At 37.6% G+C, this 144,179-nt stretch overlaps 3 protein-coding genes and 1 pseudogene across 8 annotated transcripts; all 4 read left to right on the plus strand.

The window, feature by feature from the left end:
- The first annotated feature begins 2,687 nt into the window (after positions 1-2,687).
- On the plus strand, positions 2,688-20,871 carry ZRANB2 (zinc finger RANBP2-type containing 2). 2 transcript variants are annotated; one of them, XM_060139748.1, is made up of 11 exons: positions 2,688-2,884; positions 5,327-5,379; positions 5,470-5,578; positions 6,619-6,701; positions 11,792-11,868; positions 12,168-12,302; positions 13,450-13,619; positions 15,170-15,256; positions 17,216-17,374; positions 18,429-18,502; positions 19,022-20,871. In XM_060139748.1, the coding sequence occupies exons 1-10, from the start codon at positions 2,829-2,831 to the stop codon at positions 18,460-18,462; spliced, it is 963 nt and encodes a 320-aa protein (XP_059995731.1). In that variant the 5' UTR covers positions 2,688-2,828; the 3' UTR covers positions 18,463-18,502; positions 19,022-20,871. The 2 variants fall into 2 exon arrangements, with proteins under 2 accessions (XP_059995731.1, XP_059995730.1); XM_060139747.1 differs by lacking the exon at positions 18,429-18,502 and having other exon boundaries at positions 2,694-2,884.
- A 13,240-nt stretch (positions 20,872-34,111) lies between these two features.
- Positions 34,112-121,394, plus strand: PTGER3 (prostaglandin E receptor 3). Of its 5 annotated transcripts, none has more exons than XM_060139752.1 (4): positions 34,112-35,411; positions 74,419-74,598; positions 103,471-103,562; positions 120,429-121,394. In XM_060139752.1, the coding sequence occupies exons 1-4, from the start codon at positions 34,518-34,520 to the stop codon at positions 120,430-120,432; spliced, it is 1,170 nt and encodes a 389-aa protein (XP_059995735.1). In that variant the 5' UTR covers positions 34,112-34,517; the 3' UTR covers positions 120,433-121,394. The 5 variants fall into 5 exon arrangements, with proteins under 5 accessions (XP_059995735.1, XP_059995734.1, XP_059995733.1 ...); XM_060139751.1 differs by lacking the exon at positions 120,429-121,394 and adding an exon at positions 106,125-106,346; XM_060139750.1 differs by lacking the exons at positions 103,471-103,562; positions 120,429-121,394 and adding an exon at positions 80,569-81,347.
- LOC132514691 (protein-L-histidine N-pros-methyltransferase-like) lies at positions 111,606-113,097 on the plus strand (annotated as a pseudogene).
- A 4,722-nt stretch (positions 121,395-126,116) lies between the features above and the next one.
- On the plus strand, positions 126,117-127,872 carry LOC132516127 (eIF5-mimic protein 2-like). Its single transcript, XM_060142538.1, is given in 2 exon segments — positions 126,117-127,314; positions 127,317-127,872. Coding segments are annotated over 2 exon segments (1,254 nt in total). The 5' UTR covers positions 126,117-126,191; the 3' UTR covers positions 127,448-127,872.
- The last annotated feature ends 16,307 nt before the right edge of the window (positions 127,873-144,179 follow it).

The following is a 144,179-nucleotide window of genomic DNA, read 5'->3' on the forward strand; positions in this document are numbered from 1 at the left end:
GTGTGTAATTGGCTTTTCCAATTCAATATGTGTGTGTGTGTGTGTGTGTGTGTGTGTGTGTGTGTGTGAGAGAGAGAGAGAGAGAGAGTAACAGCCATACTCTTCAATGTAGTTGCGATTTGTTTATTGTCATTGCTGTATATAGAATTTCACTGTGTGAACATATAACAGTTTATTTACCCAGGCTACCATTCGTAAGTAATTAGGAACTTCTAGTTTGGGGCTATTATGAATAGTGCAGCGATGAACATTATTATATACATCTTTAGTGAACATATGTGCATTTCTGTGGGGAACATACTTGGGAGTCGAATCTTATGGTCATAGGGTATGCATATATTCAGACTTAAAAGATTCTGAGAAACATTTTCCAAAGTAACCGATTAACTGACACTTCCACTAGCAGTGTATAAGAATTCTAGTTGTTCGACACCCTCTCTAACACTTGGTATTGTCTAAATTTTTCATTTTAATCATTCTGATGGATGCATAGTGGTAATTTGTATTTCCTTGACTTACAGTGCCAGCCAAAATGGAGTAAGTCCACTACCGCCTATCTTTCCTACTGATTACAACTAAAAGTTCAGGGCAAAATACAAAAAGCAACTACCTGAGGACTCTAAAAAGTAAACAAAAGTAAACAGATTGGGGAGGAGAGTCAAAACTTAGTAAAATGCCCTGTGTGGTTTTTTTTCTACTTTCTCTCACATCTTTGACCTGAGGTCTGGCACCCAGTGAAACTGTGGTTTCACAAAGGAAGCAAAAACAGAAAGAAATCCCATATTTCTAGCCAGATGAATGGGGAAAGGGAGCTTCTGTGGGGGAATACTTGGCTTTTTTCCTCCTTTTTTCCCTCTGGGCATGACCTGAGAGTTAGGGCCTAGGCTTGGACAGCTACAACCCCAAGAAAAACCCTGTCTTTCTAGACAAGGAAACTAGGAACAGGAGCTTCTGCGGTCCAAAGAATTTGGAGGGAATTCATGTTTTGTTTTGTTTTGCTCTTTTCTCTCACCTCTTTGCTCCAGTGTGGGCCCTAGTCAGATGCTGCAGCTATGGCACAAAGCTAAAACTCCAAGAGAAACCTCATATTTCTAGCAGGAAAAGGAGACTCTGCAAAACAAAGAATATGAGAGGAATATCAAAAAGGGGTGAGCTGGAGAAGGGAACTCCTTAATTCTATGTATGAATCCACATAAGTGCTCACACCTGAACTGACCATCTGCAGGGCAGACAAAAAGCTGCACAGCAAAAGATATGTTAACTGAACTACAATTTAAATTACTACCCAAGTTCCAAAATATTCCTGAGTGTTCTATGTATAGAACAGACTCAAAGAGCACAATAAAACCTTTGAAAACTGAACTGATATGGAACCAGCACCCACAAGTGAGACTCAACTTGAGATAGGAACCGAACTGAATTGACGGCCTCCTAAAACAAAACAAAACAAAAATCAACATTCCCCAAAGATTTTTATCAAGACCCAGAGTCTATGCAACATAAAATCAAAATGTCTTGGAGAAAAATCACAATTACTCGGGAATTCCCTGGCAGTCCAGTGGTTAGGACTCTGCACTTTCACTGCCAAGGGCCTGAGTTCAATCCCTGGTTGGGAAACTAAGATCCCCAAAGATGCGCGGCAGAGGGGCGGGGGATCACAATTTCTCAATATATGAAAAACTGGAAAAATACGGTCAGCTTTTAAGGAAAAATCAACAGCTACCAACTGCTAGATAACCAAGATGTTAGCTACCAACTGCTAGATAACCAAGATGTTACAATTACCAAAGACTTCAAAGCAGTTACAATTAGAGTAGATGAAGACATTGTCTCTAGATATATGCTATACTCTAGAAAAATTCTTGCATTTTTGTATCCGAATTAATGACAAAACCTGTGAACCAGAAGGGATAAACTGTCACACAAAGTAACATTACCAGTGTAGAGCAGTAAAATTAAGTACAGCTATATACAAATGTATGCAACAACCTAGGATGATTTAAAAGCACACTGCTGAACGAAAAAAAGTTGCAGACGATTACATAACAATAAACTATCCTTGTAAAGCTCAACCGTTTATCAAAGTTAACATACATGTACACAAACTAAATTTTTAAAAGCAAGGGAATAAACCCAAAATACACGAGAGTGTTACCTCTGGAGGAAAGCAAGGGAATGGAATGGGAAAAGACAGGTAATTTTAACAATACTGGCAATATCCTAGTTCCAAAATTGCTGATTGGTTTCCACGTGTACAATGCTTATCTGGTATACCTATTTACGTACCCCCAAAAAATAAGTGTTTAAACGACATCCAGTGTCCATGGTGACAGAACAGAGTTCTCGAGGCTTTATTAAAATAACTTCTCCAGAAACACGAAGAGCCCATACACCTCACCCTCTTAATGCAGGAAGAGCAACCCGCCTTTGCCAGCAGATCACCGTCACTTCCGCCCCCGCCTCCCTAACTCCGCCCATCTGAGCAGAAGTACTTTCCTTTCGGGTCCTCCCGCCTGTAGGGGGCTCTCCGAGGCTTCTAGTGCCACGGAGGCCTCCTTCCTAGGCTGTCCCGGCGGCGCCTGTTAGTTTAGCTCAGAGAATTTATTTGCATTGTAAGTCTTTCGGCTAGGAAAAAAATCTCACAGGCATATTTTTATGGAAAATAACGTTCAAACTCAATCCAGGCCGAGTGTTCTCACTGTCAAACCCTGTCGCAGTGATGGGAAGGAGTCAGGCAGCGTGGGGACAGCCCCGGAGTGCCCAAAGTCCCCGGCCCGCTTCCTCCTGTGAAGACGCAGCTGCGGGTGGCTGTGGTGGCGGCGTCCAAGATGTCGACCAAGAATTTCCGAGTCAGTGACGGTGACTGGATTTGCCCTGACAAAAAGTGAGTTTATGAAGGGTCCCGAATTGGAGCGGGGTTGATCGGTAGAGGTTTTCTCGAGTCGACTGGGCATCTTCCGTTTTTACGGTCTCTGGTACCACCAGCCGGGTGGAGGCGGTGAATTGCCGGCTCCCGGGCGGGAAGGAGGCTCTTAGTCTCCTCACTATGAGGTCTTTCGGGAGCCTTTGTTTTGAGTATGTCTGCAGCGTCTCCTAGATCATGTCTCTCCAAGTCAGCCCGTCGTTTTCGGGAACGAGATGGCCGCCCTTTTGCCCCGCACTCCACCCCCCGCCCCCGACCAAGTTTCAGCGGTAAGGATATCTCCCTAACCGTGGCCACCTCGGTGTCTGATCTCCTCCACGTGACTTTTCCCTGCAGAACTTGACTCTTGTTCGCGGAAAGCGTTCCTTTCTTGAACTCATGTTTTTGCTTCTCGTAATTCACCTTTTTTTTTTTTTTCTCCAATTTAAACTTTCCTTATTGTTGATACTTTTTCCTCCCGAACACTATCCTCTTTTGGTTGGGGACATTCTGATTTTTTTTTATGACCTTTAATCACCCCACAAAAATTGGACCTTTCGCCTCGTTAGAGCCGAAACACATTAGGCCTGTGTTTTTGCCTGCTCAGCCCTGGAGAATGCCTGCTTCAAAGAAGCACGTGTTTAGTAACTCTGCTGAAACCAGTGTGTTCTATTAAATTGTTAGTACTATTTTATTGACGGGTCCTCAAGTAGGTCTGCCCATTTGGAGAGATACGAAAATTACTACGGAAGGTAATTGTCAGAAAAATGGAATGCACAACTCGTTCCAAAAAAAACATTTGATTTCTTGTCTCTAAGCTAGCCACAGATAGCATGTGGAGTTCATGGTAGTAAAGAGTAAAAGCTTTGAAGCAAATAAACCTAGGTTTAATTCCAGTCCTATTGCTTATAGATCATGGAACTTTAAATAGGTTATTTAACTTTGCTTAAAAAAAAAACAAAAAACCTAGGGTAGAAGAGCTCCCTTACAGTGATATAACATAGACTGTATGTGTAGAGCAATAAAATGTAGCAAATACTGATTGATAGCTACGGATAGTAGTTTTAAAATCAAATGTCAAAGGAGAATAAGTCCTTATTTCCCCAGCATTTGTCTTCTATTCATATGTTAAGCCGTTTAAGTGAAGCATCATGTTTTTTTACATAAAAAATTGATGGCTCTCGATTGCATAAAGATTAAGATGACTTGAAGGGTCTCAAGTCTAACCATTTTGAATAGAACAAACAAGTGAATTTTGTGTTGTTGGTTACTTGTAGAATAATGTGCTTTTGACAGTGTCATTAATGACAGTATACTCAAATATTTGAGGTAGGTTTTTGTAAGAGTGCATTTCAACTCAGTTACAGATATATGAACAGGGTAACTTCTACAATGTGTATAAATCCAGAAAACATTTTCGGAATATATTTTCAATGCTTATTGGAGTCATAAAGATTTTCTTTAGGGGGGGAAAAACAACCTAAAAATTAATTGGAGTGCTTCAGTTTAGTGTCCATTCTGTATTTCACAACTTTATTTCATGCTAGTATAACACCTAAGAAATAATCAGCATTTTAAAATTTAATCTGTACATGTTATTCAGAGCACTTAGCATGCTTTTACTGACATGCAGATGCACTGTGAAGACCATGTTAGTGAACCCAGTAAGTTTTTTGTTTTTGTTCATTAAATATCAGTATAAAGTGATAGGTTACTTGATGTGTTGAGATTATTGGTTGTAGTTTTTCAGCCAGGTTTCAGAGGTTGATAAATATCCCCCAAAACTCAGTTTTCTTTTAATTATTGAACCTATTTATATTTTTAGTCAGTACAACCTATCTCCCTTTGTTTTTTACCATCCCATCTCCTATTTCTAACAAGAGTATTTTATTAAGATCTGTGAAGCTGTATCTGACTTAACTCATTTTCTCCCCCTTGGTTCACCCTTAGGATTTTGTATTTCTTATAATTCTTACTGTATAATCTTATTTTCTATACGAAGAATTACTTTAAAGTTTTTTTGAACCGCCGGTGCTTCATCAGTAATTGTTCAAGTGGACTCACATCTCACTTAAGCTTTGTGAGGGGATTTCATTATAATTAACGATATGTGCTAATAGGACACTGAGGCACAGAGATCCTCAGTGACTTACCAGGATCACATAATTGGTAAGTGAAAGATTGGAGTTTCTTATCCTCGACTTGTGACTTCAAATCTTGTATTTTTTCCACCTAAATTGTGAGGGTTGGTTTTTGGGGTTTTTTTTTTTTTGTTAACATTGACATTAACATGAAAAGAGACGGTGGTAGAAGTTCTGGACCCAGGTATATAGGGAGGACACATTAAAAAGTTGTGTAATAAGATTTTTTAAATTACATAAGTTTAGTAGATGTCTGTATAAATATTTTTTACTTTATTTTCAGATGTGGAAATGTAAACTTTGCTAGAAGAACTAGCTGTAATAGATGTGGTCGAGGTAAGCATTTAAGGAAACTTCCTTTAAGACTCTGTATACAGATCATTTCTTTATTTTCCCAGATTCATACTTCATTTTTCTATTCTTCAGAGAAAACAACTGAGGCTAAGATGATGAAAGCTGGAGGCACTGAAATAGGAAAGACACTTGCAGAAAAGAGCCGAGGCTTGTTTAGTGCTAATGACTGGCAGTGTAAAACGTATGTGCTTCAAATTATCATCCTCACTTTTTCCCATAATAATATATCTAGCCACTACTTGTTAATATTACCTACTCTTACTAGTCACATTGACAAGCCAAAGTAACCTTTAAATTAAAGGTCTGTTGATTATTATTAAGTATATATCTGACATAGTTTAAAGAACTTTTAAATTCTGTTTTTTAATGGTAATATTAGTTGTTACTAAGATGAATTATGTATACCAGTAAACAGATGCTTAAGGTGAGCTAACATTCAAAAAAAAAGAGGGAAGGGTATTTAAAAGCACTAAAACCTATTTCTGTTAAAAAAATCTCAAAAACTTTTAGCCTGTATCATTAATGTGAAATATACCACAAAATTTATTTTTCCTGTTTGCACAGTAATTTTAGAATCATAAGTTGCATACCGTAGATAATTATTCCTAATTAGGTAGGTTTCTTAATATTTCTGGTTTTCACAAGCTGTATTGATTTTTCCAATATCCATCTTTTCTGTTAAGCAGATGGATCAAATACACATGAAAGGAGACTGAATCAGAAGAGGGTTTTACACAAATTTCTGGTCTTACAGATACTAAGTTAGTATTAGATAACTTTCCAGCAAGATTAGTTGCTGAATTTGGGATCCAGTGCTTGAACTGATTCTGCAAAACAAAATTTTTTTAACATTATTTGGAAGGTATAACCTCACTCTTGAGGTGAATTTGGAGACTGGGAAATTAGTAGAACCTTTCGTTTAAAGTGGTATCTTTTCCCCCCTATGATGGCAGACTCTCTATAGATATAATTTGTCATTGATTTCTCATAAAATGACAAAGGCAGTCTTCATGCTGTATAGGTTTCGCTTCTCTGCTTAAGTAGTTCAGTCTGTTGGAACCATACTCTCTCCAGAATACGTACATTGGTACATTTTCTTTGTAGCATCCTTAGTACACATTCCTTTATGATAGTTCACTCTACTTTTTATTTTAAAATTTTAAAAATTTACTATTTGTCTTACGTTATAGTCTACTAATTTGATATTTTTCACTTTTAAAGTTGCAGTAATGTTAATTGGGCCAGAAGATCAGAGTGTAACATGTGTAATACTCCAAAGTATGCTAAGCTGGAAGAAAGAACAGGTAATATTCAAACGCAGTCCAACTAAATGATTTTAAAAGAACTAAACATTGAAATTAATAATTGTACCACTTCATAAGAGCACAGTAAATGAAGATTGTTTATTCTGCCCTTTTTTTGTGAGGGAGGGCCGCCACGTTGGGTCTTCGTTGCTGCACGCAGGCTTTCTCTAGTTGCGGCGATCGGGGGCTACTCTTTGTTGCGGCGCATGGGCTTCTCATTGCGGTGGCTTCTCTTGTTGCAGAGCACAGACTCTAGGCACACGGGCTTCAGTAGTTGCTGAGCATAGGCTCAGTGCTTGCCGCACGCAGGCCCTAGAGTGTGCAAGCTTCAGTAGTTGCAGAGCATGGGCTCAGTAGTTGTGGCTCACGGGCTCTAGAGCGCAGGCTCAGTAGTTGTGGCGCACGGGCTCAGTTGCTCGGCATGTGAGATCTTCCTGGATCAGGGATCAAACCCGTGTCCCCTGCATTGGCAGGCAGATTCTTAACCACTGCGCTAGCAGGGAAGTCCCTGCCCTTATATTTTTTTACCTTGTTTTTTTTCCCCTCATCCACAAAGTCATCTTTTGTTTGATAATTTCACAATTTACAAAGTACAGCATCAGGAGGCCTTACCCTTACAAGTAGTCAACATTAAGATAGTTTTAGAAATGTTTTATTCCTCACTCTTTCCTCTGCTGGTCTAAATGTTTGTTATTAGTAATGATAGAGTAGTACCATTTTTTAAATTTATTTGATATCCTAGTATGACAAAAAAAGAGCATGGGGCACCATTTAAAGTAATTGTCTAAAGTTTAGGCAATAATTATCAAATTTGGCTATACATTAGAATCATTTGAGAAACTCTAAAAATCCAGATTCCAAAACAGAACTATCAAAGCTCTTTCCGGGTGAGTCCCAAAAATCTTCAGGTGATTCAGATAGTGTTTGGTAATCATTGGCCTAAATAATAACCTATGATCTGTGTGTTGTCAGTAGTGGGGTGAAAATATTTGCTAAATAGAATATAGTTTTCCCATTATCATCAGTTAGTGCAACCACATTATCAGTGTACTTCACATCTGATTTTATCATTCAGCAACTTGTACAATCAAAGGCTCCATTCTATATATAGTCACCTTGTCAGACCTAGACTTAGTAAACTATTTCCCTGTTTTATTTTCCTCTCTGACTTTAGACAATTCCATGCTCTGTATAGACTAAGACCTTTTAAATAAGGGTCTCCCTTTTTTTCCTTCCCTTACCTCTTTAAGGTTTACATTTTTTCCCCTGTATTTTTAATCTATCCCCCCCACACCCCTCTGGTTGTTTATTCTGTCTCCTTTTTGGTTTTATTTTCGTGGCCGCAGAATGTTGGGGTTCTTCAAGGTCCAATTCCTGAGTTCTCTTTTTTGCTCTATATTTTCTAGGCATTTTCTTCTAAGCCCTAAGTTTAAGTGAGCATTGGCACACCAATGAGAACCAAATTTACGTCTCTAGCTCAGACTTCTTTGACCTGTATATTCAGCTGCCTATTCAGCATCACCATGTAAATGTCGAACTCATTATATCCAAACTGAATTCATGATTTTCCCCCAGGACATGGCCCTCTTTTAGTGATCTCTTTCTCATGATTAGTACCACCCACCATTTGCTTGTTACATAAACCAGAAACTTAGGTGTCCTTCTTAATAACTCCTTCACCTCTCCTGTACCCCCAAAAGTCTTTTCCATCATTACCCTGGGCAGAGATACCACTATATCTTGTTTCTTGGAAAAAGAGCCATCTTGTTGGTGTCTGTACATACTCCCCTCCTGCTCAGTTGCAGCCAGGGTTTTTTTTTTCCAAACTAAAAACTCCATTTGTGTAAAACCGTTTTGATTGCTTTTAGGATAAAGTCCAAAATCTTTTAACAGTTTTAAAAATTGTAATTCCTAAAAGCCTTTTATTTATTCACATTCTCTTTGACCTATTTTGTGACTCCTTTAAAAGTTTCACTAATGCAAGAGCTGTAGTCTAACAACTGAAGTTGTCAAAGTTCATTTGATAACCTCACTTTCCTTTACTCATTATCTTTTTTCTGTCATTCCGGTGTCTTGACTCTTTCCCATCTCCCCATATATAAGTAGTTGTCTTTTGCTGGTCACTGTTGAAGATGTGAGCTAATACATACTGTTGCTCTCTAGTTTCTCTTTACTATTTGTTCTGTTTACTAATTAATCAAAATACAGAATCATAGAATTTTCAAGTTAGTGTATCAGTTCTTCCTTTGAAGTACATGTTATATTCATCCCCTTTTCTCTCTTCATTTCCATTGTCACAACCCTAATTCAGGCCAGTTTTAAATCTGTGTTTGATCCTTTACTGGTCCTTGCTCATATTTTTCATTTTTTGAGACAAATTTTAAGATACGATTTTTATTTTAACACTTGCTAAAAACATAACAGAGGTTCTTGGTAGCTTGTGTCATCTAAATTGTATTATAAAGCCTTTTAAAAAAAACAGCAAAACTCATTCTTTAAATGGTACCAGAATTGTGGCATTTCCTATACTAATATATTGAAGAAGTATTTTTTGGCCATTGGGCATGTGCTGGGGATACTTGAGTGAGCAAAACAGACATGTAAAGGCAAGGATCAATGAAGTCTTCTTTGAGAGAGCAATGTTTAAGCTAAGAAGTGAAAGTAGCAAGTTGAGAGATCACTGTAAGCAAGAACAAACTGTTTGTGTGAATCAGGCCCTGAGACTTGAAAGAATTTAGCATATTGGATGAATTCCTAGGAGCTCCAGAAATCACTTCAGAAATAGGCAAAGGCCATGTAAATCATGGTAAGGAGTTTTATTTTATTCTAAATATAATGGGAAGTAACTGAAGGATTTTTAGCAGGGAGTGACACGTCTAATTTTCTTTAAACATTACTGGTTTATGGAAAAAGAATTAGGGGGTAGGAGTGGCAAGAGTGGAAGCAAGAAGAACAATTTTTACAATATTCCCTGAAGAGCTTCAAACCAGTAGAATGAAGGAAACACACATAAATAAGCCAGTTATTCCTCTAACTCACTTATTATTCAGTAGAAATGATGCTGAAGTTTTTTTTATGATAGAGCTATATTTCCCATGTATAGGGAAAGAGTTTGTGAGGTGTATTTGTTGTATGGGTTCAAACAGCATACCTTAATAATCTCTTTATTGTTAGCAGATTGTTTAGGTTCTTTTTTATGGCCTATGTGAGTGAACATGAAAATAGCTTTGTATTTGCTATCAAACTCACTTTAAAGTAATTTTACTTACATACCTATGCAAAATCTACCTATATGAGTTACAGTTCACTTTCTAAATCTTGGTATAATTGATTCTTTAGCTCCCCATATTTGCCATACCATTTTTTAGCTTTAGATTACTGACTAAACAAAGATCTCTACTAAAAGCCTTTTAAATAGGATTTTAATATAGGATTGTTTTAATATGTTTACATTTCCACATATAAATAGTCCAGTTTATCAGGCATTTTTCTGCACTGGCCTTAAAAACAATCATTCTGTTGTATCGTATTTTTTCTTTTTTTTTTCTTATGTGAATCATTTTCCATCTAGATCCCGTGAATATTTTTGTCTTAATTTTTCACCAACTTCAAAGTATTTTGAGGTTTAGGTCTTTACTATTAGTCATCTCTCACAATTTGTTTATCAAACAACTCGTACCTTAGTCTCAGGACATACTGATATAATATTAAACATATATGTAGAGACAGGAAGTTGTATTGTTGAATTATAACTTTCTACAGTGTTTATATTCCAGAATTAACATTGAATTTGAGCTGTTTTGAGGTGAATATATACCCAGTTGTACTTGTTTCTGTTTCTTTATATTTGATACTCTGAAAAACTAGAGCCAAGAGTTTACTAAGGAAAAGTTGTTATTGGTATTTAAGACACTTTTCACTTTTGTATCATATTCATAAAAACAAAAGGAAATTCTTGTGTATTACAGTTGGAGTCTGTTTTGTGTCCAGAACAAGGGTGGAGGAGGAGGAAAAAAGGGATGATATAAAGTGATATCCAAGGATAAACACTGATACATTGCAGTTTTCACTGGTACAAAGTACAGTGAAGAAAGGAAGGATTTTGTATTAATGTGATTTTTTTTTTTTTAAGAAAGTTAATTTTATTACATTATTTTGTTGGGGCAATTACATGCTCTCTACTATATGTTTGTGTCTCTTTTATGAAATGATGAGAGGGTAAGTGATGAGTTGTTCTTTTTTTAATGTCCGTGATTGACAGATTTAAAGTCACAAATCTTGAATTTTTAAAAAATACTTTTTTATCTATAAGTTTATTTAACGTTTTGCTGGTTCTTTAAATCCAGGAATCACTCTGTGTGCTGGTACTGTTCTGAAATATGAGGTAGTTAGATTATGTTACTTTTAACCACATCTCCATCTGTCAGTCTAAATTGTAGATGTTAGTTGTGACAGCAAACAATAATGGTTTGCTGATCCTGATTGCTTTTTAGTAGCGTATTTTCAGTTGGGAAGTTACTGGCTTCTTCAAAAAACCTGAGTGACTTTTAACTGTATTTAAAACCAATTTGGATGTCCTTTATTGTGTCATTATATTTGTCTATATAATTAAAAATTTTCCAAGCTCTAGCTACATTTTAGCCCAGCAAAATTTCAGTTATCAAAAGATTTCAGACCATTTTCAACTAGTAAACAGTAAAATTTGATAGTTGGTTCTTATTGAACCCACTTCTCCCAGAAGAATTAGGATAAACTACAGAGGAAAGTCCTTTTAAAAGTTGGTTATAGCAGAGGTTTAAGGAGCTGTTTTCCACTCATATTACATGCATTACTAAAATCATATAGGACATTTTGAAATTGAGAAGAGCTGTAAGTGTAGCCACGGGACTTTTCCAGCTATGGTATATAACTTGGAGACTTCTCTATAGTGATTTGGTGGTTTTTTTTTTTTTTTAGACCAGTAATTTATTAAAGGGATAGACAAATGTTTTTGATAAGATTTTCTTTTTTTCTATTGCTTGTAAGTGATTCTGACATGTTTTTGTTACTTTGATGAATTGTTATAACAGTATATGCCCCCCCTTTTTTAGGATATGGTGGTGGTTTTAATGAAAGAGAAAATGTTGAATATATAGAAAGAGAAGAATCTGATGGTGAATATGATGAGGTAAGCTGTACATTAGTGTGCAGGTTGAAAGCAGCTTAGAGAAACATGTTAGAAAATACCTTGCAAAAGGAAACTGTTAAATGTATCTCATTTTTGTAAGTACACTTTGAGTCTTTTACAGCAGCTTACCATTTTGTAGGAAATCCTAATGGATTTAAAACATATAACTGACATAAAAATGTATGTTAACCAACATAAAAATGTATATTAACCTAAATATATAAAAGTAATTTCTTTGAAAAAAAGTATTTATATTAACAGTTTCAGCTAACAGAAATATTATGAAACTTTTTCTATAGTTTGGACGTAAAAAGAAAAAATACAGAGGGAAGGCAGTTGGTCCTGCATCTATTTTAAAGGAAGTTGAAGATAAAGAATCTGAGGGAGAAGAAGAGGATGAGGATGAAGATCTTTCTAAATATAAATTAGATGAGGTAAATTATTTCCTTATATTTCCCTTTGTCTTATTCAGGCTATGGGATAACATGTGAATGTCTTTGACAACCTTTGGCCCATGGTGAAGATGTGTTCTCCAATGTAATCATTTGTTTTCACGAAGATTTTGAGCTTCTGCTCTGCCAAGCATTATTCTGACTCCGGAGATACAAAGTGACTGAGACACAACCACCCTTCTCTTAAGGGAACTTAAATTCCAGAGGGGGAAAGGCATAAATGAAAGATAATTTAAATAGCAATACTGTGGTATAGACACACGTTGTGATAGCAGAGCATTAGAAGAGCTACTTTGGTTTTAGTGGTTGGGGGATTTCTGAGGCAGTGGAATTTGAGCTGAAATTTGAGTGACAGAATGATATGAAGGAGCCTGCTGTAAGAGCTGGGGTCGGAGCACTTTTAAGGCAGGGAGGACAGCAAATAAAGTTTCCCCTAGCAGGAAACAAGCCAGCACCATCCAAAAAATCATACATAGGCTAGTGTGGTTAGAGCAGAGGGAAGAATGTAATGGGGGGGTCAGCAGCCACATTAGGTCTGGTGATGTTTTTTCCGTGGGGCCTGAGTGTAAAATGTTATGGATGAATAGATCCAGATTAAGGGTACTTTGGGGACTGAGCATAGGATGCCCTTGAATGCAGCTGAACAAATCAATGCAAAACAAACAAATAAGGTATATTTATCTGATCTGTGTTTTAGAGTGATGACTGTCAACATATTGAGACACTTGGGAGGCAGAATGGATTCGCGGTTAGGGAGACTACCTAAAAGGTTATGGTAGTATACTAAAGAATGAAGTTCTGAACTAAGACTGAGGGAGCTGGATTCAAGAACTTTTAAGGGAGTAAAACTGAAAATTCTTGACAGCTCATTTTGAAATACATTGTGATGAAAAAGAAAATAAGTATGACTTCTACATTTACTTCTTCAACTGTCTGAGACAGTCATTAAGTCTCTTTAGCTGAGGTGAGGAATGTAGTAGTCAGATTTCAGGACTGAGAATGAATTTGCTGAGGTGTTAGCTATATAATAAATCCATATGGAGATGTCCAGTACATAGAACTATTCATCATTCCTAGATAGCATGGATATCTAAATGTCTAAATATAATTGACTCTGAGTTTTCGTTAGGATGAGGATGAAGATGATGCTGATCTCTCAAAGTATAATCTTGATGCCAGTGAAGAAGAAGATAGTAATAAAAAGAAATCTAATAGACGAAGTCGCTCAAAGTCTCGGTCTTCACATTCACGATCTTCATCACGCTCATCCTCCCCCTCCAGTTCAAGGTCTAGGTCCAGGTAAACGGGTACAGGTCAAGGGTAACACCAGTCAAAATGTCAGTATCTAACTTCTTTACTTATAAATTTTGTTTTTCTTGACTAAATAAGCTTTCCTTTTATTTCAGAGTTTTCATTCAAGTCATCTTTTATAAGATAATTTTTTCTGTCTTAGTGCCATGAAGTTATTGTCCAGTATTTTCAGAAATACAAAATTTTAATATGAAACTTCCTTAGTTCCATTTTAACACCATGCCTTTTATTAAAATAGACTTTAAAAATTCAATTAAATCATTATATATAGTGATACTGAGTTATCTAAGGAGATGGTTTACATTTAGAAATTTTAACGTAAATAAAGTGAAGATTTATATTTCCACTGATGATTTTAAACACTAGTACAAAAATTTTCTAGGCATTTAAGTTGTTGCTTACTATTACTACACAGTGTTTTATTTGGTATATGTGTTCTGAATAAAGAAGCAAATTCATCTGTATTCTATTATCTTAATGCTTATACTTTAGAGCTGTCCAGGAATAAATCAGAAGATTTAATTTGTGTTGTACTTGAATATTATTTTGTTAGTAATGTAAAGTTTTAATTGAAAAGTCCCTCATTGTGCAGTCGACAATAAAAATGAAGTTTTGGTTGAGAAAAAGCAATACCTTATGTAAGCAATCTTCCCTTGAAGAACTATTTAGTTAAGTGAAACTATGTGCAATGAATTTTAACTGTATTGGGGAATAAAATATTAGCTAATTGAGTAATTAATAATTAGATAATTGTTAATTGAGTACTGTAAAGCCTGAAAACTTAAAAGAGTGATTATAAAGATAATTTTAAGGTAAAAATTATTGTTTTTCTGCAGATTATTATTTTCAGGGACAAATTAAGTATATAAATTAAATGAAATTTATTTCATTTCTTGACTTTTTAAATTCAAATGGACCATATCTCCCCTATGTCATTTTTCAGTAATATAATTACGTAAAACAGTGACAGGATTGTCAATGTAGTTTCTCTTTAATTCTCTAACCTTTGAGTAGACAGAAAAACCTGTGGATTTAAAAATGTACACATATCAACATTTAAGCTTTATGCTAGATAGTGACTAAGAAAATAGAAGGATTTTTAAATTGGAAAAGGGAAATTGATGGAAATATTTCACAGAAGTTAAATATAAACTGCAACATCCAGTATTCCTGGATGTGTAAGTCCCAGGATACTTCTAAATATTTGTGAACATATAAAGTATTCAGTGTTAATAAAGTGATAATGCTGGACGTTTTTATTTGTACAATCTCGAATGATTTTTAGAGAAGTTTTGTCAAACTTGGAAAGTAATAGTTGATTATTTTCAAAAATTATTACCTTAAGTTTTGACATAAGTATTAATACAGAATAAAAGTTTAAAATAAACCTTAAAATACTGTATTTTGAAAATATATGTCCCAAATAGTATTCTTACTATATGAAAATGAATTCTAATACATATTTTTCTTTCAGTGTTCGTATCACAAAGCTTAATTAAATGGTCCTGGAAAAAAAAAATCCTTCCATGTTGTTCCAGGTCCCGTTCAAGAAGTTCTTCCAGTTCGCAGTCAAGATCTCGTTCCAGTTCCAGAGAACGTTCGAGATCTCGTGGGTCGAAATCAAGGTGAATGAGGTAGCTTCTCTCTGTAAAGCAGAGAGAAAAAATATTTAAAGGCTGCAGAAGGCGTTGCTTTTTTTCCTCTTATTTTGCTTCTACTTGTCAATTTTATTTTAGCATTAGAAAACTAATGCACTTGCCTCAGCTTAATTTTCTCACCGTGAGACGTTTCCATTGCCAGCAGTGTGCCAAGACATTCCCATGATTGAATTAACATGGTTATTTTGCATTATGCAAGGTTTGCTATTTTTGTGCTAAACTGTGATGAAGTAGGAAGATGGAGCCAAGTTTTATCACCAAATGTCTGTTCATTAAAGTTATTTTGCAGTAGTAGTTAAAATAAATTGAGATATGCAAATAAAAAGTTTACTCCATATTTTAAAAGGAAGAAAAAGAACTGCCTCAAAACAAATTTTGTTTTGCATGGCAATTGTTTCAATATTTATAGAAACAATTTTGTCATTTATATTAGATGAAGTTTCTGGAGGGTTTTATTTTCATTTATCTGTAATATAACACAGAATATTGTACACAGTATGTATAGTATGTAAGAAATGTAGACACTTCTTAAATTCCACAAATTAAATCAAGAAGTTTGGTTGGTTAGTCTAAGTAGGATGTGATCTTAAAGTAAGCATTCTTGTTAACTTCAGGTTGCATTTAGTTAGACCTGCAGAGGGAAAAAAATTTGTAGAGAAGCAAGTGAGAAACTAGTTTTTAGTCTCTTGAAGTTTTTTCTAGTCTTGGTCAAAATATACTGCCTTTCTTTTTAATTTAATTTGTTTATCTATTAAAGGCAGCTAACATGAATAAGAGAACAACGAAAATTCCACTTGTGTGGAACTACACTGAAGTGTAGTGGTAGCTATTTTGGTAAAAATAATTGCTTAATAGCTTATTTTAGAGCCAATCTGTAGCATTAGAGGGCAACTGTAATTTGAGAACATTAAGGAGAAAAGAATGATATGCACACTTGTATTAAGCCAATACAAAATAGAGAGCAAGTGAGATTATTGTTATTATTATGTATTATCAATGTTTCATTTCTTTTATTTGAGTGCTTCTTAGGTGAAGATCCTTAAGTCCTAGTTCCCTTTGGGAAGCACTTTAATTAAGGTTTACAGAACAGCCTTCATAATTCTTTTCAAACATTTTTTTCATTGCTTATAACTTTCCAAAGAATTCTCCTTTTGGGCTTTCTGATTTTATTTTAAGCCCAAAGGTGAATTTTTTGGGAAGTTTGAGCTAAATTACTTCAACCAAAAAATGTAAATGAAGAAAAAGATTGTATTTAAACATTTGTGCATTTACCTCTGCCTGAAACATGTGAATGTCAACACTTCATACTTCATGGATAGTAATCCCTCATAAAAATAAATATTGTTAATATAAATCAAGTTTTAAAGTTATTCATTTTATTTTCCTTTGAATACTTAGCAATTTAATAGCTACTGTTCTTTGTCATTTTGTTCCCCTATCCCTGCTTTTTCTACAGCAGCTTAACTAATAAGTTGCATAATTCCACAGCAAATTGTTATGCTTACTTTCCTCAGGAAGTTGTATGATACATATTTTTTCCCCAAATGGAAGGATGTAGTTTCTAGACATAAAGTCATGCAAATGCCCACCTGTTAGCTTTGCTATTTATGTATACTTTAAAATGAAAGCCTTAAATTTTAAAAGAAGTATTTAATTCTACTTTAATACATTAAGCTGGTTTTTAATTGTAAGTAATGAGCACTTATCTTAGAATTTTTTAAAGTGATGAAATTAAAGTAAATTGTTTAAGTAGAATTATTTCATGGTTGAACCAGAGGTCTTCTGTTGAGTAAGCAGTAAGTATTCTTCCTTATAAAATTTTTATAGTTATAAATTCTGTTTGTTTATTTTTGGAGCTATTAACTAAACCGTCTGCCTGACTTCTTCTTTTAATGAAATGTTTGATTTGTTTCTCAATCAATGAAGATCCAGCTCCAGGTCCCACAGGGGCTCTTCTTCCCCACGAAAAAGATCTTACTCAAGTTCATCATCTTCTCCTGAGAGGAACAGAAAGAGAAGTCGTTCTAGATCTTCTTCATCTGGTGATCGCAAAAAAAGACGAACAAGATCACGGTCACCTGAAAGGTTTGGGTTTCTGTAGAAATAAGAATGGGTCTTCTTAAGTGTGTTTAATAGAGTAACTGAACTTCTCAGTCAAGGATTAGATTTTCGTTATCTCCTTCGTTCCCACTTCAAATTATTCTTTTCAACTTTGGACTTCAGAAAACAGATAATTACTTTGTTTATCCTTTGTTCTTTGATCAGGTTGTTTAGAAAAGATCAAACCACTCTCTTCCACTATTTGATCATTTTGTTTAAATTTTTATTTTCATATATAATTATTATAGCCAACTCTCGGTTATTTCTGTCTCTTAAGATTTTAATTCAGAAGCTGTGTGTTGACGTAATTTAGAGGTTGATTTTTATCGGTATTAATTTATGCTCTTGATTTTACATTAAATATTAGAAACCGTAGGATTCTAGGGCATCTAATAAGAAAATTAACTATTACAGATCATTGGAAATCTGTCCTAATTTAAATATGTATCAATGCATTTCCACAACAAATTATTGTTTCATGCCCTTTATAAGGAAATTGTTCTTGTAGCTAATACATTTTTCATCTTTCAGTCCAAATCCTTTTTTTTTGTAGAGAAAGACCTTTACTAGATTACTTTATCTGTGTTGACATTTTTAAAAGTGGGAAAGTGTGTCATCTGTCAGCCTTTTCTGCAGCAGGCTAATTATTCGGATTTATTATTTTTCTCTTGGTTCTCAATGTCTACATAGTCATTTTAATGGCTTCCTTAATAATCTTTGCAAATTTTTATATCCTTTCAGCTTGTGAAAGTAAGGATTAGATAAAATCTGATTTTTGCTGTGTTCAGTGCTAGGATTACCTCTCCTTGTACATAATGACTGGTTTTGCATCTTCCCATTTTGGAGTTTAGATGTTAAGGTTACACACAAGTAGTCTCATTTCTGTGCATTTGTTCCTTTGTAAGAAAATTACTCCATACTTCAATGAAACTCATTCTGTTGCTTTTTTTCCACATCTGCAAATTTTTATCTTAGCCACATATAATCCCCCTAGTTTGTTGTCATCTAAACTTAATGAACATGTTCTCTATTCCATAAGCCAGGTGATTGGTGAAAACACTAAACAACCCTGAGCCCAGGGCCAACCCCTCGGAACACCACTACTTTACCCAGGTTGATATATTGCCTTATTCATATTAGCTGCATGAATATAATCCTGTAACTAATTGTACAATCATCTTGTGTGACCTAGATTTCCAAAACATAATTATTTATGGATATATATTTGCATACACAGAAGCCTTGCTATATCTATTTTACATATAGACTTACCACATTATATACAGTGTATCACAGAGAACGATTAAGTCACGCTGCCATCACCAAGTTTATATGTCTTTGTTGTATTAATCTGTAGTTTTATACAATTTTGCAAGGCTTTCTTTCATTACCTTAAATAATTGAGAGGTGGCTATATCGAGAGATTTTTAAATTATGATTGCACTGCTACTGGGCTCATATCCAAGGTCTAAGTACTAGTTAATTTTATGTGTATAAGTTTATATCTCAGATTTTAATTATTCCTCTTACCAGTGTAATGAGGTTTAATTTTTCATATTCTCAAAGTCTTACAAATGCTGATATTCAGCTCCAGCTTACCAGATTACCTGCTTTCTCCATTATGTCTTACAGGCACCACAGGTCACCTTCTGGATCATCCCATTCTGGTTCCCGTTCAAGTTCAAAAAAGAAATAATGAATTAAAATTTACATCTTAAAAAAAAAAAAAGTACAGTGCATGAAGCATATTTTTTAAGAAGTTGGTGTCTTACTTGGTCAGAAGTGCTAAATCTGCTAGTAGAGGTGCATGCCTTTCATTGCTTTTCAGAACAATACAGCTGTGTTTATTTGTGAAATTAAAAGTAAATGGTATTTTAAGCCATAATGTCCCAAAACAGATGCTTTGTTTATCACTCGTTATTTACAACCATTTGCTTCATTTAAAACCATCTCAGCTATAACAAAGTACTTTGTTTTTTAATTTGAACTCTTGTTTTTCTCATCTCCAAATATGAGCATTACCTAGGCTTGTCTGGACTTTGGGCATGGAAGCAAGACTGTGGTAAAGTAGTTGGAAACAATCTGTTTATGTTAATCCGGGAAAAAGAGTCAACCTGTTTATGTTAACCTATGTCGAAGTGATTCTTATTAACTAGTTGTAAAACAGTCAACTGGAAATTTCTTTATTTTAAAATTCCCTATTTTAAGGGTGCCTTAGAATCGTTGTTTCTCTTTTATCCAGTTTTACTTTTTGCACCACCAAGTTTAATACAGAAAAGTTTTGTGAATTGGAGAGGAGAAAGGTGTTTATTTCTCCTTTCCTGACACGTAATTTGGAGCAAGAATGCCAAACAGTTTATCTCTACTAATATGGTTGATGAGAAAAACATCTTACTTTAAAATGTTTAATATTTTTAGGAGCTTTGTGTGATATCTTTAAAAATCTAGTTATCACATTATAGGGTAGATAGTTAAATCATAGTTAATGAGGAACAAATTGAAGAAAGTTTTTGAAGTATATTTCTCTTTGGGTGAAAGACCAACAGACATTGTGAATTTAAGTGAACATTTGCTTTGAGATGTTTAATTTTAAACACATTGCATAAAATTTTCTTCTGAGTTAAAGATGAATGCTTATTTCCTCATGACATAAGCAGAAATAATTGTTCCTATTCACTTGAAATTACTTATGGCTTAAAATACTTTCAAGGTTTATTTCTCAAAATTAAAATCTGGTCATTTGAGCTCTGTTCTGTCTTCTGGTTTTAAAAATGGTTTCTCTTAACAGTATCTTCAGTGACAGTGCAAGGTAAGTATATTAAGGGAAGTTGACAATTGTGCTTGGGAACTTTTTGTCATGGGGATCAGTATCCACATTTTTTGTTTTGGGTGGGGGGTTTGTTTGTGTTTCCATAATATTAATGTCTACTGCAACTAAAAATTAAAATGTTTTAAGGTACTTAGTAGACAGAGCAAAATGATATTTGTTTTTTTATTTTGAAACGAGTGATTTTTCTCTTCAACTCATCTAAAGATGAAAGCGAAATAGCTTAAGTAGAAATATTTTGATAATATTTTTACAATGAACTTCCCCTGCTTTTTTTATGTCTTAAAATTTTCTTTGCTACATTTACTGTAGGTTGCACAAGAACTTTACTCTCTTGTAATTGTGCCTCAGACTTCTTGAAAGTCCACCTTCTAAATTGCCCATATGATCTTCTAGATTCTACATGTTATCGTTGGTTTATTCTTGTGCTTTCTGTATTTAAAACTTTGGCTGTACTAATAAGTAAATGCAAGGTTATAAATTTAGCTAATAGTAGTTTACAGACAATTCAAATGATTATGATTTTATTTGGTTTAACTAAGCTGTACTAGTTCATTTCGTAAGGAAATGATGCTGTAGACAAATGTAAATAAAGCTTGTGAGTCGAGCATCAAGTGGTGTTTGTTAGAAATAAATTAGAATTTTTAAGCTCTGATTTAATGTTCATTTTTAAGCTATTTACAGTCTGGTTTGTTTTTTGATTGTGCATCTTAAACTCCCTATATTCACTTACCCTTTATGTAAGGTCACCTTATTTTTATATATGAATGCTTGGTTTAAAACATTCCAAAGCCATGATCACTATAACCTTGGGCACTGAACAATTTTTGTGACTTTTTTAAACAGAAGAGTATCCAAATTAGTTGAATACTTTATACCAGAACATAACCTTATTCCATGTGGCAAAAAACATGCCATAGTGTGCTTCCATTAAAACTGTCACTTTATAGCACTCAACAAGTATCCCTTTTAACTGCCAAGGGTTCTTAAATTTCCATGTAGAAACCTTCATCTAAACAACATTGAATGGTTGGTATCTGGTAACAAATGTTCAAGTTCAGAGCAAGCTCTAAGCATAAGACCATCTCTAGGCATACTTACCAAGGTAAAACTAATCTTTGATTTTTTTTTTTTTTCTCATGTCTTCTTGATATTTGGCATCCACAGCTAGTGTTGTAGATGCTGGTGAGAAGGTAGGGAATTTCTCCCTCTGCCCCACCTAACAATTTTGACATAATCGTTAGTTGTTTTGTTTTGTTTTTTAATAGAAATAGCATTATAGCTTTCCCGAACTGGAAATAGTTTTATTTCTGGAAAACAGTGGAGAGTTTTAATTTAAAGACAATTTAAGGTATATAATAGTGATTTGCAGGCTAATTCTTCCTGTCACCTTTATACACTATAGTATATCATCCCCTGTTTTACAAAAAGGAAGATTACAGTTTAAGGAAATTAAAAACTTGCCCAAGGGAGCCATAGGAGTAGCATAATGGGGATTCAACCCCAAGTCTGATGGCAGATTTCAGTATTACCTCTAGTAACAACCAAATAACATGTTTGAGAAGATAAATGTTAAGCCACAATGGTCAGATGTTTTTTAATCTGATTTAGTAAGAAGGTATTAATTTCAGTCATTTATAGGTAGGTAGATTGGTAGACAGGCATACTATTTTGAAATATCTTTAAATATACAGGAAAGTTGCAAAGGTTGTATGGAGAGTTCCCATATACTCCCACCGAGTTTCCACCATGGTTAGCGTATTACCCTGTGATTTTGTCAAAACTAAGAAACCAACATTCATGTATTACTGTTACTTACAATCCAGATTTTGTTTGAATATCAGCATTTTTCTATTACTCTAATCCAGGATACCATATTACACTTTTTTGTCACATTTCTCCAGTCTCCTCTGGTCTGACAGTTTTTCATTCTTTCCTTGCTTTTGATGACTTTGACAGTCATGAGGAGTACTGGCTGGGTATACTTTAGAATGTCCCTCATTCTGAGTTTGTCTGGTTTTTCTTGTGATTAGACTGGAGTTGTTGGTTTTTAAAGCAAATACCACAGAGGAAAAGTGCCCTTCTCACCACATCATGTCAGGGATACATGATATTCATATGACATCACCGGGGATGTTAACCTTCATCACTTGATTAAGGTAGGAATTGCCTGAAATCACCATTGTAGTTCATTTTTTTCCCTTAATTTATTCCATTCTTTGGAAGCAAGTTACTAAGTATAGCCTACCTTCAGAGTAGGGATAGGGAGAATTCAACTCTATCTCCTGTGGGGGAAGGCTGTCTACTCATATTTGTAATTCCTCTGTTACAAAGATTTGTCTCCTATTTATTTACATCTGTATGGACTTCCACATATTTATCCTTTAAGTGAAAGTTCAATGCTGTGTTGTTTTATTGCTCAAACTGTTCCCAGCTTTGGCCGTTGAGAGTCCTTTGACATGCCTCCATTCTCCAATAGAATGGAAGGAAGGAAAGGAAGAATTGTTGAAGAGGGAGGTTTATCATCAAGTAGGTGAGGGAATAGAATCTAGACCTGTGGTGGTGGTAGTAATGATAGCTTTGACCTTATAGTATCAGGAAGGATGAATCCAGGTAGCATTAGAGCCAAGTTTATAGTTACTGAGAGTGACCAGTAAACACAGTTGTTTTTTTTTCCCCAGCCACATTGAACCACATGGATACTTACAGGAGGGTAGAGGGTGTTGAAGCATTGCACACAGATAAAAGATGAACGTGTGATAACTCATAGTTCCCAAATGCCTGTATTTAGCAAAATAAAAGGTACTAGCATAAGAAAAATATTTACAATAACTGGTAACTTCCTAAATACATAAATGAATGATTAAAGTGTATCTAAGATGAAGAATGCTATACAGCATTATCCAAGAGAATAAGAAGACCTGGGGTTTGAAGCTAAAATATATATATGACAACCCCTTTCGCATAATCTCAAATCTAGTGGGGGAGTGCTCTTATAAAAATACTTCATGGTAGAAATGAAGTCTGCTAAAGTGGGAAAAAAAATCAGTCTTGTCTGAATGAAGAGGCAAACTCTTAAGGAATTGACTTGAGCAGTCTTGAAGGACAAGTTTATTGATGAATAAGGTGAGCTTTAATTTCTTTGACTCCCCTGGAGTCAAAGAACCAGATTTGAATTTTTACATCATGGTACCTGTATGACCTTGGACATCGTTATGCCTTGCACACAAGTATACAGCAAATATTGGCTATTAATTTCACTCCCTACTTAATGTTTTCAGTTATTTCATATATACTAATACTCAAATGTTTATTTCCTACTTACTCCTTTCTACAGCACCAGATCCATTTCTCTCACTGCCTACTGTGTATCTCCTTTTAAATATCAAACAATTTCACCATACCTAAATTCTCCCCATGCAATCTCTCCATCAAAACTAGTATATTTCACATCGATAAACACCATTATCAGCGACTTTGGGGATCCTCTTAGATTTCTCTTTTGCCTCCCAACTCCATACCAAATAAATCTGATTTACCCCAGAATCGATAGTTCTTAACCCTCAAGCCTGCACTGCTCCATTACTACTATCACTGCTTTGGTTTATGGGCTAAGATAACTACAGTTGCCTCCTAAATGGTCATTTGGCCTCCAGTCCTGTCTGGCATATATAGTAGGTTTTCCACAGTATTTGCTAAATGCTATTTAACCAAGCAGTGATCCTTTCATTACTCATACCAGAGTGGTCTTATTAACAAGCAGTTTCTGTTCATGTAATTTCCTTGCTTAACATCTTTCCTATGGGTTTCAGGATTAAACTGAAATCCTTTGTGTCACCGTCCCTTCCCCCAGCCCTGTCAATTCCAGCAAGCTTGGGCACATAGCCTATATAGCTAGCCACATGAGCCATGCTGAACTACTTGTGATAGATTTTCATCCACGTACAGGCTTCCTATGCCTGAAATGCCCTGCACACTCCTCATTACCATCCCTTTTTCACTTGGCCTTCATGACAATTCAGAACACTAGGATGCCGTCCCTGGTTCCTGAGTTTCCATAGGAATTAGGTGAATTTCTTGAAAGGCCTTACCCAGTATTTCTGGCCCTTTCAGTGTTCTCTCACAGCAAGCACTTGGTGTTTGGCAAGGGTGTCAATATCTGTCATGTTTCTTACAAGGTTTTAGTAATTTGTTTTCATCCAGTGCTACTAATGAATGCTTATTCTTTACTGGAAAACATTTGATTGCAGGAGTTTTTTCCTGAAGTTATATCATGACAGCCAGTTACCAAACAGGTCTCAGTTTTTTTTTTCTATTAAAGTTTAATAGGTCCATTTCTTCACAAGCTGATAAAGTTTGAATTTACTTATCCAGCTATGCTTCAGTGTAGTATAGAATCTAGAAATTGCATGTAAACACTGTTCATTGTCCTCAATGTTCTATTTAAAGTATGCCAACTTACGTTTATTGTAAACAGCTTAGGTAAGGTTGGAAACAAAGCCTCACTGGTATACATTTTGAAATCTTTTAGTTTCTTTTTATATCACCAAGGACAGAAGCACTAAAAATTTTTCTGGAAGTAAGATTTTTTTTGTCAATTATTGGTTTTTTCCTAACATGTCTCTGCAAAAATACTAACCTAAGCAACTTTGCTTATGAATTGGTAAATTGAGTTCCTTTAGAATGTATGACTCTTGAACTAAGTGCATTGGGGTGCATCATATGCAAAATAAGCAGTGAATTTAAAAATTAGCCTTAGTGTTCTGGTGTAGGACCAGATAATAGAGGTCAAAATGGTTTAGTGTGTATTAAAATAACTGTCATAAATGTACTTGGGTATTTAGAACAGTAAACGTATTACGTACTACTTATAACCATGTTTAATAAGTATGGCTTTAAGGCCTTAAAAGCTTTTAGTAGAAGAAAATAGTGTAAAATATTACCCATTGATAACTACACCAGTGAAGTTCAATTTACTGGCAAAAATGATTTGGACATTTATTATTAGAAAAGTAAATTATGAGTTATTTGCTCATTAGCGAAATGAAAACCTGAAAATCAAAAATGGAAGTGGTTTGGATGAAACGAGTGTGACAAATTAGTCTTTAATTATATTAATCCTCTTAGTGACATTATTATCTCTGTATACAATCTACCTGTTGACTTCAAGCCTGCTGAAAATGTTGCCTTTTCAATGATTAAATACTTCACATCAGAATTCTGAGCAGGGAAGATAAATCATCTGCATTCTTGTAATTTGGAATCTGCGGCTATTAGAGCTTAAGAATTTTAATGTGATTCTAGTGACCATGATCAGAGAAAATGAAATATTTGCAACTCTGTAAATGGTGTGGTTGGAATCACAAAATTGCGTTGCCCTATATTACACTGTTCTTAATACAGTGGAATCACCAAAAAGGAAAGGTCAAAAAGTGTTTAGTTCATTTTCTACCAGAAATGAAGACCACATAAGTACTTCTCAGGCTACGTATTCAGTGCTGCAGTACCTGTAGTACTAAAACCCTACAATGGAAAAAATGCTGAGAGAAGATTGGGACGTTTCACTTGTAGTAGTTATGTTTTAATATTTTCCCCAAATTAATAAATGAGTTTAAATCCTTTGAATTAAGTTAAATCCTTGAGTTTAAATGCTTCTCACAAAGCATTCCATATCAAGGTCTAAGCATAGACATGAAGAAAATTAGAGCAGAACTATTCATAATCAAATTGTTCAAAGCCTGTGATAAAGATGAAAAGCAGCCAGAGAAAAAGATGTTTATACAGAAATGGTAAGAATGACAACCAACATTGTCAGAGCAATGCAAACCAGATTGTGCAATTATCAGCCTATTCTATATTTACTCCTTCAAGAATATAAAAACACTAACTTTTCAGCTACTCAGAAGCTTTATCTCTAATACAAAGTATTGAGATTCTTTTGGCAGAAGAAAACTGGTATCAGATGGAAATTGGGTCTACACAAATAACACAGAAAGTGCTATGTGGCTAAATATAGTTATGGGTTTTTTTCCCACTTACTATTTAATATTTAAGTCTCTTTAAAAGGTAATTGTTTAAAGCAAATACACTGTGAGACTTCTATGTACGAGTAAAATATACAGCAAAAATTGCTCACAGGTCCAGAGGGGAGAAATGGAAGTGAGCTATTGTAAGGTTATATACAAAGTTGCAGACATCTTGAAGGTAGTCTGGTTAAGAGAGATGCTATAAAAGCAACCACTGAACATAACGAAGAGTTATACATAATACACTTATAAAGGAAGGAAAAAGTGGAATCACAAATAATGCAAAAGGAGGTAGAAAACAAATAGGCTTGTAGGTTTAAACCCAACCACATCAATGATTGCATTAAATATAAGTGATCAAACACCCTCAATTATAAAGTACTGATTGTCAAACTGGATAAATGAAGCAAGACCTACATGATCTTACAAGAAACCCACTGTAAACAAAGACAAATAGGTTAAAAGTGGAAGGGTGGAAAATACTATAATTCTACTAAAAACTGAGAGCAAAGAATAGAGGTAAAGAATGTCACGTCATAATAAGTCAATCACAAAAGCATAGCAATCTTAAACGTTTATGAATGTTGTAGTCTTAAAAAAATATATGAAGCAAAAATTGATAGAACTGAATGGCAAAAATAGGGAAATCCACAATTACAGATTTCTACACTTCTCAGTAATTCATAAAACAGGAAAGTCAGGATATAGAAGATGACAAACTATCAATCAACTTGACCTAGTTGATATTTATAGAACACACTACCCAATAACAGAAATCATTCTTCTCAAATACACGTGGGACATTTATGGAGATAAACTATCTAGAGCACAAACAAGTATATACATACTGTATTATTCCATTTATATGAAGCCCAAGAACAGACATTTAACTGTTGTGATGGAAGTCAAAATAGTGATTACCTTGTGGGGCATTGTGCTGGTTATTGATTGGGTCGGGGCACAAGAAACCTAGGTTGCTGGAATTGTGTATAAATCTGGATGGTGGTTACAACTGTGTATATATGTTTTTAACAATCACTGATCTATAGAGTTAAGATTTTTGCACTTCGTGTATGAATGTTATACCTCAAAATAGTATTCACCTAGAAATACAAATAGCAGAATAGAATAAGGAATTACAGAGAAGAATACACACGTATATAGGAATTTTAAATAACTATTTGGGGAATAATTTTAGATATATAGAAAACGTACATACCCTTAACAGTGTTAATATTTTACATTACCATAATACATTTGCAAAAACCAAGAAATCAATATTCAAACATTACTGTTAACTCCAGATTTTTTTTTGAATTCCACCAGTTTTTCCACTAATGTCCTCTTTCTATTCCAGGATCCAATAGAGGGTGGTACACTGCATATAGTTATGTCCCCCATTTTCTTCTGGTTGGTGACATTTTCTCATTCTTGTTTTTCATGACGCTAACAATCTTAAGGAGTACTGGCCAGGTATCCTGTAGAATGACCCTCATTTGGGGTTAATCTGTTACTTTCTTTTCGTGATTAGACTGGAAAGATTACTACAGGAGTGAAGTGCCCTCTCCTCATCACATATCAGGAGGTGCATAATATCCACATGACATTACTGGTGATGTTAACCATCACTTGGTTAAGATAGTGTTTGCCAGATTTCTCCATTGTAAAGATACTATTTTTTTCTTTTCATACTATATCATTTAGAAGTACAGGCATACCTTGGAGATGCTGCAGGTTCGATTCCAGACCACCACAATAAAGCGAATATCACAGTAAAGTCAGTCACACAAATTTTTTGGTTTGCCAGTACATATAAAAGTTATGTTTATGCTATACTATAGTCTATTAAGTGTGTGATATCATTATATCTAAAATAAAATGTACATTAATTTTAAAATACTATATTGCTAAAAAATACTAACCATTCTCTGACAATGCAGGATTGCCACCAACCTTCAATCTGTAAAAAAATGCAGTATCTGCAAAGCTGAATAAAACAAAGTACAATAAATTCCTGAAAGTCATGAAGTCAAGCATACCCTCAAGGCACAAGGGGAATTATACCTCAGTTCTGGAGGGGGGAATATCTACATATATTAAGGAGGTTTGCCTCCTCTTTCCCATTTATTTAATAAATCAGTATGGACTTAATGTATATTTATTTTATATCTGGATTACATTCAATATTACATTATATATTTTGTTGCTCAAATTGTTCCAGTTGGCCATTGGGAATTCTTTCAGGTTGGCTTCTGTGTCCCTTGCACATGTCCCCATCCTTTTGTCTTTTGAGCACTTCTTTAATTTTTGGTAATACAAGATGCTCTAGGCTCATGTTATATTTTCCCTGCCACAGCCATAAGTCAGCCATTTCTCCAAGGAGGCCTGGTTGTTCTTACTGGAGAATGATATTTAGAAAGCAAGATCTAGATTCTAGGCTATATGGAAATGTATTATTTGATAAAATGGTATTTCAATTAAGAGAAGAATTATGATTTAGCTAATAAATGGTGCTAGCTATTCATATAACCCATCAAAAAAATTAAGCTTCTGTCTTATTACCATTTGCTAAAATGTAAGAATTTAAATCTATCTGATTAAAAGGTATGACTATTAAAGCAATATTTTCCAAAATGTAACTTGAGTGTAGAAATTAAGAAGGAGAAACTTTCTTTCTTAAGCAGTAATCCTAAAAATCATAAAGGAAAAGATGAACATTTTTCTGAATAAATTTTTTAAATATGGTAATAGACAAAAAGTAAAAAAGGAAATGATAAGGTAGGAAAATGAGAAACAGGCGGTGTCTAACTATCCAAGGAGCTCCTGCAAATTAATAGCATAATGATAATCCAATAGGAAATGCACAAAGATCAATTAGTCAAAGAGAAAGTTAATAGACATGTGAAAATGGATTTAACTTCACTAGTTAGGGAGATCCAAATTAACCGTAAAATATATTTCATTCAGATTGTAAGTATTTCAGACAGCAATAATATACAGAGCTGGCAAACAGAGAAGCAGAAACCCATGTATTTTGGGTGGATATATCTTTGTATGAGCATGAAGAAAAATCTGAAGGAATACACCCCAACCTGTTTATATTGGTTAATTTGGGAGTGAAAATGAGGACGAAGTAGAAGATATCATTAACCTTTAAAAATGTAATCTACATGCTGTTTAAACTTTTTTTGGTTAGCTTATTTTGTTAAAATTTAAAATGATAAAATCAAGGTAATTAAAAAAAAAAAATTGCAGTAGATTAGGTAAACGATGGTAGTGACCTGAACCAGGATAGTAGCTGTGGAGATGGAGACAAGTGAATGTACCTGAGATGTATTTTGGAATTAGAATTAATATTACTGGATGATGGATTGGAAGACAGTGATAATGGAAAACAGACTCAAGGATGGCCATTGGATTTCTGGCTTGAGTAAGTGGATGGTATTATTATATACTGCAATGGGGAAGCCTCAGGTAGAACCAGGAGTGGGGAAGAAAATTTGAAGTTCCGTTTGAACATATTGAGGTGTCAATGGGCTATCCAAATGGGATGACAAATAGTTGGATATATGAGGCTGGAATTCAAAGGAGAAATATAGGCTGCAGATATAAACTTGGGACACATCAGTCCTCTTCTAAGGATTTATCATGTAAAAATAAGCCCCACAGATATATACACCAATATATACAAAAATGTTATTGTACCATTGCTGCTTATAGCAAAAAATTATAAATAACCCAAACATTCAGAAAAAATGTGTTAAGACTATTCTTGGTATTTAAAAAGATTATGAAGAATTTCTATACAAACTGACCAAAGAGATAATCACATTTTGTTAAATTTTTAAAAGCAAAGGACAAAAAGTAAGTTGCAGAGTACTTCCAGTAACAATGGGTAGGTAAAGAAATCACAAGGATTTTTCTCCTGTTTTAATCTAGAAGATTTATAATTTTAAAATTAAATGTAATTACACTTAATGTATAACCCATTTTGTGTGTGGTGTAAAATAAGGATTGTATTCATTTTTACTTGCATATAGGTACTGTATCCAGTTTTTCCAGCACCATTTGTTGAAAACATTTTTCTGTGTTGAATTACCTTAATACTTTGCTGAAAATTAATTGAATTTGTATTTACATATGTGTGTATACATATCTTTGTATCAATATCTCTGTATATATTTATGTATCTATAAAAACATAGATATACTAAGAAACAGCAGCAGCTGTCTATCACAGGAGAGAAAATGTTGGCATTTTGAATCCAGGCACTGCCAGAAGAAGCCCCCCAAATCAATAATCCTCAGAAGAAAAAAAGTGGAATCCACGGTCACTACAGTATACGAACTTCAATGTCCAGTTTTCAATTAAAAATTACTAGGCATGTAAAGAAACAGGAAGAAAAGTTTGGAGAAAAGGCAGTCAATAGAAAAGGACTCAGGGTACCCAGATGTTTGATTTAGAAAAGACTTAAAGCATCTCCTTTATTTTGTTAAAGTGCTAATTATATTGATTAATGTTTGAGTGCTACATCTACCTTGGGTTCCTGAGATAAATTTTATTTGATCATGAAAACTACATATTTTTTCCACTTTTTCATGAAAAATGTACATTGTTTTTAAAATTGTGTTTCATATAAGATCCTACCTCCATGGCAAATCACAAAAGCCACTGAGATTAGCATTCTTTCTTCTGTTATTTTGGGTAAAAAAAAAAATCAAGAGTTTTGCACTAAAATATAAGCTCCATAAATGTAGAGACTTTTGTGTTTTGTATCCCTAATGACTAGTATAGTGTCTGACATAAGAGTAGGTGCTCAATATTTATTGAATAAATGACTTAAAAACATGCTGAAATTAGTAGTTGGCTCTGTGGAGTAAGAATTGCAGAAAGGGCCTGATTGTATGAAACTAGTTATTAATTTTTTATCTATATTTTAAGATTTCTTAATAGAAGTTCAGAAGTAAATAGAATAAATTCATCAACACTAGCTAAATATTGACATGTCGTGAATTTTTAAATTTATTTATTTATGGCTGTGTTGGGTCTTCGTTTCTGTGTGAGGGCTTTCTTTAGTTGTGGCAAGCGGGGGCCACTCTTCATCGCGATGCACGGGCCTCTCACTATCGCGGCCTGTCTTGTTGCGGAGCACAGGCTCCAGACGCGCAGGCTCAGTAATTGTGGCTCACAGGTCCAGTTGCTCCACGGCATGTGGGATCTTCCCAGACCAGGGCTCGAACCCATGTTCCCTTCATTGGCAGGCAGATTCTCAACCACTGCGGCACCAGGGAAGCCCTGTCGTGAATTTTTAAATGTAAGATACAAGAGGGGATTTAAATTTATGGATTAAAATTACTTCTAGGGCATAATATCAGTTAAAAATATATAATGGGTGACTACATGGCTTTAAAATCTTTTTTAAAGTTTTTGAATATATGGTCTTTCAATTATCTGACCCTATAACTTTATAGTTATAGTCTACTGATATTATAGTTATAGTCTATTGATTAAGCAGACACTCAAAGGAAAACAGAATGACCACAGTTACGTATTAATGATTTAGGCCCCTGCGAAAGATATCAGAGGTCGCTAAGCAAAGCATATATTTGTTATTTACAGATTGCATAGCATGTTATTAACCTTTTGGTCACTAGAGGGTACTGGTGTTTCAGACCAACAATTCAGACTTTTTCTACTCTGACACCAAAAAAAATGCCAATCAGAATCCAACTGCCAGCATTCTATTGTGTGACTCTTCAGATCCCCCAAATTACTTGTTTGCAAAGTGAATAGCTACAACTTAGGATGGGATGAAGCAAAAAGGAGGAAAGTGTTACACAAAAGATCTTAAATGCAACACATTTAAAGCATTGGTGTAGAGGTGAGTTAAGAGAGGCTAACATTAATTCTTCGATAACTGTATGTTCTTATGCTTGTATCGCTTATGAAATCTAATTTGTGTATACTGCAATGGGGGAAACAAGTTTCAAAGAAGTCAGATATTCATAAAAAGAATAATTTTTGATGTAACTGGCTTTGCTTTCTTTGATGTATGAATCATAAAAAGGTCTTAAATTTTAAAATAAAATACATAGTCACACTAGAATTTTATTGCTGTAACATTAAATTTTGACATGTACTTTCATCCCATTGTTTTGGATAAAGCTTGTACCTAAAAATACCATCAAAATTATTTTACTTTTCAAAGGACATTTTAGAAAAACATTTTCCCAAGTATGGGTTTGAGAGTAATTGAAATTAATAAGACAAAAGTTTGGGGAAAGATTTAAAAGGCAAACCACTTCATTCCTTCCTAGCTATTGTTCTCATTAGAAACATGACATTTTAAAAGAGAAATAAATTTCAAAAGTGTAAAAAAATTTTAACAGTAAAACACAAAGTGAAATTAGTGATATGATTAATGTATGTTGTTAAAATAGAGTTTACGTTACATTTTTGCTTTTTTCTCCTTTAAAAACTAAACAGCCCTATAATGATTTTTTCTTTTTTCAAACTCTCATAAAGAATCAAAACAACAGCATAGAAAGAAAGAATGCAGGGGAACATATTCCATTCTCATTTCCTACCACTGATTTACACCCAATAAGAATATCAACTTGAAGAACTGAACTGACCGGGTCTTGCTCTGAAAGTCAAGCTGAAGTCTGAGTAATGGTCTTCATAGTGCTATATGATTAGGTCTAATTTCTTAAATATGAGGAAAAATGAAGTTTGTAAATTTTAAGATCTTTTCATTTCCCGGTCAAGAGGCAGAAAAACCAGGCTTTCCCTAGATTTGAGAACAGCTGGTCTTACCACTGATTTTCACCTGTTGAGAGTGGTTATGGTACCTATGTAAAGAAAACTGTGCTTCAAATAAGATGGAGAATGGAGAATTGCTGAAAGACTTGGGCACATCCTTTAACTTCATGGAGCCTCAGTTACCTCACCTTAAAAGGGAAATAATAGCAACAGGACCTTGGAGGATGTCTGAAAAAGAATGGGAAAATGGTTGTGAAACATAAAATATTGGCTTAGTAAAAGATGTTACTAGGCGATTATGCCCATTTTCACTAAATGTGAAGGCCTACATAACATCTAAATGCAGTTTCCAGTCCTAATTGCATAGGAATGGGCCAGGGGTGGAGAAAGATAGTTGGAGACTTTGTAAGAACTCGCCTTTTCCCTCCGCCCCACCCTGCCTTCACTCCCAAGGGCAAGCAACCTTTGATTTCAATATCTCAGATGCACTGAGATAGTGGAAGAGTGAGGTAGTGAGTGGCTGCCACCTGCCTCTAGTCACTTTTGCCCTAGCTAACTTTTTTTTTTTTTTTTTAATGAAGGGGAAGAATTTAGGCGGGGGATAGGGGTAGGTTTGTAGTTGGGATTTCTTTATTTTTGAATTCGACCATCTGATTTTATTTTGTTTTCCTGTACCTATCCCCTTAAATCTCGAGGCACTATTAGTTTTATAGTTTCAGTGTGCCCCTGGGGACAGAGCAACTTGGTCCGCTCATGATCATGCGAGTCCCGAAGCAGAAAGGGAAAAATGTTCAGGCTCATCTATGCAACGGGAGAGTGTTCTGCTTAGATTGCTCAGCGTCAGGTGAATGACACTTGCCAGGGTTACAAAAGAGCTTCAGGAGGAAGACCTGGTCCTTGCACAAGCTTCTGTGGATGGAGAAGGGGGAGGGCCGGCGCTCAGGTCCGCCTTGGCAACTTGGCTGAGGTGGGGTAGACCAGGGAGACACTGTAGCCCCCGCCGCCCACGGACGCTCCTCTGGCAGAGAACCGGAGGAGGCGCGGAGCCGGGCACGGCGGCCTGGCTGGGCGTCCGCTCTGGCCAGGAGTTGGAACATTTCGAGAGGAGTCCTTCGGGGGATTTGCCGAGCCCAGGCGGCCAAGGCATTGGTCGCGCAGCAGCCGAGAGAGGCGCTCAGTTTCTGCCGCATCCCCTCCCACAGCACTTTGGCCGACACCCACGGGCGCCCCGCCCCCCTCGGGCTTATAGGACCGGCCGGGCACCTCCACACGCCTGGGAGCCTGACGCATCCCGCAGCCGACTGCGCGGCTGCCTGTGTCTCCGGAAAGCCCCGCCGCCGCCGCCGAAGTGGCGAAGTGAGGCGGCGGCTGAGCCCCGCATCATGGAGGGCAGCTCCGCCGCGGCCCCGGCCCCAGCCCCAGTCTCCACCGACAACCGCCGCCTCCCGCGTTCGGTCTGCCGGCTCTCGTCGCTGCTCTCAGGGCTCCGTTCCTTCCTCACCTCGAAGACAGTATGAAGGAGACGCGGGGCCATGAGAGTTCCCCTTCCTGCACGCGCCTCAACCACTCCTACCCCAGCATCTGGGCGCCGGAGCGCTCCGCTGAGGCGCGGAGCAACCTAACGCGTCCCGTGGGGCCCGGCGAGGATTTCGGCTCGATGTCTGTAGCCTTCCCGATGACCATGCTGATCACTGGCTTCGTGGGCAACGCGTTGGCCATGCTGCTCGTGTCTCAGAGTTACCGGCGCCGGGAGAGCAAGCGCAAGAAGTCGTTCCTGCTATGCATCGGCTGGCTGGCGCTCACCGACCTGGTCGGGCAGCTGCTCACCAGCCCGGTGGTCATCGTCCTGTACCTGTCCCACCAGCGCTGGGAGCAGCTCGACCCGTCTGGGAGGCTGTGCACCTTCTTCGGACTCATCATGACCGTCTTTGGGCTCTCTTCGCTCTTCATCGCCAGCGCCATGGCCGTCGAGCGGGCGCTGGCCACCCGGGCGCCGCACTGGTACTCGAGCCACATGAAGACGAGCTCCACCCGCGCCGTGCTGCTCGGCGTGTGGCTGGCGGTGCTCGCCTTCGCCCTACTGCCGGTGCTGGGCGTGGGTCAGTACACCATCCAGTGGCCCGGGACGTGGTGCTTCATTAACACCGGGGCAGGGGGCAATGGGACTAGCCCTTCGACCAACCGGGGCAACATTTTCTTCGCTTCCTCCTTTGCTTTCCTGGGGCTGTCAGCGCTGGCAGTCACCTTCGCCTGCAACTTGGCCACCATTAAGGCCCTAGTGTCCCGCTGCCGGGCCAAGGCCACGGCGTCGCAATCCAGCGCCCAGTGGGGCCGGATCACGACCGAGACGGCTATCCAGCTCATGGGGATCATGTGCGTGCTGTCGGTCTGCTGGTCGCCGTTGCTGGTAGGTAGTTGCAGGGCGTGGGGAGTTCGGGGTGGGAGCGTGCGCGCCGGCGGGCAATGGAGACTTTTGGAAATGGCAGCACCTGCAGGGATGTGTTTGCAAGCACAGAAGTTTGGAGAGGGCTCTGCCTGTGCCATCTTGGTCGCGGCTTCAGAGCTGAGCTCCTCACTTACTTGCTGAGCCCCTTCCAAGTGCCAGGCATCGCATTAGGCTCTGATTGTACACGCATGGGGACCACAGGGCTGCTCACGTTCTAACCGGAGAGAGTAAGAGGATACCCAGGTATCATTTCAGTGCTTGTGCAGAGATAGAGGTTTCTCCCGGGTGCATTGGGAGCAGGATGGTGATGACAACGGTAGCTCGGTGCTCTGTGTTTTCTCCTATTTCAAATACCTCTCGCAGGTTGAGTCGATTTTCAGTCTGCAGAAGTACTTTACCTGCGACCCACTGCAGACAGGCACAGCCGTCTTGCAGTCTCTGAGCCACTGCTTGCCCTCCCGGAGCAGCCAGCGCTCACGTTGCTTACAGGCTCACTCCTGAAGGGAGGCAGGAGAGTGAAGAAGCATCCTGCCGCTCAGGCAGCCTCAGCCCCTTCGAATTGTGCTGCATTCTCTCCCTCTAGGAAATGCTTGAACCGACAGTCAGCCAGTGGGCCCTGAGACTTGGTAACTCCCCCTGACCAGACTTTGTTTGTCCTTGTGGCTACCGCGCAGGGCTGATGGCAAGGCCAATCCTGGGATAGGAAGTAGAGGTTCCTGCACTTCCTGGCTCCCCACGAGGGCCACAGCTCGGGAGCAAGTGAGTTTCCACATGCTCCTAGTCTAACGCTCTCTCTTACATTCGTACTTTCCATGTTTTCCTCTGGGATACTTTTAGCTAGACATTTTGTGTAAGTGCTGTTTACTAATTCCTGATGAATGGTTGCTTTTTTAGGCCCCAAGCAGCCTGGTTTAGTAGATGTTCCTGAAAGAGCAATCTGGTCACTGTGACAGGGTTATAACAGGTGATATATTGGACCTGGAAATTTATTAGACAGTTGTAAAAAACTCCTGAATCCCATGGCACGGTTTTCAGAACCCACCCACGTATATTTTTTCTTTTGTTTTCTTTTCTTGTCTTCTGTGTTTTAAATTTTTTGGACAGGCACAGCGGCACCCAAGATCTTACTTCCCCCCACCAGGGATGGAACCCGTGCCCCCTTCATTGGCACCATGGAGTCTTAACCACTGGACTGCCAGGGAAATCCCGTAGTTTTCTTTTTTTAATTGTGATAAAATACACATAACATGAAATTTGCCGTTTTAATCACTTTTAAGTGTACAGTTAAATGGTATTAAGTATATTAACATTGTTGTGCACCATGTATAGTTTTAAATCCCTGCTATTTTATAAGAGAACTGTAGTTCCTTTTCCCCCTCACCCTCCCCTGCATTTGACAACAAAGATATTATAAAATACCTGTATTTAACTGGTGTAGTATATTTAGAGCAGGAGTCTTGGCTCCCAATCAGTAATAGATGGTGACAAGGAGAGTTATGTTGGAACCTCATAGCCCACAAATCGCTGTAAGGTCTCAGTTCTGCATTCCGGGAGCTAGAACCTAGGCTGATGTCATCACCATGGCTTATCAAAGCCAGCACCAATTTTAGACATATTTACTTCTGTAGTGTGTAGGTGGCCAAATAGAAGGAAAAAAAGTTCTAAATAATAAGCACTTTGCTAAAGTTGATAATTAACATAACTTTAAAGGCAAACAGAGTATTTGAATTTTTCACAACAGTCATTTGAGGCCGACATATCTGAGTTTGTTCTATCACACTCTTTATATCTGTACTCTATATATCCAAGAAAAAAGGTAAATGATACAAATAAAATGCTTACTCATACAGTTAACCAGACTTATAGTTGATTTTTTTTTTAAGTAGAAGAGAAACTATGTAGTGTGGTTTTTATTTCAAAACTTTTGATCCTAATATGATAAGCATAGCAACCTTAGGAAGACTTTAGATAAGTTCTGAAAATTGCAATCTAGGATGGCCAAACTCACTCTCTTAAGAAAGACTGTATTTGGAATTCATCTTATTTAATTTCAATTAATAGCTGCAATTAAAATATTTGTTGGTTTGCTGCATTTTATCAGATACTTTATTCATTCAGTTCTCATAAAAACATTAAACTTAAATTCAACATGTCATCGTATCAAAGAGAAGAAATTCGTGGTTTCCAAAATAGGTATTTTTTAAACTAAAGGAAATTATTCTATCTTCTGTTTTGTGCACCATTGAAATTAAATCTCCAACTATCTTCAGAAAGATATACAGTACAAAGTTGGAATTATTTCAAAGGAAAGAAGCTGGCAAAACTGCTTTCTTAATAGGTTAGGGAATTATAAGAATGAAAACACTAGAATTTAGTGAATTGAATTTTCAGTGTATTAATGTTGAAGTGAGAGATTGTCTTTTATACTTTTTTCTAACTATAAAACATAGATTCCCTATTAGCTTTCTCTGAATTGGGCATAGGATACTAATCTAATTATCCAAACTCCTTACTTAAAAAGACCCTGAGTATATCTTATCTTGGAAAACTATCATGACTATAATAATATTCAGTTGTCATTGCTGAAAAACTTAGCAGAGTAGAGATACCATAATAAGAAAACATCCCAACTGCTACAAGTTCCTGCTATGCAAATACTTAAATTGAGGGTTTATCTACGGTGCAAACAAAAGCTTTTTTACCTTTTTTTTTTCCAGAAACTTTACAAAATACAATAGAAAATGTGAAATTAAGTGAGACTACAGTGGGAAATGATGTCACCGTTGGTAGATGGACTACAGTTCTTAGTCGATATTTATATGAGGCATCAAATTCTGTTGGAATCAGACAGTTGACTCAGCAATGCAATCTGTTTGACTTATTATTTTCGTTACATTTTTTGATGAACTCACCAAATAGTCCAGCTGTTTGACTTGAAGCCAAGTTTCCAGAAGCAGGAATAACCTGAGGCTGTTGTTTAGAGGAAGCCATGACTACATTTTATACTTTTGTACACCTGGTACTCCTCAAACAGGTAGAACGTGGGCTGTAGCTGTCTTAAAAATAGTAGATGTAAAGCTAACTATCAACATTGTGAAAAGAGAGGTATGAGGAAGAGTTTCTTGTCTACAACTTTGGAACTGGATAAAAGCAGTCTTAGAAACTTTTGCCTTTAATCTTGAACTAGCAAATTCCCTGCTCAACATCCACAGATGCCGACAGGGATGCTTTGATTCAAGGAGATGTTTTGCAATATAGATGTAAGTTTTCTTTTAATTTAAGGTTATATTTTGACAAAGGAAATTTGTCTTAAATATACTTCATGTGATAAATAGATGCAATACATTATTTTACAGAAGTAATGCTATTTTATAGTATTAAAAATATTATCAAATTGCTAATTTTCTCTGTCTATTAATTTCTGCCATGTTCAGGATGTTGCTTCAGGGAAAATGATTAAACATGTGAATCGACATTATAGGAAAAAACTTCTATAATTTGTTTTTATAAGAATTGAGATTACTCAGACTTTTTTTTTTTTGAGTTTACGACGATACATTTTAAGCACTATGGAAGGGATATTAAGTAGACTTATTAACAACTGGTCAAAGCGTTATAATCTGTTCAGAGAAGTAGAATTCCTACATTTATGAGTGAAAAACTTAGAGAACAATACAAGATTGGATGTAATTAATAGTGCCTTTGGCTCTGGGAAGAAAGTCTCTCTGAATTTGCCAGAGTAGGCTTCCAGGAAGAACTGGGATGGCATAGCTTGACCTCATGGCTGAGAATGTGTGTGTCTGTGGACCCAGCCCATGAATACAGAGGGTGCACACTGGAACCACGGGAGGAATGGTTTGAAAAGGTTCCTGTGGCCGGATTGAGGTAGTTAGGATGAACACAGGATGAGGACTGTGTTCTCTTGCCAGTAGGCCATAGAACCTTTATTTTGGGTTTTTGAATAGGGGGATGAGTTTTGAAAACATTGGCAGGGCTGTAGTGTGTGGATAGATTTGGACTGGAAAATGGGAAAGTGAGATCAGTTACAACTTGCTTCTGCAGGTGGGTTAGGCTCTAAGAGTAGATACTGTGGGAAGAGATAAGTCAGAGAAAGAAAGGTAAGAGAGAACTAATGCTGTTAGAAATGGTCAATTTAAGGAGTGATTGATTCACCAAACATTTCTTACACATCTACTGTGTCCTATTCTTTGAGGTGAATATTTTCACATATATTACCTCATTTAACTGAATGCTGTGAGATTGCCACTATTTTCTACATCATTCAGATGAAGAACTCAAGTATAAAGAATATTAGAACCAGATTTCTAATTCAAGATATCTGACTCTGAGTTTATTTTTAATTTTTTATTGTTGTCGTTGATCTGTTTGTTTAGCTTAGATAAAGGCCAAGAATTCTGATCCTAATAGTAGTACTGGGCAAGTTATGTATCCTCTTATCTGTAAAGTGCAAAAGTAGAGCTAATATCTAAGGTCTTTTTCCATTTGTTATGCTCAGGAGAATTATGAGAGATTTGGGAGAATCATAGTTTAATGATCCAGAATGAGAAGTTTGGGAAGGAGACTGCTTGGTCAATTGTTTTTTTATAAGAATGGGGGCTTCTAGGGTTTTGGGACACCATGCATATGGAGATGGCAGATTATCTAAATGATATATCCAGAAGCAAGTATAACTTGAAAATTAATGGCATAAATCAGGGCTTAAAAATGTAGATTTTTTAAATTCTGAGTTTGTCAGAGAGAGCCAAGAATTAAACAAATTCTTAAGCCATCATATTTGAAGAAATTCAGATGGTCTAGAGTTGTAGCATAATTGTGACTCCCTGGCCTTTCTCTTTTGAAAAAGCTGTAAAGGTCAATAACTCAATTATGAAAGTTTCCATAGGATCAGTTTTCTGGGAATAACACTCAGGAATATGCACTACAGGCATTTGTAACAGAGGATGATTGATGATTCGTCTGGGGGAGCCGAGAGGTAGTAGTGAGGGGTACTGGGTGTCATGTTTCAGTTTTTAGTCCTTGCCTTACAGTGTGGGAAAGCAGGGAGGGAAGTCCTCCCTCAAACTCCTCACATACGGGTAGCATTTTTATAATCCACCAGGATTCGACATGCATCTCATTCTTGCCTTGCAACTCTTAAGATCTACAACTGTAGCATGTCACATTCTGAATCCCCCTTTTCCCCTCAATTCCTTATCATAGAGGTAAGTAAGAAGTTTGTATTTCAACTCCTACCATGCTTCTTGAGGATTATTAGATGGCCTCTCAAGTCCCCATTTTCCCTAGAAAATTCCAGTTTTCATAGATTAATGAAAGTAACCAAAGAAGGAACCTAATTTTGGGGATTCCTCTTATATCTTGTCTCTTGAGTATAGGTCAACTTTTTATAGTAAACATAATAATTCATTCTTACATAGAAATGACAGTTGAACAGTGTGTGACTTTTTTCATGAGAGGGACACATGCACACGGAAGTAGCACTATGGAACGGTGATCTGTTCCCTTTACTCAGAACACTTTTGTCTCCATTTTCCCACTTTACACTTCACCCCTCAATCATTCAGCTATTGCTGCCGAGTAGTCACCCATCTTGGACTGGTTAAGTTCCCAAGTTAGCAGTCACTTTGTTAGAGGAGTCTTGATTGATCCTCTCTAGAGGATCTTATTAACTGACTATCTGAGCACGTAAATCAAAAGACAGCGTCTGGTCCCAGTGACATACGTAATTCATTGTGTGACCTTAGACAGTTTACTTGATATCTTTGGGAACTATTTTCCTTTTTTTTTTTGTAAAATAAGAGTAAAAACACCTACTCAGCCTATTTCACAAGATTGTAATGAAAACCAAAATAAATGTATGTGAAAATAATAGGGAATATTTCTTCCATATTAGGAATACTACTATGATGTTTTACTGGATGATAATGTTGACTTTTTGTCTTCAGATAGACCTTCCCCCCAGGAAACTGGAGAAAAGAGACAAGTGATGTTTCATAGCTTGATTAGTTATAGTTAACTGGTGGGGAAATGTGGTGGAGAATGTGACTTTTGAGAAAAAAATAGAGAAATGCAAATCAAAACTACAATGAGATATCATCTCACACCAGTCAGAATGGCCATCATCAAAAAATCTAGAAACAATAAATGCTGGAGAGGGTGTGGAGAAAAGGGAACCCTCTTGCACTGTTGGTGGGAATGTGAATTGATACAGCCACTGTGGAGAACAGTATGGAGGTTCCTTAAAAAACTAGAAATAGAACTACCATATGACCCAGCAATCACACTACTGGGCATATACTCTGAGAAAACCATAATTCAAAAAGAGTCATGTACCAAAATGTTCATTGCAGCTCTATTTACAATAGCCAGGAGATGGAAACAACCTAAGTGTCCATCATCGGATGAATGGATAAAGAAGATGTGGCACATATATACAACGGAATATTACTCAGCCATAAAAAGAAACGAAATTAAGCTATTTGTAATGAGGTGGATAGACCTAGAGTCTGTCATACAGAGTGAAGTAAGTCAGAAAGAGAGAGACAAATACCATATGCTAACACATATATATGGAATTTAAGAGAAAAAAAAAATGTCATGAAGAACCTAGGGGTAAGACAGGAATGAAGACTCAGACCTACTAGAGAATGGACTTGAGGATATGGGGAGGGGGAAGGGTAAGCTGTGACAAAGTGAGAGAGAGGCATGGACATATATACACTACCAAACGTAAGGTAGATAGCTAGTGGAAGCAGCCGCATAGCACAGGGAGATCAGCTCGGTGCTTTGTGACCACCTAGAAGGGTGGGATAGGGAGTGTGGGAGGGAGGGAGACGCAAGAAGGAAGAGATATGGGAACATATGTATATATATAACTGATTCATTTTGTTGTAAAGCAGAAACTAACACACCATTGTAAAGCAATTATACTCCAATAAAGAAAAAAAAAGAAAAAAATAAAATAAGAAAAATGGTGCATAAATTTTTACAAGGTACTGTAATTCATTCCTCCTCTTCTCCCCCTGTCGCCATCAATCTTCTGCATTCTCTCAGCTCTGGAATGCTTTCGTCCACACAGCTGCCCGGTAACCCTCTAAATCTAAAACATGCTGAATCCCATCTCACCCTTCCCTTGAACGTGGAGGAGTGCCCACTACCTCGTGCTCTGAAGGCCTCTGTCTAGAATGTGTCTCTTGTCTTTCCAGTCAGGGACGTGGTGTGCTCAGACCTGTCCTCATGTAAATGAGTCAAATTAATTGTGCATCTAGTTGCTGTCCTAGGTCAGATTACTCTGCAGACCTCTTAAGGATAGAACCTGTGCCTTGGTTGTCCTCATCTCTTCACAGGTGATCAGGAATGTTGGGACTGCACAGAATCTCTACCACTGACTCACAGCCCAGAACTGTGTTCACACAAGCCTTAAATCAGACCACAGCATGAGAAACACAGAGTTGTAAACTGCCTCACAGTTAGACCAGGTCCTGACAAGACATTAATATTATTTGCAATCTGCAAGTAGCACAAAGTGTAATTTTCCCATCCAATGGCCCTCCCAGACTCGGGCAACATTTATAAGGAGGACATTTCAGTGGCTGATCTTGTCACTTATTCAAAATCTATATATTATTTTACCATACTGATTTTTATGATAGGTGTTTGAGGACTGTAAATCTAAAAGTGAAAGATGCTGGCAGAGACAGAAGAGGAGGTTTGATTTTTCACACTTTAATTCTGTTAGAAAGAAGGAAATTAGATACTAATTAAGGTAAGAGTCATGTAATATACGTATAGGATAAATTCTACACCAAATAGCATTACTATTTTTAAAAATCTTGATAATACAAAGACAGAAGGCCAAATTGGAACTGGAAGCCTATTTATTTTAAGCAATTATTGATCTAATAAAAATAAAGTATAATTTTAAAAATATACTTTTTACTAATCTTTTATTTCCTAAAAGTAAATTTGATTTTTCTGTCCCTCTTTCTGAATACTCAGTGTGTCATTTTCTGTGGTTGAGAATATGCTGCTCTTGGTGAAATTCATGAAAATTTGGAAAAAGGAGTATGTTGTTAATGCTGAAAGAGAGATTCTGAAAGATACGGCACGTCTTGAAAAATTCACCAGACAGTAGAGTGGAGCTTTCATTGTGGTCTTGATGTATGAAATTTCCCTGATAACATCCTGCTACCAACCACCTTGTTTGGGTCAAGTAGAGCACACACATCCGTATTTCCCCAAACAGACTATTGCCTCAGCAGTCAAAGGCACAAACAGCAGTTAGTGACCTCTGCCTGTGTTTCGTAAGAAGAGCAAGAGAAAGTGGTTGCTTCCATGTCCTGGCTATTGTAAATAGAGCTGCATGGACCTAGAGTCTGTCATACAGAATGAAGTAATTCAGAAAGAGAAAAACAAATACTGTATGCTAACACATACGTATGGAATCCAAAAAAAAAAAAAGGTTCTGAAGAACCTATGGGCAGGACAGGAATAAAGACACAGATGTAGAGAATGGACTTGAGGACACGGGGAGGGGGAAGGGTAAGCTGGGACGAAGTGAGAGAGTGGCATGGACATATACACACTACCAAATGTAAAATAGATAGCTAGTGGGAAGCAGCCACATAGCACAGGGATCACCTCGGTGCTTTGTGACCACCTAGACGGGTGGGATAGGGAGGGTGGGAGGGAAGGAGATGCAAGAGGGAGGAGATATGGAGATATATGTATATGTATAACTGATTCACTTTGTCATACAGCAGAAACTAACACACTATTGTAAAGCAATTATACTCCAATAAAGATGTTTAAAAAAAAGAAGAGAAAGTGATGGAAGAAGCAGGTGAGGGCCATAGAATAAGGCACTGGAAGGCAAGAGCCCAGGGTTCTCGTCTTGGCTTCTTTACCACAGGATAAAAGTCACTGTATCTTTCTGGTTTTCCCTTTCCTCATCAGTAAGATAAAACAGTTATCACTCTAGCCTTCCTTCTGGTTCTGACTTCCTGTGGCTCGAAATAAATAAAATCGTTCCTTTTGGACATACTATATTAAATATGTGGGGGAACATACCCAAAGACTTCTTAAGAAAAATCATAGAAATGTATGCAAATGGACAGAGTAGATCATGCATTCTGTTATACAATTATTCTGTGAATATTTACTGCTTGCTACGTGCCTGCCACTCTGGTGATATGGTGGTGACCAGGGCTGATGCCTACGGTTGTAGGTGCTGAACGGTTACATGGCTCTAGGGGGCACTCTTCACATCATGTTCTATGTGCATGACAGTCCTTGTGGAGCAGGGTGCCATCTGTGCTGTACTTGGTAGCCCTGAGAGTGAGCCAAACAGACATGTTAGCTTCTTCCATGAAGCTTTCAATCCACTAAGGTAGACCGACAGTGAATAAACAATCCTTCCAATAAACAAATGTAACCAGTCTGATGGGTCATTACCCTGGTTGCTTTCACTGCCACGTGGTTCAGCTTTTGCAGGTTGGCCTTGTCTGGGCTGAAGGGCAGTGCTGGTCCACTGCTGCTGTGAGGCCCTGATGGATCACGTCCCTGTCCAGGCTGTAGTGGGTCCGTGCTTGGGCGCAATCATTAGAGAGCACATTAATTCACACCCATAACTTCAGCCCCAAAGCTCACCAGCAATTCCCTGGAGCGCAACCACTGTGCTACAGGGTAAGGACCCAGAGAATAGCTGACCTCAGGCCACATACTGCCTGGAACCAACCTTCCCTCTTGGGTCCTTAGGCTCTGGGTTGTACTCAGATCATCCCCACACAAGTTTGTCTTTCTCTTCCAGTAAATTTTCTTTTAAGGCTTTCCATGTCTTTTCCCTCTACTGAATGTAGCCAAAGTTGCTGTGCTTTAAGTTTCTTGGCTTCAGATATTGGGAGAGGAGGTTAGATTTCTCAGCCTCTTTTTTCCAGAAAATATGATGGTCTAACTCTTCCCAAGTGATCAGCAGTTTATACCAGGTGTGTTGCATGGATTTTCCTTTGTTGTACCACACAAGTTTCCACTGTGTAAATCTACTCATTCTACATTTACCAAAGTAAATGTTTCTTACTTCTGTAACATCTGCTCCAATGTGACTTGCTCTGCCCACTTGAACAGAGAAGAGGGGGCAGCTTCTGACATTCCCTTACATACATCATTAAAACAATGGGTGTGTTATGAAGGCAAGAAAAAGGTGCTTTGGGAAAGTGTCAAAGAGGACCTTCTCTTGATGTATTGGTGGATGCAGTGGTGGTTAAGGAGAGCTTCCCTAAGAAAATGTCATTTATGGTGAATCTTGAAAGATGTTACTTGAGGAAGAAAGAGCAGCTTGCAAAGCCATCAGTGTAGGAAAGAGCTGGAAGCATTAGAGTAACTTAAAGAGGGCCAGATGGGTACATTAGAGTGAGTAAAACGGGCGGTGACTTTAAGGTGAAGCCAGGGAGGTAGACAGGGCCAAACCATGTAGAACCCTGTCATTTTTGTTTGGGAGTTTATAGATTTTTATCTCAAGTATGGTGGAAAACAACTAGCTTTGAGTAAGGGAGTGATTTGTTCTGTTTTGTGTATTAAGAAGATCACTCAGGTTGCCTTATGAATTAGAAAAGTGAGGCATCAGAGCCCTTGAGTACTGAGGTCAGTTGGAGATGTAGAGACATTAATAAGGATAAACTTTTTTTCCTTAAGTGTAGCTTTGAAAGAAGGAGAGACATAGCTTGGTATAGAATTGGCAGTGGGAGTGAGAGTCAGTGCAGAAGCACAGAGGGAAAAATTGAGCCAGGTGTGCTGGAAATAGTAAGCAAATCTGTTTTTGTTGAAGTATGCTTGAGAAAGTCAAGAAATATTATGAGTCAAATAGGGACTGAGGGATAAGGGAGGGAGGAGTGTGTTGGTAGATTGCCTTGAAAATTAGAAATAGGAATTTGTATTTCATCTTGCACAAGCTGTATTTCTTGTCTATACTTCTGTTGTATGTTTGTAAAATAAGAAGGTTGACCTTATAAAATCTCTTGGTTTATAAAAGGTCATTTAGTAAAACAACTGTTTTGTTTGATCTCTTTCTAGAATATTCTTGGTGAAATTGTCCAAGCTTTGTTTGAATACTTTACTTGTAGGAAATTTATTGCTTTTTAAGGGGCACAAAAAATTTTCTTAGAGGCAAGCATTGTGCTAGGTTCTTTCTTTCCTTCTTTCTTTTCCTTTCTCTCTCTCTCTCTCTCTCTCTCTCTCTCTCTCTCTCTTTCTTTTATGATCAAATGTAATAATATATGTAAAACACTTAAACATCATATCACACTAATAAGCACTTAATAAATGTTAGCTTCATTATCCCACTTCCGACTTGTGACAGATACTTCTTCTCCTCAGTTTCCAGAAGTCATCACTATTATGATTTTCCAGAACACTGTTTTAGTATTGTTTGTGTGTATATTACAAAATGGTGTCATATTACACATATTATTCTGCAGTTTGCCTTTTTTCAATTAACAGTGATGTTTTGTGATTTACCCATGTTGACACAAATGAATCTAGTATATTCATTTTAAGTGTTTTTAATATATTATATAAAATATAAATACTATATATTTATTGTATAATACAATATATACAATATAAAATACTACTGTGTATCATTTCTTTTTTAATTCTATTTTTAAATTTTATTTATTTATTTATCTATCTATTTATTTATTTTTGAGGATCTGGAAACAACATTAGGCACACAGTAAATTCTCACCCTCTAACATATTATTTTATTATTATTATTAATATTTTTCTTTTTACCTTTTGACCCATTTCTCTCACCCTCACCCTCACCTCTGTTAACCACCCATCTGTTCTGTCTGTCTCTAAGCTTGGTTGTTGTTATTTTTTTAGATTTTACATGTAAGTGAGAACATACGATATTTGTCTTTCTCCGACTTATTTCACATGGCATAATGCCTTGGAAGCCCATGCATTTTGTCACAATTGGCAAGTTTTATTCTTTTTTCATGACTGAGTAACTGAGTAATACTCCATTGTGTGTGTGGGTGTATCTTCTTTATTCATTCATCCATCAGTGGGCACTTTGTTTCCGTATCTTGGCTATTGTAAATAACACTGCAGTGAACATGAGCATGCATATATCTTTCCAAGTTATTGTTTTTGTTTTCTTCGATAACTACCCAGAAGTGGAATTGCTGGATTGTATGGTAGCTCTATTTTTAATTTTTTGAAGAACCTCCATACCATTTTCCACAGTGGTTGCACCAATTTACATTCCCACCAACAGTGCACAAGGGTCTCCTTTTCTTCACATCCTCACTAGCTCTTGTTAATTCTTATCTTTTTGATAATAGCCATTCTAAGAGGTGTGAGGTAATATCTCATTGTAACTTTGGTTTGCATTTTCCTGATGATTAGTTATGTCGAGCGTCTTTTCATGTGCTTTTTGGCCATCTGTATGTCTTCTTTGGAAAAATGTCTATTCAGATCCTCTGCCCATTTTTAAATGATTGTTTATTTGCTATTTAGTTATATGAGTTCTTTATGTATTTTGGATATTAGTCCCTTATCAGATATACAGAATTACAGAATTCTGTAATCAGAATTACAATTTTTTTTTCCATTCAGTTGGTTGCCTTTTCATTGTGTTGATGGTTTCCTTTGCTGTGAAGAACTTTTTAATTTGATGTAGTCCCACTTGTTCATTTTTGCTTTGGGTGTCAGATTCAAAAAATCATCACGAAGGCCTATGTCAAAGAGCTTACCACCTATGTTTTCCTCTAGGAGCTTTATGGTTTCAGGCCTTACATTCATGTTCTGGGCTCTTTCTCACAAATAATTTTCTTTATTTCTTACAACAACCCTATGAGGTTCCAATATACAGATAACGAAGAAACCAAAGCTAAAAGAGGTTGAGTGATTCATTCAAGGTAACACTCAACGTAAGCAGTCAAACTGGGAATCAATGGCCAAGCTCTTTTCTCCAAGCCATGGTGACACAATGTAGCCCAGTTCATCTTGAGCTGTTCTTTCTATTAGAAAAATTTAATTTCCCTTATATTGGTTGAATTGGAGTGTTGCTAATTCTTGTCCTTGGTTTATGTGGAACAATACTAAATTTAATTAGAAATATCTTTTATTTTTAAAGATATATGACACTATACTTCTAAGTTAGGTATCAAGGAGTTCTACTAAATCAATGTAAATAAACAGTAAAATAACATGAAATTATCTTGACAATGTCAGGGGCAGGAGCCATGATGTGTTAATTCATTTAAGTGACACTTTATTAAATATCAGTTGTGTGCGAGGCACTGTGCTACAACCTGACAGAACAATGGCATGGTCCTTGTCCTCAAGGAATGTGTTGTTTACTGAATGATTCCCTGGAGAAACTTGAGGTTGTGACTCAAAAAAGCAACATTATTTTCCATGTCAATTTTGAATATAGGAAAAAAGCTGGGGACCATTCAGAATTTATCCATTCATGCATTCAGTGATTATTTATTGAGTAACTACTATGTGTTAGGCACAGTTCTAGGTGCTGGAAATATAGTAGTTAAATAGGCAGACTAGTTTCCTGCTCTCGGGGAACATGCATTCTAGTGGAAGGAGAAAGTCAATCACTAAATTAGATGAAAGCCAGATTGTGATAAATACTGTTGAGAAAATAAAGCAATGTGATGTGATAGAGGGAGCCTGGGAAACTTTTGTAGATGGGGTCTTGAGACAAAGGTGCCTCTTAAATGAGAGGTAACATTTAAGCTGAGATCTGAGTGAAAGGAAAGAACCAGGTATGAATGATCTCCAGCAAGAACATTCTAAGCAGAAGGAACAGCAAAGGCCCTCACCTCAAGGTGGGCTCAAGGGATAGAAAGAAGTCCAGTGTGGCTGAAGTGAGATGAACAGGGAGAGAGTAGAGTGCCATGAATTGAGGTCAGAGACCGTGTTGGGATCCAGATCGTGTGAGGCCATGCAGAGGAGTTTTGATATGATTTTAAGAGAACACTGGAAGACTTGAAGCAAGGGAGTGACATTATTGGATTTACATTTTTAAAAGATCCTTCTCAAAGCTGTGTGAAGACTGGATTGCAGAAAGGCCAGAGTGGGAGCAGGGAGACCAGATAGAAGGTGTTGAAGTTCTCCAAGTGAGGGTCGATGACAGCTGAGGTTGGAGTGGAGAAGTGGATATATTCACATAGAGCATTTTGGAGATAAGAGTTTATAAGACATTCTTTGATTTCTCTAATCCTTGTCCTGTAACTATGACAAGAAATAGGGTCCTGTCTTCTTCTCTGAGCCTCTGGTAGGGAGGTGGCTATCTGTCCACAAATGACTTTCCTTGTGACTCCTTAAAATGGAAGTGACCGCGCCAGGCTTACACAGCTAGCAATGGGCAGATTTAGGATTAAGTTCTATCTAATGGGCTCTATTTTTTTTTTTTTCTGAGATGTGAATTGGAATAGTCAGAGAGAAAGGGAAATAAGCAAAGTTTGCTTATACAATAGTAGGATGTTATAAGAATCATCATCCCCAAAGAAGATCCAGACCAAGCTAAAGCAAGCTAGTTTAAGAAAAAAAAAAAGGGTGGGGGAAGGATTTCTTGATTTACATAAATTGCTGGGGGTGCCCAGAGTGGAGGTGGCCTTGTGGAAGACAGAAGCCAGGACTCTGTCTTTCTGTATCTCTCACTTTGACTTCTTGCCTGTGTCAAAATCTCCAATTCAGGCTCTGCTTCTAAGGAACCAACCTAAAATATAGCTTTGCAGCTCATTGGCCAAGTCCCATATACTTTTTTTCAGAGCTTTAGGTTAATAGGTTTATATTTACAGCCTGCATGTAGGGGTTTAATTTTGCCTTTGTAGCAATACAGTATTTCAGTAACAATGTCTTCTTGAAGGACTGTTTCAACAAATTTCTTTTCCTTCCTTCCTTCCTTCCTTCCTTCCTTCCTTCCTTCCTTCCTTCCTTCCTTCCTTCCTTCCTTCCTTCTTTCCTCCCTCCCTCCCTCCCTCCCTCCCTCCCTCCCTCCTTTCCTGCCTCTCTTCCTCTCTTCCTCTCTTCCTCCCTTTGGCCCTCCCTCCCTCACTCCTTCTTTCTTCTTTATTATTATTTTTTTTTGTAAGTACAAGAAACAGTTATACATGACATAAAGTTTCAGGACAGCACTTCATCTTCAAAGACTATTGTGAGTTTTGTTAAGCTATGATAAAAGACTTAGGCTCAGAGAATTGTCCAGAAGTGAGCTAATAGTGTAATGTGAAGTTTCCAATGGAACAGAGGTAGCTGTATAAGGCTCTGAAAGCTCACAAATATGCCATCAACACCACAGTGAGGCAACAGGAGAAGAAAAAGGAAGCTCTTTCTTGATTTTTCCATGAAGGGTGAATTGCAGTCTGGGTTTGATGTTAATCTGTGACTTCCTCTTTATAAATCAGTGGATGTGCTAACAGCCCACAGGCTGGGTGGCATATTTTTGAATTTACTTAATGGTAATAATTTCCTCCAGAATAGATTAAGGATTTGCCTGGATCCAGAAGTAAATTTCTTAATTTCTTCTCTTTTGTTCTATAAAAGATATTAGGGACATCTTGATTTTTTTTTCTTTAGCATCTATTTGTAATTAAATTCTGCTGTAGATCAATTTCAGGAAGTGTGGAAATATCCTCTGACATCAGATCTCTTGTCTTCTCCCTCAACTTGATTCTTGGTTGCAAACAGCAGAATCTGACTCCAAGCACAAAGGGCCTATGTGAAAAGGATATCGGAGGGAAAGCTGGCAGGCCAGGTTTAGAAGAGGCAGGACACAGACTATTCTAGATACTGAGCATGAGGCCACACTGCCAAGATCTTGCTGCAAAACAGTTTGCTGCGTGCTGCTAGGATGAACTACAAACTCCATTGCTCTTTGTGTCTCTGTGTCCTGGGGGCAAACCTGACTGCTTTTTTCCCCCCTGGCTATATGAAGGGGTTACTAGAAGAAGGATTAGGCACGTGCAGCAACTTGTTTTTGAAGTAGGAACTGATAGTGAGAGGTATATGCTGAGACTTCTCTCCCACCCAGAATATATAGGAAAAGTTCGTCAAAATAGGGGCAGTAATAATAAAAGATGGGAGTTCACTGTTATCATCTAATTCATCCTTAGAAACATTATGACAGTAATGTTGTATCTTTCAACACCTGTGTGTGTTGTGTGTATGTGTGTGTTCATGTCATTTATTGGGGAGTTGGAGTGTAGTGAGACTGGTGGAGAGGAAGCTGAAGAAACCCACAAAACAAAAGGACATATTTATTGAATGCCTACTATATGCAAGTACTTGAGAATTAGTTTATTATCTCATTTAATCTTCACAAGTTTATCAGTTTGGTATTTTTATCCTCATCTTTCAGTTGCACATACTAAAATTTAAACAATTAAAAAATTCTCCCCAATCCTACCCCTAGAAATTGGTAGCAGCTAGATTTTTTATGCTGTAAAAATCTCTTTCACTTTGGTTGTCTTTTCTTTATTAGTTTACTAAAACCTTTTCAAGTTACTTCATTGAAAATGTCACACAAAAAAGAACAGATTGATTGAGAATAGTCAATAATCACAGAAACTGGATGGGTCATATAATTACAGTGATTAAAGGTTTCCTGCAGTATCTTCGTTCATTCATTAATTGATTGCCCTTCTTAGGAGCTTGGGTTTCTAGAGAACATACTGTCAAAATCCCTGTAGAAATGACAAGAAATTTTGCTTGTCCTACAACAGACAGTTAAAGGATTCCATTCAACATGATACCTACAATTTAGGAGTTTTTTTCTGTTAAGGGGCAGCATCAATTTCATCCTGTCTGTCTCTTCAGGTTTAGAACACTCACATACAGTGGTAAAGTTTTACTAGGCAAATATTTTTCAGCTAGTACAATTCGCAAATATTACTCTTTTTACTAAACTATTTATAAAACTATTTATAAACTATTTATAAAACTGTTTATTGAGTTCTCATTGCTTAGTGGGGAAGTGTTTGACTAAAGTCAAAATTAGAAAATTTGTTTTGACAGTCTTAAAACTTCTAACATGATACAGTACAATTGGGATTCTTGCAAACCTGCTTTCGTCTTTTTTTTTCTTATAATTATAGAGAAGAAAAAGAGCCTGAACCTTACTGAACCTTAGTGTGTTCACAGTGACTCTCTAACATGGAATTCAGGCATGTTTCCATCCAGCACCCTCTTACCCAGATTAAAAGGCTTCAGATTCCTTAGTTTAATCCTTAAGATCTTGGATTTGGCCACATTTACCTCTCATTTTCCATTCCTCCCCCAGCATCCCTATCTTCAGTCATAGAAATCAATCTGAAGTTCCTAGAATGACTCGCACAATTTCACACTTAGAAGTGTGAACTCGGTATTTCAAAACTCTCCAGAAGCTTCTGCTGTTTTAGGGGACAGAGCTTCCCTAATCCTGGAGACTGATTCAAATGCTCTGCTTCTATACTCCATAGTGCATGCACATACCCTTTTTACTTAATTATGCACAGTTATATTTACAATTGTCATAGTGTTTATTATGACAGTGAGGATGATTGCCCACAGTAGACAAGTGCTTGCTTTACAACAGGCACTGAGCTTAGCATTTCACAGACATAATCTCATTTTCTTCTGTCAATAGCACTACAAGAGGATACTCTTATCTCCTTTTTCAGATGAGGAAATTGGTTTTGAGATGTTAAGTAACTTTCCCAAGGTCACAAAGTTAACAAAAAGCAGACCTGACCTTCAAATCTAGATTTGTCTGACTTTATAGCCTATGTAATGAACCGCTAAATGAAATGGCCTCCCTCTTGTTAATATCCATTTATTTGTCTGATGTACTATAAACTGTAAACTGCTAAAGAGCAGAGACCTTGCCATATTTGTCTATAAATCTTTGTAGCCCATAGCAGGCACTCAATAAATGATTGTGGAATGAATGAAGAAATGAAGTTGCAATAAACTGAAGAGGACTCTAGATTTGGAATCAGAAAATTGAGGTTTAAATTTGGCCTTAAGAGTTTTACATATGTTACATGGTTTTTAATCTTCACATAAATTTTTCAAGGTAGAAGATATTTATCTATTTTATTTTATTATATTACTTTTTCATTTGCTGGGTAAGAAACTTGCTTTAAGTCCCACAGTTGGTAAATGGTATTGAGCAAATCAAACCCAACTCTTTTTTATTCCAAAGCCACCAGTACAGCTTGTACCTAGTGAAAAATGGTACTAATTTATGCAGTAAAACTGTGAGCATATTTTAAAAAACTTTACACCTTTCCTTTTATTTGTTAACTTTTATTGTTTCCACATTGTTCTTAGTAATAAAAATTCTTGGAAAGACTGAAAAATACAAGGATGGGAGAAATGGCATTGTTTTTGTAAAACAAGAGAGAAGTTATTTAGAAGCAGTGGGTAGAAAACAGCTGTTCCAATGCCTGGTATCCAAAGAAGAAAAAAACAAAAAGGATATTTGGAAAGGTGTCCTGGGGATAACATTTAAACAACGAGGAATTTTAGCAACAGTAGGGAAACAATAAAACTAACAAAGGAGGGGAAAAACATGCTTCAAAATATGCTCAAAAGTTTCAGTATATTTATGTTGCCCTCAGTTGTTATTAGAGATGGTATAATATGGTATCTTCAGAATAAAAAACATAACTGCAAACCCAGAGTTGGGGCAGCCTTCAGAGTTGATTAATCCAGAAGCTCAGCATTGTCATCCAGCTTGCCCCTTCTTTTGCAGTCTGGCCTCATCCTATGGCTTGTTCCCCTCAGGTAGTAGGATGGTTGCTAGTACATGCTTCCTAGTTCACCTCTAGCAGGAGAGAGAAGCTGTGTTTTTTTCTATGGCTCTCCCCTAAAAATGAAGAAACTTTTCCCCACATGTCCTTAGGGAACCTCCTCATGGGACTCATTTCCTAGTATGGGGTCATATCATCATCCCTGATGCAGACACTTCCAGTAGCTAGGGATGGAGTCAGCCCTGAAGCACTTAGTCTTCAATGAAAATAGATGTGATGGGAGAAGCAGAGATGGGAGACTGGATGTTGAACAGGCAACCAATAATGGACACTATAGTGATGACATCTATGCAGTTTAATTGAGAGAATACAGGTGGAAGGCCGTCAAAAAGTATAAAGCACTAGACATGCACTGTCCCATATGGTAGCCCGGAGTACTTGGTTATTGGACACTTGAACATGAATACTCCAAATTGAGATATAAGTGTAAAATACCTATCAGATTTTGAAGATTAAGTACAAAAAGAAAGTAAAATATCTCATAATTTTTATATTGATTACATGTTGAAATAATATTTCAGATATATTTGATAAATTAAAAATATTATTAAAATCAATTCTACATGTTTCTTTTTGCTTTTTAAAATGTGGTTACTATAAAACTTAAAAGTATACATGTGGCTCACATTTGTGGCTTGAATTATTTTCTTTTGGACGGAGCTGCATTAGACCAATGATCTTCCAATTGATTTATCTGGGAAAACTACTTCAATAAGTATCTTTAGAGTAACACATACAAACAAAGCTGTTCTGGTTCAATGGGGTGGGGAGCTGGATATTTCCAAGTTCCAATAATACCTGTTCACTAATTCCTGCAAAATTATTCTTGAAAATATTTACATCAAATATAGGTTTTTAAATGAAATCAACAAAAGTCCCTAAGATAATAACAGGAATAATTTTACAATTACTCCTATTAATTTTTTAAGATCTCCCCTGGGAAATTAGTACTGCAATAAAATTCCTCTCGGAACTCACAGGTTAAAGAGAGAGGGAGCTAATGGAGGATCTGTTTATCTTCCATAGAAGCGTATAATTCTCATAAGAGTTTGGCATTTGAGTCATGGGAAAAATAGATTTCTTCCTCATGTTTGCTTAATTCTGGTTCCTATTATTTACTTTGCTGTTGGACCAAATGGTATGAATCCAATTAAATCAACAGATGAGAAAAAAGCAGCTGAATGGGGGAAAACATAGAAAATGAACAGGTTACAAGTTCCATGTTCCTGCATTGCATATAATATGAATTTAATCTTCCTCAAACTTTGCTCAAATCTGGTAAAAAATTGTAAGTGTTAACTATAATTTATGTGATTTTGTAAAGTCTGATTTCCTGAAAATGGAAAGGAGAATCTTTTCAGAAGAGCATTTTGAAAAATAAAGTTTATCATTTGTAATGCAAATATCACATGGTACTTGATGGTGTTCATCTGCCATCTACATAGTGCCTGAAAGGAAAGAGTGATTGTGAAGATGTATTAAAAGGCTGCTACATAAACCTTAATGGATGATGGAGTCAAAAAGGGACTTGTACCTCTACTGGACATGGCAAGTTACCATTCTGTCGTGTGTCATAGCCACATTCTTCTTCATTGGAATTCATGTACTAGCTAAGAGGTGACAGTGAAGGGACCTTTTTTGCTTCCTTTTATTATATTTAACATCTGAATGTTAATAATACCACAACAATAACAACTAATACTTACACAGTACTTACTATAAGTCAGGTTACAATATACGTCCATATCTGTTAACACAGCAAACCTGGAAGGTGAATGGGTTGCAGGAATCAATGTCTTCAGTGCTGCTACTTGGAAACCCAAAAGGATAGTCATCAAAAATTTTGGTTGTCACTTTCCCCCCTCACAAAGGCCAAGCAATAAAAGTGGAAGTTAAACCCAGTTAACACAGTTCTCTTTAAAAAGGTTGAGGCATTGGAGGCTGAGCTTCCTGTCACAGTCAGGAAATCATAGAAAGTTCTTCTTAATGTCAAAGAAAAAAGGATGCCACTGTGTGACACTTTACTCCCCTCAAGTTGTGGATCTGGCATTGCACAATTACCTAGCCCCTATTTATAGTCAACAACAGAATGAGAATTAACTATAAAGAAAGCTGGTAAATTTTATGAAGGAGTGTTTTGTGTTGGGAAAAAGAAAATAATGTCAGGAAGTTCCCATGCTAATACTAAAAGAATATATATATTCTTTTTCAGATTCTTTTCTGTTATAGGTTATTACAAAATTTTGAGTATAGTTCCCTGTGCTATACAGTAAGTACTTGATGGTTATCCATTTTATATATAGTAGTGTGTATATGCTAATCCCAACCTAATTTATCCTGCCCCTACCCCTTTGGTAACCATAAATTTGTTTTCTATGTCTGTGGGTCTATTTCTGTTTTGCTTTTTTTAATCTTTTTATTTTATATTGGAGTATAGCCAGTTAACAATGTTGTGATAGTTTCAGGTGCACAGCAAAGGGACTTAGCCATATGTTACATGTATCCATTCTCCCCCAAACTCCCCTTCCATCCAGGCTGGCCCACAACATTGAGCAGAGTTCCCTGTGCTATACAGTAGGTCCTTGTTGTTTATCCATTTTAAGTATAGCAGTGTGTACATGTTGATCCCAAACTCCCTCACTATCCTTTCCCCCCATCTTCCCCCCCTAGTAACCGTAAGTTCATTCTCTAAATCTGTGAGTCTGTTTCTGTTTTATAAATAAGTTCATTTGTATTTTTTTTTTCAGATTCCACATATCAGTGATATCACATGATATTTGTCTTTGGCTTACTTCACTTAGTATGATAATCTCTAGGTCCATCCATGTTGCTACAAATGGAATTATTTCATTCTTTTTTATGGCTGAGTAATACTCCTTTGTATATACATATATACCACATCTTCTTTATCCATTCATCTGTCTTTGGACATTTAGGTTGCTTCCATGTCTTGGCTATTGTAAATAGTGCTGCAATGAACATTGGGGCACATGTATCTTTTCAAATTATAGTTTTCTCCAGATATATGCCCAATATTGGGTCTGCAGGATCATATGGTAACTCTGTTTTTAGTTTTTTAAGGAACCTCCATACTGTGCTCCATAGTGGCTATACCAATTTACATTCCCACCAACAGTGTAAGAGGGTTTTCTCCACACCCTCTGCAGAATTTAATACTTGTAGACTTCTTTGATTTTTATTTTTTATTGAAATGTAGTTGACATACAATATTATGTTAGTTTTAGGTGCACTATATAATGATTTGACATTTGCATACATTAGTAACCATCTGTCGCATACAAAGTTATTACAATATTATTGACCATATTCCTTATGCTGTATATTACATCCCTGTTACTATTTATTATATAACTGAAGGTTTGTACCTCTTAATCCCCTTCAACTATTTTGTGCTCCCACCTCCCGCCCTTCTGGCAACCAATTTTTCTCTGTATTGATGAGTCTGTTTTCTATTGTTTTTTTAGTCTCCATTTCATTTATTTCTTCTCTAATCTTTATTATTTCTTTCCTCCTAATAACTTTGGGTTTTGTTTGTTCTTTACTTTCTACTTCCTTTAGGTGTAAGGTTAGATTGTTTATTTTAGATTTCCGTTTGTTTGTTTCCTGAGATAGAATTGCATTGCTATAAACTTCCTTCTTAGAGTTACTTTTACTATGTCCCACAGATTTTGAATTGTTGTATTTCCATTTTTATTTGCCTCCAGGAATTTAATTTCCTCTTTAATGCTTCAGTCCCCCATTGGTTGTTTAGTAGCATTTGTTTAGCCTCCATGTGTTTGTGTTTTTTGCAGCTTTTTTCTCTTAATTGATTTCTAGTGTCATTGTGTTGTGGTCAGAAAAAATTCTTGATATAATTTGTTTTCCTAAATTTATAGAGACTTGTTTTTTGGCTAGCATGAGATCTATCCTGGAAAATTTTCCAGGTGCACTTGAAAAGAATGTGTATTCTGTGTTTTTTAGATGGAATGATCTATATATATTTATTAAGACCACCTGGTATAATGTGTCATTTAAGGCCAGTGCTTTCTTATCAGTATTCTGTCTGGCGGTTCTATACATTGATATAAGTGGGGTGTTAAAGTTCCCTACTATTATTGTGTTACTGTCAATTTTTCCCTTTATTTTTGTTAATATATGCTTTATGTAGTTAGGTGCTCCTATGTTGGGTGCATATACATTTTCAATTGTTATATCAATCTCTTTATCATTATGTAATGTCCTTCTATGTCTCTGCTACAGTCTTTGTTTTTAAGTCTATTTTGTCCCTTTTATAAGTATTGCTACCCCACATTTCTTTTTGTTTCCATTTGCATGGGATGCCTTTTCCCATCCCCTCACTTACAGTCTGTGTGTCTTTAGATCTGAAGTGACTCTTTTACAGGCAGCATATGTATGGGTCTTTTTTTCTTTTTTTAATTCATTCAGTCACTATATGTCTTTTGATTGGAGCATTTAGTCCATATACATTTAAATTAATTATTGATAGATATACTTGTTAATTGTTTTCTGGTCATTTTTATAGTTTTTTCTTTCTTTCTTCTTCTTTTGCTCTCTTCTGTTTTTATTTGATAACTATCTTTAGTGTTATGTTTAAATCGCTTTCTCTTTTTTGTGAGTGTATCCATTATAGGTTTTTGGTTTGTGATAGCCACAAGGTTCATGTTTATTATGTTATACATGATTATTTTAAGTTGATGATCTCTTAAGTTCAAACATATTTTAACAGCCCTGTACTTTTACTACCCTCTACCACTTTTAATGTTTTTGACATCATATTTTACATCTTTTTGTTTTGTATATACCTTAACTACTTATTGTGGATATAGCTGATTTTACTACTTTTGTCTTTTAACCTTCCTACTAGCTTTATAAGTAGTTGATCTACTACCTTTGCTGTATATTTGCCTTTACCAATGAGATTTTTCCTTTTGTAATTTTCATGTTTCTAATTGTGATTTTTTCTTTTCTTCTTAGAGAAGTCTCTTTAACATTTCTTGTAAAACCAGTTTAGTGGTGCTGAACTCTTTTAGCACCAATAAACTCTTTATCTCTCCTTCAAATCTGAATGATAGCCTTTCAGGGTGTAAGTTTTTTCCTGTCATCATTTTGAATATATCATGCCACTCCCTTCTGGCCTGAAAATTTTCTACCGAAAAGACAGCTGATAGTCTGTTGGGAGTTTCCTTGTACATACCTGGTTGCTTTTCTCTTGTTACTTTTAAGATTCTCTCTTTATATTTAATTTTTGCCATTTTAATTATAATGTGTCCTCATGTGGACCTCTTTGGATTCATCTTGTTTGGGACTCTCTGTGCTTTTTGGACCTGAATGTCTGTTTCTTTTCCCAGTTTAGGAATGTTTTCAGCTATTATTTCTTTAAATAAGTTTTCTGTCTTTTTCTCTCTCTCTCCTTCTTGGACCTTTATAATGTGAATGTTGGGATGCTTGATGTTGTCCCAAAGGTCTCTTAAACTATCTTCATTTTTTAAAATTCTTTTTTCTTTTTTATGTTCAGCTTGAGTGATTTCCACTACTCTGTCTTCCAGTCCACTGATCCTTTCCTCTGTATCATCTACTCTACTCTTGATGCTTTCTAGTGTATTTTTTATTTCAGTCATTGTATTCTTCACCACTGTTTGGTTCTTCTCTGTATTTTCTAACTCTTTGTTAAAATTCTCACTGTGTTCATCCATCCTTCTGAGTTTGTTGAGCATCTTTATGATCATTATCTTGAACTCTTTATTGGGTACCTTGCTTGTGTCCACTTCTTTCAGTTTTTTTTTTTTTTTTGAAGTTTTGTCTTGTTCCTTTGTTTGGAATATATTCTTCTATCTTCTCATTTTGCCTAACTCTCTGTGTTTATTTCTAAGTATTAAGTTGGTCGGTTATATTCCCTGATCCTGGAGAAGTGGCCTTATGGAGGAGATGTCCTATGGGGCCCAGCAGCACACTCCCATCTGCTCACCAGAGCTATATGCTCTAGGGGTACCCTCTCTGTGGGCTGTGTAGGCTCTTCCGTTGTGGCAGGGCCCACTACCATGGGTACACTGGTAGGCAAGGCTGGCTCTGACCCAGGTGGCTGCTAGCCTGCTGGTGGCAGGACCAGGTCCTGGGGCTGCTGGCTGTGGGGAACTGGGGTTGGGGGGTGGTTCTGGGCTGGTGCAACACACTGGTGGGCAGATAAACCCCTGGCATTAATAGGCCAGAGAGGATTCCAAAATGGCACTTTTCAGCACCAGTTTCCTTGTGGTAGAACAAGCTCCCCAAAATGGCTGCTGCCAGAATCTGCTGCTGTCCCCAGAGGGTGTCCCAGTTGCCTCCTCCCTCTCTGGGAGGCTCTCCAAGATCAGCAAATGGGTATGACCCAGGCTCCTTTCAAATGCCTGCCTCTGAGCTGGGATTTGGAGAGTGTGAGATTTTGCATGCACTCTTTTAGAGTGAAGTCCCTGTTTCCTACAGCCCTGTAGCTCTCCCATACACAAGCCCTGCTGGCCTTCAAAGCCAAACATCTGGGTGCTCATCCTCCCAGTGCAGGACCCCTGGGCTGAGGAGCCCTATGTGGGGCTTGGACCCCTCAATCCTTGGGGAGAACTTCTGCAGTTGTAATTATCCTCCTGTTTATGGATCACCTACTCAGGGGTATGAGTCTTGACTATACTGCATCTCCATACCTCCTACTTGTCTTGTTGTGGTTCCTTCTTTATCTCTTTAGTTGTGGAAAATCTTTTCTCTAGTCTTCAGGCAGTTCTCATAGATAGCGTTCTGTAAAAAGTTGTAATTTTGGTGTGCCTATCAGAGGAGGTGAGCTCAGGGTCTTCCTACTCCATCATCTTACCCACACCTCTGTTTTATTTTAAATATTTGCTTCTCCTGTTGATTTTATAGCCCAACCCTCCAGCCTCTTCCAGGTTACTGCTGTAGCTATGAACATTCTAGTTAAAATTATGAGTAATAAGATGTGCTTAGTTCTATTAATACCTAAATTGAAGCTGTCATCTTGGCTAATTATAATAACAGAAAGGAAAAAAAAAGAGACCAGAGTCTTGAATAAGGATAAATATTAATGAATTTGTTCATTAAGTGAAACTAAAATCTGTTACCCACAAATGGGTACTAATAATAGTAGGATACAGTCTACTATTATTATTCATTCATTTGTTAATTCAAAACTATTGATTTATTTTTTAAAGATTTATTTACTTATTATTTATTTATTTATTTTTGGCTGTGTCGGGTCTTAGTTGCGGCATGCAGGATCTTTGTTGAGGCATGCAGGATCTCTCATTGTGGCACGCAGGCTCTTTGTTGTGGTACACGGGCTCCTTTATAGTTGTGGTGTGTGGGTTTTCTCTTCCCTAGCTGTGGCACACAGGCTCCAGGGCACGTGGGCTCTGTAGTTGTGGTGTGCGGGTTCCAGAGTGCATGGGCTCTGTAGTTTGTGACATGTGGGCTCTAGTTGAGGTATGCGAGCTTAGTAGTTGTGTCATGTAGGCTTAGTTGCCCTGCGGCATGTGGGATCTTAGTTCCCTACCCAGGGATCGAACCCGCATCCCCTGCATTGCAAGGCAGATTCTTTACTCCTGGACCACCAGGGAAGTCCCTCAAAACTATTTATAAATCTACAGTGTAATATATTCTGGGCTAGGTCTGTCCTGAGATATACCTAAAAGGATAGAAGTAAGCCCTACTCTTGTAACAATTTTCATCTACTAGAAGAGGCTGGCAATTAAGCAACAATATAAAGTGTGTAAGAGTGATAAAAGTAGTCAAGAATTTTGGGAGTACATATTACGAATTATCTGCTAGGCTTTTGGCAGAGGAAACAGCAGATAAATTGATTTTTCAAATATACACAAAAAATAAGTTGGAATTAGTCAAGTAAAGAAGAGGAGAGTGAGAGTTATAGGACCTAGGGATCCACATTTATAAAAGTCTAGAAGAAGGAAGAACTGGCACTTTTAAAGAACTCAAAGAAGTTCAAAGTAATTGGAATATAGGTGTGGGAGTAACAAATGGTGAGAATTTAGGCTAGAAAGCTCTACAGGGGCCAAATGATAATGAGCCTTCAATGCCCATTTTAAAGGGTTTAGACTTTATACTCAGGGCAATTAAAAGCCATTGAAAAAACTTTTCAAAGTGGAATAACACAGTCACATTTTCATTTCAGGAACATCTTGTAAACAGCACGGAGGGGCCCAGAATGGAGGCTAACGAATCATGTAATAGACTACTGTGGTAGTTTATATAAGAGATGATGATGGTCTGAATTTAGGGTCAACGGGAGTGAAAATGAAAGAAGTGATAGATTTTAAAAGTATTAGGAAGTTCATTGGAGAATTTGTGATTGATTGGATGTGAGGAATACGACTAATGAGGTGGAATGAGAGAGAAAAAGCTAGACAGAGAGGAACATATGGAGATAAATAAATCAAGATGAAGCAAGGATAACTCTTCAGTTTCTGTTTCAGGGGACTGGGTTTACTGAGACAGAGAAGATTAGTGGAGGAGCAGCTTTGAAGAAGATAATGATTTCAGTTTGAACCTCTGCTGAATTTGATGTCAGACATCTAGGAAGATCTGGGCTTTAGTCAGCTAAATCAATCAATCTGGAGCTCAGAGAAGAGGTACAGCCTAGAGCACATAGATGGGTTTTGAAGTCATTGGGCTAGAAGAAATCGCACAATGAGTTTATGCGTAGTAGCTCCCTCCCATTATATGATATAGGACTGAAAAATGCTAACACTTTCAGGATGGATGGAGAAATAGGAGCCATAAAGGAGACTGCAAAGGGGCACTCAGAGAGGTACCAGGAAAATTAGTAAGAAAATCAGAACAAATGGTAATCTGAATATTTGAGAATATTTGGGTAATGGCAACCTGAACTTATTTGGCAACTTGAATCTTAGGGAAGATAATGTTTCAAGAAAGGCTGGTAAGTGTCTGGTGGATTTCAAAAAGCCCTTCTTGAGGATTTATGGGCACTGAGGTCAGGCTATAGTAGGTTTAGAAATAAATTTGAAGATGAAGAGGATAGACGACTCTTTGGAGAAGTTCAGCTGTAGCTTCTGGAGCAGTATGTGTAGGGAGGTAAGAATTCCACAGGACGTTTTATTTTCTCAAGGTAGGATAAATTTAGATATGTTAAAATGATAATGGGAAAAAGCCAAAAGTTAAAGATAAAAGAGGAAGGAGATAATTGAGAAAATAAGGCTTCTAACATTCATGAAGGATAGGATCCAGGGCACGGACAGAGGCTGGTCTTAGCTAGGAGACAGGACACGTCTTCTGTTTGAACAAAAGGAAAGGAGGAATGGAGAGCTACGATGCTGAATTTGGTCCTAAGAAGGTGAAAAGACCCTAAACAGCTTTTTTTTTTCTGTGATGTGAATTAGGACAGTAGAAAATGTGTAAAATAGCCACTGTGGTGAATGAAAGCGAGAGAGAGAGAGAGAGAGAGAGAGAGAGAGAGAGAGAGAGAGATGAGCTAACTAGGGAATGAGATAAGGAGGATGGGGATCATGGATTCAAAAAGAGATCCCAGTGTGCCCATATTTACCCAGTGCCCATCCCAAGTACATCATGTGTCTATTTGGATCCCCCTATGAGGTAAAGTTCTCCCACAGCACAGATCTAAAACTGAGTGTCATTTTGACACGAAACAAAGTTAAATAAGAAGTTATATCAGGTTAGAATCACAGTATTAGCCTGTGTTGTATACTTACTCTGGCACAAGAGGGGATTCTTTTGCATATCATGGCTGTACTGTCCGTGAATCTCAGATGCCAGTACTTTACCAATAAACATCACATTCCCTTTAATAAATCAAACTGAATTTGTCTATTAAGTTAAATGTTTTGACCCATTGTAAGAGTGTCAGACTGTTTACCTATTAGTTGTTAAATTAGTCACACATTGACTACCTAAGAATTCAACTTAAAATGACCACGTACTCCCAAACTCCTTCTACGAGGCCACCATCACCTTGATACAAAAACCAGACAAGGATGTCACAAAGAAAGAAAACTACAGGCCAATATCACTGATGAACATAGATGCAAAAATCCTCAACAAAATACTAGCAAACAGAATCCAACAGCACATTAAAAGGATCATACACCATGATCAAGTGGGGTTTATTCCAGGAATGCAAGGATTCTTCAATATACGCAAATCTATCAATGTGATAAACCATATTAACAAACTGAAGGAGAAAAACCATATGATCATCTCAATAGATGCAGAGAAAGCTTTTGACAAAATTCAACATCCATTTATGATAAAAACCCTGCAGAAAGTAGGCATAGAGGGAACTTTCCTCAACATAATAAAGGCCATATATGACAAGCCCACAGCAAACATCATCCTCAATGGTGAAAAACTGAAAACATATCCACTAAGATCAGGAACAAGACAAGGTTGCCCACTCTCACCACTCTTATTCAACATAGTTTTGGAAGTTTTAGCCACAGCAATCAGAGAAGAAAAGGAAATAAAAGGAATCCAAATCGGAAAAGAAGAAGTAAAGCTGTCACTGTTTGCAGATGACATGATCCTATACATAGAGAACCCTAAAGATGCTACCAGAAAACTACTAGAGCTAATCAATGAATTTGGTAAAGTGGCAGGATACAAAATTAATGCACAGAAATCTCTGGCATTCCTATATACTAATGATGAAAAATCTGAAAGTGAAATCGAGAAAACACTCCCATTTACCATTGCAACAAAAAGAATAAAATATCTAGGAATAAACCTACCTAAGGAGACAAAAGATCTGTATGCAGAAAATTATAAGACACTGATGAAAGAAATTAAAGATGATACAAATAGATGGAGAGATATACCATGTTCTTGGATTGGAAGAATCAACATTGTGAAAATGACTCTACTACCCAAAGCAATCTATAGATTCAATACAATCCCTATCAAACTACCACTGGCATTTTTCACAGAACTAGAACAAAAAATTTTGCAATTTGTATGGAAACACAAAAGACCCCGAATAGCCAAAGCAATCTTGAGAAAGAAAGAAGGAACTGGAGGAATCAGGCTCCCTGACTTCAGACTATACTACAAAGCTACAGTTATCAAGACGGTATGGTACTGGCACAAAAACAGAAAGATAGATCAATGGAACAGGATAGAAAGCCCAGAGATAAACCCACGCACATATGGTCACCTTATCTTTGACAAAGGAGGCAGAAATGTACAGTGGAGAAAGGACAGCCTATTCAATAAGTGGTGCTGGGAAAACTGGACAGCTACATGTAAAAGTATGAGATTAGATCACTCCCTAACACCATACACAAAAATAAGCTCAAAATGGATTAAAGACCTAAATGTAAGGCCAGAAACTATCAAACTCTTAGAGGAAAACATAGGCAGAACACTCTATGACATAAATCACAGCAAGGTCCTTTTTGACCCACCTCCTAGAGAAATGGAAATAAAAACAAAAGTAAACAAATGGGACCTAATGAAACTTAAAAGCTTTTGCGCAGCAAAGGAAACCATAAAGAAGACCAAAAGACAACCCTCAGAATGGGAGAAAATATTTGCAAATGAAGCAACTGACAAAGGATTGATCTCCAAAATTTATAAGCAGCTCATGCAGCTTAATAACAAAAAAACAAACAACCCAATCCAAAAATGGGCAGAAGACCTAAACAGACATTTCTCCAAAGAAGATATACAGACTGCCAACAAACACATGAAAGAATGCTCAACATCACTAATCATTAGAGAAATGCAAATCAAAACTACAATGAGATATCATCTCACACCAGTCAGAATGGCCATCATCAAAAAATCTAGAAACAATAAATGCTGGAGAGGGTGTGGAGAAAAGGGAACCCTCTTACACTGTTGGTGGGAATGTAAATTGATACAGCCACTGTGGAGAACAGTATGGAGGTTCCTTAAAAAGCTACAAATAGAACTACCATATGACCCAGCAATCCCACTACTGGGCATATACCCTGAGAAAACCGTAATTCAAAAAGAGTCATGTACCAAAATGTTCATTGCAGCTCTATTTACAATAGCCCAGAGATGGAAACAACCTAAGTGTCCATCATCGGATGAATGGATAAAGAAGATGTGGCACATATATACAACGGAATATTACTCAGCCATAAAAAGAAACAAAATTGAGCTATTTGTAATGAGGTGGATAGACCTAGAGTCTGTCATACAGAGTGAAGTAAGTCAGAAAGAAAAAGACAAATACCGTATGCTAACACATATATATGGAATTTAAGAAAAAAAATGTCATGAAGAACCTAGGGGTAAAGCAGGAATAAAGACGCAGACCTCCTAGAGAACGGACTTGAGGTTATGGGGAGGGGGAAGGGTGAGCTGTGACAGGGCGAGAGAGAGTCATGGGCATATACACACTAACAAACGTAGTAAGGTAGATAGCTAGGGGGAAGCAGCCGCATGGCACAGGGATATTGGCTCGGTGCTTTGTGACAGCCTGGAGGGGTGGGATAGGGAGGGTGGGAGGGAGGGAGACGCAACAGGGAAGACATATGGGAACATATGTTTATGTATGACTGATTCGCTTTGTTATAAAGCAGAAGCTAACACACCATTGTAAAACAATTATACCCCAATAAAGATGTTAAAAAAAAAAAAAGAAATATATAGTGCGTCAGAGTGATAAATGACATAGAGAAAACAAGGTAGGGAAGAGGACTAAGGAAAAAAAAAAATGACCACATGATGGTTCTAGGATGGATTGTGACGCTAAAATTTTGCCAATAAATTATATAGGAGGTTATTTTTTATACCTAAGCTTTCAAGTACTCTAATATTAATGCTTCTTTTCGAAGTGTGAAAGTAACACATTTGTTGTGGAGAATTTGGAAAACAAAGAAAAATATAGATAAGAAAATAGAAATCACCCTAATTTCCTACTCAGAGTTAACTGCTTCTAGTATTTTTCTATATATACACACAGAATTTTTTTTTAATTGGATTATATTATGTAATAAACATTTGTTTTCGCCTTTCACATCCTGAACATTTCTTCACGTTATTAAATATTCTTCAAAAACATGATTTTAAATGTTAACATTGGAAAGCATACTACATATTATGCACATTGAGAGATGTTCCGTAATTTGAACATTGTCCTTTTGTTGGCCATTTAAGTTTTTAATTTTCTTTTATATTGAGGAGAATATCCCTGCACACAAAACTTAGCCCACATCTCTGATTCCTTCCTTAACCATTTAGCTACTCTTACTTGTCACTAATACTGTGGTTCTCTCTGAGTGTAAGATAGTAGGATAAGAGCATTTGGGGTTTAAATGAAACTATATTTTGGAAGAAAACAAAACTATCCTAATTCTAAACATTTGTAAACATTAATGTTCCTTAAACCTTGACAAAGACATATTGTCTAGACTCTCTTGATACCTGAGATACAAAAGTTTGAAATATAATAAAGATACCTCTTCTGACATGAGTATTACAAAGCTAATCTATCATCCATAATCCAAGGAATGAATGTTTTTATAGAGTAGATTTTGCCTTCCCCCTTTCAGCCAGAATTTGAATACTTGTTACTGACATTTTTTGACTATTCTAATAGAAAGATAAATATCTATCTAGACATATGTACTGAGCTATACTGAGCCACACAGATTTCACAGTTCATACTAATTGAGAGAAGAAAGTAATTCCTAGGTACCAAATAATGTGGTGGCAGGCTGCAGCCTTCTTTACAATTTTGAGTTCCCCTGTGTAGCGATTGGATAATTCTGCATTACCAAACATTTTTAAAGTGCAAATTTGAAGGTTTTTTTGAAATAACTCTACTAGGTAGAAATTTGAGGAAAGCAGACTTATAGATCATACATTCATTTCCTTGCACTATTCCCCTAAGTGTCCCCTATTCTTTCTTTGAACCTCAAAGCATTCTGTTTCTAGAAACCTATACAATAGTGCAGTAGCTTGGGGCTTGGGGAGAGGTATGCTGTGTAGATTGAAGGTGTTAATTATCCTTACCTCATTTTAATTTTCACAACTGCACTACTAGATGGAGAAGATGCTTAGTAAGCATGTATTAATCATGTTTTAGAGAAGAAGAGAAATCAAGATTCAAAGTTAGGTAACTTGTCCCCAAACTAGAAGCAGAGCTGAGTCAGATTTATGGCAGGTCTTTAACTCTTGATCAGTGTGTTTGCCTAAGCCTGAACTTCTAAAATATCTCCTCCTAAAGTTTCATGAATTCTTGTCCCTTGTCTTCTTACACTGTCCACTTTCTAACTTTGTAGTTTTCCTCTCTCTTCCATTTCCCAAAAGACACATTTGGGGTTTTCCTGCAGAAGAGTTTTGTCTTTTGTTCCACATTTTTTACTTTTCAGTTTCTTTTCTTTTTCAAATTAAATCCTTATTCATTTTCCAGTTTTGCCCCAGAATTCATCAGAAAAAATTTAGCCATAGAAGTATATGTAAGAGACCATCCAGTCCAACCCCATGGTTTGCTAATAAATTTAATAGAGCACAGAGAGTAAATGACTTGCTTAAATCCAAAATTGGTGGCAGAACCAGGGTAGGATTTGCTTCTTCTGATTCTTAGTCCATTGTTGTTTTGAAACATTTAATAAAATTGCATAATAGTAAAGATGAAGTAATGCAACTTCTAGTAACTTTTCTTAATGTGTATGAACTGTTTATTTCCAACTTTTCCAGATTAGATAAAGAGGAGAAGCTTCTGAAACAAAGTCTAGAATGCTGAGATGATTTGGCAATCTGAGAACAGAGTTGTAACCAGATTGAAAACACTACAATTATTTCTTAAATCTGCAGTGAAACTTCTTCTCATGAAAGTCCTTCAAATTATGTAATTAAGTGGTTCAAAGCTCCCAGACTGGTTTCAATGTATTATAATGTAGCACATTTATCAAACTATACAGGGAGTTTCCAGTGGAGCAGGTTATTCTCCCATAACCTGACAACCGGAGATTACGGAAAACAAAACATCATAAATAAAAATTGGCTGTGAGGAAAGTTCTCTTACACATTATATTAGGAATAATCTAGAAATGCATAAAAACCACGTAATGGAGCCTAAGGGAAAATAAAAATTTTATTCCCTCCCCACAAATTAATTTTTCTGGGTTTTCTCATTTATCATCTTCAATAGATATATGTAGCCTATAGCCCAAGGCATATTTGAACCAAGAAATAAAGTACTGAAGGTTTTTAAATGTGTACTTTTAAATCCTACTGTAGTAAAATAAAGTCCAAATGCAGACTATTAAAAACAACAATCTTCCGGGGATTCCCTGGTGGTTCAGTGGTTAGGACTCCACGCTTTCACTTCCAGGGCCCGGGTTCAGTCCCTGGTCGGGGAACTAAGATCCCACAAGCTGTGCAGTGTGACCAAAAAGAAAAACCAAAAAAAGGTCTCCCTGGTTAGTGTTTTGTACATTTAAAAGATCATTATCACTGTGGAAGGGACAAATCGGACAAATCTTCCTTTAGGATGGAGAAAAGTAATTGCCCTTGACACTAGGCAGGGATGGAGAATTTAGGGGTTACTGATGTAGTTGTGTTCCTCGCTATCACGGTACAAAAAGAACTCTCTCTTCCTGCTGATAACCGGAGGAGAGGCAAGAGGCCTGGAAGAGTCACATGGAGCCTGGAGAAGATGCTGACAGAAGAGCGGCAGCTCTGTTTAACCACAGCTGGTCTCACGGCTCCCTTGACCAGATTGTTACATGAGGCTGTTTAGAAGGAGCAATTGTGCAGCGTGTTTGCTGAAAAAATAGCTTTAGTGGTGGCCAAGCATCCTGGTTTTTGTTTGTCCCTTCTCCCTTGTAGAATGGGACTAATAGGAATAATCTACCAGAAGTCTATATATTGATGCCAAAGTTTTTCTCCCAAAGTCTCATCGTCTAAAATATATTTGCAAAAATTCTCATCACTGTTCAGCTCCTTAAATAGAGGGATGTCTAATATAGGACACCTAATATCAAGGTGTCCACAGGGCTCTATTCACTGCTGGAAGCTCTGCAGGAGCATCGGAGACTCCTTTCCTTGCTTTTTTCATGGATGTTAACTTGCATTTATGTTTAAAATTAAACAGGGAATTAAGAGTTCTACTTTCATCCCTGCTGCCATTTGGAAATGGCGATATCATGCTCACTGCCTCTAATTCCAATTATCTTCATGCTGCACATCTCATGAGTTCTGGGAAAGCTCGAGTGTCTCTTCCTATGTGCCAGCTATTGCTTACAGAGCTTGGTTTCATAATTTCATAATCAGTGCATTGTCATTAGAAAATTATGGGAAATTACAGTGGACTAGCCAATGTAAGGCATATGAAACCTGTATTAGCCTAATAAAAATAATTTTAAATTATTAGCCTCATAAAAATTAATTTTTAAATAATCAAGGAGGACTGTGTAAAATGACTGAAATTCCATTTTAATAAGTAATTTTATGAATTTTCTTGATTATAAAAAGTTGGAGAAATCCAACACTTTATTTTGTAAAAGAAAATGAAAATGTAACAAGTGAGTTTTTAAATCATTCTAGATGAGGCTCAGAACACTTCCTGAAAGATGGTAAGTGGTCAAATATATTTAATTATTGGATGAGGTGAGGGACTGAAAGAGTTAGCACCAATAGCTTATAAAAAGAAGACAAAAGAATTAATAACCACGTGTTTTTCTTAAAGGCAACTGAACTGAAAATACAGTTTTATACCTTTTAGTCAAAGACTGAGATCTAACTGATGTAACTTGAATAACAGGAATGCATTTTTACATGTTGCAAATATAGAAATTGAGACAATTTATATAAGAGTTAGGATGAAGTTTACTTTTACTTTATGTTAAAAAAAAGTTTCCTAACAAAGTGTACAAAGTAAGGAAAATTGCTAGGATGTTTTATCTGTGAGAGAGAATAAGTTGTTTTCAAGCTCATACCTCCCCATCCCCTTTCAGCATTTGTTGAGAACTCACTCTGTGGGAGTATTAGTTTTCTACTGTAGCTCTTTAACAAATTACAAACTTGGTGGCTTAAAACAATACAAATGTATCTTACAGTTCCGTAGGTTGGAAGCCTGACATGGGTCTCACTGGGCTAATATCAAGGTATGCACAGGGCTGCATTACTTTCTGGAAGCTCTGAAGAAGAATCAGACTTGTTTCCTTGCTTTTTTTTTTCTTTTCCTTTCAATTTCTAGAGGTCGTCTATAATTCCTTAACTCATGGCTCCCTTCCTTCATCTTCAAAACCAGCAACACTGCATCTCTCTGACCGTTCTTCTGTGGACCCATCTCCCTCTGACCACAGCTGGAAAGGTTCTCAGATTTTAAGAACCCATGTGATTACATTAAGCCTACCCAGATAATTCAGGATAATCGCCCCATCTTGAGGCCCTTAACATTCATCACATGTGGGAGGTAGTGTTCAGTTCACAGGGCTCTGAGCCAGCATCAGAAGATACTAATGTAGATATATTTATTTTAAATAATTTTGGTGTATTTGGTGTATTCATATTTATTAATGAAGGGAATAATCAACTCCCTTTAAACAAAAGACTTTCCTAAATTGCTTGAAATGTTTTTATGTACATAAAAAATTTAAAATAATTTAATAATTGTTTAATAATAATTCCATTGCCTTCTGCAAGTCTACATATTTTACATAATTTAATTGTAATAACAATACAATTATATATACATGATAGTATCTTACATTCTGTTCTTTTCACTTACTTCATATATATATTATTAAGCAAACAGGCTGTATTTTATTAAACTTTACTCCTGATACTAGAGATTTACTTGTTTGAAGTTTCTTACTAGATTAGATAATTCTTCACTGAACATTCACTTATTTGTCCAGCTTTTTTCTTTTATTGAATAAATCCCTTGGAAAAAATTTCTTTGAAAGAAATTACAGAGTCAGAATGTATGCCTACCCATTTTTCTCTTATTTGTCTATAGAGTCATAATTTTGTTCAGGTATTAGGTGGTAAATTGGTCAAGGACCAGGGTGTAAGCCCCAGAGAATGTATTTGTCTTATAAGCCAAACCTGGAAATTTCCATCTCCTGTGCCAATGATTGGTTTAAGAATTACCTGTGACTCAATTCTGTCCAGTAAGACCAAGCTGACATTTTCATAGCTGGTGAAGATTTGATCAGAGCCGAGATTTAGAACACCTAATCTGTGTAGTGCTGACATCTATTTGCACCATCGGGGTGTCTGTTATCACTATAATTCAGATGAGAGGAGGAGCTGAATGGGGATGAGACTGGAACAAGAGCAAATGGCAGTGCAGAGGACAAGGCAAAAGAAGGATTCGAAGGTGACTCTGACGTGTTGAGCCAGGGTGACTGTGTAAGAAAGAAAGTGCCATTGTTGGGATAGTAGGTTTGTGGGTGTTTGGGATGCCCAGGGATGTTGGGACCCCTTCAATTTGGGATGTGTGACCTGAGGACAGAACATCCAAATAAATGTGAGCCTTAAGAGAGAGACATTTTGGGTTCAGTAGAAATGTACCGTGAGCAACACATACAAGTCACATATATAATTTTAAATTTTCTAGTAATGTCATTTTTTAAAAAGTAACAAGTGAGGCTAATTTTAATAGTGTACTTTATTTAACACACTATATCAAAGATAGTATCATTTCATTAGTCATTACATATCCCAGCATCTCAATTTTCTCCAGCCACGTTTCAAGTGCTTAATAGTCATGTACGTCTAGAAAGACCAGTTTAGGAGCTGGTAATAAAGTCAGCACCTTTCTTTGTTTGCAGGTGTGAACCCATGTTCGGGTTGTTCCTGCTTTTTTTCTGCTGTTACGAACAATGCTGTAATGAACGGTCATACACACAACTTCTGGTGCAGCAGTTAGGGGCAGTGTACTCTTGGGAGTGGGACTTGTGCACAGCAGCAGCAGAGACAGGCCTCACTGTCTTCCCAGGTGGCTGCTGCAGCTCACGCCCCTGCTAGTAGGATGCAAAAGCACCCACATGGCTCCACACCCCAAAGTCACGTTTCATTTTTGTCAAGCTAGTGGGTGTAAAATGGTTTCTTACTCTGTCATAATATTCATTTCTCTGATGATTAATGAGCTTGAATACCTTTCCAGATCCATTTGAATCTTCATTTTGTTCTCTTCTGTGGTAATCACAAATATTTATTCATTCAAATATAAGTATATTTATATTAGGTATGTTATAGATGTCATATATTATATTTGTATATGGATCATATATTCATTTACAAATGGTTGTTGAACACCCTCTGCTAAATACTGGTCTAGGTACTGGGAATGAACTAGTGAGGAAAAAATGATATAGTCCCAAATTGTGCCTTCATGGAGTTTACATTCTAGTGTGTGTGCAGTGACCAGGGAGAGACCAAAAAGAGGTAAAATGCTGTCTGACGTATGTCAGTGAACCTGGGTTTAAGTCTGGCTCAGCCATTTTACGTCATTAAACCTTGGTTTCTGCAATTGTAAAAAGGAGATGGCAATAATATTTATCTTCTATTGTTTATTAAATACATATGAAGAACTTGACACAGTGTCAGGCAAATTGTAAGGATTCGGTAAATGCTAATGACAAGAAGAAGAAGGAGAAGAAGAAGAAGAGGAAGAAGAAGAAGAAAAAGAAAATATAACTACTATTTTCCCCTTTCTTGCTTCTATTTTTTCTTCTAGGTTTTTTTTTCTTTTTTTCCAGTTACAACTACTGAAGTTTCAGATTACATATGTTTTGTTTTTTTTGAAGCATTGGCTCTCATTTAGGTGTCAACCTCCTGGTATTTTCTGCAGCAAGACAGACGACTTTGGCTAATTTTGAGATGTGTTGTTTTCCAACTTCTTAAATCCCAAGAACCGAGAGCCTGAGTACATGTACTTTTAAAAAATCTGCATCACGTTGAATAGGCAAAAATGTGGGAAAATCCAGAGGAATATCTTATATAATTCAGGGCTGTGTTCTGTGAGTATAAGTGTTGCTTGAATTGATCATTTCAATCCAATAACCAATTGATTGTTAATTTATGTGCAAAGTACCGTGTAGGGGAGATGCATATGACTTTATTAATCTTTGGAATAATAATTTGTCCCTTTTTCTTAGATAATGATGTTGAAAATGATCTTCAATCATACATCAGTTGAGCACTGCAAGTCGTACACAGAAAAGCAGAAAGAGTACAGCTTCTTCTTAACAGCTGTTCGCCTGGCTTCACTGAACCAGATCTTGGATCCCTGGGTTTATCTGCTGCTAAGAAAGATCCTTCTTCAAAAGTTTTGCCAGGTAGCAAATGCTGTCTCCAGCTGCTGTAATAATGGAAAGAAAGTACAGACGATCTCACTATCCAATGAAATAACACAGACAGAGGCATGAAAGAGAACTCTTAATCAACTTGCATGTTCACAGCTTTTGGCAACAAATAGCCCTAAACCTTACTGTGAATTTAGGCATATCTGGCATGCCACTGTTTATGCGTTGAAGTAGAATTTTTGATATAAGGCTAAATGGTCTCAGAAGCATAGATAATCCCCTATGTGCCAGAAGTATTCAAACACGAACAAAGGAAAATAGATTAATAATAGTCTAGTGTTTGGGGGACTCTGTCATTTGTAGCTGAATATGTGATTATTTATTAGGTGAAGACTTTTTCTTCTATATAAATGATCTTGGTCTGGGATGGGGGTGGGATGGGAATAGTTAATATTCTAGTATTCTGAATACATGGGGAACTTAACGCACAGATCGTTGAAGACAAGGTTTGTTTTTGCTCAAAACCTTGGCCTTCTGCTTTCTCTTTTACTCTCTCTTTCTCTCTGTGTCACTCTTATTCCCCTTACATTTTTTTAAAAAGTTGATTTAGGATTAAAAAAACATCTATAATGTATCCACAAGTGTTCATTGGTACTGATGTTATTTAAATACTGCTCAATTTGTAAATTAGCTGCTAACCTTACAAAGTTTAAGTTTTGGTTGGGTTGGTAATTAGGTTTATTCATTATCTGAATAAGAGTCAGTTCCATTTATTTCAAAAATGACAGAGTTTGTGACCATCCAAATTGCTAAATGTTCTTCCTTTTGATTACATTTTTAATTCCTACAAGCCTGCAGAAGATTCGTAAAACTGTGCTTGGGAGTCAGTGAAGTGATTTTTCAAAATGCTATTTAAGGACTGATTTGAGCACTAAATATAGGTACTCTGGCTAATTATCTTCCCTGATTTTCCACCAAAAGTATTCTCTTCAGTATTTTGGGTATTTAAATACTAACGCTGATTCTAACACCAATAAATATTTTGAAGCTTCCATAAAGACTTTCCATAGTTTGGCCTATTTATAGGATTAGGGAATTAATAATATTGATCCCTCACAGCACTTTCTCTGCCCTCTTCTCAAAGTAGCTCTATCTAAATATTTATTCTTAAAATGTTTCTCTCAGGGTCTACATGTGTACAAACCTTGATAGCTAAGCTTGATATCTTTTTGGCACAAGTAGGTCACTACGTTAAGTTTTGAGAATTACACTTAAACAGAAGATTTCCCCAACAAACACAACAATCTTTTAAATCAGACCTACATAATATGTTCTTCATACTCTTTAGAGCATTCATTTTGCAGACTTACTAACATTTTCTCATGAAGATTTTAATTTGTTTTTTCCTTTATTGCTTTCCTAGTTTTAAGAAACTTGAGATTTATTTATACTCCTTTATAGTAACTACATTTGTGTTTGTGTTCAGTAAGCATTTGGGGAAGAATTAATTTTAAGAGGTACAAAATATCTATTAGATTAATAAGTACACCACTCTAAGTCAATCAGGAGTAATCAATTTAAATGACCATGTCAAACTGAGTGAGACAGCAAGATCTGCTGGGAGCAGAAATAGAGACACAGATGTAGAGAACAAATGTATAGACACCAAGGGGGGAAAGTGGTGGAGATGCGGGGTTGGTGGTGGGATGAACTGGGAGATTGGGATTGACATATATACACCAATATGTATAAAACAGATAACTAATAAGAACCTGCTGTATAAAAAAATAAATGAATAAATATAATTCAAAAATTCAAATAAAAGAAAAAAATCTGCTGGGAGCACTTTTGTAACTCATGATCGTTCCACTAGTCTAGGTTTTGGAAAAAATGATGATAAATAACCTATACTAAAACCCCATTATAAAATCTCTCTATGCCATAGAATTGGATTATCCTACAGGTCACCTCATGGAGGATGAAAGAAAACTACATACTTTTTTTTTCAGGAAAAAAGTGCACTTAAATGATCTTATAGTGAAGAGGTTTTACCTCTTGAGTGGTCCTCAGACCCTAGGTTTAGATATACACATAGTATAGATCCAAGTGGTATGAGCTTGATTGGGTTATTTCTTCCAGCACCTAGTACAGCACTTGGAATATAGAAAGTATTCAATGACTGTTTGCTCAGAGAATGAATGAATCATTATCTGCCAAAACCAAGTGCACATTGGTGGGGCCCCACAATATGGTTGAAGCGCTTCATGCCATTACAGACCATCAAGCTGATGAAGTGAATGATCTCTGCTTGTTTAATTACAGAAACACAAATTTATCTTCAGATGTGCAGTGTCATATTGCTGCATAACAAAGAGCGTTATTTGTATTAATAATTTAAGAGACTGCTACTCCCAAGTGGTAATTGAGATTATTGTCAAAGAAATATCACTTTTCATCAAACCACAGAAATGCATAAAGACAAAACAGCCTAAAACTCATGCTTAACTACAAAACAAATTCCTGCCCAGGGATACATGGTAGTTGTGGATGATGGCAGTTTTTGAACAAGCTTGAAAAGGAATCTAAAAAAAAAAGGTTCTGAAGAACCTAGGGTCAGGACAGGAATAAAGACGCAGACATAGAGAATGGACTTGAGGACACGGGGAGGGGGAAGGGTAAGCTGGGACGAAGTGAGAGAGTGGCATGGACATATATACACTACCAAATGTAAAATAGATAGCTAGTGGGAAGCAGCTGCATAGCACAGGGAGATCAGCTCAGTGCTTTGTGAACACCTAGAGGGGTAGGATAGGGAGGATGGAAGGGAGACGCAAGAGGGAGGGGATATGGGGACATAAGTATGCATATGGCTGATTCACTCTGTTGTACAACAGAAAGTAACACAACATTGTAAAGCAATTATACTCTAATAAAGATGTTTATAAAAAGAAGAATTAATGAATAGGTAAATAATTGAAACAAGTAATTCTGGAAGAAAGATCTGGACATAAGAGGCTATCTTTTTAGTAGAGACTTTAAAATATAATATTATTGTCAAAAAAAAAAGGAGATGGAAAAGGAAGAATTATGTAAACAGCATGTGAGTTTTGTTATGTAGGCAGCCATTTGTTAGTACATGGAAAACCTGATAAGAAATATAAGTCCTACATGATATCAGTCTTTGGATGATAGCTGAAGTTAGATTTCAGAGATGTTGTTCAGAGGCCCTAGATGTGGTTAGGAAGTGATCATCTAAAGTCACTGCAGAAGAGTATGTCAGTTTCCACGTTTAAGTTCATTGGCCTTTAAATTCACTCGCATATACTTAGTTTATCCATGCATATATCTGAGCAGGAAAAAAATGCATGCATAAATTATGAGAATTACAAAACTTCTCAGTATTGGTTAAAAAAAAAATAGAGACCTAGGAAACTAAATAGAAAGTAGTGAGTGAATGCAATGTAGAAATATATGTAATGTCAGCTGTCGTAGATTTTACGAAACAGTTTTGATTTTCCAAACAGTGAATTTATACCGCTATGTTGTGTCACAGAAGAGAATGATGACACGTCAACCAATTAGAACAGTTTTCTTTTCAAATAAAATAAGTATGGTGGATATCTTTAAAATATTTTAAATTGAAGAAACAAAATGTGTTATTGCAAGATTTATCAAATTTACCTAATGCTATATATGAAGTTATTAAATGATTGTCAATTTTAAAGTGCACATATATACTGAACACTTCTTTATTATATAAAAGACCTTTTGACCATGTTATGGAATAAAATTGTGGAAGCTCATGTAAAAGTTAACTATAAAAGACCCTGTGACCACACTGGCATTGAGTAATAGACAAACTAAAAACTTTGACAAAACAGTATTTTAATAAGGTGGACAATCTGTGGCAATATTCTAATATTAAATTTTCAAGAATTAGGAATTTTATTTATTTAATACTTTATATGTTTTTGTTGGTTTTGACCCCAGATTAGTGATCTGCTTTCAGTCTTCCCCATGTCAGTTATCATAGTTCTTTGTATTGGGATTAAGTCAGCTACAGAAAATAGAAAAATTTTGTTTTATGAAATTTTAGGCACATATATTACCCATTTATTCTCATATTTTAACCCCAAAGCTTCTCTTGAAATATACAGATTACTAGAAGATGAGTGACACAGAGAGACTTTATTACTACAGAGAGTATTTATTACTACAAACATATAAAAAGCTTAGTATGGAATAATTAAAATTTCCATGATTTACCTCTGTAAAAATTTAGGTCGCCAACCATGCCCAATCTTCATAACTGCTTGTTTATTGCTAGCTTTGTGATTGTGTTATGTCTCAAATCTGCAAAAATTGAGGTCTAAATAAATGAAAAGAATTGTTCAATGAATGAGATTATAACATTTTTTAAATGAAGAGTAATATTGTGGCTAAATCGACAGAACTGTTTTCTGAGTTGCAATACAATGCTAATAAGAGGTGACATAATCTGTGATGTTTCCTAACATAGGTTATGATAGAGTCTATTTACAAAATTTGGAAATCAGTCTAAAACTCACATGCAGATTTGTTAAGAAGCTGCTATCTGTTCAGAATTCTAAGACTACTGACAGGTGGTGATTACGTATGAAGCATGAAACAGAGAATTAGGGAAAATTCAAAAATTAAACTCCATTATACTGGTATCATTAATATAGTTACTAATTACATGTAAAAGTTCATTTCCCCTAGATTTCTCTCATGCAAAAGGTTTCAATTTTATAATGATTCATGTTGTAGTTATTAAGTAAAATTTTTCACATGCCTTCCCTGAATGCCTTTTTTGGATTGAGTCCACCTATAAAACTGAAGAAAGTAAAAAGAATAGTACAAGGTGACTTTGTTCTCAAAGTGACAAAGGGAAAACTGAAACTATACATATTTATGAAAGACTTCAACAAGTCTAGAAGTGAGGCATTTTTTTTTTCTAAAAGAGGTCAACAATTATTTTTTTGTTCGCGGGCCTCTCACCGCTGTGGCCTCTCCCTCTGCGGAGCACAGGCTCCAGACGCGCAGGCTCAGCGGCCATGGCTCACGGGCCCAGCCGCTCCACGGCATGTGGGATCCTCCCGGACCGGGGCACGAGCCCGTGACCCCTGCATCGGCAGGCGGACTCCCAACCACTGCGCCACCAGGGAAGCCCCCATATAGTCTCTATTTTATAATTCCTAAAGTGAAGATTCTATTTAAAGGCTTATAATTTATACAAGTTGAGTTGTAAACCATTACATTATGATACCACAAGACAAGTACATTTTGATTCTCTATAAATGCACTTCAATCAGGCATATACCATATTTATTCATATATAAATCACACTATCTATTGAGAATGAAAATTATTTTATTTTCAGAAGTTTTACATCAATCTATTTCAAAGCATAACTCAAATATCCACTGGAATGCTTATTTCCTCATTAGGAACGAGACTGTTTCCCCAGTGCCCTTGCCTCCAGCCTGTTTTTCCATTTTCTCACGGAGAAAAAGTAACAGAAATATTTACTATGGTGAAGCTGGGATTGTTTTTAAGAGAGAGAATGGTTTCACATTTCTAATATGCTAATGTCCTAATATATGAAACATCTGAGTCTGCTTTTTAATATCTGCTTTGATGAAATAATTTTATTATGGGAGTAAAGATAAGAAGGAAAGAGATTACCATCAGATACAAATTAGCCTTTTCAGGCTTTCTGAGCATTTTAGAGATGATAGCACTTCTAAATTTTTTTAGAGCTGATCTTAAATCCTTTTGTTAATTGTTTTAGAATTAGAATATTTTGACTTTTTAATTAAAGTGAATCAGATATCTAGCCAAAAGCTAGCTAATCACCAGACTTTAATAGTTATTTGAAAATAGTTTCTTTCTATGGTTTTCAGTTTCTGTAGAAATCAAAGCTGTAATGTTCAGCAGGAGAAAATGTGTATGACTTACTGATGGACTTCAGTGTTCTTTCAGCTTTTGAAACGACACTCATATGGAACAGGCATGGAGGGTGGGACAGAGAACAAAGAGAAAGAGGTGAAGGAAAACCTGTGTATTTCTAACTTGTCAAGATTCTTCATCCTTTTAGGCCATTTCACAGAAGCAAGGAGAGGAAGAGGCCACATTTATCTTTTCATAATTGAGCATCAGTAGGACAAAGCGAGGAGTGGCCAGTGTTCTTTTCTGTAAGAGTGAATGTTAAATTCACTCAACTCATCACTGACTGCTAAACTCTTTTTCTTCCCAATCTTCCTGCATATATATGAAATATCTTACCTTCTCCCTCTTCTTTAACCAAACAATTTTGTACAAATAGCATAAAGTTGAACATTTCTTTAAGGAAACAAATTAAAAATAGGCACTGATTATTTTGATCTGTTTACAACAAATGAATATATTATTTTCAAAATGTATCTAAGTAAGAATTGAAATCATTGGCACTTTAATCAATCATGTAAAGCTCAGTATAGAAAGTGTACATTTCTCCACCTCGCCTACTCAGCACCCCATCCCTACACACTTGGTTAAATGGGAAGGTATACTGTTGTCACCTTTATGTAGTTAGTTATCTTAAGTGTATTTAAACATATCTTCCAGTATGTTTTAAAGGGTAGTCTTCAATATGGTGGAGACGAAAAATAAAAGAGACTATGAAAAGTACATCAGAATTTTGACGGCATTCTAGTCAGAGCCAGTCTGTGTACTTAACAAATGTACATTATTTATGTTGTGCTTGTCAATGGAAAATAAAGTCGAATATTCTGAAATGTCCCTGTCTTTCTTTCCTGATGCCAACTCATGTCAGGAATGTTTTACTTATAATCACATTAAGCATTTTGCCAAAATCCTATATGATGTGCTTTGCCAAGATAACAGCACAATGTAATGCAATAGCATCATCCTATCTGTAACATTTAAATCATTTTGTTTTATATTCCATAATAACATGTAGTACAAATTATCACTGATGTGCTATAAACTTGAGAGGTGCTTTTCAATATGATACCTAGTCATATTATAATCTCAGAATTTTTGTTTTTAATACAAAAGCACATTTATAAATTATTCTAAACTTAGTTCTCCTACTTTCTTGTGGATTTGAGTATAATCTACAGGCAGCCAACATAAGAATTGCCCTTGTTTATAGTCAGCTCCTTCAGCAGATTTGTACCTGTGTATTGGTGTGAGCTGATTACTGGTAGAGATGTGTTGGGCTACCCAACTACCCTATTCCATGTGCTTATTTAGCTCAACTCTACTTCTTCCTCCCTCAGTGATGGGAGAAGTTCTGTAGAACATAGACTGCAAAGCCAAGCTCATTATAAGTAACACGCCGAGCTCGCCCTCCTTCCTCCTAAGAAAAGGCATTTAGGGAGAGTTCTGCCGTAAATCGCTGACCAAATCTTTTTTTTTTTTTTTTTTGGCTGCACTGGGTCTTTATCGCTGCGCACGGGCTCTTTGTTGTTGTGGTACGTGGACTTCTCTAGTTGTGGCGCACGGCCTCAGTAGTCTGAATAGTTGCCCATGGCATGTGGGATCTTAGTTCCCCAACCAAGGATCAGACCCACATCCCCTGCATTGGAAGGTGGATTCTTAACCACTGGACCACCAGGGAAGCCCCCGACCAGATCTTATGATCTCTACAGTCTTGTAGCATTTGAGGTAAACATCATTATGGCTATTTTCCGGTACACCAAGAATTTCCACTACAACGCTGATGAACCTACATGCCATGGAATGACATTGCCCAGTTTCATGTTCTCAGAGGACAAGGAGTCAGGCATCTTTAGATATCTTGGAGGTTGTTGTGCTCACCTAAAAGTCTTGAGTAGACCTATTTTGGAGGAAGGTACTCAGAATCCAAGCCAGTCCTCCAGACTTGTTCTTTTCTTCAACATATATTTGTTGTGTACCAATTATGGCCTAAGCATTCTGGTAGGCACTAAGACACAGGGATTTAAAAAACAAACAAAAATACCCAGCTTTCAATGAATTTATAATCTAGGGGAATAGCAAATCATTTGAACAGAGCTGCTATTGGGGTAAGCCTATGGTAATGAAAGCATATGGGGGAGGTGATGCTGAAATAAGAAATAGTTTCCTGTAGGAGTTGACATTTAATCTGCATTTTGGAGAAAGGAGTTGCTATTAACCAGGAAGGTGGAGGCACATTTTAAGATATTTTTTCACTCCACTCTGCCCAAAGCAGTACAATTTCCAAGGCATTCAAACTGACTAAATTCTAGTGGCCCTGTAAAAAGTGTGGGTCTGAATCGGGCATACCTCTGTAATCTCACAGAGTGGGGAAAAGTGACTTGGCCTTAGGGCAGGATTTCTGAAACATGGAACTCTTTTCGTTTTTTGTTTTTTGTTTTTTTGGGGTTTTTTGTGGTACGCGGGCCTCTCACTGCTGTGGCCTCTCCCGTTGCGGAGCACAGGCTCCGGACGCGCACGCTCAGTGGCCATGGCTCACGGGCCCAGCCGCTCCGCGGCATGTGGGATCTTCCCGGACCGGGGCACGAACCTGCGTCCTCCGCATTGGCAGACGGACTCTCAACCACTGCACCACCAGGGAAGCCCTGAACCATGGAACTCTTGACACATTGGGGCAGATAATTCTTTGTTGTGGGGTGTTGTCCTGTACATTGTAAGCTGTTTAGCAGCTACCCTGGCCTCTACTCACTGGATGCCAGTAATATCACCCTAGTTGTGACAATCAAAAATGTCCCCAGACATTGCCAAACGCAGCATGGAGGACATATTGGCCCCTAGTTGGGACCCTCTGCCTTAGGGCAAGGGCCATGGCCACTAAGAGGAAGCTATGTGTGAGGGTTTTCAGGACAAGGCCATCTGTGGTATCTTGGTCCTGACAGGCACCATTCTGGCATTTCTCAAGGAAGCAGGCATTAAAATGCCAGTTTGTGTCTGACTGCACAAAAATGTGGCACTACCACTACAGCAGTGCCCTGATTACCGTGGGCCCTGATCCACTTCCGTAATCACATAAACCTATTCACAGACAAAGAGGTACAATTTCTTAGAAAGTATCATCTTTCTATTGATGCCTCCAATCCCTATTTTGTTCTTGATAAGAGGCCCTAGGATTATATGTCTCTCAAAGGGATATCTAAAGATGGTCCATTTCTCTCAGGACCTCGAAAATCTGTTATAATTCCTCTTAATTAAGTTCACATTTCCAGGCAAGGTGCGTTAGTGAGAGAGAACTAATTTACCAAATTCTGTCTTTAATGGAATTTTTGCATGTCTGATCTGTGTTACAGAGTTGTAAGAGCTTTATTTAATCTGAGACATAATCTTTATCAAAGAGCAGTCAAATCTGGGGCAAATGTCTCTTTATCAGCCTGTGCCTTTCTGAGTTTGTGCCAGTCTGCAGTACCTCAGGTATAGAGCTATTACCATACATTTTGCTGACAGAGTTCAAGTCATGATCTCTATAACTGACATTTAAACTCTAGTTTGCATGAAATGGGAATTTGAAAAACTTAAACCACAAATCTGACCCAAAATTAAAATGAAAACAAAGGTACTCATTAGTTTACTGTAAATTTCTGAGGCAAAGTAGGGAAGGTCTATGGATAATCAGTGCTTATGCCTAATATTATTATGCTATCCTTTAAAAAGAAGTCTTTGAATATAACATGCAAGGTTGTTTGAATTCAATTTTGAAAAGAACATTGGAAGAAAATAATTCTGAAACCATTACAACCCATTGAGGCCTTTTAAAATTAGATTTAACTAGAAGTACCCAGTGGAACACTGGTTCTTAAACACTGTGGGGTCAGAGACCCCTCTGATAATCTGGTGAAAGTTTTGGATCCCCTTCTCACAAAAAGCACAGAGAATTTTTTTTACAGTGTCAGAGATTGTGCAGTCCTCCTAAAGTCTGTCTACAGATGTCTTGGAAATTTATACACACAGGTTAAGAATTCTCAATGTGAGAAAATCTTTGTGATTCAAGGAACCTCACAAGTGTCCATGTTTGGTTTGAAAATTAAAATCGAAAACTGCAGCTAAATCAACATAATTACTTCCCTGTGAATGCCAAAATTCCTTGACATCTCATGTCAAGGAACGACATGCCCATAATAGTCAATCAGCATGATGCCCATAATAGTAAATCAACATAATGGGGGCAGCATTATTAAAAGGAACTGCAATCATTTTTTTTTTTTTTTTTTTGCGGTACGCGGGCCTCTCACTGTTGTGGCCTCTCCCGTTGCGGAGCACAGGCTCCGGACGCGCAGGCTCAGCGGCCATGGCTCACGGGCCCAGCCACTCCGCGGCATGTGGGATCCTTCCGGACCAGGGCACGAACCCGCATCCCCTGCATCGGCAGGCGGACTCTCAACCACTGCGCCACCAGGGAAGCCCAGAACTGCAATCATTTTTTAAAATTGCCATCATGCGGGGAAAAGAAACAACACCATCCCAAACAGAAGAGGAGCAATATAGGTTACTTGCCAAAAACAGGTTGAAAAATGAAAGGACCATTTTTTGGAAAAGAATTACAAGTTATCCAATGACACATTTGCCTTACACAGAGTTTTAGTTTTGCCATTTGCCTTACACAGAGTTTTAGTTTTGCCTTGTGTTGATCCAGCAAGAGAGATTTAAAACCAACTATTAAAAAAAAAATCAGTTAAAATAAATATCACCTCACCTGAAAAATGCAATCTCTAAAATGGTTAGAATCTAACTTCCAGTTATTTTCTGTTACGTGACTTTATGTTATGTTATGTATATGGATAAATATATTTTTACACTTCTGCCTGTACTATAGTTTTGTGTTGCTATTTAGAATGAAAGCAGCAAGGAGGACCTATTGATTGAAACTTTCAGTAAAATGCAAGGCATACACTTGCAGACCTTACAAATGTAAAATTAATGATACTTTAAGCCAATGCTTGAAGCTATTAGTGGAATGCAGTATTGATGTTTATAGTTTGCACTTCTCTAGAGGGAAACATCTGGAGCAATTAATGACATTTATCTTTGCATTTTTCTTGTCTTATTGAGGAAAAAAGTGCCATCTTAGAGCACTGAAATATTTATATTTTGGAAACCCTACACTTTGATACCAGAACATCCTACATTCTGGATGTGTGTATGTGAATTGGACAGCTGTACATAGTATGCATGAAATTGCAAGTTGATTTTCATAAGTCAGTGGTTTGGAGTCTTCTCCTTAGAAGATCCATGAAAAGCCATTTTTAGAGGAAGAACAATTGCTCTTTGTTACTTATTTTCAACATTCCTTGACCATTATTGTTATTATTTTTTTTGCCTGGCCTCTTTATTTTAAGATTTGCAGTGACAGAATTAATATTTACTTGAAAAATTTTGGAGAAGTAATATTCATTTATTGCCAAGCTCTGAAGAGGAACTGCTACCTTAAATGTTTTGCAGCCCTAGTTAGACATGCATGGCTCCTCTCCTTATGACAGATTTTCTCCCACCATAGCCATTTTGCATATTTCTGCTACTATCCCTTCAGCAGAATTGTCATTGAAACCTAAAATAATTCATTTATTAATTTAATTAATTAATATTTGACCACTACTGAGAGATTGCATGTTTAAAGTATTTTAAAGCATTTTTAAAGCAACATCATTTCTCTAAAATGTTCTCTAAATTGTAGTGGGTCATAATGAAAAAGAAAAACTCCCAGTGTTGGACAAGGAGTCAGAACACTTAAGTCTGTTTATCTAATTTGCTATTCAGTGGTTGTTTGCCCTTGACAATTTACTAAACCTCTCTGAACTTGAATTTTCTTATCAGCACAGGATTATTAGGATTAAATAAGAATGAAGATAAGGACACTTTTGAAAGCACTATACAAGTAGGTAATGGTTAATATTATTTTATTATCTGGATTTCATCAATGGAACATTAAATTTAATTATGATTTTTCTCATCTCAAACCACTATAGTACAGTCTGGCTAACTTAGTATTGGGCTTTCACCAGAACACACAAGTGATATTAGAAGTCTAGTTCTGGTCCCACATAGGGAAAGATACATAGCTTTTTTTAAGTTTATTTGCCTCATCTGTACAATCAGCGGTTGGTTGATCTATGTGTTATCCTGTAGCTGAAAAACCATGATTTTCCCTTCTCTCTGGAATGTCATGAAGCTCATCTTGTCAGCTAAACACAGACAAGTTTTTCTCTTTTGAATTTTGAAAAACAGCTCATAGGAAATCTCTAGGCGACATAGACAGAAATGCCTATAAAAGGTTTCTGTTCCTTTTCTCCCTAAAAAGAACTTTTAGTTTTCCAGCCTCCTTCTCCTATGAGATTGTCCTCTTACCAGACTGGAGGATCATTGAATTCAGGGGCCATGCCTTCCATTTCTTAAGTTTTTCTGCCTCCTTTCCTTTTCCTCCTCATCCAAACTACCAAATCCTATAATATTGATTGTTAGATGACAGATCTCATTTACTTCTTTATTTTTGGCTCAGGAAATATTACAAAGATTAGGTTGTGTAGATTTTCATACACTTGGGCTTATCAATGGGTGTGTGTGTCTGTGTATGGGATGTCCATTATATCTCAAATGTGTATTTCTTTTCTTCAGTGTTTCATTTTTAATCACAATATTTTATGTTCATGCCTTTAAAAAGTCAAGTGGCACTAAATGTTTATTATGACAGCTGAATAGATAAAGAAGATGTGATACACACACACACACACACACACACACTGGAATACTACTCAGCCATAAAAAGAATGAAATTTTGCCATTTGCAGCAACATGGATAGACTTGGAAGGCATTATTCTGAGTGAAATAAGTTGGACAGAGAAAGACAAATACTGTCTGATATCACTTATATGTGGAATCTGAAAAATACAACAAACTAGTGAATAAAACAAAAGGGAAACAGACTCACAGATACAGAGAACAAACTAGTGGTTACTAGTGGGGGGATGGGGGCAATATAGGGTTAGGGGATAAATAAAAGGGTTATGGGATTACATGAAATCATGTATGTGAAACTTTTGAAAATTGTAAAGCACTATAGAATTTAAAGAATCTTTCATTCAGTTATAAAAAGCTAATGATACCCACACTCCTCATTCTAACCCTCCCCCCACCAGCCTGCTCTCCAGCTTTTTTTCAACATTTCTTCTGAAATATACCATCATATTTCTAAATAACATATTTATGTTTTTGTATCCTGCATAATCAACTTTGGACCTTGTAGGCTAATTTTCTATTTTGCTGGATTTAACTCTCTCCTCACGCATTGTCCCATTATGGTTCTAACACAATTTTATTAAATCAGAATTCAGTGTTTGCGTTTTTATGACAATGTAAATATTCTTAACTGCAGAATCAGTAGAACTGTCATCATGTTTCTTTTCTTGGACACATTTTTTTATTTTCTAGAGTTAAGAAATTATCAAGTTAAATTTGCTTAACTTTCTTTGTGCTAATGACCAAATCTTAACAGTTTTCCAAGTGCTCAAACCTATCAGATAATCTGTACCTCCTTTAGAGCCTAAGATTTTTTTTAAAGTTTCTCTTCTATTCAGCCTATTGCCTTTTTTTTATTAGATACCCTGTTTCCTAGATTCCATGTTTTGATGTATTTCTTGAATAATTCACTCTTTTGATCACACCGGCTTTAAAATGGGCTTTTTAATAGAAAAGAAAAATGTAAGGAACCAAACTTCTAGAAAAGAAAATGATTTTAAATATACATGAACACTAACAACAATAGTGATAATAACAATAGTGGCAGATATCATTTTATGAGCACCTATATTTTACATATGTTATCAAATTCTCATGTCAATGCCACAAGGTAGGTGTTATTACCACTACTTTCCAGGTGAGAAGTCTGAGGCTCGGGGAGGGTAAATCACGTGGCCAAGTCCACAGAGTTAGTGAGAAGTGTTAGCTGCGATTCTCACCTGATTTCAGGTTAGAATGTAATTGCTGTGAATTCACTTAGTGAAGAACTACTACTATGATTATTTTCTGAAGCATCAAGTTTATCTTGGAGAAATCCTCTAAGGCCCCATGAAAGAAAGGCTTTGACTCTGTTCTGATGCCTGGGCATTTTTTCTGCAGCCAGAAATAATCTTGGGCAGCAGTGGGAAGGTGGTTTTTCCAACAGTACTGATTAGATTCAACAAACAAGATTTTCAGCAAAAATGTAGTCCTTATGTCCAATCTAGGCGTGCACACTACTGAGAACATTCAGACCTTCCCTGTTGGATGCAGAGCCGCTTCTGCAGTGGAGAGAATATCACCGCTGGCAGCAGATGGCTGCACAAAAAGAGGGCACTTCCGCTTGCTGCCCAGGCCTGTGAGTTTTGCTAAAAACTAAGAGCTTATCATGATCTGGGTTACTAAGTATGCATCTTTTTCAGTCCTTTTTTTTGTTTCTTTTTTTGTTTTTCCTTTCATACTTTTTCTCCTGCTTGTAAGGTAACTTAGGATTGGGCTTAATGAGAAGGTGTTTTTGCTTCCTAATGACACAGGGACTCCTGGGAGAATTTGTAAAATTCAGGACCGGCCAGAGGGAGAGCCGGTCATTTGTCTGCAGTGAAACCATTCTGTTTATCACCTCCTCCTGTTTAATTTTGAAATTTGCTCTAGCTTCTTCCTGCAAAATACAATGCAGTTTCAGAGCGGAGCATATTTTATCTTTGAGAAAGAGAAAAACTGTCCCCAATTTTTGAGTCTTTCTTCCCTGTTGCTAGCAAGCAAAATCTATTTGGTATATTTGACATTTTATCCCTTCACCAGTTTTCTCTTCAACTGGCTGCTCTGTTTTCTTCAGAACTGGTCAGGCTGATTAGAACAGTGCAGAACCTTTTGCTCAAGGGAATAAAATCTCAGCATCTCCAAAACTTGAATTCTATGTTTTCAGATGAATGCAAATGGAAACCCACCTATAGCAGTTTAACTTGAAAAATCGAAAAAAAATCAGTGCATCTTGGAATTTATCTTTGGTCTAATTTTGCACATTATCTCTATTATTTCAATTGCAACAATAGCCAGCAATTCTCAGGCATCTCAGGGGTCGATTAGCATCTATTCAGAACAGGCTTAACCCAATTACACATAAACCTTTATTAAAATATATATTTTTTATTATTTTATTATTTTTTATTAGGCATCTCAGCACTGTTTCAGCTTCCTTCTTGATCTCCCTTATAATGTCTTAAACTGGAAAACAAAGGCCCATAGTCACAGATTTAAAAGGTGGTCACTATATTTATTTGGTGCTATTTGCATTTTTTTAGCTCTTGGAGTCTCTACTTTTGCTAAAGGCTAAGGTGATAATTGTACAGTCTAAACTTAGTTATTTTTTAAATGTCTTTAAAAATCTTCTATACAGAACAAAACTTCCTTACAAGTCTATGTTCTCTGCTGGCTGGGTCAGGGGCTGGGAGGTGGAACAGTAGAGGGTAGGTTCTTAAACTTACAGTTGAAGGTATGTTGTCCATCATTTCTCAGTTTGCATTAACTCAGTCTCTTTGAGCGATGTGTTCTTTCTTCATGGTTTCTCCCAGCTCCTTCTTTCCTTAGCCAAGATGGCATCTGTGTGAAGGAATAAACTTATATTCCCTCATGGCAATGGGGGCAGATAGAGAGGCAGCTTGTCCACACAGAGGACCTGGCTCTGTCCGCTGAGTCCTCCCTACCCTCTCTAGAGTTGATTTTGGTCTTCCTGGTTGCTGGGTAGCTGCTGGCATCCCCCGTTGATTCAGGACTGCTGAAGCCTGTGAACTATTTCCTCAGCACACTTAAGCCCTGTGGTCCTACTTTGCTGACGGCCCTATTGCTGTCTCACTGGCACAGCAGATCCTCAAGGCTCTGCCACTTCCTTCCTCTGGAAACTGCTTTGGGCTGTCCAACCCATAGGAACTGCTATCTCTGCCAGGGTGTCACTCTGGTCCTGAACATAGCAGCTCCATGGCAGCTCTTCTGGCGCTTAGCTTTCTTCTCTTTTCCATGAACCCCAGGGAGACTCTGGGGGACCTTCTCTACCATGTGAGGGCTGGGGGCACCCAGACAATCATCATGGCCTCTCTCTGCTATTCCCCTTCCCCAGAAGTATCCATACATATGTGCCAGGGCACACTCTGAGACTGTGTCCTCAAAGACTTGTAACCATCCCTTCTTTCTACTTGAGGTTTCTATTCTTTTGTCACCCTCCCACTTGTGGGGTTTGATGCTGAGGCAGTTGTGGTGGAGAAGTAAAGACATCTCTCCTGCTTCTCTTCCTATATCATCCCCACCTCCTAGCACTAGAAAGGCTTTTGACTGCTTCCATGCCATTTCCTCCTTCTTAAATTGGTCTCATTTGCCTGGGGCTATGATGATGGAACGGTTCCCATGGCTGTGGGGAGGAAATGGGAAACAATACTTTTACTGATCCAAAAAATAATTAGGAGGTATTTAAAGCTTCAAAGAATATTGTTGTTGTTTCCTCAAAATACTTCCCCTATTTTTCTGAACTGCACAACTTCCTTTTTTCCCATCTTTGAAAAAATAAGTTTAAAAAATATTTTCCCTTTCAATTGGCAAGTAGGTTGTGAGTTCCTAGGTTACCTTTATTTTCTCAGTAATTTTGAAAAGTTAAAATAATTTTGTTATTTTGATCAATCTAAATAATATTATTTAAATGAATTAGCAACATAACAGATAGCTACAATAGCTAGGCCATACAGTACTATATACCCAGTAACCACAAGTTTTCATTATTCAAACGGACAGTTATGGACATTAATAGGCCTCTGGCCAGCTCAAGTTCTCCATGACAATAAATCCCTGCAGGCCAGGATTTTTCAGGAACCAAGCTCAGATTAAAGTCTATGTCTGGGTATAGGGCTATATCCTCCTGGTTCTGAGAACCAGAAAACTCCAGGTGTGGAACAAACCAACCAAATTCAGTGAATCAGAGAGCAGCAAGGATGGTGTAGGAAAGGGTTAGTCTCTAGTCTACTATCTTGTTGATGCCAATCAATTGTTCTTCCTTTTGCATGGTTTACCTTTATAGACCTGGGGAGTGCATACAAGATAAGGCAGGTTGTGAATTTGACCAGGTGTGCATGGTTATCACCAAGCTTAAAGAAAAAAAATCTCCCTTATACATACATAGTGCATCATAAGTCAGCCAGCAAATACTAACTAGTGCCACTCTGTGTCATACATCATGCTGGGCTCTTTGGAGTTAGTTAGAGAGTATTTTATAGTACAGGCCCTGCTTTTAAAGAACTAGAATCTTAATGAAAAGATCATGCATGCATTCATTCACTCAGCAAATATTTATTGAGTTCATCCTTTGTTCCAGGCGCTGTGATATGTGGGCATGATGCAGAAACAAAATAGATGTGAACCCTGCTTCCATGGAACTTACAATCAGGAGATACTTATACTTCTAAGTGACTTTGGCTATGTCCGAATAACCCCAATTCTAGCCAAATGGAAGGAAGAATGTTGCAGCCCACTCACAACTGATGTTCCCAAAGTGGGAGGCCAGGTGTAAGACTGTAATAATTTATCTAACAGCTCTGTGTGATTATACATATTGCTGTAAATGTACCTGGTAGAATAATCTCACTGAGGAAAAGTTCCTCCTGAGTTGGTACCAGAGGCAGATATATGGTTAAGCTAATGAAGCTCAGGCCTCAAAGCCCCTCATTTCACAGGCCTTTTCCGAGGTCTGGTTTTATATTCATTTCATTAAAGAAAGTTATATATTCTTCAGGTTCTGCAAGCCTGGATCCAGTTCTGTCTGGTATGGTACCCAGGTATGCATGGAGAAAGTGGGATTTGACCTAGCTCTTGAAAGAAAAGTAGGCTTTGCATATTCCCCCAAAGAATGAGAGCCCAACATATATACAATGGAATATTACTCAGCCATAAAAAGAAACAAAATTGAGTTATTTGCAGTGAGGTGGATGGACCTAGAAACTGTCATACAGAGTGAGGTAAGTCAGAAAGAGAAAAACAAATACCATGTGCTAACACATATATATGGAATCTAAAAAAAAAAAAAACAATGGTTCTGAAGGACCTAAGGGCAGGACAGGAATAAAGATGCAGACCTCGAGAATGGACTTGAGGACACAGGGAGGGAGAAGGGTAAGCTGGGACGAAGTGAGAGAGTGGCATGGACATATATAGGGCAGGACAGGAAGAAAGATGCAGACCTAGAGAATGGACTTGAGGACACAGGGACGGAGAAGGGTAAGCTGGGACGAAGTGAGAGAGTGGCATGGACATATATACACTACCAAACATAAAATAGATAGCTAGTGGGAAGCAGCTGCATAGCACAGGGAGATCAGCTCGGTGCTCTGTGACCACCTAGAGAGGTGGGATAGGGAGGGGAGGTGGGATAGGGAGGGAGGGTGGGAGGGAGATGCAAGAGGGAGGAGATATGGGGATATATGTATACGTACAGCTGATTCACTTTGTTATAAAGCAGAAACTAACACCACTGTAAAGCAATTATATCCAATAAAGATGTTAAAAAAAAAAAAAGAGGGCTTCCCTTGTGGCGCAGTGGTTGAGAGTCCGCCTGCCGATGCAGGGGATGCGGGTTCGTGCCCCGGTCCGGGAAGATCCCACATGCGGCGGAGCGGCTAGGCCCATGAGCCATGGCCACTGAGCCTGCACGTCCAGAGCCTGTGCTCCACAACGGGAGAGGCCACAACAGTGAGAGGCCCACGTACCACAAAAAAAAAAAAAAAAAAAAAAAAAAAAAAGACCCAACGCAGCCAAAAATAATAAATAGAAATTAAAAAAAAAAAAGAATGGGAGCCCATTCAGGATGAGGAGAATTGTAGGGACAGTGTACAGGGTGAATTGGAGGGCAGTGAGTTGATTGATGGGCAGTAAGAATTGCTAAAGTAGGGATCCAATTACCAACTCATCAACTAAGGTGTCTGCAATGGCCAATGTTGTTATTTAGTCTCTTTGCGATGTAAGAAATGGAGCACCACTCAGGTTAGCTCAAGCAAGGGAGGTTTATTATAATGGAATATCATGGCCTGGAGTTGGAGGATCCAGAGAATCAACTGTTGGAATAAATGAGTTCCTTGCTAATCCTCCAGCATCATTGGACCTAGCTATTTTCTACCTGTTTGATTGTGTTTCCATTACCAACTGCCAAGTCTTTCTCTCCACTGCCAACATAATTTCTTAACTTTATAATTTTTCTTTACTTACAATATCTGCTTCCTCATGGCACTGGTCCTGCTGCTAACTGCCTTATCTTTTCAACATTTTCAAATTCAGATTCTCAAGAGAGGAAATATCTGCCTTGTCAGCTCATTGTTCCTTGACTGGCAAGGCTATGTCTTAGGTTTGTATACCTTGTCCAACTGGGTATTCCTGGGATATGCAGAATCCTTGTACAAAATATGGTAGCCTGTGGATGTGGATACCACTTCAGTGGGGCTGTGAGCAGAGGAACTTCCCTTATAAGGGTCTGTAGGTGCAGGTGGTATAACGAATGACATGTCCAATGTAGCTGAAATAGCTAATACTTCCTGAGAGCTTACTCCGTGTCAATTTCTGTTTTAAGCACTTCCTATACATTCTCCCTTTTAATCCTACTGATAATATTATGGGGTAGAACTACTGCTGTTCCCATTTAACTGAGGAGGAAACTGATGCCATGCAAATTCAACTAACTTCCTCAAGGTCACACAGCTGATAACTATTGGAACCAGGATTCTAACCAGGTATATTTTAGAATCCATTTTTTTTTGATGCCATAGGCTGAATGTGGGATTTTATGAGGGCTGGGTTATGGCAGACACTAGAGGCAGAGAAATCACTTAGGGGACTAAAGAAGGTTGCAGTGACACTGTGGGTGGGTAATAAAGGAGGAACTAAGAAAGATGCAGAATGGTTAGGGAAGAAAGGATTTCCCAGATACATTAAAAAAAAACCCAAGAATCACTTGGATTTGGTGATAAGTTGGAATTGGAATTTTGAAATAAATATTCAAGTAAAATGCATTATAAGTGCCCTCCTAATGAAAAAAAATCTAGTTGGAAAAGAGATTTAAATTTTCTTAGCAGTGGAAAAATGACTAAATTGGCTCTTGGGAAGTATAGTATCCAAAGATTTTATTGAATGCTGTGGAAGAAACTATTATATTCTTCTTACAGAGAAGTAGTATTCAGTCAAAATTTCCCCACCTCTGGATATTACCCACAAAAGGCTGGCTAGATTTCAGGGTATTGAGAAACTCTCGTATTTCATTTATATAATGTAAGCCAGATTTCTGAAGGGAAAACTTCCCCCCCCCCCCGCTTACTTTGTAGCATGAAATAAAGAAAATTTCGGGGGTGAGGTACAACCTCAGTGTTGATCCAGCTTCTCCGAGTCTCCTGAGAAGCCAGATGTGAGAGCAGATGTTGCAGGCACTGTAACAGGTATAGCAGAGGGGTGGATAGTATTCACTGGGAGCCAGAGGCTAGAGCAACCATTGCTCCCTGTAGAGTCTGGGATGCTCCTCCCAGAATGGGATTTTTTTTTTTGAATTTTTGAATTTCACTTTATTTTTTTATACAGCAGGTTCTTATTAGTTATCCATTTCATACATATTAGTGTATACATGTCAATCCCAATCTCCCAGTTCATCACACCACTACCATCCCCCTTGGCCACTTTCCCCCCGGCCACTTTCCCTCCTTGGAGTCCATATGTTTGTTCTCTACATCTGTGTCTCAATTTCTGCCCTGTAAACCAGTTCATCTGTACCATTTTTCTAGGTTCCACATATATGCGTTAATATACGATATTTGTTTTTCTCTTTTTGACTTACTTCACTCTGTATGACAGTCTCTAGATCCACTCACGTCTCTACAAATGAGCCAATTTCGTTCCTTTTTATGGCTGAGTAATACAGAATGGGATTTTTAACATTTAGCCTTCCTTCCTGCTTCTGGCTACCAGTTATCAGTCTGTAATCCCTCAAATTGTGTCAAAGTCTTAGACTTCTCTGAGGTGGGAAGCCGTTCTGCCTCCTCAGCTGCTGCCCAGCTTCACCCAATCTTAGTCCCAAAGTGAAGTGCCCATTACTGCCAGCTGCACTTGTGCTTTTCTTTCTTTCTTTCTTTTTTTTTTTTTTAAATTTACTTATTTATTTAACTTTGGCTGTGTTGGGTCTTCGTTGCTGCACGCGGGCTTTCTCTAGTTGCGGCGAGCGGGGGCTACTCTTCGTTGCGGTGCGCAGGCTTCTCACTGCGGTGGCTTCTCTTGTTGCGGAGCACGGGCTCTAGGCGCGCGGGCCTCAGTAGTTGTGGCACGCGGGCTCTAGAGCACAGGCGCAGTAGTTGTGGCGCACGGGCTTAGTTGCTCCGCGGCATGTGGGATCTTCCCTGACCAGGGCTCGAGCCTGTGTCCCCAGCATTGGCAGGCCGATTCTTAACCACTGCGCTACCAGGGAAGCCCACTTGTGCTTTTCTGACTCTTGTACATTCAAGCATGTGTCTTTGTTCAAGCTTTCCCCCTCCTCCCTACCAATTCTTTTCACACCTTATACCTCTTGATGAAACCTCAACCCCCAAAATAAAAGCCACTTTTATTTCCCTTTCTCTGAATTCTTAGGGTTTCTACAATCTGTACTATTGTGAGGAAAGCAGTGTGAATTACATTTAAGGTCTATTCTCTTTAGAACACATTTTAATGTTTTAGAAGGAGAAAAAGGCAGAACGTCTTTAAAAGACTAGGTTAAAACAGAAGCATTGGAAGTCACATAGCCGAGTTTCAGTGTAATATTTTTGGACTGTAAGGCTGTAAAAACCTGAAGATGAAGTTCTACTGAGGAGGAGATTGTCAGACATTAGAGCCTTTATGTAGCCTTTATGTATGTGCAGATGTATGCTCAGTCTCAGGGAGAGCATGAGGACCATCGTTAGAAAAAAGGCGCTGCACCTACCTCTTTCATCTCTCTGAGGAGAGAAAGATGAAGGGAAGGAAAGCTTTGAAGAGTAAGAAGCAAAACTGTTTCTTTTTTTTTTTTTTTTGCGGTACGCGGGCCTCTCATGTTGTGGCCTCTCCCGTTGTGGAGCACAGGCTCCGGACGCGCAGGCTCAGCAGCCATGGCTCACGGGCCCAGCCGCTCCGCGGCATGTGGGATCTTCCCGGTCCGGGGAACGAACCCATGTCCCCTACATCGGCAGGCGGACCCTCAACCACTGCGCCACCAGGGAAGCCCTGTTTCTTCTTCTTGCTAGTGTGGAATAGGAGAACCCAGAGTAGAAGCGATGCCTCACTCCGAGACCAGCAAGCGCATAATGACGGTAGATAAAGCGGTACACATTTCCTTAGAATGTTGCTGAAGCTTCCATATCTATCTTTATCCCTTATACAGAATAATTAACTGATTTTTTAAAAATCAGAAAGCAATATTTTTACTGTTAGGTAATGAACTAGGAGCAAAAGGCCTAGTTTCTAGTCCTGGATCTAGGTCTAGACTTGAGCAAGTTACTTAACTTTGTTGAGCTTTTATTTATTCTTTTTTCATCTATAAAATGGAAACAATATCCACCCACTTGCAGGCACTCTATGTAAAAACACATAGAAACCATTTAAACATTAAACAGTAATTAAGCTGCATTGTGGCAGGCTCTGGTCTAGTCACTGGGGGTGCATCAGTGAACAAAAACAGATAAAAATCTCTGTCCTTGTGGGGTTCACTGACTAGTGTAATTGGCCAGGTCACATTTTAGTTTTTCACACTGCTCAGTTATCCACCTCTTCCTTTTTTTATGAAACAAGTGTTTGCTGAATAACTGTTATCCTCTGGGGGTGTTTACAAGTGAATCAAATCTATAGATTGATTATGGGGCCTTATGATGGAACAGAAATAAGGAGACTGAATTCCAGGCAAGACTTTGCTGCAAGCTAGCTAGCTCTATTTTTTAGTTATAAAAAATAACTTTGTCACATATTTGCACTTCAATATTCTAAAATTATCTATATTTTTTCTCCTGGAGTAGGTCAAATTCTGCCCCTACTGACTTACATGCTTTACTTATTTCTTTGATCGATTAACCCCTTTTAAAAAAAAATTATTTATTTTATTTATTTATTTTTGGCCGTGTTGGGTCTTCATCGCTGAGTGCAGGCTTTCTCTAGTTGCGGTGAGCGGGGGCTACTCTTTGTTGCAGTGCGTGGGCTTCTCTTGTTGCGGAGCACGGGCTCTAGGCACACGGGCTTTGGTAGTTGTGGCATATGGGCTCAGCAGTTGCGGCTCACGGGCTTAGTTGCTTTGCAGCATGTGAGATCTTCCCGGACCAGGACTCGAACCCGTGTCCCCTGCATTGGCAGACAGATTCTTAACCACTGCGCCACCAGGAAAGTCCCCAATTAACCCCTTTTTTATACATCATGAAAATACAACATTTAGTTCAGCCCTCATCAGAACGATTTGTTCATTCCAAATTAATTAAGTTTCATTATACTTGTATAAAAAGAGGACAATCTTGTAAATATTAGATCTTAGTATGCAGCATAGGTGTATCTAGCTCAAGTACTACAATACCAGAGATGATAGTAAATACCAAAGTTTCCAAGAGACTAGTTTTACTGTCACTGGGATGAAATCCAATTATAGAGGACATGTAGAACGTAGTTAGCATGTATTCTGGAACCAGACTGTCTGCATTTGAATCCAAGCTCTGCCACTTACCTGTGGGTGACCCTGGACAAGTTATTTTACCTTTCTTTTCCTCAGTTTCCTCATCTGTCAAGTGGAGAGAAGATAGTAGTGCAAACTTCAAAGAATAAACACTTGTCAAATGTTTAGAACAGTGTCCGACAAAGGGAAAGAACTTTATAATTTGGGGCTGTCTTTTAGGAGGGAGTTGAAGGGAGAGGAAATAAGAGTAGCGGATATATCATGTAGAGAAGCTGGTGGTAAAGGGAGCGAGAGATTGGACCACACTTACAGAAAGGGGAAGGGACAAGCATTCAAGAACAGGTGTTTGTGTGTATTTTATTTCCCAAGATAAGGGAAGCCTATGACTTTTGAAGGCAGTGGAATAGAGCCAGTGAACAGAAAGTTGGAAGAGGGAGGGTTAGCTATAGGTGCAGGGTGATCTATAACAAGGACACAGGTAGTTAGAGATGATGGAAGGTAAGTAATCATCAAATAGGTTTCTCTGTGTTCCTCAGGAATTCAGCTAGCCTTTATAATATATTACACATCTGGCATTGAAATTCTGAAGACAATAGATCAGACCATACACCTCAGCTGTTCAGGGTCAAACAGTGGATGGGGAGAAATTAGTGAGATGATGCGAAATAAACAGAGAGAACTTTAGCAACAGGCTGAAGAGTAGTCTGAACTCTGTGGTGCAGCTGGGTCATTCTGAAAGGAACCTCACAGACAGACTAATGCAGGGTTCACTAGACAGAGGCAGGGTGGCTCCAGGAACACAGGCATACGGCACCCTCAGCCAAACCACTAACAGCCAGGGTCCACCCACAAGCCATGGCAGCAGACCCAACAACTGGGTTGTGCTCAGGTGACTGGAGTGGCCACTCATACATCAATCTTTTTATCGCAATTGCCAAGGGAAAATAATTTGGTCCAAGAGTCAAATTCAAAGTGAAGATCACACACACACACACACACACACACACAGATAGTCTTTTCTATCTTAACAGGAATCTTTAAAAATATCCTGTAATAAGGCTGAGTAAATAAAGCTGCTTTAACTGAAAATTTTTGAGTTCTCATATCCAGAGAGAGGACCAGCTATGCTAGCAGCTTGGGTATTATACATATTTGGTAATTTGGGAAGAAGACACAAAGCTATAAGCTTAGCTAAAACAAGAGGAAGAGGACTTATTTTGAGCTGGACAGTATCTTCATGGTGGTAAGAACTAAGATGTCTAAAAGAGGCCCATTAGCGCCTGTAAATCCTACACTCTCAGGAAAGACTCATACTTTGATGTGGATGAAATTCAGTGTCTTAAAAGGGTAAAGCATTAAATGGATTAAACGTAAAAGAGTTTGGCATTGCCTGACATGAATATTTCTACCTTTTCTTCCTTCCACCCAAGGTAATTCCCTTTTAAGTATTGCTTCTCAATATAGATTAAGAAGTTTTATCACTAGCTAAAGGGAGTCCAGGCATCAGTAGCAGGAGTGAAGAAAATTATTTTCAACAGGACACCCTGCTGAACAGAGCTCCCCAGTCTACACACATGAGCAGTCTCCTCCACTACCAGCTAAACTTAACTTGCCAAATATTTGCTTGGAGTGTATCCCACATGACTGGATCCCTACGCAGAACCTGTCGGACCCCGTACACCAGTTCTATACCCAACCCCAGCTTCTGCTTGTTTTGCTGTTAACTGTTCACACCAGTACCTTCAGAGGCTCACCCACAGGCAGAACCAGCATAACCTATGAGTTTTACTCCTCCCCAAAGCAGCAATGACTTATAGGTATGGGAGTAGGAAAGCCCAGACCCTTTGTCTAGAGATGGGATAAACGCTGAAGTGTAGTTTACACTCCAGAGTTTCCCAAAGCTTCAGACTGAGACTGGAATTACCTAAAATCTCACCACATCATGGCTGCTTCTCCTTCTCTGTCCTACTTTCCCACTCCCTTACTGTTTCTCCTGGGAGTACATCCTTAATAAGTCACTTGCCTACAAGCCCTTGGCTCAGGCTCTGCTTCTGGGAATGCTCAGCACAAGACAGTCCTTACTTATTATTCATTGATTCATTCAAAAAAGTGCACTGAGTGTCTAAGTGCTTTCATCCCAGTCCAGTGAATTAGAGAGATATATAGTTAGGTGAAATGTAACCATGGATATTCTCAAGTATTATATGGGACATACAGAGACTACACATTTCTAGAGTCAAAAGAAACTTAAAATATGAACATATCATCATGCCTGATAAGGTGATTTCTACCTAGTAGGTTCTTATGTGTGCCAAAAGATTTGCTTAGCCCTTGGCCTCATAATGTTGACCACTGAGGAGAGCCAATCATTTCTTAGAATGCTGTATTACTCACAAACATTTATTGGGCTCCTGCTATGAATCAGAAAGTGAGAAATCGACACACTCATAAGTATTGGGTTTGCCAAAAAGTTTGTTCGGGTTTTTCTGTGAGATGTTAAGGAAAAACCCAAATGAACGTTTTGGCCAATTCAGTACAATATAATGAGATAATTACATCTTGAATAATGTATACAATGCCATGGTAATATGATAGAAGGAAAGATACTTTTCCGAGAAAACAAAAGACTGGATCTTGGAGGAAAAGTACAATTGATTCTGGACAGAAGTAGAGAGAGGCATTTTAGAAAGGGAATAGCAAACTCCAGAGTAATTAGGTGTAAAAGAGCATTGGCAGGTTTCTGGAAGTGTGACTAGTTTACAGGATTGAATCAAGGGTCACACGAAGAGGAGAAGCAGGAGATAAACCCAGAAGTGGAGGTTGGAACCACTCAGTGGTACACCTTAGGTACTTCAGAACTTTATCCTGTAGCAGTGGGGAACCTTCAAAGATGTTTAGGATTTTCCAAGGTTTGCCTTGGAAACAATACAAAGGATGTGTTAGAGAAAAGAAAGACTCCAGTCAGAAACACTAGTTAGTTAGAAGGCTGTTATTAGGTTAAATCAGGTATAATTTCCAATATAAAACCATTGTTGATCCAACAAAAATGTGAATTTCATATAGTTCAGATTGATACACTGGACAAGAAGAATGAGGGTGAGAATCTGAACAATGACGTGAAGACTGGAGAGAAGGAGTGAAATAAAACAGACACACAGGAGAGAAAATTGGCATGAAATGCAGGGGCAGAGTAATCTGCAGAATTAGGTGTGACCGTGAAGCAAAATTTTGTAATGTGAATGACAGAGTGAATCACGGAGAATGTCCATAAGGGAGATGGGTTCCACCAGGGGAGTGGATTAGGGAGTGGAACAGGGCATAATACCATGCTTCAGAACTCACGGCTCTTCACCTATTACCTTGCAGCGCCTCATTTCTCTTTAGTTCCTTCTTTTCCTGCTACTTGACATTAGACAGGCATATGATACCCAAATGCCTACTGTTATATTTGCTCTTAAAGTTGGGCCAACAAATAATGCAATCCCAAGTGTATTTACTTAGTTAAAGCAGTCCTCTAAATGAGAACCTAAGCAGCATGACAGCAGGAAGAGAAACTTAGCGGTCCTCTAGTGAAGGGACCCAACCTAACCAGATTGCTCTTTAACATATGAAGGGTCTTCTCATACATAGGCACACAGGCGATTCTGAAAATCTCAGAGAATGAAGAGGAAAATCTGTTTTGTTTTTCTTTTCTATTTTGACCTCTACTCTGACCATTCTTCCAGATCCACAATGTTTCTATAAAAAGTGTCCCTGAACATCTTGTGTTTGCTCTGAAATAGATATTGGCCAAATTATATTTTTTTGTTGCAATGAAGACATGTCATTTTATTGTCCTTCAAGTAACACTGCCTTCCTAAAATAAAAAAATGTTTATTTGTTTAACACAGTCAAGAACTGGAGAACCACATGTCTGTCTGGACATTTTATATAATGTCACGCCACTTGGGTTGGACATGCTATTTAAGATGATCTTAACTATACTCTTGAGAACAAAAGGACTCTAGCAATCTGATAAAAAAGACTGACTAAGGATACATTGAATTCAATTTCTTTTTGTTCTTTCTTGTAACAATTTCTTATAAGGATTTCATTTCATTTTGCTAGTTGTTGTAAGAGAATTACTAAGAAATGTATAAAAAGGAAAATTTTTCAGGTATATTTTCTTTTTATGTATTTCAACTTTGTCGAAATGTGTATATTTCAATATTTTATTGCATCGAATGAATTTAAGCGATTATTTGTAGAATGCTGTTGAGGGATGGGCCTCAGGACAAATTATGCAGCATTGTTCATTCAGACCACAAATACTTACAGACGGTCACCTATGTGCTAGGCACTGTGGTAGCTGTTGGAGATGCAGTGATAAGCTAAACCAGGCATGGTTTCTGCTCTCAGGAAGCTTGTAACCTAGAGATAATAACTCGTGTTAAACAAATAATCACACAAGTAACTAGTCGTTACAAACTACAATGAATTCTTGAAAAGAAAATAGTGGGTCACACAGTGGGAGAACAGTCCTGGTCAACGGGGTATTCTCTGAGGAAGTGATTTTCCAAGTTAAGACCTGAAGGACAAGTAGTAGTCAGCCAGGTGATGAGGGAACGGAAGAGCACTCTGGGTAGAGGAAGCTTCAAGTGCAAAGGCCCTGAGGTAGGCAGGAGGATGACCCTGTTTGTGATGTTCCTGGACGGCTAGAGTGGCCTGAGCACACGGTAGCAAAAGGTTCAAAACAAAGCTGGAGTTGCAGCTGGAGGCTAGATCAAGCAGATAATGTTAAGAATTTTGATCTGTACCCTAAGAGCAACAGGAAGCCACTGAAAGCTGGAGAATGGTAGAATTAGATTTACGTATAAAGATCATTTGAAGTCAGTGAGCTTTCATTCAGCATTTAACAAATGCTGTGATAAATGTTCTAGGGCTCCTGAAGTCATATTAGACCCGATTTCTGCTCTCAAGTGTGGTGTGCTCTCTGGTGTGCTCTCTGGTGTGCTCTCTGGTGTGTCAGTGTGGGAAGAAATAGAGTGTGGGTCAAAGCACAGAGGCAGGAATGAGACAGTCTCGGGGAGATGATAACTAAAACATCTTTGTTTTACTCGGTCATAACCGATGGGCATTGATGTATGGATTGGGGCTCTGCTGTTTTTTTAAAAATGTTCAGGGAAGTGTCATCTGATGAAAGGAGTCATAATCAATAATTCGTCCACTGAAACCCTCTGTCTGTTCACAGATCAGGCACCACACAAACAACTATGCATCCAGCTCCACCTCTTTACCCCACCAGTGCTCCTCAACCTTGATGTGGAGTGACAACTTGGAAAGGTGAGATGTAGAAGCGGTCTGGATCTACAGCTTAGCCCTCCCCCATCTCTCTGTTCTGATCCGGTCTGGATCTACAGCTTAGCCCTCCCCCATCTCTCTGTTCTGATCCGAGTTCATGTTACAAAGGCAGAATACCTCTAAGAATTAAAATGCAAGCTAAGCACACACATCTGATTAAGGAGGACTAGATTCCCCAGAGGAGCTACTGTTGTTTTTTACAACTTCACTTACATTTCCTCCAATTAAGCTTTCTGAGACTGGCTCCAGGCTGCTCTTGGAACTGACCAACTCTCATGTAGTGAAAGAGCCTGCACATCACTTTTCATAGTAAGAACAGTCTCCAGGAGTATTTCTTAAATTTTTTAAAAATTGAAGTATAGGTGATTTACAATGTCATGTTATTTTCAGGTCTACAGCACAGAAATTCAGTTATACATACATATATAATATATATATATATATAAAAAATATATATATATATATATAATATATATATATTATTTTTCAAATTCTTTTCCCTTATAGGTTATTACAAAATACTGAGTATAGTTCCCTGTGCTATACAGTAGGTCCTTATTGGTTACCTATTTTGTACGTAGTATTGTGTACATGTTAATCCCATCCTTCCAGGAGTATTTTAAAGCTAAGTGACCCCTGTTTTGCTTAGGCACCAGAACTCAGCATGTTCACCATGTGTTTAGCACACTCTTACTTGCTCTTTCGATTATATCTGTTTTGTATAAAACGTATATTTCAATGAATGCACATTGCAGAAAGCAGAACATAATGCCAAATGTGATGCACGTTTGGTCAGACTAAATTTCGAGCATTAATTTCCTCCCTCAAACATTTCCTTTCAATATTCTTGTTACTGACTGTAGGGTTAACTGAATGAATAGTCTTCTGTGTATCATTGCATTGTGTGATCTTTTTTGTTTTAATGAGAGCATGTAAAAAGTTTTAATTTATTTTCAAAGATAGCACATGTCTTTTCAAATAAGTTGAACCCTTCATTTTTAATGGAAAGTCAGCATGTTCGTTTTATTTCATTCCCTGGGTGCAGCTGGGTACAATAGCTCCTCTACTCAATATAAGTTGTTATAACGGATGTGGACATTCAAGCAGCTCAATTTCTTTGACCATTTGTTCTCCCATAGTGGCAGAAACTGAGAGATAATCACTTCTGTTCTTCAGGGCAAGATCTAAATGTGTTTTTCAATAAATACTGTGCAACAATGCCCAAAGGATAAGAATAAGCTGGTTGCTTCTGGAACATACCTCAAAAATCACAAGGCCAATAAAGTTTTTACTCAACTCACTTTTACGATCTTATATCCTTCCCCTGGATATCTGCCTGTAATATACATATTACAGGCACTGTTTTGCTATGAACACAGATCCCTTGGAAAACAAAAGAAGGGAAAAGAAGGGAGATACCCAGCTCCCATCTCATTATTGGTAGGTTCATGCTAATTCCACCTTTAATTTTTTAAAGTAAATCTTATCGTACTTCCTCTCATTATATAAATAAGCCAGGCTCTCTATAGGAACTTTGGAAAATAAAGAAAATTAGAAAGAAAGGCAACTTACTAAACTTTACTTCCACTACTCAAGAAAAACCCACCATCATTTTAGTGTATTTCTCTCTTCATTTTCCCCTACACTTTCCTTGATTTAGTTTTACATACTTATGATAATATATACTCATTATTGTGTCTTGTTTTTTTACTTCATTTAACATAAAATAAGCATTCCTCAGATTATTTACAAATTATTTTTAAACTAACTTTAATATTTATGTAATAGCCTATTAAAAGAATATACTATAGTTTACTTAATCATTATGTATGTTCAAATTTGGCACCATGACAAATAGAGTTGTATCTATTACCCAAAGACTGAAATGCAGAATTAAAAAAAAATTTGTGATTGTTTTTACCAAAAGTATACTTTAAGGAATAAATAATATATAAATATTTAATATTCTTGAAAGATGCCTATAGTCTGTCTGCTTTCAAAAAGAATTACTAGAGATTTAAAATTTCTTCAGCAATGTGTGAGAGTTTCTACTTTGCTTTTATTCTAACCAGCACTGTATGTTATCTTAAAACACACAAACAATACTTTGTTGGTTTGATAGGAGAAAAATTGTATTTCATGGCTCTTTTAATCAGTACTCTTCTTGATGTTTTTAGAGTGTGGTTATATACTGATTAGGGCTTGTTTTTAAGGCAAGATTATTTGACCATTCAATGTTTATACAATTGATATAGTTTTATAATTTGATTATTCTTCTGGATTACAATCTTGGAAACCAGAAAAATTGCTCAGAATGAAAGCATACACTTAGTGTAATTAAATGAGCCGGAAGCTTACATGATCCCAAATCCAGAATTATTTAAATTGCTTTTATTTACAAAACACAGATGTAATTACTTCAAACAAGAATGTCTTGATGTCTAGGACATTATATTTCACACTTACATCTTAGTCCTCACACCATACAAAAACAAAAGTATTCCTATCCATGCTTACTATATCTTTTTCTCTTTATTCTAACAGATAATGAAAGAACGGAGTTGGACTTTTTATTGCAATTCCTGCTTCCCTGAGTTTGTGTATTTCTTCCTACTTGAGAAGGAGAATTTTATATTTTGATTTGGATTTTTTCTTCTTTTTCATCTTTTAAAAAATTTTAATGTTTTTTCTTGTCAGTAATATCCACTGAGACCAAGTTTATTACTGTAATATGTGTCTTTGAGTATTAAAAATTGGTTTCTGGGACTGGATTTTGGGTATATATTTAAGAAGCTGGGCACAATTGCACAGGTGGTGACTGATGAAAAAATGAGAAAAAGAAAACCCCATCCTTCATGAGTTTTACCCCAACTTCAAACCCTTATGTGAATCTCAACTGATGTGGATATCTTTACATTTTATGATAGTTTTGATTTTACAATATGAGTTTGTAAAATCAGTAAAAGATTTTGTCAGTGAAAAGTCAACTTACTGAGAGCAAGAATTCAATTAATAAGACATAAACTTCACGAGATAGAAAAAGATGCCAAATGAAGGCAGGAGGGTACCATGACCAAAGATATTTATGCAAAATGTGTGATTAATGTTTTGGAGATGTGTTCTTCTGGGCTAAGCTGGGAACTAAAAGTCCTTAAGTCTGTATTCTGGTTATATGTCATTTAGTAATTCAGGAATCAGCATAATTGTTATTTCTCTGTCTTTGAAGACTGAAAGGTGTGATGCAACGAAGAGCTGTCTTGAAATGTCATAGAAAATAATAATGAAACTAAGGGGTGAACTGTTGAGTTGGAGCATTAAAAAATCCAGGTGCAGCCTCTGATCCACCACCATCAATTCAGCATTTCTTACAAATTCTTCTTGGGTGGCATACAAAAGACAAAATTAATAAATGACATAGTTATCAACTATCAAGTTTTGTTACTTTTTTTTTTTTTTCGGTACGCAGGCCTCTCCCGCTGCGGAGCACAGGCTCCGGACGCGCAGGCTCAGCAGCCATGGCTCACGGGCCCAGCCGCTCCGCGGCATGTGGGATCTTCCCAGACCAGGGCACGAACCCGTGTTCCCTGCATCGGCAGGCGGACTCTCAACCACTGAGCCACCAGGGAAGCCCAAGTTGTGTTACTTTTTTATGAAATAAAAGGGTCTAGTTTGTCTGAAATAAGAAATTCTGTGAACTTTAAAAAAATACTTTGAGTCATCTACTATCTCTCAGCTAATGTACACTTACCTGCTCATAAATTCAACCAACATTTCTTTCTCTTGTCTTTCTTTCCCACTCCTTTCCTCCTTCTTTTCCCTCACCCCATTCACTTAATTCAACACATATTTATTGAGTGTCCCTTCTTTAGGCACCTAAGGGCCATGCTGTCACCTACGAGGATATCTTAGAAAGAGATGATAATATGGTATCAGTAGTTTTGCAATAGGAGCCTATACTGTGACTCTATTGTCAGTTCTGTCAATGAGATGAAACCAAAATAGTTGAATCATTCCTTCTGGCTAGTTGAACCAGTGTGAATTAGCTTCAAACTACAATTATTTTCATTAAATATGTATTGAAATTCAAGCACCATGTAACTGGCACGAAACTGATGCTGTACACAATCCCTTTATTCAGGTTTAAATTCAACATACTTTATTGAGCAAGTAGAATTTACAGACCATCAGTAGGAATATCCATACTCCTGTTACCTATCTGTCCATCATCTAGCTATGTGGTTGTCTAGCTGTCATCTATTTACTATTTTATTTTTACAAAAGAGGGTAAGGTTTACAGAGGGCTTGCCCAATGTCACTTAGCTAACATAAGTAGGAATTCAGATCCAAGTTTAAGTTTTTTGATTCCAGGTTTACTGTTCTCCCTACAGCACAGTGGGATGTGAGACTTATTACAATGATATTCCATTTATAAGACAATGTGATCTAGTAATAAAAGCATGGGTTTTGGAATCAAACTTGGATTTAAATCTGGCTGTGCCACTCATTAGCTCTGTGAACTTGAGAAAGTTAATTAATTTCATTGAGTCTCAATGAATTAAACTGTAAACTAAAGACAATAATACTTACCTGTGGGGTTATTGTGAAAAGGTACGTAAAGTGAGTGTAACACAATAGGTACTCAATAAGTAACTCAGTAATTAACTGTGATTAATTCTTTATCTAGACTTACCTCCAACTGTATAATATGAGTTCTCACTTTCAACTATAAACTGGCTTCCTGACTGTAGGTTGAAATGTCATGGACAGAATCAACATTATGTAACAACAGATCCCTGGATGCTATTCTTCTTGATTCTAACATCTCATGGTTATTTTTGCCCACACAAAACCTACTCATCTCCCACATGTTCGAATCTCACCTTGTCCTTAGGCCTTGGACAATTTAAGTACAGAAGCCCCTCCTTATCTGTGATTTCAGTTACCAGTGGTCAAGCGCAACCTGAAAATATTAAGTGGAAAATTCCAGAAAAAAACAATTCATAAGTGTTAAATTGCATGTCATTCTGAGTAGGCGTGATGAAATCTCCTAGGGTTCCGCTCTGTCTTACCTGGGATGTGAATCATTACTTTGCCCCCTGTATCCCACTCATTAGTCACATGGTAGCCCACTCAGTTATCAGATCCACTGTTGAGGTTTTGCAGTGCCTGGGTTCAAGCACTTAATATGCTTTTTACTTAATAATGGCCCCAGGGAATTCCCTGGTGCTCCAGTGGTTAGGACTCCGTGCTTTCTGCCACCAGCCTGGGGTTCAATCCCTGGTCAGGTATCTAAGATCCCCCAAGCTGTGAGGTGTGGCCAAAAATAATAATAACAATAATAATAATAGCCCCAAAGCCCAAGAGTAGTGATGCTTAGTCATTCGGATATGCCAAAGAGAAATTGTAAAGTGCTTCTTTAAGTGTAAGATGTTTCCTTTAAGTGAAAGTTCTCAATTTAATAAGGAAAGAAAAAAAAGATATGCTGAGGTTGCTAAAATCTACATAAGAAGAACTCTTCTATTCTTGAAATTGTGATGAAGGAAAAAAAGCTAGTACAATAACGATTGGTTATTATCGTTAATCTCTTACTGTACCTAATTTATAAATTAAACTTTAAAAGAGGTACTTAGGTATAGGAAAAAACATACTATATATAGGATGCAGTACTATCTGTGGTTTCAGTCATCCACTAGGGTCTTGGAATGTATTCCCTGAAAATAAGGGAGGACTACTATGTTTTTGTTATCTGCTTACTTCTCTCCCCAGCTCTGAAGTTATATAGTGCTCATTTCGATAATTACTGTATTATTCCTTAAATATTTTCATTATGCCTGTCTTTTTTCCCTTGGCAAAATTCTATTTCATGGTTGACAGACACATTTCTTATATTTTCTTCATGGGTCTCATAGCTCTAGTGCAACAGTATTTGACACCACAAAAAATGGGCTGTATAGACCTGGTTCCTGACTACATATAGACCTGTGACTTTTGCATTGGAAGAAATAAACTCCTGCCTACTTCTAACAACATTCTATTGCAGAGCCAGTGATTTCATTCAGCACCACTGCAACCCAGTGTGAAACAAAATAAAAAAAAGCAAAAAAAAATCCAGCTATGCTGTTCCCAAACGAGGTTGGGACAGGGTAATGTGAAGAGGCATGCCAAGCCATGCTGAGATCTCAGAGCCAGGGCAAGGAAAGGAAACAGGGAATATTAGAGTTAGAAGACTGAGCTTCCATCAGAAGTTATATTTATCCAAATTCTCCCAAGGAAGGAGGAGTTAAAGTCATTATCTTTTGTATGTAAATGTGTATACGTATCTTATAAGGGGACCTTGGTCCACGAAATATATGAAAATTCAGACAGTGTTGAATTGGTCTACATTTTTAGTGTCTACAAGAACGACTTTTAAAAGTTAAATAAATAATGAAAACTAGGTTATAAGGAAACCATATAAGCTACTTAAGAGAACAAAATTTTTTTTCAACATCTTCAGTAGTTGGAAGCACATTTAAAAGAAGTCTATTGTTAAGATAATTGTAATTATTCAGACACCTTAAGGATCTGAATAAAATATACCTTGCTTGATATGCTTTTAATTAATTACTATGAATACTTAAATGTTTAACAGCTGTCTTAAAAAATATTTGTACTTATGTGTTTCATTAATCCAGGCTTTTACTAAATATTTTAATTCAAAATATGCCTAGGCTTACCCCATGGATTAAAATGTTTCTCTCTTTATTCATGTTCTAAGACTTTATTTTATTGTCATTATCTGAAATGCTTTTTTATATAAAAATAATTTGTACAATATGCATTTTTAAGAGCTTTTGTAGTTTTGTTTTTTTTTTTTTAATACTCAACCATATTGTAAGCCCCTTGTGAGCAGGACCTCTGCTTTTGTACCTACAGAGCCTAGCACTGTGGTAAGCACAGAGAAATTGCTCAATAAAAATTTGATGGCAAGTCTAAGTGGCCAGACTGCAATCTGAGTGATGCTTAAGACACTAGGTATGCACAATATGGGGAAAGGTAGCATTTAGTTGATAGTTGATTCTTTATTTACTTTTCCTCTTTGATGTGCTGTTTTGGTCAGTCTTTAAATCTGAGTGGTGCAGAGAGTCTTCTTTAGACTTCTTGAAGAAAACAACTGCAAATATTTGTTGAATATGGGGTGATTGCTGTTAGAAAAAAAATAAGTGAGATAGAAACTACATATAAAACTAACTTGTCTTTTGGTTAGCTAAGTTATTTCTTACATTGGTATATGAGCTGAATTTTACTACACTTAGAAGTAAATGAAGGTATTGCTGAAGATATATAGGCTGTGGAATAAAATGAACATAATTTGCACATATGAGGGCAGTAGAAAATTTTCATTTTATTACTTTTTTGAGCAAAGTATAGTGTTTTCCTTTTCGAAATAAGTATACCAGAGCCATAGTAAATGAATAAGAGTCATTAGCTGATTTCTTAAAGAAAGTTAGTGGTTGCTGATCATGTTTTTTTATCAGTGTATTTAACTTATAATTGAAATATTAAATCTTTTTAAATGCTTTGGAAATAGACAAGAAGTACTTATTCAGAATTACTTAGAGAAAATAATAAAGAATAAAATTGCAGGTATACATAGAAAACATGAGAACTTAAGTAATAAGCACTAAAATACTATGGCACAGGAAGGGAAGAAGAGATTATACACTAAAAAACCACAATGCCATGTAAAATACAGGGTTAAACCAAACAGAGACTACCAATAGAAATTCAGGATTAAAACAAAGGGATGTAAATTTGTTATAAGACTAGACAAAGTATGATTTAGTAATAAGTGCTCCATAACTACTTGCTGATTGTTGTGGTGGTGGTGGGAGAGGCTCCTGCTTCTTCTGGGAAAGAATAGAAATAGATGTTCGGGCCTCGTCCCTGAACGGGCTGGATGGGCGAGTTGGGCGCGATGACTCTATCCTGGGTGGCGGCGGCGGCGGCTGGAGGCGGTGGCGCGTCCTCCTCCTTGCCCCGGCGCCGGCGGTGATCCTAGCGAGTGGCCGCGGCCCCCGATGAGACTGCTCGCGGGCTGGCTGTGTCTGAGCCTGGCGTCCGTGTGGCTGGCGCAGAGGATGTGGACCCTGCGGAGCCCGCTCACCCGCTCCCTGTACGTGAACATGACGAGAGGTCCCGGCGGGCCAGCGGCGGCCGCCGCGAGCGGCGGGAAGGAGAACCACCAGTAGTATGCGTGCGACAGAGAGAAATTATGTGAATCACTCCAGGCTGTCTTTGTTCAGAGTTACCTTGATCAAGCAACGCAGATCTTCATAAACAACAGCACTGAGAAACCGGGCTGGCCATTTATCCAATTATATCACTCTTTTGTGTCATCTATTTTTAGCCTGTTTATGTCTAGAACATCTATCAGTGGGTTGCTAGGAAGAGGCTCAATGTTTGTCTTTTCACCAGATCAGTTTCAGAGACTGCTTAAAATTAATCCAGACTGGAAAACGCATAGACTTCTTGATTGAGGTGCTGGAGATGGAGAAGTCACAAAAATAATGAGCCCTCATTTTGAAGAAATTTACGCCACTGAGCTGTCTGAAACTATGATATGGCAGCTTCAGAAGAAGAAATACAGAGTACTTGGTATAAATGAATGGCAGAATACAGGGTTCCAGTATAATGTCATCAGCTGCTTGAATTTGCTGGACCGCTGTGATCAGCCCCTGACTTTGCTAAAAGATATCAGAAGTGTCTTGGAGCCAACTAGAGGCAGGGTCATCCTTGCTCTGGTCTTACCTTTTCATCCCTATGTGGAAAACGGTGGCAAGTGAGATAAACCATCAGAAATTTTGGAAATCAAGGGACAGAACTGGGAAGAACAAGTGAATAGTCTGCCTGAAGTTTTCAGAAAAGCTGGTTTTGTTATCAAAGCTTTCACTAGACTGCCATACCTGTGTGAAGGTGACATGTATAATGACTACTACGTTCTGGATGATGCTGTCTTTGTTCTCAAACCAGTATAAACATGTGGAGGTTGAAGTCTTCAGAGTCCACCCCAAGAATGTATGCTCCGGAAGAGGGTCTGTGTTCTCAATTATGTGAAGGGAGGACCTTTGGGGACTGCCATTCTAAATATCATGTAGGAATTTTCAAAGCCAAAATACTAATTATTTCTTTGTAGTGTGTAAAAGGAATGTTTTTAAAAATCAAAAACCCAACTCTTTGAGGATTTTTATAAACTCTTTACTCAGTAATGCAGGTCACACTCCGATTATGGAAGATATTTTTTATACTTAATTGCAGTAGGGACTCATTCCCAGGCAAAGCAATAGTCATGACTTCACATGAAACCAATAAATATGGATTGTTTTTAATAAAATGAAGACTGGCAATAAAGCTGTCCATCCAGTTGCAAATATTGGTTATAGGATATAGCCACTGATACTCTTTCATGTTTAGAATTTCTATCATTATTCAAGAAAATGTTTTTAATCATGCTAATAAACTTTTTTGGAGATAAAAAAAGAAATAGATGTTCAAGCAAAATTAAGTAAATGTCATACTAAGAGAATTTGGAGGGAATAGGGAAAACAGTAATATTTCTAAATATGACTTTGGAAAAAAATTAAAGATTGAGTTAATCTTCTTTCTATATATCTAACCTTCCTTTAAGTTCTATTAATCCTACCAGTATTTCTCAATTCTCTACATTATCACTGCCATGTTTTAAATCTATGCCTCCATCATTTCCCATCTGAATTATCCCAGTAACCCATGTCCTGATTCTGGTCTTGGGCCCTTTAATCATCCTCCATATCTGCTGTCAGAGTAATATTTTGTTAATAAAATGAAAATCTGTTTATGCTATTTTCCTTCACAACATCTTTAATCTTTTCCTATAACCTTAGGGATAAAGTTAAAACAACCTAACTTAGTCTATGGGGCTTTCTACAATCTAGTCTCTGCTGAGCCTCTGGTCTCCTCTTCCACATCCACCTTGTTTTCCAGCAATGCCAAACTGCTGTCCAACCCTTTTGTACTTTCCTCATAATGTACCTTCTCGGCTGGATACTCCCTTCTCCTCTTCTGTACATGATTAATCCTAACTCATCTTCCATGAGTTTCAACTCAAGTACCACTTCTATCAGGAAACCTTCTTCTTGATAAAACGTCCATCTGTGTTGTAATTTGTTGGTGTATTTGCCCATCTTCTCTGCTAGCCAAGGCAGGGATATGTTTTTCATCCCTGAGTCTGGTGTATGGCATAGAACTGGTATTCAATAAGTCCTTGCTGGTGAAAAAAAAGAACAGAAAGAAGATGTGAAACAATCAGCAATGAGACTTTGAGCAAAAGCAAAAGTTCAAGATAAATCAAAGTCCAAACTGTCTTTATGTTACTTAAAGCAGGTAATTAGCCACACTTTCTGAATAACCATCCAATTGTTGACTTTCCAGTCACAGAACTAGGTTTGTATTTACACTTGAAGTTGGCAGAGATTCTGTGGAAGTAACTGACAAAACTGAGAGAGTGCCACAACCTTATCTCACTTGACTGCAGTTTAGATGCAATCTCAGAAACTCAAGAAAAAAATAACAAATTGAAATATTGCTCTCCAACTTGATCCTGAATTTCTTCAAAGGCAGAATACTGTAGTCTTGCAGAGACAGCTCAGGCTTTGAAGTTGTATAGTTGGCCTTGAATCCTGACTGACACTAGCTAGTCATGTGACCTTGAAGATTCTATATTTAATCTCATTTAGCCCCAGTTTCTTTGTTTGTAAAAGAGTAGCAAACACATTTTAGGGTTGCTGAAAAGATTAGATATGATATGTTTGAGGCCACTATTCTTAAGATCACTTTAAATCCCCAGAGGTAAAAGATGGTCCAAAGAAAGCCATTTACAGGATGCCTCACTTTTGAGTAAGTGGCTGCAATTTGGATTTGAGGAATTATATGTGTACCAAAGCAGCACATAGGCATAGTTGGGCCCCAATCAATTTACTACAAGCTCTTTGCAAATCCCCAACCACCCTTTAATCAGTTAACTTGAATTACCATCAACCAGCTGCCGAGCCAGTGAGATTTCCTCTGCAGGTGACAGCAAGGATATTCCTGCCAAAAAAAAGAGAAAGTGGTTTTGAAATAAAACTCCTAGAGTATAACTCACACTAAGTACTTGTGAAGTTAAAGAGGAAACAACCTGAGGCTAGAGACCCCATTAATATTGGAAGCAAGGCATGGTTATGGGATAATAAGGAGCAAAAGAGAAGTATTAGAGTCGCCAGCAAAAGCTACATCACCTGGGCCTATTTCAGTGTGGGCTCTGGACTACATCACAGTACCAGGGCCAGTTGGTATTAAGAAAGACTTCTCCCAGGGCATCTGTCCGTGAAGAGAAGTGCAGTTCTATGGTTGGCCTATAGGTAGTATCAACAGATTAGGCTTAACAGAACTCAGTGATTGTGCTATTCTTAACTTCTCATACAACTATTGCCATATTGCAAAACCCACCCGTTGGTACCATGTGGGAAAATGACAGATGCGAAAAGGGAATTCATGAAGACTTGGTGCAGTGTTTCTCAAACTTGCCTAATCATACTAATCACTCAAAGTTTATTAAAATAGAAAATATTGGTCCCTTCCCTGGAGGTTATGAGTCAGAAAGTTTGGCATGGGACCTAGGATTTTGTATTTTTAAAACAAGCTTCTCCTAGGTGATTCTTCTCAACAAGCAGATGCGACAACATTGATGTAGTCCAGTGGTTCTCAAAGTACATTGCTAGACCAGTGCATTAGCATCACCTGGGAATTTATGAGAAATGCAAATTATTTGGCTGCATCTGACCTACTGAATCAGAAACCCCAGGGCTGGAACCCAGCAATCTGTGTTTTAGAAGCCCTCCGAGTGATTCTCACACACACTAAAATTTGAGAACTCCATATGTCAAATGTGGTCCAGAGAGCTGGAAGTTGGGAGTGTAGCTGCAGTTTAGGAAACTCACTTGATCCAGATTCTCCTAGGACTAGGAAAGTTATGACTTCAATCCAGGTGCTGACTGCTGCTTTTCCCTTGACATCAGTCCTCCTTTTCTATTTTCTAAAGAGTAGCTTGATTTTGTGGACTCCTTGGTTTTCCAAATGATCAGGGTAGTGCTCCTCTCTCTTTCCTGATTACAAATATACTTTGTTATTTATTTTCCTACTTGAAATCCTCCTGTTGCTTAGCTTCCCCCTTAAAGACACTGGCTGAATGCCCAGTTGGCTCTAACTATTTATGACTGAGGCTCACACTTCTATCAAAATGCTTTTCAGTGTTAGTATGTACCCAGCCAGGGGCTACGATATTTTTTTGGAGGAGGGTGTAAGCAGATAAAAAACTGTCTTCTTCTCTCTTCTAAGTCTCATCTTTTTTCACCTTATGGAAGGCCAAGGCAATGCTGAAAGACAATGTCCTTTTTTCAAACATGTCCATCATTTTGAAGGCTAACTGAGAACACCACTAATGTGCAAAATATTCTCATTTAATGTGTAGGAACAGAGATAAAAAGAGAATCACTAATCAGTCAAGGAGACTATTTGCTGCCGCAGCAGTGAAAAATGTGTATTAGTTTGCTAGGGTTGCCATAACAAAGTACCACAGACTGGAAGGCTTAAACAACAGGATTTATTTCTCACAGTTCTGGAGGCTCATAGCCCAAGATCAAGGAGTTGGCAGTGTTGGTTCCCTCCATGGACTGTGAGGGAGATTCTGTTCCATGTTACTCTCCTAGTTTCTGGTGGTTTGCTGGCAATCTTTGAATCTCTTGGCTTGTAGACATATCGCCCCACATAGCATTCTCCTTGTGTGTGTGTCTCATGTCCAAATTTCCCTTTTTTATAAGAACACCAGTCATATTGGATTAGGGGCCCGTTCTACTCTAGCAGGACCTCATCTTAACTAATTGCATCTGCAATGACCCCATTTTCAAATAAGGTCACATTGTGAGGTGCTGGGGGTTAGGACTTCAACATATGGATTTGATTGGGGCAGGGGAACAATTCAACCATAACAGAATGGTTGGTTGATTCAGGGAGGAAGCCAAATCTAAACTCCAAGATCACAAGACCTAAATCATGATGCTTTGGGGATTTAATGGGTTAGGAATAAATATCTCAATGACACATGCCAGCCCTGGATCCAATTAGGAAAGACAATTCAAACGTGATCATATTTCTGACACTGAAATATCTGGAAGTTTTTCCAGATATAAATTAAAAAAACCAGTAAAAAGCTCATAAAACAAGTGGTGGGAAAGATATTTGTGTTTGTACCAGGTTTTAAAAGAACAAATTAGATGAAAGTCAAATTGCTCTATTTATTTTGGGAAGAGTGGGAGCTTGTAAGAATTTCTGCACTTATGTTATCAACTCAGATTGATTCCACTGCTTAGAATAGTCACATTTTTACTCTGGTAAGTTCCAAATCAGAGCAATATACTTATCTAGAGGTTGAAGTTTGAAGGGAAACAAAATGCTACTCATTTAAAAGAGGATAATTAAGGATTTACAAAGTCATTTGAACAAGTGGGCATTCAAACAGGTATATGATATTATTACTGAGCCCAGAGGGTAATGGTGGTCCAGCTACTGCCTTCTTGAGTCAGCTTGCTTATTTGGAGATTTTTATTTATGATTTCATGCCTGTGCAGAGATAAACCTTCAAAAGAGCATCACAAGCAGTGGTACCTCTGTTTTATCTGCTAATTGAAGTCTCGTCTTGGGTAGACGGTCAAGTGCCTGTCCTAGTCTCTTTGATGTGTAGGTCTGCCTGTTGACACCAGGTCATGTGGGTGCTCCGGAGGTGTCTAAAAGCTATTCATGATCACACAGAACATTGTTCAGTGTTAATCTAATCCTGATTTACAGGTTGTTCCAGTAAAATTCCATTGGCTGTACTTTTTCATTTCATCGCTGTATTTATGTATGCCCCAAATAGTCTAAAAAAAGAAAAATAGTGATTGAAAAGATGTGGACTTATGTTTCTGGGAAGTGATGCAATAGTTTTTGGAAAAATAATGAAACTTTCAGCATATTTCTAAAGTTCTTTTTTGTATCAACACTTCTTGCTGTGTTTTCACAGTCACAGTGGAAGATTCTGCCAACACCCAACTGTGTTACTAATCTAGTACACAGCTGAACAAATCATTTTCTTGAAATGGTTCCCCAGTAAAACCTAATTGTAAATGCCTGTAATTACCTAGGGTATCTGTCTATATACCAATGATTGTTGGAAATAGAGGGAACACATTGATATGATCCATTTGACAACACTCACCACGTACTTAACTATTTCACATTTCACATTTCAGACTCTGAAACTGTATGAGAAACTAAGCCTTCTTTATGGTGGAGATAACTGCCCAAACCCATAGAGGTTCTCCTATTAGGTGAAGATGGAAATAGCTACCTGAGGTGGCATAAACAGCAAAATTTCAGCTAAGACCAGTCCTAGATTGGGTACTGGGAAATTCCTCTGTCTCATAGGTTTACGTTAGGTATCTGGTCAGTTGTCTGAAAGACAAATGTATAATTGTGTATAGTGATGAGATTAGCAGCCCTAAAATATATTTCTGAGAAAATTTAATCTATTAATAAATGACAAAATCAAACAGGGCTAAAAGTCTTTCAAGAAGGAGGTTCTCCTTTTGGAACAAATGACCAGTTTCTAGTGATATTGTCAGAAATGTTATAAAGAGGTTATATATCTCTTATGTCTCTACTGGGGAAAGAGGCCAAGGGCAGAATAACTCCAGGGTCTTCCAATCTCTGCTGATAGAAAAATATCAGGTCATTCAGAGAAGGAAAAGTATCTCTACCCTATTTTTGAATTGTTTTTCTTAATAGGGATTTTTCTTTCATTCCCTCCCTCACTCCCTCCCTTCCTCTTTCCTTCCTATATTTATTAAGTTAATAAAATCTTGACTGTGTGTTACTTCGGAATAGGAATCAGAGAACAATGTGAATCTATATGATGCAAAGGGAAAAGAGAAGTAACATTTTCTAAAATATACAAAATGCTTTCTCTTCACTATTTCATACAATACTCACTACCGTCCTATGAGAATGTTAATGTAAACTTCCATTTTAAAGATGAAAAACTTGAGGCCCATCTCTAAATTAGGATTTAATTACCTTGCTTTCCCAACATATTAGATGATCAAACCAGTGTTCAAACCCAGGCTTGCCTGGCTACAAATCTTGTATTTTCATTGTATCTTTCAAGATGTTTAAAATTGATTGGGAAGAGATAGAATATTAGAAATTATATTAGCCACAAGAAAATAATTATAGTTTCTTTTATTAATATAAATTTATTGATTTTATTTATTTATTTTTGGCTGCATTGGGTCTTTGTTGCTGTACACAGGCTTTCTCTAGTTGGGGTGAGCGGGGGCTACTCTTCATTGTGGTGTGCGGGCTTCTCACTGCATTGGCTTCCTTGTTGCAGAGCACGGGCTCTAGAGTGCAGGCTCAGTAGTTGTGGCACACAGGCTTAGTTGCTCCACTGCATGTGGGATCTTCCCTGACCAGGGACTGAACCCATATCCCTTGCATTGGCAGATGATTTTTAACCCCTGCACCAGCAGGGAAGTCCCTATAGTTTCTTAAAGAAATGACAGGACTTAAAAATTTTGCATCCTTCCTCATTTCCTTCTCTTTTCATTAATGTAGGAAGAGATGAAAATTCTCTGAAACTATGGGTATTATTCTCAGCCAGAACAAATTGCTATACAGGATACCTCACTTTAATTTTATTTTCAAGAGCATGTTTATAGTTTTTTTTAACCCTGATGTATCTTCTTTCAGTTACTTTATAAATGTAAAAAGCATAATTTCACATTCCCAAATATATGACTAAAAAGAAAGATCTTCATTTTATAATAGCATGTGCTCTTAAAGTCAAGAGACATTATCGAATTTGCTCCTCCAGGGACAGAAAAAAAAAAAACTGTGATAGTAAAAAGGAGAAAGTGTGTTAGAATTGAAATCAGAGGTACTGGTTTTGGATATATACTCCTCTGCTTCCCATCTATGTGAATTTGGTAAAAGATTGAAAAGCTTTTAGTTCTATCATCTGCAATGAGGCTTAATGTGGAGATAGTGTGTAAAGTCACTGTGAATTTTCAAGTCATGCAAATACACAGTACTAGTCCTGTCAGTCCCACTCCTGAGACCATGGAAGACCCTGCCAAACTATCATGGTACTTTTTCCAGCAGGTTCTAGACAGACTTATAAATGGAAGCCTTATCAAAGTCTTCTCTAAAGACTACCCAGGAGACCTACCTGGCTTAGTGGATCTAACAGTTTGGGGAATCCTCTTTGCCATCCTGGGTTTGGGTGAAAGGTAGTACCCCACTGCTTTTCACCTGAATACCATGAGATGAATACCGTGCTGGAGCTTTAGTTTATTAACTCAAGTTATTTCCTGTTAAAATGCAGCTATTTTAATGAATGATTTAATGAGTGATACATGCCTTCCTGGGAGCAGTTTGTAACAGCAGAGTTGGAAGAGGGCAAAGAAAGCATCAGGGTACACAGAGGGAGAGAAAGGCATGCTCATGACTAGGAAGAAACTTGCAGGGGGAGAAGGGGAAGCGAGGGGATAAATGGCAATTTCCCCCCCCATTTCTGCAGTCTCTTCAGATTCAGTCCTGCCTACATGGATATATCCTTCTAGACCGTTAGTCTATTTACCATTACTCCTCCCAAAAATAGCTATTTTCATTGAACATCATCTATGGTTTGGCAAGCTGCTAGGCACTTGACATATTAAGTTGTCATAGCACAACTATGCTATTATCTCTTTTTTACAGCTGAGAAAAAGAAGTCTCAAAGAGCAAGTAAGGTACAGAGACTGGATTAAAACCAGGTCCATTTCAATCCAAACCTCCTCATTTTCTGCCAACTGAACTGTCTGTCATGCTTCTCTAATTTGGAAATTTGTATTTTCCTTCATGTCAAGAATGTGAGGAAACCTATAGCAGTCAAAGAGATGAGGTTATGTAGCAGCAGCAACAACAACAATACACCTCTAAATCTTAGTGTCTTAAAACAGCAAAGTTCTTTTGCCCTCATACAACATGTCTGTTGAGGGTTAGTTGGGGAAACTCTCTGCAGGTCATCCTCATCAGGGATTCGGGCTAACAAAGGCTCTGAACATCACTAGACCCTGCAGTGAGGGAGGGGAGAACTGTATAGCAGCTCCTAACTACTTCCAGAGCAAGGACTACATCATGCCAACCCAAGAGGATGAGGAAGTACAAGCCTATCATGCACAGAGAAAAAGAAGAAATGGAAGTACTGGTGAGCAGAATCTCAACAGTAAAGATAGAATAATAATAAAAAACAAAACTGCAGAAGCACTGAGCTTATGAGAGCAAGGTCCTTTCCAGCTTAGCTTTTGAACCCAAACCTGCTTATTTCAAGCCTTATTCACGTGTTGATTTACTTGGCGACGTGAGAGATTATCAGCAACCAGTCATTTTAAATATGGACAGAGACAGGCCTATTTTTAGCAAAGCTGAAAAAACAGTTTGGTCACTCAAATTACCCAATTAAGACTTATGGTAAGAACAGCATATGGTTCAGAATTGCTACAGATTGCTGCTTTAGTCAATAGAAAATTTTCCACATGTATGGGGATAACTCAGCACATCCTTGGAAGAAATGCAAGAGTATTTTCACATTTTGTACAGAAAATATATATTGGAGTGCTCATAAAATGTGGTGCCCCTTTCAGATGAAATGAAGTTTTGGATTTGCAAACTGAAAATCTGTAAACTGTCCAGGTAATTAAAGAATATTCTAGTTCAAAATCATTTGACTGGCAAATGCTTCTACTTTTAGGACTCTATAAAACCTACATTGACCTTGAATTAATAAAGCAAAGAAGTGTGATGTAGTGGAAAGGGCTTTAAAGAAAGTAGGGTTCATAACCCCATCCTGAAGTTACTATAAGAGTTTAGTTAATCTCCTATTCTTTTAGGCTATTTATCATCTGTTATGTGGGGGATATTAATAAATAAACGTGGCAAGTACTACCACAAAATATATCTCTACCTCCAAAATACATCTTGATACTGTCCACTTCTTTTCATCTTTAATACTCCTAATTCAGGAGAAACTCATCTCTCAGCTAAATCACCACCAATAGTCTCTTAATGATTTTTCCGTTTCTGCTTTTGCCTCCAACTCAGTAGACATAAGAATCTTTCTTATCCCAGGGCCTTTGCACATGCTACCCCACTCTTTTTGCTATTTCCTATCTGGACAGCTCTATTTCTTCCTTTGATTAGCAATTAAATCCCTTCTTAAAGCAGTCTTTCTTGATTTTCCTATCTGTTGTTGTTTCCTCTTATTATTTGCTACTTCTGCTCATTTGCTTCCTTCATGGTGTGCCCGTCCTAATTTGTCATTTGTTTTTGTTTGTCTGTTTACTTCCTTGTTTTCTGTACTAGAATGTGAGTTTCACAAGGGCAGAGACTAGCTCGTTCTTGTTCAGCCTTGTCTCTACCAAGCACAGTGCCTGCCACATTGCAGGTGTTCAAGAAATATACGTGCAATAATATAAGGGGCTGTTGTGAAGAGTAAGTGAGATAATTCAGTGCATAATTAAGTACCTAGGTGGCGCTCAGTAAATATTCGTATTCCCTCCCTTTTCTTTACTAGTGCTGTCCGATCAATCTCCACCTTTTCTAACCTATACATTTCCCTGCTGAAGGTACACTAGCATGTCTCCCCATCACTTATGAACGTCCTAGAACTCTAACTGAATGCAAATGATACTGAAGTACAGAGAACAGAAAAGGTTACTCTTGGCTTTGATACATTTGTCTTTAAATACATCTGTGTTTTTGTGAATTATGCACTTACATCCTTACATGACCTTTTCTATACCAAATTTGGAGATTAGTAATCAGCTAGCAAACATTTATTTCTTACTATCTCTTCCTATAGGTGCTACAGTATCTCTAAATTTGTCTTGATCAATGGTAAGGCAAAATTATTTGAATCTTTTGTTGCCATTTTCTCTTATTTAAAAGTGGAAATGAAAATATAAACATGCATAAACTACTGATTAAAAAGTCAGGGTAAGAATACAATTAAGACAAAGGTGAAAAAAGGACAAAGGTGAAAATAATTAAACATAATGAATGGTTAACATTTAGATTTTATTGGACACATTGAAATTAAAATGATTAATACTGCATTTTAAAAGGAAAAGTATAAATTTAAAGAACAACATGAAATGCTAGAACTTATTTTCAGATATTATGTCTGAAAGGTGAGGCATAATTATGAAATTTACATCAGTTTAGCTCTGTGTGGAACAGAATCTCACTCTAAAATACACTTCTTGCATGTTTGGCTTTAATTTATGTTTTTAGTCTGGTTTTGTCTGAAAGTAGTAGTTTGCTAATGGAGTGTGCTCCTTTTTCTCCCTGAAAGATGGACGAACCCACTCCCTCAGTTTACTTATGAGGAATTTATGACTCAGTAAGGTGAAGGAATTAGTCCTACAGGCCTGTCTTAATTCTTCTTGATCAGTTGCCTGAATTACTTTAGAGTCGAGTTCTGCAGGTAGAGAGACCAGTATTTATTTAAAAGAAACTCCTCATAGTTCTGGACTAATATTCATTTATAAATGGTGTCCATGCACAGCAAAGGAAACCATAAACAAGACCAAAAGACAACCCTCAGAATGGGAGAAAATATTTGCAAATGAAACAACTGACAAAAGATTAATCTCCAAAATTTACAAGCAGCTCATGCAGCTCAATAACAAAAAAACAAACAGCCCAATCCAAAAATGGGCAGAAGACCTAAATAGACATTTCTCCAAAGAAGATATACAGATGGCCAACAAACACATGAAAGAATGCTCAACATCACTAATCATTAGAGAAATGCAAATCAAAACTACAATGAGATATCATCTCACACTGGTCAGAATGGCCATCATCAAAAAATCTAGAAACAATAAATGTTGGAGAGGATGTTGAGAAAAGGGAACCCTCTTGCCCTGCTGGTGGGAATGTGAATTGGTACAGCCACTATGGAGAACAGTATGGAGGTTCCTTAAAAAACTATAAATAGAACTACCATATGACCCAGCAATCACACTACTGGGCATATACCCTGAGAAAACCATAATTCAAAAAGAGTCATGTACCAAAATGTTCATTGCAGCTCTATTTACAATAGCCAGGAGATGGAAGCAACCTAAGTGTCCATCATTGGATGAATGGATAAAGAAGATGTGGCACATATATACAGTGGAACATTACTCAGCCATAAAAAGAAACAAAATTGAGTTATTTGTAGTGAGGTGGTTGGACCTAGAGTCTGTCATACAGAGTGAAGTAAATCAGAAAGAGAAAGACAAATACCGTATGCTAACACATATATATGGAATCTAAGAGAAAAAAACAAAAATGTCATGAAGAACCTAGGGGTAAGATGGGAATAAAGACACAGACCTACTAGAGAATGGACTTGAAGATATGGGGAGGGGGAAGGGTAATCTGGGACAAAGTGAGAGAGTGGCATGGACATGTATACACTACCAAACGTAAAATAGCTAGCTAGTGGGAAGAAGCTGCATAGCACAGGGAGATCAGCTCGGTGCTTCGTGACCACCTAGAGGGGTGGGATAGGGAGGGTGGGAGGCAGGGAGACACAAGAGGAAAGAGATATGGGAATATATGTATATGTTTAACTGATTCACTTTGTTATAAAGCAGAAACTAACACACCATTGTAAAGCAATTATACTCCAATAAAGATGTAAAAAAAAAATGGTGTCCATTTTGGAGTGGGAAATATTTACCAGTGTACAACCAACTCTTCTAGATGCACAAAACGAAAGACCCTCAAGGTATCTTCTTCACTTGTTTTCTTGGTTGATCGCTTCATAGGCAATAGGATGTTTACTTCCATCTGTTCTCCTTTAAGATTGATGAAGGTCAACCTGTGGGGACCACGTCTTGTGTTTCTAAAACAATTCTTCTTCAATGAATCAGGTCTAGAAGAATGTTTGTGACTTTCCTACAAGCCTGCTGTGCTCCCTAACTTTTGCTAGATTCTGCGGGAATCTGCCTCTTGACTGTGATTCATTCACTCTCTAGATTTGGCTTGTCCTGCAGTCACCAAAATTGGCCACATTCTTAATATTACTCTGGATATGCAGAATGGGTTTTGGAATTATGCCCATATTTCCTAGAATTTGATCCTCAAAAAGCCTATTTTTCCTTCACTGAAATTACCATCCTCATTGCAGTAGCCTCATTTCAAGTTCTCAATGGATTTGTGAACTGCTAGAATTTATTATCAGGTATTGTGTCTAAAAGGTACAGAAAGCTATACTGAACAGAGCTGCTCTGGAGTACACAGAGCTTCACTTATCTGTGCCATGTGTGTCTCTTAACATATGACAACCTGACCAAAATGTGAGCAGCCCCGACTGGAATGCATCAGTGACCACACAACTCTTAGCAAGCTAAATCTCAGTACAAATGTCCTTGACATTTTTCTCTTTTCAGTTAATGATGCATATCACTGCTTTCCAAACTCTTTCACAAAGCTTACAAAATCCATCCTGACCTTTACCATTTGTCTAACTTTACCATCCCTCCTTCCCTTAAAGTGTACTCTTCTGAACTACTTTTCAATCCTTGACTCCAATTTTAAACATGCCATTCCTTTTGTTCGGACTGTTCTTCCGTTCCCACTCAGTATCTCAAGTATACTCTGGTGTTGTGGGACACCTGAAGAGGAGGTCCTCCATCTCTCTGGACAGTTTAGAGATGTGGGGTTAATTTGATGTTGCTTGACTATTCATTTCATTAAACATCAGAAAGTGATTTAGGGCTTAGGGAGAAAATGGAACTGTATTTCACACATAGAAAATGATGAAATACTAAACTTCTTAAGGGAAAATATCTTAACTCTAGGGACTTAAACTGTTCTAAGCGTTTTGCACAGAAACAAACATTTTGTGTCTTTATACCTGTAGGCATGTCCATGCGTGTACATGTGTTTATGTGTGTGTGTGTGTGCGTGTGTGTGACTCCCTCCCCATCACTAAAAACTTTTCTCTTAAACCCTTTACTCCACACATGAAGAGACATGTGGAGTTCTGTGGATAAGGTATAAATTATGTCTGAATCTATTCCAATATTTATTTAACTCTAAGAACGTATTCTAATACTGGCAGAGCCTTTGAGAAACACGCTGTAATTCATCTTTTTTTTTTTCTTTACGATAGCTATAGATAGAGAAAACATTTCAGCAAGAGAACCATCCACAACAAGAGCAGAATTCTCAGGAGTAGCTCAGCTCCCATCTGGGCTCTGGTTCTTCCTTTAATTCACACCTGACCTCTTTCTAGTTAGCAGCATTTAAAGATGAGGTTAAATTGTAGCAAAGGATGCAGAGAGTTGTAATACCCCCACTGAAGATACTTTCTGATTAGTAATCTTAAATAGATTAGTACTGGCAGAGGAGACACCGCTGCAGTTGCCGCCACCTCCGGGATTTCTGGCTCTTTTCTCTTCGCCTTAAATTCGTGTGTCTTTTATGAATAATCAAAAGCAGCAAAAGCCAACGCTATCAGGCCAGCATTTTAAAACCAGAAAAAGAGATGAAAAAGAAAGGTTTGACCCTACTCAGTTTCAAGACTGCATTATTCAAGGCTTAACTGAAACTGGTACTGATTTGGAAGCAGTAGCAAAGTTTCCTGATGCTTCTGGAGCAAAACTTGATTACCGCTGATATGCAGAAACACTCTTTGACATTTTGGTGGCCGGTGGAATGCTGGCCCCAGGTGGTACACTGGCAGATGACATGATGCGTACAGATGTCTGTGTGTTCGCAGCACAAGAAGACCTAGAGACCATGCAAGCATTTGCTCAGGTTTTTAACAAGTTAATCAGGCGCTACAAATACCTGGAGAAGGGTTTTGAAGATGAAGTTAAAAAGCTGCTGCTGTTCTTAAAGGGTTTTTCAGAGTCGGAGAGGAACAAGCTGGCTATGTTGACTGGTGTTCTTCTGGCTAATGGAACACTTAACGCATCCATTCTTAATAGCCTTTATAATGAGAATTTGGTTAAAGAAGGGGTTTCAGCAGCTTTTGCTGTAAAGCTCTTTAAATCATGGCTAAATGAAAAAGATATCAATGCAGTAGCTTCAAGTCTTTGGAAAGTGAGCATGGATAACAGACTGATGGAACTGTTTCCTGCCGATAAACAAAGTGTTGAACGCTTCACAAAGTATTTTAGTGAGGCAGGCTTGAAAGAGTTTTCACAGTATGTTCGGAATCAGCAAACCATAGGAACTCGTAAGGAACTCCAGAAAGAACTTCAAGAACAGATGTCCCGTGGTGTTCCATTTAAGGATATAATTTTGTATGTCAAGGAGGAGATGAAAAAAAACATCCCAGAACCAGCTGTCATCGGAATAGTATGGTCCAGTGCAATGAGCACTGTGGAATGGAACAAAAAAGAGGAGCTTGTAGCAGAGCAAGCCATCAAGCACTTGAAGCAATACAGCCCTCTACTTGCTGCCTTTACAACTCAAGGTCAGTCTGAGATGACTCTGTTACTGAAGATTCAGGAGTATTGCTATGACAACATTCATTTCATGAAAGCCTTCCAGAAAATAGTGGTGCTTTTTTATAAAGCTGAAGTTCTGAGTGAAGAACCCATCTGAAGTGGTATAAAGATACACATGTTGCCAAGGGGAAAAGTGTCTTCCTTGAGCAAATGAAAAATTTTGTAGAGTGGCTCAAAAATGCTGAAGAAGAATCTGAGTCTGAAGCTGAAGAAGGTGACTGAATTTGAAACTACACCCTCAGTAAAGCAAACAGGAATTGTAGATAAAATGTCATGTCTCATGTGTCCTGGATCTTACATCTTCCTACCTCCCTATATCAAGCATGATATAAGGGCTTTCACGGCAAATTTTATTTTAACTGTTTCTATGGTTACTGGAAATGTTGGATTTAGTTTCTAAAACCATGTTTTAAGTAGCTACAGGAGCTATAGATTTGAATCTAATGTTGCATTAGTCTTTTCAGTTATCTTCTACCTCCTGTATTTTCTACTGTAATAATGTAATTTAAGGCCTTCCACAATGAACAGTTCACTTTTTCCCTGGGTTTTCTATATAAAGAGTTTTCAAGATATGATTTGGTTAAAAATAATTTGTTATAAAAATTCTGTTTGCAAATTAAACTGTAAAAGTATCCAGAGTCTCAGAAGGCAGTGATTTGTGTGATGATTTGGTATGCCCAAAGCCCTGCTCATCAAAGAAAATCTCATATACAATAATTAGATTCATTAACATGAATCTCGAGTATTTGGACCACTGCTTGCATGTCGATATTTTCTTGCCTTTTTAACCTCAGATGTACTTGAGCTCAATTGTTGGCTCTCTGATTTTCATTCCTTAAAATGAAGCCATGGAGAACAAACTTGAAAGTGAGGTGTTTGGGAAATTGTATGTGGTGGTGGTGGGAAGAAAAAAGTTGAGCTTTTACCCAATGAGAAACCTCTGCATTCAGTTTGCTTCTTTCTAGACAAAACAAATGAATATTCTTTTCATACCGCCATTTTCAAACATACCTTGGAAAAACCTTGTCATTTAAAGTATTTTACAGTTGTCATACACTTAGATTGGTAAGAAAGGACTCATAAAACAGTATAAGTAAAGCAAATGACTGTACTAAACCCAGAAAATTGTTGAAAGAAAAGTGGTTAGCATGTTCTAATTGGGATTCTAAATATAACTCAGATTTCCTGTTGGCTTAGAGTATTTGTTGCAAAGAATGAAGTGCAGTGATAATGATTATCCTACTTGGTCATACTGGGCCAGCTTCATCCTCTTCACAGATTCATACATGACTCAAGCATCTGCCTGTTAATTTACCCCAGTTGCCAATATTTTAAATTGCCATGAGCCAGATCTCTCTTCTGTACAGTTGATCCATTTATTTTAATGGCTGCCTTTTAATTTCCATCTTAATTTTCTTGCTGCTACCCAGCTTTATATGTAGTCATTAGAAAACAAAATGTGGCCACACTTTTTGGTGGAAAGATTTCATGTTAAAAGTGAACATTTTGAAAGCTTTTTTGATTGGTGAAAGAAATGAGCTTGGAATAATGCTGCTGCCAGAGACCGAGTGGGAATTGCCCCTTTCAGAGGTGCCATTCTTAGGAGCTAAAAATTAGGCATTTAAAAGTTTATCTTGAGGGAATAACATGTAATATAGTTTGAAATAAAGGTATAATAACCTTATGAGGAAGAGCATTATAACTGATACCGTTGTGAAGGGGGTGAAATTGTTAAATGAATGACTTTGATAAAACTTTCATGCACAGACAAAATGTATTCACTAGGTTTCTACATAGTGATCTGCTTTTACTTTGTAATTTGTAGTCCTTAAAATACTTTTATAAAAAAATAAAGTCCATCCTTACACTTAAAAAAATAATAAAATAGATTAGTACTAATATATTTGTGTGGATATTAAACATGAGCTGGCACCTCACCCACACTGCTTCTTCATTCCCTGGTCACCCTGTCTCCATCTTTGAGGTACAGAGACTGAGGACAAAGGTCTCTGCAGGAAAGGTCTCTGCAGGAAATGTGTTTACTTTGTGACAAACATACAAGACATTTTTACTCAAGACTTGAGAACTGAACCTGATGTGCATGTCTCAGGTTGGTAAGAAAATGGAGAGAAAACTTAGATTTTATAACACATCTGTAGTTGCAATATCATCCTGAAAATGCAGTGACTATAACAAAGATTTTACAAATCCCATTCAAAGGATCCCAATTTGACCAAGATCAGAATATTCACCTCAATTTTCAGGCACTTGGACCAGGAACTCATAATCTTGATTAAGCCAAGCAGGTGGATCGACTTGAGAAATTCTTTACAATTCAAGTTAAATGCAGCTGATCATTTTTTTTTCTCGGTTCATGCAAGGCCCATTTCAGAAAAGCATGCTTATCTGTTTCTATATAATTAAAAAATATCTTGTTCAAGAAATGAAGTATATAAAAGAATAATCAGACACACTTGCTAAACTAATTGCATGTGGAACTGTGCCGGTCTCCAGTCTCTGTGATTAGATCGTGTCCCTCCACTTTCTTTAAATGTTACAAAAACGAGTGTAAATTAGTATGCAGCTATTTTCAGATTAATGGCAACATGTAAAGCTCAAAGGTTCATGTTCTGTTTTGCAGGGAGTGTTGGTTTTGTATGATAGCATTTACTTGTTCCCCCCAGCAGTGAGGGGTCATCAGGCTCTTTCTCAGGCATTACAGGAAAACTCTACTGTTCCATTACACTCACTACATCTTTAGTCCCAATGAAACCCATGATTGTGTTCTCTGGTACTTAGATTATGTTTTGATTACTATGGACATTAAAAAATATATAATTTGGTTCTCTTAGGATTCCCAAGCACAAACAATCATGCATCCTATCAAAACAAGACAAACCACAGCATGTAAAAGTATAAATTTTTAGAACCCTTATACACAGATAATTAAACAAAAGTGTATGGAGTGTGACTGTTTCTAAATGATATTATGCTGCTAATTTGAGGTGCAAGTACTCAACACTAATGAAGCCATGTGTGATCCCGTCAGCTTTGGTAAGTCCCAGCAATGCAAACTGAAGCTTGATAATCCCAGTCTACAGCAGTGTGAGAACCTGAGTTTGTGTGTGGTCTGATGCAAAAGTTAACTTGTGTTAATTTTCTAGACATATGGAGCTCCCCTTTACTTTTGGAAGCTGAGAGAAAGTAAGTTTGTTGAGCACCTGCTTTAGCCTAAACATGGTGCTAGATATATTCACATATGATACCACGTTTAATTCTAACAATCACCCTAACTGTACAAATTCGTATCCCTATTTTACCAGTAAGAACTAAGTCACTCAGCAGATAACTGACTTCTCAAGAACATGCCACTGAGGCTAAGATTTAAACCCAGGTCTGAGCCCCTCGAGTTTATTCCTGTTCTAATTTATCATGCTACTCACGTCACCAAAAACCTTCTTACATAGTTATACCTGGAATGATATAAACCTGCCCAAGGACATACAGGAGCAAATAAACAAGGGAAAGTAAAGTGTAGCAGTACGTGAAACATAAGAGCTGTGACCAGGCACACATGATTCCTGGAGCAAAACTAGTCAGGACCCCAGCCAAACGATCTGGGGGTCAGATTTGGGCCACAGTCACATTGCAAACAGGAATGTCAAACAGGAAAACTACAGCAGAAGTCCAGGTATGCAGACTGTGCAAGTAGGGTGGGCTGTTGGGGAGAGCTCATGAACAGTCAGGGCCTTCCAGACATACCAGCTTTATAGCAACAGGCTAGTTTCAGAACCCACAGACTGACTGTGGATCTATGCCTGCTATTGTATGATGTTTTGTGTGGATTATCTTAATTAAACCTCACCACAGCCATGAAGAAGAAAAATTATTTGCCACAGTTTAGCCTGGCCAGTTGAGTAGAGGTAAAGAGCATGGACTCTGGAACCAAACTGCCTGGGTCTGATTTCTGGCTCTTAACTGGCCTGTACTCTCTAGCTGGGGAAACTTACTTTTTCTGTTACCTAGTTTCTTCATTTGTAAACTAGGACTGATAACGGTGCTCACCTTTTTGGGTTAAGAGTCTAAAAAGCCTCAAATAGTGCCGGGCTCAGTGTAATTGCTAGACAAGTGTTTGGTAAATAAAGGAGGGGACTGAGTAACTTGCATAAATTTGTAAAAGTAATTTGTGGTGGAGCAGCGACTCAAGTCCAGATGGCATGAGCCCAGAGCCCAGGTCATAGTCCATGGTATCAAAGTATGGGTTCTGATGGGTACACTCAGACAGCGGTGTCTGCTTATGCGAATGTGGGACCTCAGCAACTTCACCCGTGAGGGGTCTAGGGAAAGCAGATGCCAGCACGATCCTAAGATTACTTCTCATTTCTCTCTCATCCCATATTGGCTACCATCTCTATGGAAATCATGACATATCTGAAAGTCATTTCAAAATCTCCTTTACCTAAGACGCTTTCTGGTGTTGTATGTACACTGAGGTATTTAACTTTGCCTTACTGAATCCATCTCATCTAAATTCAACAATATTTAGTACTCTCTACCTTCTGAGTCCACAATGGTGGACTCTGGAGAGAGGTTTCATGGCAAAATATAAAGAATCTTACTGAGTCTGTGTACACCAGTAATTCCTTCTCCACGATAAGAAACATGCCAGACGTTTACATCATGCAATGAGATTTTCAAAGGGCCGTTAGGTGTGTTTTTTCATGCACTTCTATGAATCATGTATTTTAAAGATAAATATAGCTTTTTCTGTGAGGAAGGAATTGCTGTTTTGTGAATATTTTCTTGTTAATTTGGCATGAAGCAAACAATAGCAATACATAGCTACATCTGTACAGTCTCAGCACTACATGAGAATGTAAACTTTTGGTAAAAAAACATTTGCACCTATGCCAAATCAAGTCAGATTAGGTTGTATAAGATCTATTGTCCTATGACTCCAAGTCCTTGGACAACATCCCAATTTACTCTATTGGAGTCCTTTTCTCTGGATTTCATATGCATAGACACATACCTGGTAGGCAGAGACACAGTCTGAATTTGAGAGCAAGCATTTTGTAATAAAGACCATGTCCCACAGATCTAAGTGATAGCAAAATCTCTCATGTGTCTCTTGTCACAAAACTGCAAAGCTATAAGGACAACATTAAGTGAAGGGTCTGCAGTAGGGTGTTGGGGTACATTTTCTTGGACCAGATTTTGTGTCTCCCTGTTGTCAGTTTCTCTGAGTTAGAAGGGGCCATGTTTAGTTTGTTTACCAGCTCAGAAAATATAAGAATTACAGAGAGGACCTTCAAGATGACGGAGGAGTAAAACGTGGAGATCACCTTCCTCCCCACAGATACACCAGAAATACATCTACACGTGGAACAACTCCTACAGAACACCTACTGAATGCTGGCAGAAGACCTCAGACCTCCCAAAAGGCAAGAAACTCCCCACGTACCTGGGTAGGGAAAAAGAAAAAAGGAAAAACAGGGACAAAAGAATAGGGACGGGACCTGCACCAGTGGGAGGGAGCTGTGAAGGAGGAAAATTTTCCATACATTAGGAAGCCCCTTCGCAGGTGGAGACGAGGGGTGGCGAGAGGGAAGCTTCAGAGCCATGGAGGAGAGCACAGCAACAGGGGTGCGGAGGGCAAAGCGGAGAGATTCCCACACGGAGGATCGGTGCCGACCGGCACTCACCAGCCCGAGAGGCTTGTCTGCTCACCCGCCGTGGGGAGCAGGAGCTGGGAGCTGAGACTCGGGCTTCGTTCGGAGCGCAGGGAGAGGACTGGGGTTGGCTGCATGAACACAACCTGAAGGGGTTAGTGCGCCACGGCTAGCCGGGAGGGGGTCTGGGAAAAGGTCTGGAGCTGCCGAAAAGGCAAGAGACCATTGTTTTGTGGTGCGCGAGGAGAGGGGATTCAGAGCACCACCTAAATGAGCTCTAGAGACGGGCGTGAGCCGCAACTATCAGCGCGGACCCCAGAGACGGGCATGGGACGCGAAGGGTGCTGCTGCCACCACCAAGAAGACTGTGTGCAAGCACAGGTGACTGTCCACCCTCCCCTCCTGGCAGCCTGTGCAGCCCGCCACTGCCAGGGTCCCGTGATCCAGGGACAACTTCCCCGGGAGAACACACGGCGCACCTCGGGCTGGCGCAACATCACACTGGCTCTGCTGCCGCAGGCTCGCCGCACATCCATACCCCTCCCTCCCCACGGCCTGAGGGAGCCAGAGCCCCCGAATCAGCTGCTCCTTTAACCCCGTCCTGTCTGAGCGAAGAACAGATGCCCTCAGGCGACCTACACGCAGAGGCGGGGCCAAATCCAAAGCTGAACCCCGGGATCTGTGCGAACAAAGAAGAGAAAGGGAAATTTCTCCCAGCAGCCTCAGGAGCAGTGGATAAAATCTCCGCAATCAGCTTGATGTACCCCGCATAGGTGGAATACCTCAATAGACAACGAATCATCCCAAAATTGAGGCAGTAGACTTTGAGACCAGATATAGACTTGGGGTTTGCTTTCTGCATCTAACTTGTTTCTGGTTTTATGTTTATCTTAGTTTACTATTTAGAGTTTATTATCATTGGTAGATTTGTTTATTGATTTGGTTGCTCTCTTCCTTTTATATATATATATTTTTCCTTTTTCTCTTTTTGTGAGTGTGTATGTGTATGCTTCTTTGTGTGATTTTGTCTGATAGCTTTGCTTTTACCATTTGTCCTAGGGTTCTGTCTGCCCGTTTTTTTAATTACTTTTTAATTTTTTATTTTAATAACTATTTTATTTTATTTTTTTCTTCTTTTCTCCCTTTCCTTCTGAGCCATGTGACTGACAGGGTCTTGGTGCTCTGGCCAGGTGCCAGGCCTGTGCCTCTGAGGTGGGAGAGCCAAGTTCAGGACATTAGTCCACCAGACACCTCCCAGCTCCACGTAATATCAAATGGTGTAAGTTCTCACAGAGACCTCCATCTCAACACTTAGACCCAGCTCCACTCAATGACGAGCAAGCTACAGTGCTGGACACCCTATGCCAAACAACTAGCAAGACAGGAACACAACCCCACCCATTAGCAGACAGGCTGCCTAAAATGATAAGGTCACAGACACCCCAAAACACACCACTGGACACGGTCCTGCCCACCAGAAAGACAAGCTCCAAACTCATCTACCAAAACACAGGCACCAGTCCCCTCCACCAGGAAGCCTACCCAACCCACGGAACCAACCATAGCCACTGGGGACAGACAATATAAACAACAGGAACTACGAACCTGCAGCCTGTGAAAAGGAGACCCCAAACACACTAAGTTAAGCAAAATGAGAAGTCAGAGAAACACACAGCAGATGAAGGAGCAAGGTAAAATCCCACCAGACCAAAGAAATGAAGAGGAAATAGGCAGTCTACCTGAAAAAGAATTCAGAGTAATGATAGTAAAGATGAAGATGATCCAAAATCTGGGAAATAGAATGGAGAAAACACAAGAAACATTTAACAAAGACCTAGAAGAACTAAAGAGAAAACAAACAATGATAAACAACAAAATAATTGAAATTAAAAATTCTCTAGAAGGAATCAATAGCAGAATAACTGAGGCAAAAGAACAGATAAGTGACCTGGAAGATAAAATAGTGGAAATAACTACCACACAGCAGAATAAAGAAAAAGAAAAAAATTGAGGATAATCTCAAAGACATCTGGGACAACATTAAATGCACCAACATTCGAATTATAGGGGTACCAGAAGAAAAAGAGAAAAAGAAAGGGATTGAGAAAATATTTGAAGAGATTATAGTTGAAAACGTCTTTAATATGGGAAAGGGAATAGTCAATCAAGTCCAGGAAGTGCAGAGAGTCCCATACAGGATAAATCCAAGGAGAAACACGCCAAGACACATATTAATGAAACTAAAGAAAATTAAATACAAAGGGAAAATATTAAAAGCAGCAAGGGAAAAACAAAAATAAACACACAAGGGAATTCCCATAAGGTTACCAGCTGATGTTTCAGCAGAAACTCTGCAATCCAGAAGGGAGTGGCAGGAAATACTTAAAGTGGTGAAAGGGAAAAACGTACAGCCAAGATTACTCTACCAAGCAAGGATCTCATTCAGATTTGATGGAGAAATCAAAACCTTTACAGACAAGCAAAAGCTAAGAGAATTCAGCACCACCAAACCAGCTTTGTAACAAATGCTAAAGGAAATTCTCTAGGCAGGAAACACAAGAGAAGGAAAAGACCTACAATAAGAAACCCAAAACAATTAAGAAAATGGGAATAGGAACATACATATCGATAAGTACCTTAAATGTAAATGGATTAAATGCTACAACCAAAATACATAGACTGGCTGAATGGATACAAAAACAAGACCCATATATATGCTGTCTACAAGAGACCCACTTCAGACCTAGGGACACATACAGACTAAAAGTGAGGGAATGGAAAAAAATATTCCATGCAAATGGAAATGAAAAGAAAGCTGGAGTAGCAGTTCTCATATTAAAAAAAATAGACTTTAAAATAAAGACTATTATAAGAGACAAAGAAGGACACTACATAATGATCAAGGGATCAATCCAAGAAGAAGGTATAACAATTGTAAATATTTATGCACCCAACATAGGAGCACCTCATAAGGTACATTTACATAAGGCAAACGCTAACAGCCATAAAAGGAGAAATCGACAGTAGCACAATCATAGTAGGGGACTTTAACACCCCACTTTCACCAATGGACAGATCATCGAAAAGGAAAATAAATAAGGAAACACAAGCTTTAAATGATACATTAAACAAGATGGACTTAATTGATATATATAGGACATTCCATCCAAAAATAACAGAATACACTTTCTTCTCAAGTGTTCATGGAATATTTTCCAGGATAGATCATATCTTGGGTCACAAACCAAGCCTTGGTAAATATAAGAAAATTGAAATTATGTCAACTATCTTTTCTGCCCACAACACTATGAGACTAGATATCAATTACAGGAAAAAATCTGTAAAAATTACAAACACATGGAGGCTAAACAATACATTACTAAATAACAAAGAGATCACTGAAGAAATCAAGAGGAAATCAAAATATACCTAGAAACAAATGACAATGAAAACACGACGACTCAAAACATATGGGATGCAGCAAAAGCAGTTCTAAGAAGGAAGTTTATAGCAATACAGTCCTACCTCAAGAAATAAGAAAAAGCTCAAATAAAAAACCTAACTTTACACCTAAAGCAATTAGAGAAAGAAGAACAGAAAAAAACCAAAGTTAGCAGAAGGAAACAAATCATAAAGAGCAGTTCAGAAATAAATGAAAAAGAAATGAAGGAAACAATAGCAAAGATCAATAAAACTAAAAGCTGCTTCTTTGAGAAGATAAACAAAATTGATAAACCATTAGCCAGACTCATCAAGAAAAAAAGAGAGAAGACTCAGATCAACAGAATTAGAAATGAAACAGGAGAAGTAACAACTGACACTGCAGAAATACAAAGGATCATGAGAGATTACTACAAGCAACTCTATGCCAGTAAAATGGACAACCTGCAAGAAATGGACAAATTCTTAGAAAAGCACAACGTTCTGAGACTCAGCCAGGAAGAAATAGAAAATATAAAAGGACCAATCACAAGCACTGACATTGAGACTGTGATTAAAAATCTTCCAAAAGAAAAAAAAAGCCCAGGACCAGATGCCGAATTCTATCAAACATTTAGAGAAGACCTAACACCTATCCTTCTCAAACTCTTCCAAAATAGAGCAGAGGGAGGAATACTCCCGAACTCATTCTACGAGGCCACCATTACCCTGATACGAAAACCAGAAAAGGATGTCACAAAGAAAGAAAACTACAGGACAATATCACTGATGAACATAGATACAAAAATCCTCAACAAAATACTAGCAAACAGAATTCAACAACAGATTAAAAGGACATTATAACATGATCAAGTGGGGTTTATCTCAAGAATGCAACGATTCTTCAATATATGCAAATCAATCAATGTGATACACCATCCTAACAAACTGAAGGAGAAAAACCATATGATCATCTCAATAGATGCAGAAAAAGCTTTTGATAAACTTCAACACTGATTTATGATAAAAACCCTCCAGAAAGTAGGCATAGAGGTAACTTTCCTCAACATAATAAAGGCCATATATGACAAATGCACAGCCAACATCGTTCTCAATGTTTAAAAACTGAAACCATTCCCTCTAAGATCATGAGAAGATAAGGTTGTCCACTTTCACCACTATTATTCAATATAGTTTTGGAAGTTTAAGCCACAGCCATCAGAGAAGAAAAAGAAATAAAAGGAATCCAAATCAGAAAAGAAGTAAAGCTGTCACTGTTTGCAGATGACATGATACTATACATAGAGAATCCTAAAGATGCTACCAGAAAACTACTAGGGCTAATCAGCGAATTTGGTAAAGTAGCAGGATACAAAATTAATCCACAGAAATCTCTGACATTCTTATACATTAAGGATGAAAAATCTGAAAGAGAAATTAAGGAAACACTCCCATTTACCATTGCAACAAAAAGAATAAAATACCTAGGAATAAACCACCTAAGGAGACAAAAGACCTGTATGCAGAAAACTATAAGACACTGATGAAAGATATTAAAGATGGTACAAACAGATGGAGAGCTATACCATGTTCTCGGATTGGAAGAATCAACATGTGAAAATGACTATACTACCCAAAGCAATCTACAGATTCAATGCAATCCCTTATCAAACTACCAATGACATTTTTCACAGAACTAGAACAAAAAATTTCACATTTTGTATGGAAACACAAAAGACCCCAAATAGCCAAAGCAATCTTGGGAAAGAAAAACAGAGCTGGAGGAATCAGTCTCCTGGACTTTAGACTATACTCCAAAGCTACAGTAATCAAGACAGTATGGTACTGGCACAAAAACAGAAATATAGATTAATGGAACAGGATAGAAAGCCCAGAGATAAACGCATGCAAATATAGTCACCTTATCTTTGATAAAGGACGTAAGAATATACAATGGAGAAAAGACAGACTCTTCAGTAAGTGGTGCTGGGCAAACTAGACAGCTACATGTAAAAGAATGAAATTAGAACACTCCCTAACACCATATACAAAAATAAGCTCAAAATAGATTAAAGATCTAAATGTAAGGCCAGACACTATCAAACTCTTAGAGGAAAACATAGGCATAACACTCTATGACATAAATCACAGCAAGATCCTTTTTGAGCCACCTCCTAGATAAATGGAAATAAAAACATAAATAAGCAAATGGGACCTAATGAAACTTAAAAGCTTTTGCACAGAAAAGGAAACCATAAACAAGACGAAGAGACAACCCTCAGAATGGGAGAAAATATTTGCAAATGAAACAACTGACAAAGGATTAATCTCCAAAATTTACAAGCAGTTCATGCAGCTCAATATCAGAAAAACAAACAACCCAATTCAAAAATGAGCAGAAGACCTAAATAGACTTTTCTCCAAAGAAGATGCACAGATTGCCATCAAACAAATGAAAGGATGCTCAACATCACTAATAATTAGAGAAACGCAAATCAAATCTACAATGAGTTATCACCTCACACTGGTCAGAATGGCCATCATTAAAAAATCTACAAACAGTAAATGCTGGAGAGGGTGTAGAGAAAAGGGAACCCTCTTGCACTGTTGGTGTGAATATAAATTGATACAGCCACTGTGGAGAACAGTATGGAGGTTCCTTAAAAAACCAAAACTAGAACTACCATACGACCCAGCAATCCCACTACTGGGCATATACCCTGAGAAAACCATAATTCAAAAAGAGTCATGTACCACAATGTCCATTGCAGCTCTAATTACAATAGCCAGGACATAGAAGCAACCCAATTGTCCACCAACAGATGAATGGATAAAGAAGATGTGGCACATATATACAATGAAATATTACTGAGCCCTAAAAAGAAATGAAATTGAGTCTGTCATACAGAGTGAAGTATGTCAGAAAGAGAAAAACAAATACCATATGCTAACACATATATATGGAATCTAAAATAAAAATGGTTCTGAAGAACCTAGGGTCAGGAAAGGAATAAAGATGTAGACATAGAGAATTGACTTGAGGACACGGGGAGGGGGAAGGGTAAGCTGGGACAAAGTGAGAGAGTGGTATGGACATATATACACTTCCAGATGTAAAATAGCTAGTGGGAGGCAGCCGAATAGCACAGGGAGATCAGTTCGGTGCTTTGTGACCACCTACAGGAGTGAGATAGTGAGGAAGGGAGGGAGATGCAAGATGGAGGAGATATGGAGATATATGTATATGTATAGCTGATTCACTTTGTTATACAGCAGAAACTAACACACCATTGTAAAGCAATTATACTCCAATTAAGATGTTAAAAAAAAAAGTGATACATCAGCCCTTTCACATCCTCGCTGGCACTTGCATTCTCCCTAGCTCTCTTTGTGTTGCAGGAATGACTGTGTCTGTTCATAAGCCTACAAAACGGATATTTGTTTTGATTTAGATGGAGACTCACTGCACTAATTTATTTATGGTTAGCTGAGTTTTGTACTTTTTGTGGTTCTGGACCACTATAATCCAGTTTGTCAGTGAACAGAGTCTCTAGCCACATCAACAGGTCATTTGTGTGTGTGTGTGTGTGTGTGTTACGCTGGGCTCTCACTGTTGTGGCCTCTCCCGTCGCGGAGCACAGGCTCCGGACACACAGGATCAGTGGCCATGGCCCATGGGCCCAGCCGCTCCGCGGCATGTGGGATCCTCCTAGACCGGGGCACAAACCCACGTCCCCTGCATTGGCAGGCAGACTCTCAACCACTGCGCCAGCAGGGAAGCCCCCAACAGGTCATTTTTGATAAGGAAGGTGCTCCAGGCACACTTGTATGCCTACTCTGCACACAGCAGTACCAGGGATAGAAATATGAGAAAGATATGGCCTTTTCCATTAAAAAGGTCCCCATTCTATGGACTTCCCTGGTGGCGCAGTAGTTAAGAACCTGCCTGCCAGTGTAGGGGACATGGGTTTGACCCCTGGTCCGGGAAGTTCCCACATGCTGTGGAGCAACTAAACCCATGTGCTATAACTACTGAGCCTGTGTTCTAGAGCCTGTGAGCTACAACTACTGAGCCCCCGCACCACAACTACTGAAGCTCGCGTGCACAGAGCCTGTGCTCCACAAGAGAAGGCACCAACATGAGAAGCCCGTGCACCGCAATGAAGAGTAGCTCCCACTCACTGCAACTAGAAAAAGCCCGCATGCATCAATGAAGACGCAATGCAGCCAAAAATAAATAAATTAATTTGAAAAAAAAAAGCTCTTCATTCTAAAAGGAAGACTGCAGTCGAAGATAACGTGTACAACAATAGTATGAATAAGGATTCACAGAGGAGAAATTCATTCGTTCATTCATTTATTCATTCATTAATATTTCATGAGGGTTAACTATGTGTCAAACAAAATGATGTTTTGCCCAGATGTGGGATCAGGAAAGATTTTGAAGACAGAAGTGCAAGTGAGCAGTGTTTTAAAGGGTGAAGAGAACTTTACTAGTTGGAGTCTGTGGTAGATAATTGGCGAAGATGTCTGCAGTTGTTCCTTTCTTTGTATCTGAGACTCTTTTAAATGAATTCTGTATCTCTTCTCATGAAGAAGTAAAGTCTACATTTTTTCCTACCTTGTTCTTCCCTCCATGGATCTAGGATGGCCACCTGATCTTGCTTTGGCCAAGCGACTACAGAAGAAGTAATGTTGTATCAGTTCTAAGTTTCAACCTCAAGAGGACTTACATGCTTCCACTCTCTCTTTGGAATCCTGAGACAACCGTACAAACAAGTGGAAGCTTGTCTGCTGGATGATAAAAGACATGTAGCTCAACCGTTCCAGATAATAGCCATCCACCTCCAGAAGCAGAGAGCCTAGCTGCAGAACTGCATCAATGATCCCAGCCGAGACCAGAGAGCCATCCAAGTTAGCTCGTTCCAAATTTCTACCACACAGAATCATGAGGCAAATAAATGAGTGCTGTTTCAAGCTGAAAAATTTTTGAAGGGGTTGTTATGTAGCAAAAACTTAATAATAAAACATCACCTTCTAGAGGGTAGAAATAATATATGCAAGGGCACTGAGGCAAGAATCATCAAGAGAGCTTCAAGGGTCTATGAGAGATTCAGTGTCCCCATTAGCACCGTTCAAGTTACAAATGTTGGGAATCCAATTCAAGCCAGTTTGAGCCAATAAAGGAAATTTATTGGTTCTCATAGCTGGGAATTGCAAGGGGGTGGATCCAGCTTCAGAAATAATTGGGTATTTGTTTCTAAGTAATGCCATCAAGACCTTGTTCTTCTACACTCGATGCTGTTTTCATCTTGTCAACTAAATGATTATTAGATTCTCTTTTTGTAGTGAGAAGAGGACCATAGAGAAGTTTCAGGCTTCCATTGTCTTCCCTGCTAGTTAGTTCCAGGATGACCCTCTCACCTTCAGTGCTCATCTAGGACTTCTAAAAGTGCTCTGATTGTGAAGGAGGTGGCGCAAAATTCACAAGACCACAGGGAGAAGAAAGAGTTTCCAAAATGAAATGAGGTATTCTATCACCAGAAAGAATAGTTTGGAAGAATGACTGTGAGGAATTACAAATAATAGCCTTCTTCCATTAGTTAATAATTTTTCAATGTCAAGCAATAGAATGCTCATCTCCATCTGATTTATTTAATAAGTAAATTAAAGTAGTTTTTTAAATCATGTAACTTAATACAGGCATTTCTAGTTTTATTGTGCTTATTAGCTTTATTGTGCTTCACGGATACTATATTTTTTTACAAATAAAAATTTTGTGGCAACCCTGTTTTTAGCAAGTCTATCAGCACTATTTTTCCAACAGCATTTCCTCATTTCCTTTCTCTGTGTCATCTTTTGGTAATTCTTACAGTATTTCAAACATTTTCATCATTATTATATTTGTATGGTGATCTGTGATCAGCAATCTTTAGTGTTACTACTACGATGCACTGAAGCCTCAGATGACGGTTAGCATTTTTCAGCAATAAAGTATTTTTAATTAAAAAAAGAATTATAGACAGATGCAATAGATAATAGCAGGGAAATTAAGCAAAGATTTTGAAGTCAGGAACCCTGGGTTTGAATATAAACTCAGCAAATAGTTAATTACATGACTATAGTCAAGTTATTTAAACTCTCGGAGCTTTGGGTTCTTCACCTGTAATAGTTCCTCAAAGAGTTAATGTAAAGGTAAATTAGCTAGAGTAAAGCACCAAATATGTAGTCAGTACTTTTTAAAAAAGTCCCCATTAACATTCCTGTGCTATCTTCATAGTTGTGGAGATTTTAATATTAATTGACATGCCGTGCATAGTGTTAGTTCCCTTACATACATCATCTGTAATTTGTATGACAACCACAGCCAGAAACCATGGTTAGATAGAAGTCTCTCATTACATTGTGTTAAATTGGTTGGAGAAGAAAAGGTCTAGAGCCACGGGAATCCATCAAGAGGCTATCACACGTTCAGATGGGGAGTTCTCTTTAAGACGGTAGTAGTGAGATCGAGAAGGAAAAACTACTTAGGACTTGGCATTTGGAGGACAGATGTTGTAACTGATTGGCTATGGTGGCGAGGAATAGTAAGGACTTAAATAATAACTCTTTTCATCTAATCCCTCTGACTAAAAACCACTCATGATAAAGCACTGATTTGGCAGAATATTCTAATGAAGAGGTAAGGCTGTAAAAAGACATACCCCAAAAGGACATACTAGGCAGCATTTGACTTCACTCAGTACTAGCAGATATTCCTCAAGTATCTACTATTTCAGAGTCAATGCTAGGCATTAGGTAGATATACATAATAAAACTTTACCAACTGAAAGATGTACAGAGAAATGATATTGGTGCTTATCTCGGCTTTTTGGTTGTAAATAACAATAACAACAAAAAACCCACCCCCAAATTGGCATTCAAAAAGGACTTTTATTGATGAAATAACTGAAGAGTATAGGGCTTTAGAAACAGATGAATCTTGGTACTCAAATGATGTATGAAAAATCTGGATTTTTATGTCTTTTGTCCAGCATCACTCTGCATTGGCTTCATTCTCAGAAAGGTTCTATTTTCATGATGGCAAGATGACCAGCAGCAGCTCCAGGCTGTCATCCTACTAGCTAAGCAACCTCAGTAGGAAAAAATGCTCCAACTTCTCATAACTTAATAGTTCCAGCAAATATTGCTGATGGAGATATTAGCCTAATGTGGATCATATCTCCCTTCTTGAACTAGTTACTATGGCCTGGGGTTGGCCCTAATGAACCTCATGAACTAGAATAAAGGAAAATGGCTCCAAAAAGGTTGATCAAAGTGTTATTTCAAGAACAAGGGAGAATGTATTTTTTTAAACATCTTTATTGGAGTATAATTGCTTTACAATGGTGTGTTAGTTTCTGCTTTATAACAAAATGAATCAGCTTTACATATACATATATCCCCATATCTCCTCCCTCTTGCGTCTCCCTCCCATCCTCCCTATCCCACCCCTCTAGGTGGTCACAAAACCCCAAGCTGATCTCCAAGGGAGAATGTACTGAGTGATCAAAAATTACAGATGTCAACTATACTATCAAATTGATTCAAGCAAGGACACTTTTTGCTACAAATAGCAGAAATTAATTCAAACTAGCTTAAACCAAAATGGAATTTGTTATCAGAATCTCATGGAATCCAAGAACAGGAAGTGCAAGAGGACCTTACAAGGAACTGAAATGAGGAAATGAAAATTATTAGCATTACCACTGCCTCTCTCTCTCTTTATCTTTATAGCTATGTGAAGTCTTTTTCTCTGCAAATCTTCTGTATTTTGGATATGTCCTGTCTCTGTTTCTCAAGGCACAAGACTGTCCCACAAT

The sequence above is a fragment of the Lagenorhynchus albirostris genome, chromosome 2 (assembly GCF_949774975.1).
Source record: "Lagenorhynchus albirostris chromosome 2, mLagAlb1.1, whole genome shotgun sequence".
NCBI lineage: Eukaryota > Metazoa > Chordata > Mammalia > Artiodactyla > Delphinidae > Lagenorhynchus > Lagenorhynchus albirostris.

What these genes read in the sequence shown, in the direction of transcription:
- ZRANB2 (XM_060139747.1), top strand. Translation starts at nt 2,829, where the DNA reads ATGTCGACCAAGAATTTCCGAGTCAGTGACGGTGACTGGATTTGCCCT. An exon ending in CTGATGGTGAATATGATGAG is followed by an intron (nt 11,869 to 12,167) that starts GTAAGCTGTACA and finishes CTTTTTCTATAG; the next exon opens with TTTGGACGTAAAAAGAAAAA. An exon ending in AGTTCAAGGTCTAGGTCCAG is followed by an intron (nt 13,620 to 15,169) that starts GTAAACGGGTAC and finishes ATGTTGTTCCAG; the next exon opens with GTCCCGTTCAAGAAGTTCTT.
- PTGER3 (XM_060139750.1), top strand. Translation starts at nt 34,518, where the DNA reads ATGAAGGAGACGCGGGGCCATGAGAGTTCCCCTTCCTGCACGCGCCTC. An exon ending in TCTGCTGGTCGCCGTTGCTG is followed by an intron (nt 35,412 to 74,418) that starts GTAGGTAGTTGC and finishes CCTTTTTCTTAG; the next exon opens with ATAATGATGTTGAAAATGAT. An exon ending in TTCTTCAAAAGTTTTGCCAG is followed by an intron (nt 74,599 to 80,568) that starts GTAGCAAATGCT and finishes GTGTTCTTTCAG; the next exon opens with CTTTTGAAACGACACTCATA.